At 48.1% G+C, this 144,179-nt stretch overlaps 1 protein-coding gene across 4 annotated transcripts; it reads left to right on the top strand.

The window, feature by feature from the left end:
* The first annotated feature begins 57,162 nt into the window (after window positions 1-57,162).
* LOC144114786 (uncharacterized) lies at window positions 57,163-122,068 on the top strand. 4 transcript variants are annotated; one of them, XR_013311127.1, is made up of 10 exons: window positions 57,163-57,708; window positions 64,505-64,656; window positions 104,865-104,892; window positions 106,139-106,263; window positions 112,779-112,861; window positions 114,775-114,820; window positions 115,465-116,572; window positions 117,467-117,524; window positions 118,970-120,990; window positions 121,858-122,068. XR_013311127.1 is itself a non-coding variant. In XM_077648739.1 (9 exons), the coding sequence occupies exons 1-9, from the start codon at window positions 57,595-57,597 to the stop codon at window positions 119,317-119,319; spliced, it is 2,064 nt and encodes a 687-aa protein (XP_077504865.1). In that variant the 5' UTR covers window positions 57,166-57,594; the 3' UTR covers window positions 119,320-122,068. The 4 variants fall into 4 exon arrangements, 2 of the variants coding, with proteins under 2 accessions (XP_077504865.1, XP_077504866.1); XM_077648739.1 differs by having other exon boundaries at window positions 57,166-57,708; window positions 118,970-122,068; XR_013311128.1 differs by lacking the exons at window positions 104,865-104,892; window positions 106,139-106,263 and having other exon boundaries at window positions 57,271-57,708.
* Window positions 122,069-144,179: the final 22,111 nt, after the last annotated feature.

Genomic DNA, 144,179 nt, shown 5'->3' with positions numbered 1-144,179 from the left:
AAGTTCTTCAATGTTCTCTTTTTCACAAGACGGTTACAGTATCTGACTCTGTAGGGTCAGAAGCCAGTGCGTCGGCATGCACTTCTACGTCGATCCGAGTGGTCTAACGATGCACCGAACGTCGACGCAGCCATAAACTTGAATATTTTTTTTTCAGAAAAAAAATAAAGCTACCGTTTTCTTGTTACGCGCCACGTGGTGGTAATACAAGAGAAATTTAGCTGTCCCTAATTCCGTGTAGCGAATAAGCGTGGACGCCAAGTTGCGCGCAGAAGTAAATTGCGCGAAACTGGCCGAACCCGCTGTGTTCACGGCATTAAGGCGTAATTTATCAAGAAATTGACTTAGAGCGGTATAGCACTGACCTTGGTGTCGGGAATGTTAGCCGGGCGGCGCGTGATTAGAATTTGCAAGCCGAAGATCGCTCCGTTCGTGGTTATCCGCGCCTGTAACTCCCTGATGTCCCAAATTGGTAGGAGGGGAGAGCGGAAAGGACTGTTTTGTTTTTTCACTCACTCACTCACTCACTCACTCACTCACTCACTCACTCGCTCACTCACTCACTCACTCACTCACTCACTCGCTCACTCACTCACTCACTCACTCACTCACTCACTCACTCACTCACTCACTCACTCACTCACTCACTCACTCACTCACTCACTCACTCACTCACTCACTCACTCACTCACTCACTCACTCACTCTGGCCTCGAAGTCTCAAAAAGACGAAAACGGACGGTGCTTTTTCCCGCAATTCCTCTTTCGTATTCTCAGCGGACGACCATTTGGCCGAACACTGAGTGGCGCGGCGATGTGCGCGTGCTTGTGTTGTGATGTGGTCCTCTGAGCGTTGGCAGTGCAGACGAGTGCGCAGGGAACGAGGCCCAGAAAATCTAGACAGAATGGTCGCTTCAATTTCTAGCCCTGGCAAAACGGACCGGGCAGGGAGCAGAAAAGAGGAAGCCTCGAAGGAGAAATGCCTAAAAGACAGAAGCGGAAACAAGAAATCCCGTTCCGGTATTACCGCTTCAGTGCCGGACGCGCTTTATAGAAGGCATCCCTACTCGGTTATTCACGAAGTGGGAGACTGCAGCTCGGAAGCTCGTCCAGAGATGACGGAGAAAATCTTAGCGAGCCCGTACCTGCCACGCCGGCGGCGTCAGTTCGGCGGCGACCCACGAGATGCGAATGATGCCGGCGTGAGGAGACGCGGGCGCCCTGACAAATTCTATGCAGCCTGGTCAGCTGAGTGAGCGTCCACTCTGATTACCAGTCCGAGGCCCCTCTGCCTCGACGAGCCAGACAGCGCATGCCAGTGGGGCCTGCACGCTTTTAAATTTTTGTAAAATTTCTCCTATTTACCGCTAAGTGGCGCTTCTTAAAAGGAAGCTCCTCTTCATCATCTGAATTATCCTCCTTCGCTTGTTTTTTCTAGCTCGCGAGCACTCAAACCCCCTTCACACATTTCGCCGATGTTTGTCTATCCGAAGGCTCTCTCGGTGACCTTGAGGTTCTTCGGGAAGAGCAACCTCAGTCCTCAAGTCTCATGCCAAAAACACCTGCCATCGCAGGCCAGTGGCGATCTTTTAACCGCTGCACCGCTGCACCAGGAGTGGCATGAGCATTCAAAGCGATGATGAATGTAAAGTAGCGAATGACCAATTCGGCATATATGGCCATGAACCCGTTAACGCTATCGCGTTGCACCCTTCACGTGAAGCTATGTCCGACATCGTCGCTCTTTATCCGATGCCTGCTTGACCTTGAGAACAGAAGCCTCGAACGGAAATCGAAGTGAAAACCGAAATGCTAGCGCACCTAATACTCATTTAGCCAAACCATGCTAAATAATGCGAACAGGACGCATTGACTGTGACAACCCGCTTCAAATGGACAGGCCACCACCACAATCATCATCGAAATTTGTAGCACTGTGCCGTTACGGAATCACGCTGCAGGCAAGATCACACAAAAACTCGAGCACTTGCAGTGGCGGAACGAGTGTCTGGAAAATTGAAAGAAGAAAATTGCAGGCCAGTCATGCATGCTGACACTTGTCATGAGAGGACGCCTTAGACGTGAAAAATATTTCATTTACGATTCTTCAGCAAAAAAAAAAATTCCATCAACGCTCACGCGCACCATTCTCATTTAAATCATTTTTAGTGTAGTCTAGGTAGCTAAAAAGTCTTTGCCAACAGCACTATTGTCACCGCTGCCGGTGACGTGGACACTTCTCGAACCACTCAGCAGGCTTCAGTACAGGAGATTACGAGCCGTCTGCGACGCGACTGAGCAACCCAGGCCTTCGCACATGCTGAATTGAACATCTTTGCGCTGTGGGACAAGCTACTGCGGAACACCGGTGTGCCCTGTACATCAAATCCATCACCATTCAGATGCACGTCATGAATAGTGCGCTGGGCAGGAGGAACATCTTCAGTAACGGCCAGACTGGCTCCAGTGCGTCGACCGCCTTCATTTTATCGATGTTGAAGGCGCTGGAGAAGGACAGAGTTCCTAGCGCTCCACGGGAGAACCAGTTTCGACAGCCGTTCCAGGAACTGCACACGCCGGCGGCCACCACAGCCTGGCGGGAGGAATTTTTCGAAAACAGGAAGTTAACGTTTGCGAAGGCGTGCTTGTTGCTGCTGGGCAAAGGACAATTGAACATGGCGTCCGAATCAAGCGTGTCGTTCCAGGTAGGATATCCCAAAGTGCCGCTTAGGGGCTCTCGACCCAGCCTGATGTCCTCAGTCACCGTTCCTGAGCTGATCTCGGCGCTGCTGCGGGAGTGCATGGTCACCTCTACGCTGCTTTCGGCTGCCATCCCGGGGGGAGCTGAATCCGACGTGCTGCAGCCACCGTATTACGTGACGCAGTTTGAGGAGTGTCTGCAGCGTCTGAATGTCCTTGCCTGTCGGTGCAGCGATGTGTTCGTGGCCATCATGGATGAGACAGCGGCGGGCATGCTGGCGCCTTTCTCCTCCTAAGGCGGCGTCAAATCGCCCACCATCCCTGGGGTCGGGGAACAGCAGTCGCCCAAAGCATCCCTGCTGCACCCGGAGCGAGGACGTCAATGGAGACAGAATGTACAGCGGTGGCAAGGATCTCCGCCCATGGTCGGGCGTAAGATCCGGGTTCACTCCGCGAACGTGTGCTCTGCGGTTACCGCATGTGTCGTGTTTGCCGACCTTGGAAGACTGCATGTTCCTTCAACCGAAGTGCGTTAATTTTGCACCAAAACAATACTTTTCGCGCCATTGTATTCATTTTCGGTATTTTATAGAATTTCGTCATTTATACATCTTTATATAAACCTGAAGTTCAACAAGGCACTTCTTGTGCGCTTTTAAATCACTTCACCCTCGTAATCTTTCTCTGTGAGTAATGTTACTGCATTTCAGCATCATTTATCAGTGAAATGCTTGCGTGCACCACTGAATTAACGCTTGTGGCATGAATACATAATCCTGGACGGGTGTGGTTGACATTTTAACTCAGAAAATTCCTCACCTTTGCTTCCGCGACTGTAATTCTTACCCTACAAATGAACTTAGGACTTGGTTGTAGGCCAGTTGGTAGGACATTGTGAGGAGCAAAACCGCAAAACCGGCCGGACGGGACTGAGGCAGGCGACAACACCTCAGTCCCGTTGTTGTCGCTTGCCTCAGTCCCGTCCGGTTTTGCGGGTTTGCTCCTCACGATGTCCTATACGAATGAGGCGGTGGCGCTAATGTCGCGGTACAGCAGATCGAGTGGCAATGGGTCGGCTATGTTAAAATGAAAACTTATACCGAGACTTTTTAGCCTTTTAATAATCCACGAGAAAATAATCAGGCGGGAAGAAGGAAGCATTATTTAAGGAAGTTGCAGATCAGGGAATAACTATGCACTGTCGCGTTTAGCTGAGCATGTGCTACAGGACCACCGCCGCAGCACCCGTTGTAGAAGGAACTCGTAAGGAACAAACAGCACGAGTAGGAATTAGAAGAAAAACTGCATTTACACTTTGTACAGCGTGGTATAGTGGTTCAGTCGGAGATGATGGTTTGGTTTGGGTTGTAGGGGTTTTACGTCCCGAAGCAACTCAGGCTATGAGAGACGCCGTAGTGAAGGGCTCCGGAAATTTCGACCACCTGGGGTTCTTTAACGTGCACTGACATCGCACAGTACACGGGCATTTAAAATATCGCCTCCATCGAAATTCGACCGCCGCGGCCGGGATCGAACCCGTGTCTTTCGGGCCGGCAGCCGAGCGCCATAACCACTGAGCCACCGCGGCGGCTAGTCGGAGATGAGGCTGTGGCGTTGCGACAAGAGTAAATGGCCTCTCACCTCGGGTCTCAAGTTCACTTTGTTGGAGAATCCTTCGTTGGTCGGTCGTCGCAGCGTCCTCTTCGCAGCCGTGTCTTCAAACCTGTAGCCGTCAGCACCCACTTGCAGCGGGCCCCAGATCTGCAGTCCTGAATCGTGCGGGGCAGCCAATTCTTTGAAAGCCCTCCTCGAAACGCGCCTCTCGCGGTGTCACGGGTCACCCGGGTAGCATAGCCACATATGATCACTGAGACAAAAGTAGGATTCCTCTTCGCTCGCCAGGCGTTCCTTTTCTCCGAAGTCGCTATATAAGAAAGAGGGGAAAAGGAGATTCCTCCGAAACAACAATCTAAAAACGTCAGGTTCACTGAGAGTCCTTCGGCAGGAAATTATGACCTTTTTCTCTCCTCTTTTTCGCATTCTCTTCGGCATTCGGCGTGCTGTGTGCTCTGGATGCCTGGGAGACAATTATTACTGTGCCATGAGGCCAAACGGTAAACTGCGTGCTGGTGTAATTATTGCCAAATGCTTTGTGTTCAGTGCGTCAAAACCAGATTTATCTTTGGAATGCTTCCCCACGGCATCACACGAACGCTGTTGTCGCGAACATTTAGTCCGGGAGGCACGTAATTGGAATTCGAACGCCGAAGACTTCTCCGCTCGTTATCTTCCGGGTAAATATAATTGTTACCTTACGAATGGCGCAGCAAAGCTAATGTCGCGGTGCAGATTTTAATGATAAGTCTAAGTGCCAACAGCTGGCTCAAATGAAAAAAAAAGACATCATCAAACGCGGCTTTTTTGTGTGTTAATAAACAACGGCATAGGTGTCAGGAACGTCATTAGCGCGGACAGAAGGAAGATTTATTCGGTAATGCGGGAAAAACTGAAAAGCAGTACACCGTTTAGATGTCTCTTATTCTCCACGCAGAGCCAACGTTATAGGCAGGAGATATGATCTTAGAGTGGTCGAATGTTCAAAGTATTTGCGAAAAGCAGACTTCCTAAGACAAAAAAATCAGAGAACAGATGCATCTCTGGCGTTACATGGCCTCCTGGCGGTCATCTCCTTCCTATACACCTGTAATATGAGGTGTTCAGGGGTTCATTAGAGCGCGGTTTTGACCTGAGCGATGAAAGAAATTGTACACGTATGTCGACGGCACGTCAATATGTAAAAAAAAAATGCTGAAAGGAAATCAACATCATCACAAGCACAGCTACTCCAACTGCAGGGCGAAGCCATTTTCCTGCGGCGTCCAATTAACTGAGAAAGCGCGGAAAGTTGGGAAAGTTGAATGCTTTTTTCAGCTATTCAATCAAACGATTGATGCGCCAGCACAGCTAGCCTTTACCTGAAAACTACCGTTTAGACCAACCACATCTACCAGCCTAATGCTCTGCAACGCCTTGCTACGTTTACGATCTCTTTAAACCCACTCGGTTACCTTTAAGGACCATCCGTTATCTTCTCTTTGCAATGCATGGCCTTCCTATGTCAGTTTCCTCTTGCTGGTCGGAGCTAGGATATCATTTGCTCACGTTTATCCCCTCACCAAGCTTGCTACCTTCTTGTCTCTTATCATTACCCCATGCATTTTGATTTTCATTGGCGTCTGCGTTGTCCGCAAATTATTCTTGGCTCCCAAATTTCTGATATATAGCTGAGTATTGAGAAAAAAAAACATGTACGTTCCTCTTGAGGTATGTTCGCAAGCTTCCAGTCATGACTTAATGTTATATCGGGCCAATGGATTCCATCCCTTCTCTTCTACCATGTACATTAATCTCATCGAGCGGATATGCGCGAAAATAGGTTCGTTACATCGCGGTGGGGAACCTGTACAATTTGGCTTAAAACTTCTCCGGAAGTGCTGCTCAGGGAATGTTACAATAAAGGTGACAAACTTTTATAATAGGCACATCTGAGCAATCCTCCGACAACTCTACTGCCGCCTGCCCAGCACATTACACTGCGCAGGGACGGCCCACTAAGCCCCTTTCACAATGACATTATCCGTTGATGATTATTTGTTTTGTGTGGGGGCGGTTCGCAACGGTACAATGGAATAAATTATTGCTCTGCGAGAGGTGGAGCTAAAGATGCATTTCCCCGAGTTTCGTGCCACACGGGTGGCTCATGACAAGTCATAATCAAGGAGCTGAAGCAAGCAATTAATCCGAAGATATGAAAATCTTCTTCAGTTTTCTTAGCCATTAAAAAGCTGCATTCAAGAAGACAGCATCTTGGAGCTGCGATAAGAGGTAGCGGAATCTGTCGGATAAACTCAGTGGACTGTGCAATAGATGAGTTCAGCGCAGCAAACATAAAAATAAGTTTATTGATTGGAAGGGCTGCGAGATCGGCCGGAAAGATGAGTATCTGCAAGGTGAGTTGTTAGGCGAGTTGGTGAAGGCATTCCATAACTGCAGCGCGAGAAACGGGACACAGAAGAAAGGAACACGCATTAAATAAAGATTTCAGTTGTCTGTCAGCGCTGTGTTGCGTGGCTCCGTATTCCTTCTTCTATATTCCTTTCGTCTCGGTTTAGTTATGGAATGAATATATGGTCTGGCACTCGGCACAGAGGAAGGGGAAGAGCAGATGAATGACGTTCGTGATGGGTGGCGATGTGGTGTGTAGGTAGATGAGAATATGATATGATGATATTTTTGCAGCGATCAAGCCGAGAAGTAAACCATGGAGGTACTAAGCTCGCTGATAGTAAGGTCACCACTAGTGAAAAGAAAGTGCCCGAGAAGCGAAAAAAAAAAACGAGGAATGCAGAGGCAAGCCTACTGTGAAACTACATGACAGAAGGACGATAGTGTCATCAGACATTATTTTCTTTAAGCTATGGAGCTAAAAGAATTGTTTTCCATCAACCCTCATGTAGCGTGTTGCATATTAAAACATCCTGAGCAGATAATTTTACAGTAGCGTTATTGCGATCGGTGCCAGCTGACGTGCAAACTCTCTCCGAAGCGACTGAACGACCGGGATTTCGCACACGCTGATTTGAAAAGCGTTGAACGTGTAGGGTTCGCTAGTGCAGAACGTTTCTGTGCCAGGTTCACCAAACCACACCTGTCGAGATGTACATCGTCCAACATGAGCTGAACAGCAGGAGTGCCATCGCCAGCTGCCAGATTGGTACCGGCACAGCGTCCGTGTTCATGCTACCGATGCTGCAGGTACTGGCGACAAAAAACGCTGGAGAGCCACCATCACGGCAGAGCCAGCATCAGCAGCCATCCCAGGAACTGCACATACTTGAGGCCACCACGTACCGGTTGGAGGGCATCGCACCAAGCGAGAAAGCATCGTCTGAGCAAGTGTGCTTCCGGATGCTGGGGAAAGACGCGCCGCTGCTGGATACGGCCCATGCTTCAGGCGTGCGTTTCCAGGTAGGGCTTCTATGGATGCCCGCGAATGCTGCCAGCTCACCGTCCCGGAGGCGATGTCTATGCTGTCGCAAAAGCTCATGCTCAGCTCCGTGTTGCTTTGCGTAGGCGTTCTTTTTGAGAAGCGTGTGGACATTGGACCTTTGGGGCTGCAAATTATTCGTGGCCATCACGGAGGAGACGGCGGCTGGCATGCTGACACCTTCCTTCTCCTAAAGAACCATAAAGGCGCCCAGCATCCGTGCGCAGCCGCAGCGGCATTCACACGTAGGCTACACTCAGTAAACATACTTTTCAATACCGCGATTTTTGTGCATTTTTCTGTCTGTTTCTCAGTTTTTGAGCTTAGGTTATAAATGGTTCAAGGAAATAATATTTAGCAACCAGCGAAAGCGCTAAGAAACGTGCAGGGTTAAATGGCGCCGACTTCGATGGTCACACCGCATTTAAGTTTGGTTAATCGTGGAAAAGATTTCAGGTGACCGCACACGAAAGCAGGCGTCCTAATATGCCCATCGAGACAACGGCGCTAGGTCGTGACGTATGTGAAAAAAGTTTAAACGCCTCACCCATCTTGCGTTTTCACTTTCCTCGCCTTGTAGTTACATGTATACAGTGGTGTCAAAATTAGGCTTTACGGGTTATTTAAAAAGATAGGAAGAGCAGTACGGACTTGTCGTTATTGTAATTAGTTTATCCATAAGGCCAGGCGGAGACAGAATGTGAGAAAAATTTGCACTGCAAGCTGAATAATTAAGTACAATTTATTAATTATCTTTCTATTCACTGCTGTTAGCACGCCTAGGTACGGTGGCATTCAAAAACTTTTTTGTACAATTTAGTAAGGCGCCTGTGTCCTGATTTTTGCACGTTAAATTCTAAGCCCAAACCATGTAATTACGCATGCGAGATCGCGCCTACGTCGTGCAGCTTCTCCCTGATGCGACGCAGCCGTGCATATGGCGCTTCTCCGGACAAGGATGTAGATTTATCGGCGACGTTTATAAATTTTCGCTACTGGCTTGCAGTGTGGTATCGCTGCCCTTGAGTTCACACGAAGTGCAAAGCGGCACCACATCTCATCACCAACTCTGGCGTAAAGAAACAGCGGTCGTTCCCCGTCGCCGGCACAGTGATTCTTCGGTTTCGCTAGGCATGAAAGAAAAGTAATCACCGCCATCTGCAACTCCACTTTCCTGTCAGGCGTAGTGCCACACGCAACCACTGCGTCACACCAGAGACAGCCTCATGCTGAGGGTCGTGGCCTCGTAAGCGTAATTGCATGGTTTGGGCAGAAATTTTAGACGTGCATATCTCAGGACACAGACGTGTAACAAAGACAGTGCAGAATCCAACAGTCTTTGAATGCCCCTGACTCCAAGTTTTAAATATCAGCATGCACGTAAACTGCAGTGAATTAAAAGTTAGTTAATAAATTTTAGTTTATGACAGAGTTTACGATGAAACTGTTTTCTAACAATTCTTACATGGCAGGGTGCCTAATCCAACTACAAAAGCAACTTGTGTGTTACTCTTGGTACTTTTGTTTAAATGCGTGCAACTTAATTTTGAACAACCTGTACATTCGACTAGGAGACTCGGGCTCTCAGAAAGTGGGACAATAATTTTGGGGGGGATTGACGGTTGATCCGGCGGAGACGCATGAGCAAGGCGCGATTTCATGCCACATGCATTATTTGCCGAGGCGCCATTCATATAGAGTAGAATCTACTTAGAACGAACCTGACGGTCACGCGGACTGCGCTCGTTGTATTTGAAGTTCGTAGTAAAGTGCACTCGATGGATTTAAAGAAATACAAAGGCAGACAAAACTTGACTTCATTTCTTTCAAAAGTGCTTTGTGCGCATAAGTGGTTTTCAAAACAGGCTCTATAAATTCCCTTTTTGAGCTCTCCGGCTAAGTAATGTGCTCCTGGCCGAGAGCCTCCCTGCGTACGAGCTAGTTCGGGGACGCGACACTATGCCACTGATTGACGCCTTCACGAGAAATGCTGGCAGGTCGGCATCCTCCTCTTCGATCCTTGACAAAGATGAGATGATTTATTTACGAGGCTACCGCAGCGGATGTGCGTGTAGAAATTGCAGAATGCGTCAGCACTGTGCAAAGCGCTCGAGCAGTGCATTGGGCTCCAAACAGAGACACTTCGCCACAGCTACTAGGTTCTCGAAGCAACATCCGCGCCGAAGTAGGGGCTCATAGACCTTACAACAATGCGTTGATTGACCGTGTTTTGATTAACCTTGTAGATGGGGGCGCGCTTTGCCACTGATTAACTGCGATTTCATTGCCGCTTCTTTTATAGGTTTTCTGGAGGTCTACACATTCTTTGAAGATGACCACGGGAGCTGGGAGACGTTCTCTGCTGCCGTGAAGCGCCCGTTTTTTTACTTGGCCTCGACGAGAATCTCAGGTACGACTGCTCAGCACAACTTGGAAAGCGCCATGATATAGTCTCCTTCGAAGAAGACGACGCGCATAACTAACTTTGCTAAGAAGCAAACGCTAGTTTCGCCGAGCTTCGTGTTTCTGGCTGTGAAATGAAAAGTGCACTTACTCTGAACCTCGGATACCACGAACGCAATCAGCACGACCATCACGCTCGTTAGAAGTGGACAGACTGTATATCCATTTTACAACTGACGAAGAGTGACACTTCTTGCGTACGATCCGCGACGTTCTTCATAGACGCATTTGTGGTTTATGGGGGTTTAACGTCCCAAAGTGACTCAGGCTATGAGGGACGCCGTAGTGAAGGGCGCCGGAAATTTCGACCAACTGTGGTCCTTAACGGGCACTGACATCGCGCAGTACACGGCCTCTAGAATTTTGCCTCCACTGAAATTCGACCGCCGCGGCCTGGATCGAACCCGCGTCTTGCGAGTCAGTAGCCAAGAGCCATAACCAGTGAGGCACCGCTGCGGCCATAGACTCGTTTAGACACGCCAGAAGCACATGTGGCAGTAACTTCCGCCGCGTGCAGGCTTCCTTCCTGTCACCCTTGCTCTCCCGCCACATCCAGACTTCGCCGCTGCGGCCGTCTCCCCTCCCTTTCATGCTCGGGTTCTCGTTTATTCGCTTGCTCTTTCTCCCTCTCCACTACCGGCGCTCTCTGCGCGGCATCACTTCACGGTGGATTTTTCTCGTCATCGGCCCTGTACTGCTGCATGCATTAAAATACACGGACAGGAAAGATGCACCAAAGACGACTGTTTGCGTGTTCTTCTCTGTCGGTGTGTTTTCGTCAGGCACGTTAGGGAAAGTAAAGGGATACCAATTTTTCCATCTTTCAGTTCAGTTCAGTTACTCCATGTGCGCCACGTAACATGAAAGGAACTTCACGAATGGGGCTTTTAAAATTAATCAGGCGCAGTTTTGCGGTGTGAAGAAGCAAGCAATATCGTAGGGGCTGAAGGATTCAAGGAATAAGCGCAATTATTTTGTGCCGACGGCAACATGGCTGCTGGCGGACCTGCCTATAGAGAGAGATACAGAGGGGGATGTTTTTGAGAAAAAGACATGTCGGCGTGAACGATCATTATCTTACCTGCTACTCTGGAATGGCGCAGGGTAAGAGGAGAAGAAAGATGGCTATGAGGACTGACGATGTGGATATAAAGGAGCGAGAAATAAAGAATCCCACCAGGTGTGCGATTTCATCCGCTAGTCGAGAACAGTCTTGCGGAAGAAACGAAGCATCCTGGATGCTTAGAGAGTTTTCCAACTCCGTCAAGTGGCCAGTACCACGGTCTTCGAGAGCTGTCTGCTCAGAAATAGCTCTAAGGAAGCGGGCAACGCGAGCCTCTCGCGCGCATAGGGAGAACCTACCGCAAGTGCACGCTGCGCGGAATGGACCACGTCATGGACGGAGGCGACCTTTAAACTCTTTCCTCACATTACCCATTCCTCATGGAACAACGGTAACCCATAAATAACGGTCGCTTTTCAAAGCTATCTATAAATGTTTTGTATTGTTGTGCTGACATTTATTTATTTTATGAAGTCAACTTCCAGTTTTGAAACAATTTGTAATTTTTGCTGCGATGAGTTTTACATTGGTGCGTGACTAAAGAGTTCGCTGCTGAAGTTCTCTTTGCGAGAATATTAAACTTCCTGACAGCCAGAGACTCTCGATAATTTCCTCTTTGTCGAAAATTTCTTTTGAGGACGAGATAAAATTTTAATGCCAATCATAGCAGTAAGCTCTTGATGATTTCAGGCTTTTTTTTGAGCAAGCAGAACTCAATAAAGCAGCCCAAAACACCAACTGCTGTCCATCGGGAAGCAACAACCAATAATTATACTCCCAGTACTCCTGTATTAAATATATTCATGTATCAATTCACTCCTACAATGATCTTATTCCAGTAATGCTGCAGTAAAACCTCATTAATCGGCTTTCTAATCATTGTTTTCTGCCTGCTGCAGGTTTACGGATTTTTTATGCCGCCTAAGACGTAATTGCATGTTCACAGTAGCATGAAAGTTATCTTCCGTATGTATACATGGTATGTATACTCCTTCTTTGGTGGGGGCGCTTAAAAAAAAGTCTACTCGGAGCTCGGCAGCCCATCGAGAGATAACGGAGAAAATCTTCGCGAACATTTCCAGCCAAGTCTTGCGGCTTTTGTTCGGCGGGGACCTTCGCGGGGGGAGGGGGGGGGGTGAACGCGAACGTCAAAATGGCCCGCTGAGCGAGTTTCCAAACCGATTACAGACCAGGCGCACCTGTGCTTCGAAAAGCCAGACAGCGCAGATCACGGTGGTCTGCGCGCTTTTATCTCTTTGCGCAAAATTTCTCCTAGGTACCGCTTAGTGGCGCTGCTTAACCAGAAGCTTTTCATTATCATTCTCTCTGTAGGTTTTTGCTCTTTTTTTTTAGGTCGAGAGCACTCAAAGCTACAATATGAGATTTCGCCGATGCTTGTCTATCCGAAGCCTTTTTCCGTGGCCTTGAGGTTGCTCGGGAACGGCAACCTGGGTCCACAAGCCCCACCGTTGGCAGCGCCCGCATGCCATCGCGGTGCAGTGGCGCATCGCTAAACCGCTGCACCACTACGCCAGGAGAAGTATGAGGATTCCTAGTGATCTATAAATGTAAAGCAATGAATGGCGAATTCCGCATATATAGGCATTAGCCATTGACGCTATCACACCGTACATTTAAAGTGGCGGATAAGCCCGATTTCCGATGTTTGTCTGAGGCCTGCTTAACCTTGAAGACCGAGTCTTCAACCGACACCGCAGTGATACCGCGCATAATTTGCATTTGGCCTAGACGCTTTAAACCATCCGCATTTTTTTCTCTCTTTAGACCAGGCCGCACTGACTGTGGACAACCCGCTTCAAATGGTCTGGCCATAACCACCACCATCATCGAAAGTTTTATCACTGTGCCGACGAGAAGACGGAATCACGCTGCAGGCAAGATCACACAAAAACTGGCGCACTTGCAGTAGCGGAACCAGTGTCTTGAAAAGTGAAAGAAGAAAATTGCAGGGTAGTCACGCATGCTTACACTTGTTAGGAGAGGTCGTCTTGGATGTGAAAAATATTTTATTTATGACTCTTCAGCACAAAAAATTGCATCAACGCTCACGTGCATCATTATTATTTAAAGCATTTTTAGTGAAGTCAAGGTAGTTAAAAATTCTTTTTCAACAGCCCTATTGTCATTGCTGCCGGTGAACCCGTCTGCGAGGCGACTGAGCGACCGAGGCGTTCGCACATGCTGAATTGAAGTTCTTTGTGCTGTGGGAGCAGCTACTGCAGAACGCCGGTGAGCCCTGCACACCCAATCCATCCCCATTCAGGTGTGAGTCATAAATAGTACACTGGGCGGGAAGACCATCTTCAGTAACGCTCAGACTGATTCCAGTGCGTCGACCGCAGTCATTTCATCAATGTTGGAGGCACTGGCCAAGAACAGAGTTCCCGGTACTCCGCGGGAGAACCAATATCGTCTGCCATCTCAGAAACTGCACACGCTGGAGGCCACCGCAAGCCGGCGGGAGGAATTTTTGGAAAACGGGAAGTTAACGCTTGTGAAGGCGTGCTTGTTGCCGCTGGACAAGAGACCACTGTCGTTCCAAGAACGATGTCTCATAGTGCTGCGTAGAGGCTGTCTACGCTCCCTTATGCCCTCAGTAACCGTTCCTGAGCTCATCTCGGCGCTGCTGCGGGAGTTCATGGTCACCTCTACGCTGCTTTCGGCTGCCATCCCGGGGGGAGCTGAATCCGACGTGCTGCAGCCACCGTATTACGTGACGCAGTTTGAGGAGTGTCTGCAGCGTCTGAATGTCCTTGCCTGTCGGGGCAGCGATGTATTCGTGGCCATCATGAATGAGACGGCGGCGGGCATGCTGGCGCCTTTCTCCTCCTAAAGGGGCGTCAAATCGCTCACCATCCCTGGGGTCTGGGAAAACAGCCGCCGAAAGCATCACTGCTGCACCCGGAGCGAGGACGTCATTGGAGACAGAATGTACAGCGGTGGCAAGGATCTCCGCCCATGGTCGGGCGTAAGACCCGTGTTCGCTCCGTGAATGTGTGGTCGGCGGTTACCGTATGTGTCGTATTTGCCGACCTTGGAAGACTGCATGTTCTCTCAACCAAAGTTTAATATCGCTCCAGAACAATAATTTTCGCGCTATTGTATTCATTGTTCGGTATATTATAGAATTTGGATATTTATACATTTCTCGATAAATCTTCATTACAACAAGGAACCTCTTGTACGCTTTTCTTTCGCTTTGCCCTCGTCATCTTTCTGTGTGGGAATTAATTCTGCATTACGGCATCATTTATCAGTGAAATGCGTGAGCCACTAAAGTAGCACTTGTGGCCTGAATACATTATCCTGGACGGGCATGGTTAAAATTTTAACTACGAAAATTCCTCCACTTGTCGCCTTCCGCGACTGTATTTCTTACCTTAGGAATGAGGCGGCGACGCTAATATCGTAGTGCAGCAGATCAAGTGCGAATGGGCCCGCAATGTTAAAAACAAAATTATACCTAGGCTTTCGAGCTTTTTAAGAAACCACGAGAAAGTAATCCCACACTGCATCAGCGCGAGAAGAAATAAGCATTATTTAAGAAATTTGGCAAATCTGGGAAAAGCTGTGTACTGTCGCGTTTAGCTGAGCATGTGCTACAGGTGCAGGACCACCGCAGCAGCGCCCGTTGTAGAAGGAACGCATAAGTAACGAGCAGCACGAGTTGAAATTATGAGGCAAACCGTATTTACACTTTGTACATCGTGGTATGTTGTATCAGTTGGAGATGAGGCAGTGGCGTTGCGACAAGAGAAAATGGCCTCTCTCCTCGGGTCTCAAGTGCACTTTGTTGGAGAATCCTTCCTTGGTCGGTCGCCGCAGCGACCTCTTCGCAGCCAGCTAGTATTCACACCTGCAGCCGTTAGCATCCGCTTACAGCGGACACCAGAGACGCAGTCCTGAATCATTCGGGGCGACCAATTCTGGGAAAGTCGTCCTCGAAACGCGCTTCCCGCTGCGTCATGGGGTCACACGGGTAGCATAGTCACATACGGTCACTGAGACAAAAGTAGGATTCCTCTTCGCTCGCCAGGCATTCCTTTTCTTTGAAGTCGCGTTATAAGAAAGAGGGGAAGAGGAGATTCCTCCGAAAGCACGATCTAAAGATGTCAGGTTCACCGAGAGTCTTTCGGCAGTAAATTATGACCTTTTTTCTTTCCTCATTTTTGCATTCTCTTGGACATTCGGTGTGCTGTGTGCTCTGGATTGCTGGGACACAATTATTACTCTACGAATGAGGGCAAACGGTAAACTGCGTGCTGGGGTAAGTATTGCCAAATGTCGTTGTGGTCAGTGCTTTAAAGCCAGATTTATCATTGAAATGCTTCCGCGCGGCTTCACACTAACGCTGTTGTCGCGAACATATAGTCCGGGAGGCACGTAATTGGAATCCGAACGCCGAAGATTTCTCCGCCTATTGGCTTCAAGGTCAATAATTCGGCCCTCACAAATGAGCTGGGAACTCTAATGTCGAGGTGAAGCAGATGAAGTAATGGCTATGTGGCAAATGGTGTGCCACATGAAAAAAAGTACACTATATAACGTGGCTTTTCAGCATGTTAACGAAACCACGAGATGGATGTCAGGAATCGTATCATCGTGGGCACGAGGAAGCATTACTTCGGTAATGTGGTAAAAATTGAAGAGCAGCACGCTTTTTAATGCGTTTTATCCTGCAGGCTGCACTAGTGTTATCGAGGGAAGCAGTGCTCAAAAGAGTAGTCGAATATTCAAAGTATTGGGGAACGGAAGACTGCTAATGGAAGGATGGAAACGAATTATGCAGTTCTTATGTCGACAGATAATGTTATAAATTGCTTAAGGGTAGTCATGGTCATCATTATTTTCACAGCTACTTCAACTGCAGGAATAAGCCATTTTATTTTTGCATGGACAAGCAATTAACCGCTTCATGCGGAACTTGACATGAGACGCCCTCGGCTTGAAAACATCCCGATCAAATCTGCCAGCCTTTTTTTCTGCAAATCTTTGCTACCTTTGCGTTCTCTTTGAACCCACAGTCCAGCGGACTCCCCGGACTGTACCACATGTGACGAGCAAGATACTATAGAACATGTTTTAGTGGTTTGTCTATCCTATACACGTGAAAGACTCATGCTTGTATCTGTTTTGAAGTCCATGGACACAAGGCCCTTCTCATAGGATTTGATCCTCTGCTCTTGGCCAGATAGTTTGAAAACTGTACAGGCAAGGCGATCGCTCTCACGCTTTTTAAGCGATACGGACCTTGCCTCGCGTTTGTGATGTTAGAAAGTGTGCCTTGTTTTTTTAATGTTTTTTTTTCATCTGCCTCCTCCAATCATCATCCCCCCCCCCCCCCCCCCATCGTGACCCTTTTTTGTTTCTCCTCTTCCCGTTTCCCAGTGCAGAGTAGCAGACCAGATATTTTTCAGGCCAACCGCTTTGCCTTTCAAGTCAATAAACCCTCTCTCTCTTAAACCCACTGCGTTACCCGAAGGAACCATCGGTTGCCCCGCTTCTCACTGCATGCACTGCCCGTGTCCCTTCTTCTTCGTGCATGGTTTTGAGCAAGGATATAATTAGCTCGCGTTTAGTCTGTAATAATATCTGCTTTCTTCTGTCTCTTAACATCGCCCATATCACTTTCCTTTCATTGGATGCTGCGTTGGCTGCAATTTAATCTCTAGATCATTCGTTGTTCTCCTAATTTTTGACCTATAGCTAAGTCCTGGAAAAAAAACTGACAAACTTCGCTCTTGAGGTACGCCTATTCGCAAGCTGCTAGTCATGATCTAATAATATACTGGGGAAACGGACTCCGTGCATGCTTTTATACAATATATATTAACCTTATAAAACTGATTTGTCTAAAAACAGGTTCTTTACGTCGCGGAGGATAGCCTGTAAAATTTGGCTTGAATTTCCCACGGAAGTGCTTCTAAAGAAATAGAAATATAATAAAACAGAAAATTTCATAACAGGCACAGCACTCCTCAGAATCTGTACAATCCTTCGAGAACGTTCGATGCTGTTTTGCGATCGTACTGCCGGGCCCTCATGTCAAAAGACTTTTCGATGGAGCTCGCCTCCTTTACGAAGTCAGCTAAGGTCACTGGAGGACTTCGAAGCAGGCCGGTGAACAGCTACTCCTTAACCCATTTCATCAGGAAGCTCATCGTCCTCTCTTCCGACATGCATGGGTCGGAACGTCGGAAAACTCTCTTCATATCTTTGGCATACACACTCACTCTCTCGTTGGGGAGTTGGTTTCGGGCCTGCAAAAGCAAGTCATCCTTCTCTTTGCGTAGCGTGGTGCACTTGAAGACTTGAAGGAACTCGGTTTTGAAAGAATCCTGCGTTCGAAGGCCAGATTCAATGTTTATAAACCAGGTCCTCGTGTAGTCTTCGAGAGCGAAGTAAAAGTGACGCATTTTGCAGTCAGCGCCCCAGACATTGTAGATGGCCACCTGGTCGTGCTGGTCCAGCCAGTCTTCGGCGTCCTCGTGGGGCTGGCCGTGGAAAGGGGGTAGCTCTCACTGGTGGTGGAGCAGGACCGGCGGGACTGTAGCTGGAGGATTCATTGCGGTAGCACTGGCCCGTCGATGTGGATTGGAAGCAGGGAGCGGTCCATATTCGGGAGGTTGGCCTTGCAATCAGTTTTTGCCCTGGTTGACTGGCGTGTGTACCTTAGGTGTTTGTCCGGGATCGAACTGCGGCTTGGAGGGGGAGTACGATACATTAACGACGTACATACGCAGCACCTGCTTGTTGTGCCTGTCACACAATGCCGACGCCTTGTGTGTGCGTTGGCCTTGTGTGACAGGCACAACCTGACAAAGTTTGGGAAAACAGTCAAAGGGAAAAATAGCGGAATACTGAGCATTTTCTTTTCCACGAAGTCCCATAAAGAAGGTGTTCCCTTTAGAGCCATTGTTTCTGAGCGCGATACGTGGCAGGGGGCTTTATCCAAGTTTCTACAAAAACATTTTCGTATACTGCGAATAGCAGACACGTTCATGATAAAGAATTCTGAAGAGGTTATCGCATTTCTTCGTGATCACGGAAGCTCGAATCAATCTTTGTTCTCTTTTGCAATAGACGTAACCGACCTGGTTTATTCCATACCTCAGGACGAAGTGTTTCGCCCTCTTAAAGATTAAATTGATGACTGTGGCCCTGTGGCCTTCCAGAATGCATGCCGATTAAGTGTAGATAACTTTTTAGAAATGCTTAGGTTTAATCTTTCATCGACCATTGTCAATTTTGAAGGAAAGAACTTCATTCACAAGCGTGGCGTTTGTATTGGCTCTTGCATAACCCCTTTGTTGAGTGATATTTTTATCATACTGTGATAAGCGAATTGCTGAATGCCTTGACACAGACTACTCGGCTGAGGTTTTTAGATACGTGGATGATTACGCTATTTTCCTGAAAGGGGTTACGCATGAGGGGGGTACGACTGCGGTTCACCGGGTTCTAGAAATCTTCTCCGAGTGCTCTTTTGGTCTTAGCTTCACCGATGAGGTGCCAGCGCAATTATCCTTGCAAGTCGTGGATATCTGTATCGTTGTCCGCGGAGCCCAAGCGTGCTGGAGGTATGAACCTCGCTCAAACAAAGCTATATTAAGCCACCAGCCAGCTCATTCCAAGCTTGTTAAAAGGGGTATCGAGAAAAACTGCCTGCGTGCGGCTCTGGACAAGTCCTGCAACCATGAAATGGCACACAGCGTGGGTTTCCAGCTAAAAAGGCTGACCAGTGCTGGTTTCCCAGGGGTTTTAATCACCTCTATGATAGAGGCCCTTGCCAGTGGAGCCAGGGGCGTACCTGAGCACCGCCGCAGGGAAGAAGCGCAACCCAAGAGGCCCGTTGCCATCCCACACTACCACCAGATCGCGCATCGCTCGAAAAAAGTGGCTCAGAAGGGTGACACGCCGGTGGTCTTTACCGCACCCCAAAAACTGGCCGGCCTGTGAAACAAGGTGCAGGGAAAGCACAAGGAAGAATACGGTATCATGCACGCAGACAGATTTGCCCCGTGCAAAAGGGGGGTCGTTTACCGTATACCCCTGTCCTGTGGCAAAAGCTACATCGGACAAACTGTACGTTGTGTAAACGTCAGACTTCAGGAGCACCACGTAGGAGTAGGCGAATTGGGAGGGGGAGGGCATGATGTCGACCATTGTCGCCACTGCCGCGGTTGCACGCCTCGGTTCCGCGATACCACAATCCTGAATAAGTTCGCGTCTAAACTAAGTACAGGAGTGTATGAGGCCTACTGTATTAAGAAGGAATCCGGCTCGTGTGTCAGCAAAACCTCGGTAAACCTGTCCGATAAAGAGTATTCCTATCTGGATAGCATGATGTCCCGTACACGCCTGCGCACCAGTGTTACATGATTATCGTTTGTCATGTTGCAGTGTGATTACGATGATTGTATAAATGTGACGCACTGTTGTAATAAACCAGTTGAAGTTCCGCGCTCTGTCTTGTTGGTTTCTTCATCGTCCCTTGTCTTTTTTGCGTGGTTTAAGAAGCATATATGGTGTGCGTTCTTCTGTACTCTCAGAGCAACGAAAACACAAGGACAGACAAGGATACACAAAAAAGGTTCTCCTGTGTACCTCCTTTCCGCCGTCGTGCATTTGCCGTCCTGTCTGATGGTCTGACCTTGATGCTCTGAGCCGCGACATTAGCTTTGGAGCCCAAGTTCAACATCTGCATGAAAAGCACTAGCGAGAAGATAGCAAACGCAGGAAGTTGAAGCATTATTTATTTATTTTTTGTACAAAATACCCCTAAAGGACCTCAATTTGAGGGTATTAAATAGGGGGGGGGGGGGGGCGGTACAGGCAAGTAATGAAAAGAGAGAAATAAATAAGCCAAAAATTCAAGAAACTACAAACAAAACAATATAAAATCATATGGATCCTTAGAATAAAAAATTCGACATAATTAAACATTGAAGCATAAATGGCAAGAAACAGAAACATTAACAGAACAGCTGACAGTAAAGTTAATACAAGTTATGCAATGTCTATCCACAACGGCATGAAAATGAAACAAACAGAATCATCAATAACCGAAATAAAAGACAAAAACGTAATGCACTGGTAAGTTAAAAATGTACTAAACGATGTTACGCAGAAGTAGTGGCAGATATTAGCTTAAAAAATTTCTCCGCATCAGTGGTGGTAGCAACGTCTGAAGGGAGAGCGTTCCAGTTGGTTAGAGTGCTTGGAATGAATGAATGTGCATAGTTAAATGTACGGCATGACAAGCGCTTAACTTTAAACGGATGGTCGCGGCGGTCAAAAATGGAAGAAGGCAAATAAAAAAGTCATGAAGCTTTGAGTGATGATACAGTTTATGAAAGTGATAAGCCTGCAACTTTACGACGGAGATAACTCCAATCACATGTGCCATCGGCACCAGCAGCGTTTTTATGCAGGCGGAATAAAGCATTTCCTCGATAAATAATATTTAATTCAGTGAAGGAAGCAAAGCCATTGACATTTACTCCTGCGTGCTACTTATCGCTTTGGCTCAATGGGAAATGTGACGTGCCTGAGCTGTTTATGATCCATGCACATAAACCTGGGGAACAATAGACAAAACATGCAGAGACAGTGAGGCATTGAAACGGAACTTAATTGGGTGGGGCCTGATTTATACGCATAATTTAACATGATTCGGCTGTAAAAGAAGCAGTAAATACAGGAACGTGAGTATTGATATTTGAATCTAAAATACAGTAATTCTGTCCGGAACACAATCGGTCCCCTAATACTTATGGACGCTGCTACGGTGCACACCGAGCGCACTTTTGATGCCTACGGTCCAATATCCTTCAAGCACCGACAATCACGGCATCCGATATATCCGAGGAAATGTTCTTCTTCCATTCAGGAAGCCACCCGCGGGAAGATGCGGCTACTGGAGCCCACGGCCGTTCGGCGCTTGGCGCTTCTTTAGGGGAGGAAAGGTGCCAGCGTGCCCGCCGGCGTCTCCTCCATGATGGCCACAAATACGTCATTGCCCCAACAGACACGGATTTCAACACGCTTCTCCGGCTAGAGCACGTCAGAGTCGGTGCCGTGCAGGATTCCCACAGAAAGAATCACAGAGCTGGACATAGGTTCCCGCGGCACCATAGGGATCGATTCTGGGACGTTTACAGACTGCACAAGTGGGCGTCGGCAGCCTCAAGGCATAACACTCGGATCTCCTACCTGGCAACGCACGCCTATAAAAGGAGGCATGTCCAGCCACAACGCTTCTGTAACCAGCATACGGAGGCAGGCTTTCTCAGACGATGCGATCTCGCTTTGCACGAATGTCCTTCATCCGGGACGTGATGGACACGAACATGCACAATGCCCGGGACGACTGCTGATGCTGGCTCTGCTGCAAAGCCCCAAAAGCGTTCTCTGCCACCAGTCCCTGCAGCATCGGTAGCGTGCATACAGACGATGTGCCGGAACCAGTGCAGGGGCTTCTAGGCTATGGTATCCCTGCTGAACATCCCATTTTGGACGATGTTCATCTTCACAAGGGTGGCGCTGGTGTACATTGCACTCCGACGTTCTGTGGCAGCAGGTTCCGTTCGCGCTTAAGACAAGGATACAGGGAATACGAAAATATGTGTCGCGCACTTGTACCGCACAGGGGCTGTAATTGGTAGTACTGCACCTAGAAGAGGCGTTCTAGAAGTGTCTACGTCATCAGTCAGGGGTGGCAATAGTGATGATGATGATCATGATGATGAGGATTTTTCGTCAACCTTCACTTCCTTCAGAATACCTTAAGTCGGAATATAATGAATGAGGATTGATTCAAACAATTTTTTCCAGCGTATCCTAAATAAAATGCCATTTCATGACAATTCCGTCGTCCTGTCGTGTTTCTCAGCTAGCAAACGTTTGCATTTTTCGTCTTTTTTGAGTGTTTCACTCATCAGGCACTTCTTCCTTTTCACGAGTGTGGGCCCAAAAATGAGTGAGATTAGTATTGCCATAATCTACTTCCCGGCCGCTCGCTGCACTAGACTGATCTATTGCACAATGTATACAGTTTATCCTACAGAGAATGACGAATTCCGCATATATGGGCATTAGACCATTGACGCTATCACGTCATGCCCTAAGGTGGACGATAATTCCGAATTTTGATGTTTGTCTGACACCTGCTTGACCTTGAAGACCGAGCCTCGAACCGAATTCGCAGTGCTAACCCGCTTATTTTGCATTTGGCCTAGACACCTGAAACCATCCGAATTTTTTCTCTTTTTCGACCAGGACGCATTGACTGTGACAACCCTCTTCAAATGAGGAGGCCATCACCACCTTCATAATCGAAATTTGCAGCACTGTGCCCTTCAGCACACGGAATCACGCTGCAGGCAAGAGATAAAGGGAGGGTTTATTGACGGGAAAGGCAGAGAGGTTGGCCTGAAAAATAAATATCTGGCCTGTTACTCTTCACTGGGGAACGGGAAGAGGAGAAAAAAGAGGGTCACGATATGGGCAGCGGCAAGATCACACAAAATCTGGCGCACTTGCAGTAGCGGAACGAGTGTCTAGAAAAGTGAAAGAAAATTGCACAGTAGTCACGCATGCTGACACTTGTGAGGAGAGGACGTTTTGGATGTCAAAAATATTTTTTCCGCGATTCTTGAGCAAAATAAAACGCTTACTTGCATGATTATCATTTAAATCATTTTTAGTGAAGTCAAGGTAGTGAAAAATTCTTTGTCAACAGCGCTATCGTCATCGCTGTCGGTGACGTGGAGACTTCTGGAACTGCTCTGCAGGCTTCAGTACTGGCAGGTACGATCCTTCTGCGAGGCGACAGAGTGACCCAGGCTTTCGCACATGTTGAATTGAAGGTGTCTGTGCTGCGGGAGCAGCTATTGCAAAACGTCGGTGTGCCCTCTACATCCAACCCATCCCCATTCAGATGTGCGCCATGAATAGTGCACCCTGCGGGAAGAACACCTTCAGTAACGCTCACACTGATTCCAGTGCGTCGACCGCAGTCATTTCATCAATGCTGGAGGCACTGGCCAAGAACAGAGTTCCCGGTGCTCCACGGGAGAACCAATATCGTCTGCCATCCCAGGAACTGTACACGCTGGCGGCCACCCCAAGCCGGCGGGAGGAATTTTTGGAAAACGGGAAGTTATTATTGGCGAAGGCGTGCTTGTTGCCGCTGGACAAAGTACCATTGAACATGGCCTCCGAATCAAGCGTGTCGTTCCAGGTACGATATCCCACAGTGCCGCCTAGAGGCTGTCTACGCTCCCTTATACCCTCAGTAACCGTTCCTGAGCTGATCTCGGCGCTGCTGCGGGAGTTCATGGTCACTTCGCTGCTTTTGGCGGTCATCCCGGGGGGAGCTGATTCCTGCGTGCTGTAGGCACCGTATTACGTGAAGCAATTTGAGCAGCGTCTGCAGTGTCTGGATGTCCTGGGCTCTCGGGGCAGCGACGTGTTCGTGGCCATCATGGATGAGACGGCGGCGGGCATGCTGGCGCCTTTCTCTTCCTAAATGGGCGTCATACCACGCAGCATTCCTGGGGTCTGGGAAAACAGCCGCCGAAAGCGTCACTGCTTCACCCGCAGCGAGGATGTGATTGCATACAGCATGTACAGCGGTGGCAAGGATCTCTGTCCGTGGTCGGGCGTAATATCCGGGTTCGCTCCGCTAAGGTGTTCTCTGCGGTTACCGCATGTGTCGTGTTTGCCGACCTTGGATGACCGCATGTTCCCTCAACAAAAGATTGTTAATTTCGCACCAAGGCAATAATTTTTTCGCCATTGTATTCATTGTTCGGTATTTAATAGAATTTGGCTATTTATACATTCCTCGATAAATCTGCATTTCAACAAGGACCCTCTTGTACGCTTTTCAATCGCTTCGCCCTCGTCATCTTGTTGTGTGGGTAATATTGCTACATTAGAGCATCATTTATCAGTGAAATGCTTGCGTGCGCCACTAAAGTAGCACTTGTGGCCTGAATACATTATCCTGGACGGGCGTGGTTAAAACTTTAACTCCGAAAATTCCTCCACTTGTCGCCTTCCGCGACTGTATTTCTTACCTTAGGAATGAGGCGCCGACACTAATGTCGTAGTGCAGCAGATCAAGTGCCAATGGGCCCGCTATGTTAAAAAGAAAACTTATGCCTAGGATTTCCAGTTTTTTTTAAAAAAACCACGAGAAAGGAATTCGACACTGCATCAGCGTGGGAAGAAGGAAGCACTATTTAAGAAATTTGTCAGATCAGGGGACACCTGTGCATTGTCGCGTTTAGCCGAACATATATTACAGGACCACCGCAGCAGCGCCCGCTGTAGAAGGAACGCATAAGCAACGAGCAGCACGAGTAGAAATTATGAGGCAAACCGCATTTACACTTTGTACAGCGAGGTATATTGATACAGTCGGAGATTAGGCGATGGCGTTGCGACAAGAGTAAATGGCCTCTCTCCTCGGGTCTCAAGTGCACTCTGTTGGAGAATCCTTCGCTGGTCGGTCGCTGCAGCGTCCTCTACGCAGCCCCTTCTACGCAACCAGATCTTTACACTTACAGCCGTCAGCACGCGCTTCCAGCGGACACTAGAGACGCAGTCCTGAATCATTCGGGGCAGCCAATTCTTTGAAAGTCGTCCTCGAAACGCGCCTCCCGCTGCGCCACGGGGTCACAAGGGTAGCATAGCCACTTACGATCACTGAGACAAAAGTAGTTTTCCTCTTCGCTCGCCAGGCATTCCTTTTCTTTGAAGTCGCGTTATAAGAAAGAGGGGAAGAGGAGATTCCTCCGAAAGCACGATCTAAAGATGTCAGGTTCATCGAGAGTCTATCGGCAGTAAATTATGACCTTTTTTCTTTCCTCCTTTTTGCATTCTCTTGGACATTCGGTGTGCTGTGAGCTCTGGATTGCTGGGACACAATTATTACTCTACGAATGAGGGCAAACAGTAAACTGCGTGCTGGGGAAAGTATTTCCAAATGCGTTTATGGTCAGTGCTTTAAAGCCAGATTTATCATTGAAATGCTTCCGCGCGGCTTCACACTAACGCTGTTGTCGCGAACATATAGTCCGGGAGGCACGTAATTGGAATGCGAACGCCGAAGATTTTTATTTATTTATTTATTTAAATACCCTAAAGACCCAAGTGGGCAATACATAGGGGGGGGGGGGGGGGCATGAAAACAACACAATACAGATTATTGGCACACAGTAGTTAACAAACACAAAGAATAACTATATATACAAATTGCAAGTACACATCACTGCAGTCGCTGAAAGATACATAGGTTGAGCGTATAAGACTTAATGCTTCAACAATACTGAAAATATCACGGTGAATTCTGTAGGCCAAGGTGCGATGAAAGTTTTGTTTGGAAATGTGATAGCTCAGTTTCAGAAACTATGTCAGCCGGTAATGAGTTCCACTCTGCCAAAGATAATAGTAAGGGTGATGTTTGATATTTCAGTGTTCGTGCGAAGATGGGTTGCACTTTGTGGGAATGATCAGACCGGGATGAAACATGATGGGCAGCGGCGATGCGATCAGCTGTGAACGGGGAGCCATCGTAGTACAAGGAATGAAAAAACGATAAACGAGAGAACTTGCGTCGAGTGATAAGGTCGGGAATGCTGATAGTTTGCTTCAATAATGACACGAGTATGAAGAAAGGATGAACCTCACAGCTTTATTTTGCACAGACTCAAGACGGTTAATTAATGAAACGCTACTTGGACTCCATATTAAAGATGCATATTCTAAAGCTGACCTTATGAGTGTAGTATACGCGCGAAGCTTTGTCTCGGGGTTGGCAAGATATAGACGACGTTTGATGAGTCCCAGTTTCTTAAATGCTTTGTTTGTGATGTGATTTATGTGGGTGTTCCAGCTTAAATCAGCACTGAGATAAACACCTAGGTACTTAAAACAATCCGTTCTTTCAACTGTATTCTCATTAATTGTGTAGACATTAGAAGGTATTTAGTGCGCGTGGAAAAGGTCATCAACATTGTTTTTTTGATATTAATTTCCATCTGCCATAGCTGGAACCATTCATTTAGGTGCACTAAGTCGGTCTGTAGAATAACTGCATCAAGGGGGGTGACTATCCTTCTATAGATTGCGCAGTCGTCAGCGAACAGTCACACGTTAGATGATATGTTAGATGCTATGTCATTAATGTAAATTAAAAATAGGAATGGCGCTAAAACGGATCCCTGTGGGACTCCCGATATGACTCGTGAACTGCTCGATGAATACTCTTTAATTTTGACGCTTTGGGAGCGATTACTTAGGAATTCTCCGATCCAACGGGTGATATCGCGGTGCAGTTGTAGGTTGTTAATTTTCTTCATTAGTCTTATGTGGGGAACGCGATCGAAAGCTTTTGAAAAATCTATAAATATGGCATCAGTATATATTAATTCGTGCACCGATTCGTTAAGATCTGTTAAGAGCTCAAAGAGCTGTGTTTGACAGGACTTTTTTTGCCTAAAGCCATGCTGGTTAGCAATAAGCAAGTTATTGGCGTTTAGGTGGGCCATTATGTTTGAATAGAGGATATGTTCAAGCAACTTGCAACAAATCGATGTTAGTGATATGGGGCGATAATTTTCCGGTGACGTGCTATCACCGGATTTAAAAACTGGGTTGACGTTTGCGGTTTTCCAGTCATCGGGAATGCATCCTGTAACTAAAGACTGCTGAAATATTAAAGTTAGTAAGGCAGCCGACACGTGCGCGGTAAGTTTAAGAAGTTTGGTATTGATACCGTCTGGACCAGGGCTACAATTAAGTGGAAGTCGCTCAATAGCTCGGGCAACACCAGCTGCGCTAATGATGATTGGTTCTGAAGGATGAAGCACTAACGGTTGTTGAGGTTCACGGTAATTAAAAGGCACTGATTCGGTTGTAAAGGTGTCTGTAAAATGCTTGTTGAATAGGTCAGGCATTGCCTCTGGAGGTGCCACACGTCCGTCCGCATCTTTCAATACTGGTATCTCATGGCTGCCGATAGGGTTTATCCCTTGCCAGAATTTTGCAGGGTTGGTTCTTAACAAGTCGGGTAAAGTGTGGTTAAAAAATTGGTTTTTAGCCTTCTTTATGGCGATTTTGGTCGTAGCAGATACGTCTTTGTACTGTTGCCAGGCGCTGTCAGAGTTAACTTCCTTAGCTCTGCGGTACACTTTTTTCTTTTTGTTTAGACACTTAACATCTTTTGTGAACCAGGGGGAGTCAGTTCTTGTTTTGACGTGTAATTTTGGGATGCAGGCATGCTCGATTTCCTTCAACTTATCCCGAAATAACAACCAATGTTCGTTTGCCGTGCGCGTTACAAAGGTGGTTTGAAAAATATGCGCAGTCTCTTAGCATGCGCTTTATTTTTTCATGATCGCATTTCGGGTAATTTAGGATGCATTTGGTCGTAATATGCTTGGCAGGAACGTACATGGGTACTAAACTGTGGACGAATCTGTGATCGATTATCTCTTCGAGTACGTAGGTGCGGGAATGAGTAGGAAGGTTTGTAAATAACAGATCTAGAACGTGATCACCTCGGGTGGGCTCCTGTACCAGCTGAGTTAAATGAAACGCTGTCATTGTATCAAGCAGGCGGGAACATTCATGGCGATTCGATCCGGAAGTGACAGATGACGTTTTCCAGTTAATAGCGGAATAATTGAAGTCGCCTCCTAACAGTACAATGCTTTGGGAGTATGTAGCGAAAATGTATTCCAGTGCATCCTGCAGGTGATCGACAAAATCGGGAAGACTGTTTGGAGGCCGGTAGCATGCACCTATGACATATGTGACACCTTTGAGCCGAACCATGACCCACAGCAGCTCAAGACACGTTTCAAAGGCGACGGGACATGGCTGATAATTGCTCCGTATGGCGATCATTACGCCTCCTCCCCTACCCTCTTTCCTGTCTTTTCGGAAAACAGTTAGGTCCACAGGAAGTGATAGTTCGCTGTTGGAAACGTCGGGCGTTAGCCATGGCTCGGTGCCAAGAATGATGTCTGGAGAGCACGTAAAAATTATGCCTTTCACGGTGTCAAGTTTGGGAACAATACTGCGGAAGTTTGCAAGAAGCACAGAAATTTCTCGAAGCTTGCCGGATGACCACTTGCTTTGAGTTTCCGGTCATTTAGGACTGCGCGCTTCTTGTTCGAGTACCTTCACAACTTGTTCCAAAGCGGGGTCATATTTGTAGGTTGCACCACGCAAGTGCAGCTTATTAAACCGAATAGTAAATCGCTTATTTTCCTCCCGAATACTTTTTGCATAATCCCTCAGTTTTTTTCGTTGAAGTTGGATTTTGGGTGAAAAGTCTTCTTCCAACCACATTTTGGGCACGACATCTTTTAGGTTGAATGCATTCCGCAGTACTTCTTCCTTTACCTTGAAATTTAGGAACTTGATGATGATTGGACGCTTGTAATCATCGCGACGCCGGCCGATGCGGTGGGCTCGTTCAATGTCGTTTGCATCCAGTTTAACTTTTAGGTGTGTGGAAATGAATTCCAGTATTTTGCTTTCGGTATTTTCATACTCTTCGCCTTCTGTTTCAGGCATGCCCTTTACCAACAGGTTGTTTCGCCTCATTCTATTGTTAAGATCGTCAACTACATTTCCAAGATCATTGCTTGTGCTTGCAACTAGAGATTTGACTTCAGTAATCGCCCCATGAACAGAACAGACATTTTCCCTAATGCCGGACACGCCACCCATATTCTGCTCAATGACATCAATCCGTGATTTAATGTCAACAACATCGCGCTTGATTTCTTCCAACGTGGCTGTCGTAGCCTTGAAATTTTGGTCGTTTTCAGCAATGAAGTCTTTCAGCAAGTTAAGAACGTCCTCTACCTTTCCAGGTCCAGGATTGGCCTCAATGTCTCCAGCAGAAAGGAGGAGCAGCGCTAAGCATACAGATGCTAGTACATAAGAAGGTCGTGGTAAAAGAGCTTGAAGTAGCGCGGAAACGGTACTTCTTTGGACGGTTAATGTACTGCAGCGATGTGAAGATGGTAGAAAGGTGCCAATGCGAGCGCGGTACGTGTTCACATCAGTGCCCATTTTGCAAGGTGCGTTTACAAGTTGCAAACATCCAACAGACCAGAACGGGATCAGCGGCCACAATGTACTAACAAATCTAGCTACAAAGAAAAAGACAGAACCCTACCTACAACAAAGCAGGAGCAACTTAACACGTGCCACCAGTGGCTGCAGATCCCAAGGGTGCGGGGCTGTCCGTTCCTTTTATGTATCCAGGTGGCGCGGTCAGCAGTGATGACGTCACGGAGACGACGGCAGCGCCGCTGTCACCACCAAGGGCTAGTTTGCAGGTCGATAAGGCGAAGATTGCTGAACTGATGTGCTGCTGACTGGCAGCGGCAAAGGCGATGACGTACTCGGCAGGAGCTGGATACCTACAACAAAGCAGGAGCAACTTAACACGTGCCACCAGTGGCCGCAGATCCCAAGGGTCCGGGGGCTGTCCGTTCCTTTTATGTATCCAGGTGGCGCGGTCAGCAGTGATGACGTCACGGAGACGACGACAGCACCGCTGTCACCACCAAGGGCTAGTTTGCAGGTCGATAAGGCGCAGATTGCTGAACTGATGTGCTGCTGACTGGCAGCGGCAAAGGCGATGACGTACTCGGCAGGAGCTGGATACCTACAACAAAGCAGGAGCAACTTAACACGTGCCACCAGTGGCCGCAGATCCCAAGGGTCCGGGGGCTGTCCGTTCCTTTTATGTATCTAGGTGGCGCGGTCAGCAGTGATGACGTCACGGAGACGATGGCAGCGCCACTGTCACCACCAAGGGCTAGTTTGCAGGTCGATAAGGCGCAGATTGCTGAACTGATGTGCTGCTGACTGGCAGCGGCAAAGGCGATGACGTACTCGGCAGGAGCTGGATACCTACAACAAAGCAGGAGCAACTTAACACGTGCCACCAGTGGCCGCAGATCCCAAGGGTCCGGGGGCTGTCCGTTCCTTTTATGTATCCAGGTGGCGCGGTCAGCAGTGATGACGTCACGGAGACGACGGCAGCGCCGCTGTCACCACCAAGGGCTAGTTTGCAGGTCGATAAGGCGCAGATTGCTGAACTGATGTGCTGCTGACTGGCAGCGGCAAAGGCGATGACGTACTCGGCAGGAGCTGGATACCTACAACAAAGCAGGAGCAACTTAACACGTGCAACCAGTGGCCGCAGATCCCAAGGGTCCGGGGGCTGTCCGTTCCTTTTATGTATCCAGGTGGCGCGGTCAGCAGTGATGACGTCACGGAGACGACGGCAGCGCCGCTGTCACCACCAAGGGCTAGTTTGCAGGTCGATAAGGCGCAGATTGCTGAACTTATGTGCTGCTGACTGGCAGCGGCAAATGCGATGACGTACTCGGCAGGAGCTGGATACCTACAACAAAGCAGGAGCAACTTAACACGTGCCACCAGTGGCCGCAGATCCCAAGGGTCCGGGGGCTGTCCGTTCCTTTTATGTATCCAGGTGGCGCGGTCAGCAGTGATGACGTCACGGAGACGACGGCAGCGCCGCTGTCACCACCAAGGGCTAGTTTGCAGGTCGATAAGGCGAAGATTGCTGAACTGATGTGCTGCTGACTGGCAGCGGCAAAGGCGATGACGTACTCGGCAGGAGCTGGATACCTACAACAAAGCAGGAGCAACTTAACACGTGCCACCAGTGGCCGCAGATCCCAAGGGTCCGGGGGCTGTCCGTTCCTTTTATGTATCCAGGTGGCGCGGTCAGCAGTGATGACGTCACGGAGACGACGGCAGCGCCGCTGTCACCACCAAGGGCTAGTTTGCAGGTCGATAAGGCTTCAAGGTCAATAATTCGGCCCTCACAAATGAGCTGGGAACTCTAATGTCGAGGTGAAGCAGATGAAATAATGGCTATGTGGCAAATGGTGTGCCACATGAAAAAAAGTACACTATATAACGAGGATTTTCAGCATTTTAACAAACCACGAGATGGATGTCAGGCATCGTTTCAGCGTGGGCACGAGGAACCATTAATTCGGGAATGTGGTAAAACTGAATAGCAGCACGCTTTTTAATGCGTTTTGTCCTGCAGGCTGTACTAGTGTTATCGAGGGAAGCAGTGCTCAAAAGAGTAGTCGAATATTCAAAGTATTTGGGAATGGAAGACTGCGAATGGAAGGATGGAAACGAATTATGCAGTTCTTATGTCGACAAATAATGTTATAAATTGCTTAAGGGTAGTCATCGTCATTATTATTTTCGCAGCTACTTCAACTGGAGGAATAAGCAATTTTTTGCACGGACAAGCAATTAACCGCTTCATGCGGCACTTGACTTGAGACCGTCCTATGCTTGAAAACATCCCGATCAAATCTGCCAGCTTATTTTTCTGCAATTCCTTGCTACCTTTGCATTCTCTTTGAACCTATTGCGTTACCCGAAGGGACCATCGGTTGCCTCCTCTGCTCACTGCATGCACTCTCCGTGTCCGTTTCCTTTTCGTGCATGGTTTTGAGCAAGGATATTATTAGCTCGCTTTTATTCAGTAATTATATCTACTCTCTTCTGTCTCTTAAGATCGCTCATATCATTTTACTTTCATTGGATGCTGCGTTGGCTGCAATTTAATCTGTAGATTTAATCTGTAATTTTTGGCGTATAGCTAAATGCTGAAAAAAAAACTGACATAACATTTGCTCTTGAGGTACGCCTATTCGGAAGCTGCTAGCCATGACGCAATAATATACCGGCGAAACGGACTCCATGCTTGCTTTTTTTACAATGCATTTTAATCTTATAAAGCTTATCTGCCTAGAAATAAGATATTTACGTCGCAGCTGATAACCTGTAAGATTTGGTTTTAATTCCCTCCGGAACTGCTGCTAAAGAAATGTTACTATAAAAAAGAGAAAATATTATGACAGGCACAGCGCTCCCCAGAATCTGGACAATCCTTCGACAAACCTATCGGCGCTCGCTCAGCACTTTCCGCAATGCAGACGGTCCACTTAACCGACCTTACAATGGCATTCTTTTTTGATGATGATTTAATTTGAAAGGTTTAATCGCAGTTGTGTCAAAAGACCTCCATGAATAAACTTGTAGAGCTCTGCAGTGGGCTGCATTGTAGAAATGGGGAACGATTTGCGTTTGAACGTCAACTACTTTATTTCTGAAATTCATTGTTGTCACGTGACACTTATCACGTCAGCCTTGGATGACATCAGCAACCTTTTTTGGAAGTCATGGTTGTCGAACATCAGTACCAATTAATGGTGAATTCCAATTGCAGGCCTGGAGCGGCCTGCACGCTCTGTGTCAGAGCGCCTGAATCTGGCGCAGAGCGCGCGACCTGAAATTGCAATTGGAGTACACTTGCTCTGTCCAGAGCATGTAGGTGCCGCTCGCGAACTGCTGGAGGAAGTACCCCTCTTTCTTTGCGCTTTCGCACACGCTGAATTACGGAGCTTTCGACCTGTGGGATTCGCTGCTGGAGAACGTCGATGTGCAGGTTCACCGAAAGCACCCCCGTCGAGATGTGCATCGTTCAGAATGTGTTGGCCAGAAAGCATGCCATCGCCAGCCGCAAGACTGGTTGCGGCACACCGTCCGCGTTGATGCTACTACTGAAGCTGCAGGAACTGGTGAGAGACAGTCGTCGTGGGGCTTCACAGGAAAGCCAGCATCAAGAGCCATCCCCAGGACGGCATGCTATGGAGGCCACGACGTCCCGGCTAAAGGGTATCGCACAAAGCGAGAAAGCATTGTCTGAGAAAGTGTGCTTTTGGATGCAGGGCAAAGACGCGCCGCTACTGGATGCGGCCCATGCTTCAGTCGTGTGTTGCCAGGTAGGAACATCGAGTGTTGCCCCGCAAGGCTATGGACGCGCGTTGATGCTGCCAATCCCCGTCACGGAGATGATCCCTATGCTACCGGGGGATTCAATTCTCAGCTCCGCGCTGCTTTCCGTGGGCATCCTGCCTGCAGGTGGATCCGGCGTGCAGCAGCTGACGTTTTAAGTCCCGGAGTTTAAGACACGTGTGGACATCCAGGGCTGTTGCGGCCGCGACGAATTCGTGGCCATCATGGATGAGACGGCGGCGGGCACGCTGGCGTCTTTCCTTTCCTAAAGAGGCATCAAGCCGCCCAGCATCCGTGGGCAGCAGCAGCAGCCTCCAGACATAGCTGGGCTCCTGAACGGCAGAAGGACATTTATTAGGGGATGACGGATGTCGTCATTCTCCTTGCATGAAGGATCTCCTCCCGTTAATATGGAAGGTGTGCTCATTGTGGGCCTTATTGGTCGTGTCCGCAACCACTGTAAGGCGAAGGTCCTTTAGGCAAAAATTCGTTATTTCAAAGAGAAAAAGAGCAAATTTCACGTTCTTGTGTTCGCTGTTTCCGATATTGTCGATTTTGGATGTATTTTGTACAAATATCTGACTTCACCGAATAAACTCCTTGTTCAATACCCGAGTTCCTGTGCATTTTGACGCCTCCTGATCATTTTTTGTGCTTCGGTAATAAATAGTTCAGGGACGTAACATTTAGCAATGAGCCAAGCTCTGAGCAGCGAGTAGCACTTATCGCGCTCACTTCGCTATTCTCCCCGCATTAAAGATTGGTTTATCGAAGAAACGCTTGTTGGCGCCGGCGAACGAAAGCCTGCTTTCTGAAATGCACGTCGAGACAACTGCGCTACGTCGCGACATAAATGAATCGAGTTTTTAAAGCGCCTCAGGATCTTGCGTTGGCCCCCTTCACGCCTTGTACTTATATATACAAGGTGTTTCATATAAGGATTTACACGACTTTTATAAATGGGGATTATTGAGTTAGAAGGGGGCTTTTTTCGGCATAGTATTGTCAGCGGTGTAGTACTTCAGATTATAGGTAAGACGGGCTAACCCTCAAGATGGTTGGTTTTATGGTTTATGGAGGTTTAACGTCCCTAAAGCGACTCTGGCTGTGAGGGACGCCGTAGTGAAGGACTCCGGAAATTTTGACCACCTGGGGTTCTTTGACGTGCACTGACATCGTACAGTACACGGGCCTCTAGAATTTCGCCTGCATCGAAATTTGACCGCCGCGGCCAGGATCGAACCCGCGTCTTTCGGACCAGCAGTCGAGCGCCATAACCATTCAGCCACCGCGGCGGCTTACTAGCAAGATGGTTGACAAATGTTGAATAGTTAGCCTTTTAACTATTACAATTAGACTCCTTTATTATTAAGAGGCTTGTACACCATCCTAATTATTATTCATAGCAGTTTTCAGTATTTCGAAAACGCGGTTACCCTCGGCGCTGTGGCCCAAAACTATATCGCGCCAAAATACATGCGCTTTTGAGAAGCTTGCAGGAAAAGCAACCTCCCCTGTGCACGTGCGTAACTCGTCGAAATAACGAAAGTTCGTTGGGCGATCGATGGCTCGATCCGATAAAATCGAGAGCATGGTGTGACTTCCTGTCACACGCAAGGTTCATTTGTTCAGGGACCTTTTATGTATCAATTTCGCGATACGCTAACGGCCACACTCCTTACGTGCGGTCCGTCACGCCCGCCAAGACCTGGTCATTCTTTCCTCTTATCAGCCCACAACCGCCGATATGTCCTTCCTCCCCCGCGGTCTGAATTTCAATGCCGATCGTGAACCGGACAAAAGAAAGGTAATCTTCTCTGTGGAACAAACTGTGAACCGGTTGCTGTCGTCAATCCGGAAAGAAGCACGCAACCGTGCCATTTGCGAACTTTCAAAGTGGTGGAAAGTCACGAGGCTCTCAGGTCTCAAAAAAGAAGCCATCAGGAGTATGCGCTGCAACAGTAGTGTTGTTCTACGCGCCGACAAAGGAAGCGTAACCGTGATACTAGACAGAGAAAACTATGACGGAAAAAAAAACTTGCCGCACGCTTATGCTTTCACTTTAAGAGTAGAACGCGATAGCGTTATCGGGCCGCATCCACTTATCGGCAGCCGCTATCGGCCGCAGCGTGGCGACAGAGACGACGACGACGATGCCGGATTTTCCGCCTCACGCGCTCCTTAGGGCTCTCGCGTAAAAATGCGTGACCTGCTGGAGAACCGAACAACGAATGCAGCCTTGCTGCGGACCTTATACGTGGGCTTCAAAGGAAACTACAAGAACTTCTGGCAGACATCTTCCAGTTCGTGCCGCCGACATAAGCTACCAACTACTAAGAGCTATTGCGCACAAATGACTCTGCTCCTGCAATTTATGGGTTACCCTATAGATCCACAAAACAGGCATTAAGTTGCGACCCATCGTGGACTTCAGTGGGTCGTCATTTTACATCCTTTCGAAATATCTGCATAGTGTATTAAGTCCTTTAGATGGAAAGGCTGCTACCCATGTGGCGAATTCCTTCGATTTCGCTGAAAAGGCACACAACGTACTCCTCCTGGACGCAGAAAATGCGATGGTGTCCTTCGATGCCACGTCATACCAGTGTGCCGGTCAACCTGGCCGTCTGTGCGTGTGAAGAGATTTTACTAAAGGACAGCACTCTCGCCGACCGCACGCCGTTTGACGTCCCCGACCTCCAGTTCTGCCTCAGCAATACTTATTCTACGTATTTCTTCAAGTTCTACTCACACACACGCGGTACTGCCATGAATGCCTCATTGCCCATAACTACCGCAAATATTGTAATGAAAGCACTGGAAATGAAAGTGTTCTCTATTTTATGACCGTAGCCGAAAGTTTTTTTTTTTCTGATAGGCGGATTTTTGTTTTTGCATCCTACGCAAAGCGGATGCCTTGCGGCTTCTGCAGGAGCTGAATATGCCGTCGAGCCAAGACTACAGTTCACGATGGAGTACGAACAAGAGCACGGTCTCCCTTTCTTCAATGTCATGGTACGACGCAATGGCGGGGGTCCCTCCTTTAGTGTATACCGGAAACCAAAGTACACAGGGAAGAACTTAGACTTTAATTCGAATAACCCGGTGGCCCACAAAAGATCCGATGTATCGCCGTTGGTGATGCGTGCGACACGAATCTGCAAAGAAGACGAATTGCAAGCTGAACTAAAAATAGTACTCCAAGAGGTCTTTGCTGATGGCTATCCCGACCACTTTGTGGAAATAACCCAAAAATAGATTCTGCAACCGAGGCCTGCCACTCGTAAGTTTTGCACCGCCACTACTGGTATTTAGCAGGTACGGGGCATGAGCAAAGCTTTGTCCCATATATTCGCTGAGTATAACCTGGCTACGTGCCATACACCAAGCTTCGAAATATGCTGGTGAAAGTCACAGACCCCCTGCTAGATAAACGTTTTACCAGGGCTGTCTATCGAATTTCCTGCGATGATTTCAATCATACCTACTGCGGCGAAACAAAACAATACACCAGAAGATTCAAAGAACACCCACGCGATGTCCAAATCCGCAACTGCCTTACACTGCGATTGTTGAGCACGTCTATGAATACACGCATAATATCTACCGGGACAAAACTGGAAGTTTATCCCAAGAGCGGAACTTGACAACAACACTTTTACTCCAGTCGTCATTCATCAAAACGTCTCCTGATGCCATCAGCCGGAAGTAAGGAATGATGCCGCCCATAAACATGCCATCATTTCGTCATATGCTGCACATTTAAGCTTCGACTCCTTGCCCTGTTAGCCTCATTCTGAGCCTTGCTTTTACTTTGGCTTGTCAGTGACTGTTATAGTTTTTCTTCCCTTATGCCTCACCATACGAAATTTCGTCGACCCCCGACTATTATCTTTTTTGAGCCTGTGGACTAGGAAAGGGGAGAAGAAATAGGTTCACGGAGAGTGAAACTGTGGATATAAAAGAGATAAAAATAAAGAACCACAACAGGAATGCGATCACAATGGAGAGTGGATACTGGTGCAGCGGAAGAAGCAGAACACGCGCGATGATTGGAGAGCCTTCGAACTCTCGTCCTAGAACCCTCTGCCGCACATACCGAAGGCGTACCTCAAGTAAATGCGCTACAGTATCGGAGACGGCACAGGAAGGGCAGTGCGTGAATCTGTTTTAATGCACGTACTACCGCGTGAAAGCGACGCCAAAACTCAGTTCATGTAGGAGGCTTGCATGGTAGCGTGGAATTCCACGCGGAATGAAAACCGTAATGGTGGGGATCCAGCCTTTTAACTCTTTGGTGCCTGCGCTGATTAAGCTTGGGTCAATAGCGATCCCATAGAGACTGATTTATTTTCTAAACTACCTATGCACTTTGCGACTTGTTGCGCGGTCATTAATACAGTTTAAGACATGAACTTTCAGGTTATAAGTAATTTGTAATTTTGCTACGAAGCACTTACTTTGGCGCGGGGCTGTAGGCTGCGTTGCTCAACTTTTCTCTGCGAGAATGTTAAACTTCTTGATATCCGGAACCTCTCGTAAATTAACAATTTTTCGTCATCTTTTTTGGCCAAGAGACAATTTTTTTTAATGCTAGTAGCAGTGAGCCTTGGGATGGCTTTTCTTTTGGGCATGCAGAACTCATGAAAGGAGCCCAAGATATCAACTGTTGTCCATCGGTAAGCAACTCTGCATTCACTATGTTCCTGCATCAAATCACTGCTACAATGATCTGAGTAAAGGGATACTTCGTAAAACCTCATTATACAACTTACGAAGCATTGTTTATATTCAGTTGCCATATTACTGTTTTTTTTATGCCGCCTAAAACGTGACTGGGGGTTCACAGAACCATGGCCTTTGTCTGCCGTATGTTTACATTCTATGGCCATGATTGCGACTCTCCGCCTCTACAGAAACAAATCTTGGAAAATCAAGCGCAAGAAAGGGACGAGTACAAAGGAAGAACGCACAGAGAACTCGTCTATGTCTTCTTCCTTTGTACTCGTCCCTTTGTTGCGCAGAATTTTTCCAGATGCATCTTCTCCAACTCGCCAAGCTCAGCAAAATCGTGCAGTGCCATTCAACAGAGACAGCCGTTTTGCACATAAAAGAAACGTGCCTCCCCCCCCCCCCCTTTTTTTTCGGATGGGTCTATGCAGTGAAGCCAATGTGACCATTGCCGACAACGTCTTTCAGATTACAGAAACTTGAATACACATACACTGAGATGCAGAAAGCTGCATTCAACGAGGCATCAGCTGCAAGAGAGACATAGCCAGACACTCCCGGACCCCTGCGATACAGCTCTGTTTGCAGCCTGAGGGGTAGAAAAATATCACTTATAAGAGCGACTTGTGATCGGTTACTTTAATTAATGCGGATGAACTCCAGAGCTGGGCGAGAAATTTCATATGATTCTAGTTTATGAACGAGTATGCGGTAGTCAATTGTGTCAAACACTTTTGTTAGGTCGATGGAGATGGCTCTAACAACTGAACCATTGTCAATGGCTTGTTTGATATCTTCAATGAAATTTATGACTGGTAGTTCGGTGGAACAACCCGGTCGGAAGCCAAACTGTTGAGGAGCTAGAAGGTTGAATGTAGTCAGGTAATTTATTACTCACGTGAAAAAAAAATTCTCAGTTAGTTTGCTGAGAGAGGGAAGAATGCAGATGGCACGGTAATTAATGATTCAGTTACGATCGCCTGTCTGACAGATACTGCGCCATTTCCATTCCACCAAAAACCAATTATTATTATCTTAAAAATGGGGATTATTTTACCAGTCTTTTAACAATCTTTTAACAACCTTCAACATTTTGTTAATTATAAAGGCCAGAATTGGGGATGTCTTCAGAAATAAGCTTAACTTTAGAAGGATGAATAGAATCTAATTGTACACCAGTTGTTTGAGCGATTTAAGGACTTGATGTACTACTTCTGCAGATATAGGAGGTAAGTAAAAAGCGCGGGAGCAGCGTGGCAAGGACGATAAAGTGGTTTCGCCCTGCGCTAGCTAAAAGGATTGGCAATGTCGCTAGGGTTATTATATTGTCACTTTGGTGTTAAGCGGCCGAGGGCCAACATCGGCGCAGTCCTGGACGTGCGCTTCCGCAACATTTCATTCTTTTCTTGATTTGTGCTTTCGTCTGCACGAGCGCTGGCGTCATTAGCCCCCCCCCCAAAGCATCGACCCGATGCTGAAACGAAAGCAGGGGATCTCGAGAAGAGTTAGGGTGTCCTTGCATAGTAGGGCTTCGTAAGGGACGACTTCATATTTCAGGGCTCCAAGGCGTCGCACAGTTCGGTAGGGACCGAAATAGCGTCGGAAGAGCTTTGCACTCATTCTGCGCCGTCCTATTGGGGACCGAACCCAGACAAGTTCACCTGGGGGGTATTCAACATGCCGCCTCCGTAGGTTGCAGCGTTGCGTGTCCTGGCCCTGTCGGTCCTGAATTCTAAGCCGTGTGAGTTGGCGGGCAGCTTCGGCGCGTTGTAAGAAGGACGCAACGTCGTCATTTGGGTGGTCATACATGAGGCAGTATGGCATCGAGTGTTGTCGTCACCTGACGTCCACAGACTAGGCCAAATGGTGTGATGTTGGTTGTTTCCTGTACGGCTGTATTGTACGCGAAAATGACGTAGGATAGGACGCAGACATCCGTACTTTCTGCGTCGTCCTAGGCGCTGTGGCGAATAAGGCTGCAGAGGTTGACTTCGTGTAGTGGCGGAGACAGGTTGGTGGTGACGTGGGTGGTTCGGCTGGGACGGAGTGAAACGACGTGTGACGGCGGCGTAGCTGATATTAGAGTGCTGTGGCTGCAGAGGGCCTGGAAGAGGGAGTAGTGTGCTCGTACCTAAAGCTTGTTGCACCTCTTCGCGAACGTCAGCAAGTGTGGCAACCTGAGGCTGTACCTTAGCCGGAAAGAGCTTCGCCAGTTCTTCTCGCAAGATGGATCGAATATTCTCACGAATATTCTACATCGAATTCGCACGGCCTCTGCTCGCACTCCTGCATGGATGCATAAGACCGGCATAGCATCGTCTCCGCTCTGCTCTTTATGTGGTGTGTGCGGGGATGTCGACATTATATTATGTACTGCCCAAAGTACAACGCGGAAAGGCATGTGATGTTCGCTTCCTTCACGAAGACAGGAACCCATCACAGCACAGTGCAGGACATTGTCTACCCGAGTGGAAACCAGACATGCAGAAGGGAGGCTGCACGCCTTCTGTTAACATTTCTGCAGAACACGGATCTTGTTTCTAAATGGTGACAGCAGGAACGGACTATGGCCTACTGTGATTGAATGTGTGCGTAGATGGTGTCTTCCGGAGTGGACTACTTTGTGTATACTGTGAGTGACTGTGTGTATGGAGTGTGGCACTACAATGGCCTATGTTCTAGTGCGACTGAATATGTGCATAGATGGTGACTTCTGGAGTGGACTGTGATGTGAACTGTGTGGATTGATTGTGTGCATAGATGGTGACTGCGGGAGAGAATGTGTGCTATTATAAGAGCCTGTGCGCTTAGCGGGGTAAATGCGGCATTGTTAATATCGAAGGGACGCTGCGGTGGAGCAATTGCCGGCAGACAAAGCAAGGCTAACCCCACCTGTAGCATTCAACACCTCAACCTCATCAACCTCCCGTGGAGATTCTGCCGAATTTGTCGTGGATCCCTGCACAGTGGCCATGAGCATCGATGCTGTTGTGCGATCGTGCTGCCGGGCCCTCATGTCAAGAGAATGTTCGATGAAGCTCGCCTCCTTTAAGAAGTACGCTAAAGTTACTGGAGGACTTCGAACCAGGCAGGCGAGCAGGTGCTCCCTTAACCCATTTCATCAGGAAGCCCAACTTCCTCTCCTCCGACATGCCTGGGTCCGCACGTCGGAAGATTCCCTTCGTTTCCTCGGCATACACCCTCACTCTCTCGTTGGGGAGTTGATTTCGGGCCTGAAAAAGCAGGTCAGCCTTATGCTTGCGTAACGTGCTGTCCTTGAAGACTTGGAGGAACTCAGTTTTGAACTATCCCACGTTAGAAGGCTAGATTCATTGTTTGTAAACTAGGTCCTTGCGCCGTCTTCGAGGGCGAAATAAACATGACGCATCGTGCATTCAGCGCCCCAGCCATATTAGATGACCTCCCGGTCGTACCTGTCCAGCCAGTATTCATTGTCATCGTGGGGCTGGCTGTGGAAAATGGGGTAGCTCTCGCTGGTGGTGGAGCAGGACCGTCGGGACTCTAGCTGGAGTATTCATTGCGGTAGCACTGGCCCTTCGTGGTGGATTAGAAGCAAGGAGCGGTCCATATTCGGCAGGTAAGCCTTGCAATCGGCGACTGCCCTGGTGGACTGGCGTGTCTACCTTAGGTATTTGTGGATTGAACTATTGTTTGAGGGAGGCGTACGACACATTAACGATGAACCCAGCAACTACATTAGATGTCTCGTTGATGTTAAGCGGCCGACTGTCAACAGCGACGTAATACTAGACGTGCGCTTCCACAACACTTTTCTTTTCTTCACTGGCGTGTTCGTCTGCACGAGCGCTGGCGTTATTAAGTCGCATTTTAATGTCCTCCTGTTGTAAGACACGTTCCACGACTACCATTGTTAAGAACTTCCTTGAAAAGTTGCCAGTTACGTCTACTGTCAATCCCGTTTTTTTAAAGCGCGATCTTGATATTATTTATCCTTTACAAATTTCATTATCGCCGAAAGTATGTCCAAATATTTTTAAACCGGCATATCGAAGCATTGTTAAATGGTTGGGTTCTAAACTTTTTGTGTAAATAATTTTTTCGGTAATAGGAGATATCAACGCATTAGTAATTCCAGGATATCTCGGTGATCGAAACCACCATACAGCAGAGCTATACGTGGTGCATTGTTCGATGTATGTGTCAATTTTCGTCCATAACTGTTAGAACGCTTTACTTGGGCATTTTTCCTCCAACTCAGAATTCCAGTCCACCCAGCTAATTAATTTGGGAAATTCTTCGTAGTTAAATGATGCGTTGTTATAATTATTTACGGGCTTTTGTTTTTTAACCTTGACATTAAAATGGAATATTAATCAGTAATTGAGTATTCAATTACTCCTGCTGCGTTATGAACATCCGTATTGGTCAATATATGATGAATTATTGTATTCCAGGCAGCTGGGAGGGAAGAGTGAGGGAAGACAACTGCAGAAGCAGCAGATGTACCGAAGACTCAAAAAGAAGCCGAAAACACTGTAATTAAAAAAAGAAACATTTTATTAAGGAGCAAAAAATAATGTTTGCCCCGGTGATAATGTGCATTTATCCACCTTTAAGGCGTCGTAGAGGATATCAAGGTATCTGCTGTAGCGGCGGGTGCCGCTCAAGTACATGAACTGCCAGCAACCAGAACCATCCCGGTTTATTTCCACATACAGTCATATATATACACATAGCGACACTGGTGCCTCTGGCGGCAAGTGATCCCCAAACCGAAACCGAAACCACATATACAACATATTCCCTTCCTTATAAAAAAAAGACAGCTACATGGGTTAGTGATTTAGTAGTGGTAGTACGTTAGTACTCTTTTACAGGATTATATTTACAGTAACAACAATGTGCTTGTCTTATGCACTTAATACAAAAATATAAAACCAAAAGAGGAAAACAAGATACAACTCCATTTATGTCCATATTTCACAACGTCAGCAAACTCAACACTCGTGCAGATTGTGACACGTTCACGTTCACTGCAAAACGTGTCTCTCTGTACTTAGTGTCCATAGCGGTCTGGAGGTCGTCTATTCCTTGATGGCTGTACCCTACCCTGAGGTCCCGGTGCTTCTGAGAAACCACTGGCGGCAGGCGAAGTTTCTTCCGGCTCACAGCCGGTCACTGGTGACATAGGCGGCTGCTTCGCAGCAGCCACAGCTGAAGTTCCGGTTGGCGCTTCTGAAACGGGTCTCTCCAAGGTAGGCGGTGAGCTGCTTTCCCTAGCGGTGTCATTTGTATCACTCCTTTCCCCCCCACCCACAGATAGATGCAGAAGCTCGTGGCATCCTTGACAACTTTGAAGCGTTCCACGTTTTTCCATCATCAAGTTGGAAGGACGATTGCCCCTGTTTTCTTATCACTTTTCTTGGACGGCTAAAAGCCAGGTCACCTTTAAAAGCAGTTTGTCTGCGTACTCGTACAAGGTCACCAACATTCACTTTGGTTTCCCTTGCGGCCCTGCGAGCGTCTGTGTATAGTTTACTGGATTGCTGCTTTTGCTTCACCCGCTCGCGTAGGCGGTGGAGCTCTGAAGTAGGGTCGGTTGCAAATATTGCTGACGGATACCCAACGACATCGAGCCGAGTCCTTGGTAGACGTCCATGCAGGAGAAGTGCTGGAGCAACTGCAGTTGTGGCATGCGGCGTACAACGGTAAATGCCCAAGTATTCTGTTACCGTTTGGCGTAAGGGACGCTGCTCGAGTGTAGCCACTTGAACAAAGCTTTTAAAAACTCTGTTGAACCGTTCTACCTGTCCGTTTGCTTGCGGGTAGTATACGGACGAATGCCGCAAGCGGATGCCGCGATCCTGCAGAAAAACTTGGAACTCTCGAGATGAAAACTGTGGCCCGTTATCGCAAACAATTTCCTCTGGGTAACCTTCACGTGCGAACACTGACACCAAGAAGCCTGTTACTGTGCGTGTGGTGACTTGGTTGCAAAAGTATACTTCGGGCCACTTAGAAAAGTAGTCGACCAGCGTGATCGCATATCGACAATCGTGTGGTACTCTCTCAAATGGGCCAACAATGTCCATGCCAAGCTTTAGCCGCGGTTCCTTTGGTAAGGGGACCGGGTTCAATGGTGCAGCCATAACCTTCGTGCTCTTGTCCGCTGCCTGGCATATACTACACGTTTGAATAGCTAGCTCGACTTGCCTGTCCATGGCTGGCCACCAAAATTTTTCTCGCAGACGTGCTTTCGTTCGTACAATTCCAGGGTGAGCCTCATGAGCAGCGGTAATTATCCGCGCTGTAAGTGAGGCGGGAACCACAAGGCGTTCGCCACGCAAAATCAAATTGTCCACCACTGACAGTTCATCGCGAAGTTTGAGGAAAGGTTGAAGCTCACCCGGCAGAGATTTTTGCGCAGGCCAGGACGATTCAATGTAGGCCTTGATTCGTTGCAGTGTGCTGTCTTCCGACTGGGCCTGTTCAAACTCTTCCCTGGTAATGCAAGAAGATATAAGGGCAACTGATACAGTTTCGTCTGGTAAAGTCTCTTCTTCCTGAGGAGGTGACGCAGGGAGGCGAGAGAGCGCATCTGCTACTCGATTTTGCGAACCCTTCCGGTACTTTACTGTATAGTTGTACTGCAGTAGGCGCTCCGCCCACCGTGCTATCCGCAAAGGACGCCTTCCTGGCCCTTGAGTAGACAGCAATGCGACCAAGGCTTGATGGTCAGTAAGCAACGTGACATGGCGTCCCCACAAGTAAACATGCCACTTCTCGCACGCCCAAACACACGCAAGCGCTTCGCGTTCTCCTACTGAATATCTCCTCTCTGCAGATGAAAGCGCTCGAGAAGCAAAGGCGACAGTGTGTAGTTTCTCTCCCTCCACCTGTTGGAGAACCGCTCCAAGCCCACAGTCTGAAGCGTCAGTGGAAACAACAACTGGAAGAGATGCATCGAACATCCGCAGGACTACGTTGGACGCAAGTGCCTCTTTGGTCTTTCGAAAACTGGAGTCTACCTCGCCAGACCAAACAAATGGTTGCCCCTTTCGAAGCAGAACGCGCATCGGTTCAACCATATCGGCAAAGTTGGGAACGAACCTAGAGTAGTATTCGGCCAGTCCCAGGAACGATCGAAGGCTGGCTGTATTGGTGGGTGCCGGTGTATCCTTGATGGAAGCAACCTTTTCCTCCAGCGGAACAATACCACTTGCTGTGATCCTGTGACCCAAAAATGAAAGTTCCTGCGTATCGAAGATACATTTGCTGTTCAGTTTGAGTCCTGCCTCTTTAATGCGTTGAAGTACTGCTGCAAGGTTATCTATGTGCTCCTGCCGGCCCCGCCCGAAGACTATAATGTCATCTATATAGAAGAGCACGCCCTTACATCCTTGCGGGACTTTGGACATCATACTCTGAAATGCAGAAGGCGCGGAAGCCAGTCCGAAGCACACTCGTTTAAAACGAAAGAGGCCTTCGTGAGTTATAAATGCGGTCAAATCGTGACTCGCAGGGTGAAGCATGACCCGGTGGTAAGCTGATGCGAGGTCTAGCTTAGAAAAATTTGTAGCCCCCACTAAACTATGCAATAGCTGTTCTGTATGAGTAAGGGGAAAGCTGTCTATTACGACAGCTTTGTTTGCTTGTCGAAGGTCTGCACAGAGGCGAATACCTCCCTCTTTCTTCTTAACGACCACAATGGGTGACACCCATTCAGATGACTCCACCCTCTCTATCACGTCCAGATTTTCCAGCCGATGGAGCTCTTCCGAGACCAATGGTCGTAGCGAGAGCGGAAGGCGCCGAAGTTTAGATTGCACTGGCTGCACCGTGGATCGCGTTTTGATGTGATGCACAAAACCTTTCACGAGGCCAAGGCCTGGATCGAAAAGAGATCCAAACTCGCCAACTAATTCCTTTGGGAGGTTAATATCCTGCACGGCTTTCGTCGGGTCAGGGCGCTGTTCCCTTCGAGAATTAGAAGTTAGCGTCGTTTCAAGGCATTGCAGAGATGACCCATTAATCTGTAGACCGAGGGCCTTGATGGCATCGATACCCAAGAGTGAGGTGCCTTGTTCTACGACGTAGAAAAGAAGGCTTGTTGTGCTAGCTTTGTACGCAACGTCAGCGAAGAAACAGCCACGAACCGGAATTGGCTGTTTTGAATAGTCCAGTAACCGAACAGTCGGGGCCAAAAGTACTTTGCCTTCAAAATACTGCTTAAAAAGATCGTGTGCAACAATGGAAACTGACGACCCAGAATCTACAAGAAAAGTTATGTCCGCACGGTCAATCGAAACTGTGACGTAAACAGCGGAGCGAGCGGCCGTCGTCACAGCTAGAATGCTCAAAACTTCCTCGCTAGGAGAGTCTTGGCTGTCTACCTCACGCACCGGAGCGGAGCCTCGTTTCTGGCAAACTGAGCGGAAGTGACCCATGACACCGCAGTGGTGACAACGCTTGCTTTTGGCTGGACAGCGAACTGATGCTGCATTGTGCCGGGATGAACCGCAGCGATAACAACGATACTGGCGGTTGTGCGACCACTTCGAGCTCTCGTCGGATTCTGGTGTACGCGTAGGCGTATTTCCACGAGTATTTATGCGTCCAACATCTACAGAAGGAAATTCTTGCAGATCATTGTACGCCAGCTCAAACTGCCTTGCCAGTAGTACTGTTTTAGCGAACGAGAGAGACGATCCTTCAAGCAGAAGACGCTCGCGCAAGCTCCGAGACGAAATACCAGCAACGAACTGGTCACGCAGCGAATCTTCTTCGGCAGGAAAAGAGCATGTAGCAGAAAGCTCCCGCAATGCAGTGATGTACTCATTCACTGATTCACCAGCTTGCTGAACTCGCCTACTGAAACGATGCCGTTCGGCAACAACATTGCTTGTTGCCGAAAAATGAGCATGCAGAGCGGCGACTGCGATATCGTACGACGATACTTCAGGCCTTGTGTCGCCTGTGCCCTTGCTATCTTCCGACGTTTTCTCAGTAGCAGTTTGCTCACCGAGCTTGACGTTGTCCAACGATGGAAGTGGTAATGTGTAAAATATGCGCTGACCTTCTATGCCGAGGCTGTGAAGAAGTAGTGCTTTGCGACAATCCGGCGGGCAGTCAGAGGCCCCCGAAGCAAGCACGTAGTTCTCGAAGATGCGGAACCATTCCGGCCACGCAACAGCAGGTCGACCAGGCACAGGCAGGAACGGGGGCGGCGGCGCGAGTCCAGAAATGCTCATGGCGCCTGAAAGCAAGCGGCGAAAGTCACGCCCCCCGAAATTATCCCGTCCTCGTCGCCAATGTTGTAGCGGCGGGTGCCGCTCAAGTACATGAACTGCTAGCAACCAAAACCATCCCGGTTTATTTCCACATACAGTCATATATATATACATAGCGACACTGGTGCCTCTGGCGGCAGGTGATCCCCAAACCGAAACCGAAACCACATATACAACAGTATCCGAATATTTTTGCCGTCAGAGCGGTAGTCATCGCTGCCAGTTGACGTGGACACTTTTAGATCTCTCCCAGCTTCATTACTGGCAATTACGTCCGCTCTCCGGAGTGACTTAGTGACGTAGGCTTTCGCAGAGACTATTTTCATGACTTTTCAGCCTGTAGGACTTGCTGCAGCAGTACGTGGGTGTAGGTGTGCGGGTGAGGTGGACGCCAGGGACATCATCAAAAACACTCACACTGCATGGTTCCGGAGCGTCGAAAGCGCTCGTGTCCTTGATGCTGCTGGTGCTGGTGAGAGACAGTGCTCCAAGGGTCTCCGCAGGAGCTATCGTCCACAGCTATCTCAAGAATTGCACATGCTTATGGCGACTCCATCCCAGCTGAAAAACTCTGTGGATGGCGCCTAGATAGCGTCTGAGAAAACACGTTTCTTTGGTCTGGAAAAAGAGGAACTACTGCTGGGCATGGTATCCGATTCAAGCGTGTGATGTCTGCAACCGTCCGTGATGTCTGCAACCGTCTCTGCAACCATCCGGGGCCTGATCGCTACGCTGCTGCGGGAAGACAACTTCTTGGTAATTTCGCCAGGCATCCTAAGTGTAGCCAGCTGCGACGTGTGCTGCTTCCATTGGGTGTGGCGGAGTTGGAGAACTGCCTGAAGCGCCTGACCACGCTGCCCTGGGGGGACGGTGACACATTAGTGGCCATGATGATCAGCCAGCCGTAGGAATGCTGGCGCCCCTCCGTTGAAGGGGCGTCAGACTGAAGAGCACCAGCAGCCACATGAAGCGTCGCCACTGGATCCCCAGCTGGAAACGTCTTCAGAGATTGTGGATGTGGTCCAGTTCGTTGCAGAAAAGATCTCCGTTCCTGGTCAAGTGTGAGGTCCGGGATATGCTGCCGAAGGTGTGCACTATGCCCTGCGCGTGGGCGCTTGGAAAACCATATGTCTCATTAACCAAACAACAGCTAATTTCGGATTATAATATCAAAGTTCCCGCTCTTGTATTGGTTGTTTGGTGCTTTCAGGAGTTCGGTGAAAGTGTGCCCGTACAACAGTCATCTCTCAATAAACATCCTTTTTACCATAGAAATTTTTCTATGCATTTCCCTCATGATTTTTCTGTCTGCCTAATAGTTTCCGGACTTTTTACACGTTTCGAGGAATTCGGCAGAGCTTATAACGAGCGATGATAAACCTTAGGGGCTATGGTGCTTCAACGGAAGTTTTTGGTATTAGAATTCGCCAGATAACGGACTGGTTTTTTCCCCTACGGCTTATTTTCTATGTGGACTTCGGCACATGTAAGAGCAGTAGAATCTCGATGTCTCACCAATGTTTGCTCCAATACTATTCAAAATTGAAGCAATGGGTGTCTATGAAACTAAAAAAAAATGTGGATCCCTTTCGGCTGACAAAAATACTGCTTTTAAAGAATGTTCATTCTCTAATATACTCATCGCTACGGGTTTAAGATAGAACAGGGTCTGAATTTTCCGCTTTTCAGTGCTGCGTGTATGGAAAGTTCTCCAGCGTGGAAAGTTCTCCAGCGTTGTCGTTTTCGCAACGCGGTTACGCCATTTCACGCTGTAGGGGTATGAGCTAATGCGTACATGTGCGGTTTGGCACGTGCGCGTGTTTCGCAGCCGGACAAGCTATCCGGCTTACTGCGGATACTGCCAGTTCTTGGATTGAATTGTGGGTACCTAGCTGGGGCAGACGTTGCGTTCCGGCGTGTGGGGGAAGTCCCGCCGCCGTTTTGATTGCCGATCAGAGGAGACCATGTGATCGGAGTTCTTGTGGTACGCGAGGCGGCTGACGACAAATGCTTGCACGATGCGCAGTGTGCCCGTCTGATTGAGACCGCCACGACGATGGGATATACGTCGTATGAGGTGTGTTACCACCAACAAGCCCAGATTGGCCGTCTCGTCCAATTGTAAGACCAAATGGGAAGGTACAAGCGAAATGTAATACAATATGCTGACGCAGTTTTGTTGCATCAGAACGTATGTTGGAGTGTGCTTTTTTTTCCAATTTTCATATCTTCGATCTAAATGCCTTATTTCTCTCGCCTAGCTTTGAGGACAAGCCCGACAATAAAGACGGCTCCTCTTCTATTCTGTTTCCCAGAGGAAATTTTCGCTACCCAGGACGTCACACAATACGTGGGGTATATGCAATTTGGCATGATTTCGGAGCTGAAGGGATAGTTAATTACTTGCTGGCCGAACAGATACTTTCAATGTTGACGCCGCTTCGACCCAGGGACTGTCTTATTTACAGTTGTGTGCAAGGCCGAAATGGCGACCACAGACGTGAACTAGGATAGATGGTGTGCGTTCTTCTGTCCTATTACAGCAACGAAAATGCAAGGACTGAAAAAGTTATTTTGTGTACCTACTTTCGATCCCTGTGCAATAGCCGTCCTGTCTGAGAGTCTGACCTTGGTGCTCTGAGCCGCAACTGAAGCTTTGGAGCCCAAGTTTCACATCTGCGTGTAAAGCACTAGCAAGGAGACAGAACACAAGAAAGGCAACAGTCACCAAAACCGAGCCAACAGCGCGCGCGCGCGCGTGTGTGTGTGTGTGTGTGTGTGTGTGTGTGTGTGCGTGCGTGCGTGCGTGTGTGTGTGTGTCTGTGTGTGTGTGTGTGTGTACACGCACGCAAGCACACAAGCAACCACACACACGCGCACACGCACGCGCACACGCACGCACACGCACACGCACACGCACACACACACACACACACACACACACACACACACACACACACACACACACACACACACACACACACACACACACACACACACACACACACACACACACACACACACACACACACACACACACACACACACACACACACACACACACACACACACACACACACACACACACACACACACACACACACACACACACACACACACACACACACACACACACACACACACACACACACACACACACGGGCACGCGCGCAAACAGAGACAAAGCGGCTTTTTCGCCGATAGAGGACTATGCTGCTAATTCGGTAAAAAAGACAATGTGTCAGCAGGTTTCTCTCAAGGCGTAGAAGTGAAAGCGATGGGTTTATTGTTCCTGCTTTCAGGCTTCCTCGCGCAGGTGTTCGTGCGAGCTTCATTTGAAGCAGCGAAAAAAAGTCGTCATAGAGACACCTCTCCAATTTTTTACTGAGAAGCTTGAGCAACTAGGCAATAACAGCAAGCGAGAGTGGGTTTCATGGCGCAGGTAACCGGTAGTAATCTGGTTCAATAACAGGGACGTCAAGGTATCAAGCTCAGAATACTACGTTCGAAAGGTGGATTCTGCAAAATTAACCAGAATGACACTGAATGTGTGTATTGCAGTGAAATGCGAATGGATGGCAACAGCGATGGCTTGGTCACTGGTACAGGGGATATCAGTCAGATTACTGAACTCTGAAAACAAGGACTGAAGCGCAGAAATCTTGGTTCAATGAGCCATTATCGTGGGGTGAGGATGAACACCTAGAGGGCTCTTCCGGTCCTCGATAAGCCGAATCTTTGAGAGCGAAAGTAAGCTTACTCAAAAACTCACACTCGCAAAATATAAAAAAGTGACGGATATGGGGGCAAAGTGAAAGAAGACGAAGTTCGCAGAACCGCCGCGAATGCTGACATTTAACGGGCTATGTCTCTGATAAAAAATTTAATTAGGGTTGACCAGCAAAAGGATAAAGAAAAAAAAACGTTCGCATTTAACGCTCCTGAATATTTTTCGCATGTCAATCATTCTGAAGGAATTCAACATAACTACACATTATTTGCCAACAGTACTATTGTCATCGCTACCTGCTGACATGGACGTTTCTGGAACGCCTTCAGTGGTGGCAAGTACGAACCCTCACCGATGCGACTGAGTGGCCCAGGGTTTCGTACGCTCTCAATTACTGACATTCGAGGGCAGAAATGACGTCACCGTTAACGCCCAGACTCGTTCCGGTGCGTCGACTGCATTCATGCAACCGGTGCTTCAAGTGGTGATAGGTGATTTCGACCCGGGGCTCCCAGCGAGAGCCAGCGTCCACATCCATCCCAGGAATTGCTTATGATCGCGGCGACCCCGTCCAAGGTGAAGAACTTCGTGGAAAGCCTAAAGGCATCGCCTGAGAACCAGTGCTTCTTGGGGCCGGACAAATATAGCCCGCAGGTGGATGTGGCCGCCTGTTCAAGCCTGCTGTGCCAGATACGACACCCGGGATTGCCGCTACGAGGCTGTCGACGCTGAAAGGTGTTGGCAGCACCCCCTCAGGAGTTCATCCTTATCCTTCCGCGGAAGCTTAGGGACATCTACTTGATGCTTGCACCGGGCTACCCAGGCGGAGCCGACTCCGAGATGCCACCGTTTTATTCGACGCTTTTCGAGGAGCATCTGAAGCGTCTGGACGTCCTGGCCTGTGGGGGCAGCCTCGTGTTCGTGGCCGTCAAGACGGCGGTGGGCATGCTGGCCTCTTTGGTCTTCAAAAAGAGTGTCAAGCCACACATCATTCGTGGGGTCCGGAACCAGCAGCCCTATGAGACGTCATCCCTGAACTCCTAGCTGAAGACACTTTTGAAGACAGCGTATACCGCGGTAGTCTTTATACCAAAGATCACCGCTCGTGGTCGGGAGTAAGGTCCGTGATACAATCGCGAAGTTGTGCAGTGTGGCGACCGCATGTGCCGTGCCTCCCCATTTTTGAAGGCTTGACGTCTGCTGAATCAAATTTTACTGACTTATGGTTAAAATAATTTCCGCGCTGTTGTATTCGCTGTTCGGTATTTTATGGAATTCGGCGAGATAAGACATCCTTATTAGGACTCTCCGAATAAATTTTAATTTGCACACAGCACTTCCTATGTGCTCTTCTCTCTCTTCGCCCTCGTCGCCTTTCTGTATGAGTTGTAATCAAGGGATCAAATATATACCAATGAACCTAAACGCCAAGTTGCGCGCAGAAGCAAATGATACTAAATATTTTGGGATCACTGAATGAAAGCCTCTTTAAAAATGCTTTCGTGCTGCAGCGCACTAACGCTGTTGCCGCGAATGTACGAATGTAAGCGAGGATACGTTTGAAGAAGGTGTCCTCGTCATGTGGCGATGGTGGCAGTAGTACTGCGGGCAACAAAATTTCGGGAATGGTTTGGCAGCGACTCAAAATTCATGAAACGCCACTGAAACACGACACTGGGACTGATTTTCACAGGGAATGTTTCCTGTTAGTCGAATAAAATCTAATATTTATAATACTTTATTGTTCTTGTGAAAATGCAGATATGGCTCTGAATCTGTCGTCTTTGTTCAGGTATTCAGCAGGCATTTTTTCCAGTTCATGGAAGAGCTAAGTCAACGCGGACTTAACATGTATACAGGCGGAGTACTTAGCATCCGCCTCGTACTATCTAGCGCGTTATGAAGGTTATATTGCATTCATTTCGGCAAAAACGGACGAGCAAATATTTTCTGGGGTGACGGTCACTTAGTCCGCAACATACATGATGGTGCAGTGTAGAAGAATCCTTTGGCTGGCTAAGGTCATTTATTCGTTGCAGCGTTCTTGCCAAAAAAACAGAGAGCACTGCAGAGACTGCATTGGAGAAATGAGAGAGCATTAGTGTTTGCCGCGACGTTGGTGGCTCGTGGTCAAGTTTGGTACCTCTTGTCCATATGACGTCATATGGAATGTTCCAGAACCATTTGAAAACCTGCATATCATCCTACTTCTCAGACACCGACATTCAGGGCTCCTTTTTTGTTTTGCTCTAATTGGTTGTAGGCATGTCGTCATCAGACGTATGGGATGGCGTCACACCCATATGGCATCACATGATCTCACTAATTATCCCATTAATTTCCTCAATTGTTAGTGTTTTTAATTATGATAGTTAAGTAGGATCGTTATTTATGACTAATGATAATGACCAATGACTTATGACTGACTCGATATACTAATTTTATATACTTCACTACACCACTCTTGCTTCCACGTTTTGCGGACACATTCTTCGGGCACTTTTTGCGTGCACTACCGGTGACGACATAGCCTAGAAATGCCTCTGCAGTAATAAACCGTGTTAGAGCAGTTTAATCCGAGTAGGTTAAGCCTGAAGGGATTATCTTCATACCGCGTTAGTTTGGGCAGGAGCGGGTTCATCATATGCAGTTGGTGCCTTCCTGTCAGCGCGGTTCCCCTGACCGTGACCTCTCAGTAGGAGACTCTATTTTGGTTGAGAACTGCACTGGAGTGGGTTAAGGAAGCCTGGTTAAACTGAGTAGTCGTGTTTCATACACAGTGAAGTGCAAATGACGGAAGGCACCGCGCTATGTCACCGACACCAAGATCAGCTTCTACGCGCTACTCTTGAAAGCGACCTGAATTCCAGCGCTCAAGACGCCACATGGGAGCACCATAGGGTCCCTGGCGCAGAGCCCAAAAGTTGAACTGTGCAGCTGTGGTGACCACTCCGTACAACAGCAGATATAAATAGAGAATACGAAGACCACTTGTGCACTACATGCCGCCGTAGGGCTATAGCACTGCAGCTGCTCATTTAAGAGGGAGGAACTGTGGTTTATTGCAGCGCAGTGTTTTTTTTTTGTGTGCTGAAGGCGTCCGCTGCGACCAGACTTAAAGACTCAGCAGTCACGCTCTCGCGCCTTGCATGAGCAAGAGGTCCTTTGTTCTCTGTGCTTCCCATCAGCGCACACCTCGCCCGTCTCGCATTCTCAGAGGCTCAGTCCGGAAACGATTCTGAAATGACCCGCTCGCGTTTTTCTATCACGCGTCTCCTCGACTTAACGCGGCCATAAGTAAATTAAGCATGCCGATTTGTTCTAAGTGCAATCACGCCTGCCGTCTCAGAGTCAAGAAACGTTCTTAGTCCACGAGAAACCATGCCAGCAGTCATTATCTGCTTACCACACCTTGCTCTTGCAATTACGCCAGATTCATGGCTTCTACATTACAATCAGGTGCTTATTACTGCACCCTGTTTTGCATCATCGCAAGCCGACTTGAAAGCACATCCTGCCGGATACAACCCGAACAGAGCTACCGTTTTGCGTTATGCTGGAATGCAACGTAAGCGGCACGAGAACCCACAGTTTAGTCGCAACTCCATCGCAGTACACGTTTCGTTGGCCCAGCATTAGGCCGGCCCTCATTCTCTATACTCGCAACGGCTGCATCATCTCGGGAAGCCATGAAGGAGAACAATGCCACTAGCATGAGCCCTTCATCGCGGCGTTTGTTTTCCGTGGTGCTCCCTTGGTGACAGTTGTTCGTGAGGCAAAACCAAGCACGTGTATCGAAATCTGTGACAGCTGAATACCACGCGTGGAAACCTATTCTCTCTCCGCTAGCTTCCGCGTTGCGAATGTGTCGGCCAGATAGCCACTGGAAACCAGAGGCGGCACGCACAACCGATTGCAGCATGTTCCTTGGCACCGTCGCGGTTCCTGAGGGAAGCAGAGTAGAGGAAGTCGCATTGAAAGATGCGCTCTCCGGAGGTGTTTTGTGGCTTCCTTGTTTCGCATGTCCTTAGCAGCGTGAGGGCGGGGGGACCCATAGGGGGACCCAGCGGATAAAATCCAGCACTGGCAGGAGATGCAAGGAGAGATTTACAAAGCCCAACTACGAAGACCTCCGCGATAAGAAATATTCATCCGAGAGAACACAAGGGCAATGCAAAGGGAACCTAGCTCCCTGCGAGAGTGGACGCAGCAGGAACGATAGGTTTCAAGCTCTAATCGGTTGTTTGACGCGACGAGCACATTTTAACCCCCGAGATCTTTTTCCAGGACTCATGTGTAGTTGCTCGTGTTGGAGGATGCTCGCTGCAGCCTCCTGATTTTCCTGCGGAACACTTCACTGTGCAGGCCGTAAACTCGCCCGCGATGTCCGCGGCTATTTCGGGACCGGCACCCCGCTCGTGACGTGATTAAAGAAAAGCGGCGCATCTCAAATTCGGCCTGGGCCACGGGTGAGTCATTCGTGAAGCAATCTCGGCCCAAGTCGGGATGAGGGGCGTGGGGAGACGTGAGGCAAAATATATTGACTGCCTAGGCAGTGACACATCGTTTATTGCTCGTGCGTAGGCGCGTATATTCCTTACGAACGAAATTTGTTAACAATATTTAAAGCCATGCTAGATGTTTCTAAATTTTCCGATTAGGTTAGTAAGAAAAAAGAAGCAAAAGCGAAATGCTAGCCAGTTCGGTAATTTATTAAAGCGCGCCAAAAATCAAATATTAAAATTTATTTCAGCATTATGAAGGCGGCGTACGCCAATATTCACTGAGCGCAGCAGATAAAGAGGTGCGCGTCTAAAAGAGGGGATCGTGTGTTCGGCCATTCCACACTGCAGTCAGAGATTTGGGTTTCGTGCCTTGATGCATAAGCATGCGCCTGCGATTCTAGAACGGCGACCCTTTGCTCCCTGTGTTGAACCCTGCAAAAGCCGCAGAAAAAAAATTAAGGACAGGGAGTGAGAGAGCGTGAGAGCTGCGGACCTTGAAGCCAAAATATTATTTGCGTCATTGCTGCTCACAGCTACTTCCGCAGTCTGCCTTTCGGCCTGTCTCCTCATTGCATTGGGATAGGAGTCGTTCATTTTTATTGTTAACAGGATGCTGCTGAAAGGCATGACAAACACGTTGCGGTATTCAGAATAGTTACAGCCATCATCTATAGGTTCAAACTTGATGGAGGAGCTCGCAGTTCATTGGCACGGTCTTTAGAGCTGCAAAAAAAAAAACAGAAAGGAATATTGAGAAACATAACGTCCATATGGCGAGCGAGGATTTCAGAATCTACGCTGTTAACTGTACACGCTAGAAAGAAGGTTGCTGACATCGCTTTGTATGTTTTGCTGCTTTCACGGATAAGTCTGAAAGGACTGCATAGCACTGTTTTTCTCCATTACCTGCTCTTTGCAACTTTCAATCGAAGAGCTGCTCGAAACTTGACTGATTCAAGCATCCTGGTTGCGTGTTATAGTTTCTCGTCATCCGTTCCGCAAAAGGTCTGTTGTCCCACGGGGCTGACAAGGGGAAACCGGCTGCAGAACAGTGAACAGATGTCTTCTTTAACAAAACGCAGAACCACCGGTATACAACACAATAGTTCCGCTCACTTCCTGTTTCCTTTCTGTTGTCTTGGAGTAAGAAAAGAGTTCCAAAAGAAAAGAAGCAAAAAAATAAGCAACGGAAGCCAGTTGCAAACAGCCAAAAAGTGACGGATAGTAGGCATGCTGGAGGGCAGCCGACAGGGTGACGCATGGGCCCGCACCGCAGGGGTTACGCTGGAGCTTAGCTGCTGCTGTGTGCCAATACCGCGTGTTGATTGGCCAGCTGGTTCCTAGAGGGGGCCAATTGGGAAGCTAGAATCTGAATAATACTGCGGAGAACGGAAAACGCTGGGCGAAAACAGAGTTCAGCGGGTAGGTGGTGTTGCGAGATGAAGAAGCAATGTTTCTCGAGGGAACGCTGCAGCGCCTTGAACACACACACATACGCGCGCGCGCAGCCCCACGCGGCGGCTTGCGTTTTGTTTATAGGGCGCGCGTTCCAAGCTTGCCCTCCACAAATAAGACGTCCGCGTGGCCGGCACCCAAGGCAACAACTCGGCACCCGCACGCGCGCGCAGGGCCGCGCGCGCTTGCGCACCGCCACCGCGGTGATCAGCGAGCCAAGGCTGTACAGGGAAGCTGGGGAAAGAAAACAAAAACGAAGTAAAGAACCGGGCGCACAAAACACACGCCAACACCTTTTTGGCAGGCTCCCGACGTGGCCGCGGGAGGGTGGGGGGAGTCGAAGAGGGAGGGAGGAAGAGCCTGCGCCGGGGCGTCATCCCTCTAAAAACGGACAGACGAACCCGAGGCCCAAGTCGAAAAACTCCAGCGCGCGCCGTGGCAAGCGCGCTCGAACCCTTTCCGAAGAGCCGTCGACCGACGAAGCAAAACGCAGGCACCTCAAACTCCGACGACCACGTACGGCGGACGTTTCGGCGCGACACGGTGGTCACTCCACTGCCCCGCGAGTGTCATCTTTCAGCTCGAGGACGCCCCGAGCACTGAGAGAAGCCGCGACTCCCCCGACCCGAGAGTTAGCCGCGTCAGCAGCGAAGACGAGAAAAGAGCAGGCAACGGAGTAAGCAACTCGCAGCAGTACGTCCATTGCCGAGCGAGACCATGGCGTTCCAGCGGCCTTTCCTCATCATCCTGAAGCGCGAGGATCCCGGCCAGCCCTGGGGATTCAGGGTCTCCGGCGGCGCCGACCTGGCTACGCCCCCCAGGGTGGACAAGGTAGGGCGGCGGGGGCGACATGCGGCACGTAGGCACTCGGCGCTCGGCACAGCGCGACTCCATGTGCGGAATTCGCGCGCGCTGGGTAGGGCGCTGGGAGAAAAGCTTGGACGGCTGACACTTCCGGCTCCGGCGGAAAACGATGCGTGCTCCTTTTGTCTGCCGTCTTTTCGCTTCAATGAACGAAACGGACGCACTGCAATTTTATCCCAAGAAATTCTTACTGGCTGCCGGTCTCGTAATTTTAGGGTGTACAAAGGAGGTTCAAGTTTAAACATAACGCAGCCCCGCAGTATATTGTCATTTCAGACCCTGAAGCAACACCACAGATTGCCACTTTCGAAGCGTCTATTTCTGGAGTGCGACAGGCTCGTGAGATTGACTTCTTGGTGTGCATGGCGTCGCAATGCTTCATGTTGCCGACCGGTAGTTTTCTTGCGAGCACTGAGCTGCTGCGCAAGAAGGTTGCCAAACAGCTTAGCTTCGATGTCGGAGGATTTCAGCAGACTGCATGCTGTCTGACGCGCGCCCTGGTGATCGTGGCAGTAATGTTGTGTAGTGCTGATGACTTTTTAAAATTTCGACGATAATGAATTAGCCCTTACGTTTGGAAAACTTCACCGCGTAAACGTCGTGCTGACCGATCTCAAGCTCGGCGTATGCCACGCGAACATTTTCACTCCGGGCAGTTCAAAGGCGAAGAGCGCTCGCGTCACACTTATGTGACCATTAGCTATTAGCTGGATGCGGAATCCACCATCGTATTCAGGTACCTCATTTGGAGAGTTTTAATCGACTTTCCGATGGTCCAGGATATGGCTGTCATTTTCTTTTCATTTTTCGCACCCTTTTAAACACGTCGACAGCACGAGATTCGTGTTTTGCCCGACTCGAATTCATACCTTAGCGGTAGGCGAGGCTTCTAAGCACAAGAACTGACACGCACTGCCATCGCCAATTAGGCATTCACTATTCTCATCCGAGGCGACCGACTCGGGCAGGAAGCAGGAACCTTAATACTTGCTTCTCTTTTCCCCGGCGCCAATGGCTTCGCTCCAAGCGGTTAATGGCTCTGAATCTCGGTTCGAAGGCAAACATGCATTGCGTGTACGCAAAGAGAGGTGGAATCTTTCGTTATTACTCTTGCCTTATTGTTTGCACAACGGGAGGCGCTGAATTCGCTTACAGTTGCTGCTCGTCGACGCGTAGTTGGATCGCGGTTAAAAGCGACAATAACTTCACAAGACCGCGGTTTCTTTGTTCGCGAGAGAAATATGCATCCTTAAACTTCGGAGCTCCGTACACGCGCCCGCTAGGTGCATTGCCGTTTGTCTTGCGTAACATTGCTCTTCAGCTGTGACAAGAAAGTTTCGAGGTTTATGCTACGTAAATAGAGGCTTAGTGCTAGTAGCGTAATTAAACGTGAATACGATTTTGCGCTGCTGTAAAAAAAAGAAGCAAAGAAAGAAACGAAAAATAGCCAGCGACTATCGTTTCAACGGTGCCGCCGTGTCGTGAACGCAGTACCACCTGCATGATTATGGAGGACGCTCGAGGAATTCTGGGCATGAACAGTAGTGGCAACACAATACGCTTTGGTACCACCTGTCGCTGAAGTTCCCTGGACAAAGTTAAATGTGGCCGTAATGCGCGCGTGAACGTAAGATGCGGAGTGATCATTTACACAGGCTTGTTTTGGTGCTAAAGGTGTCGAGGAGGAATTTTGCTGCCGCTCACTAGCTGGCGCGGACAAATTAACGGTGAACTCAAGATCCGCGTCCGAACACGCTCTACCCACTGGGCGTTAGCCCGGAAACTTGTTGCAAAAGGAGATGCCTATCAGGTATACGATCAACTGTAACCTATCTTTAAACACAACAGACATTAGGGCAGTGCGTCTTCCTCTCGTTTCATTGTCATTTTTGTTCACAATTACTAAATTTCGTGGCCAAGATACCTCGCACGTGAACCGCAGACGCCTCGTAGACACGACGGCGCTGCTTGTGCAGCCAGAGCATGCCGTTTGAAATAACAAAATCGAACTGACGCATTTGAAGCATTCGAACTCCAGCGCGTTTCGCAAAGTATTATTTTTGCTCACACTAGTTTCGCATTTCAGTTTCCACTTCTTACTCACAATAGCGACGGGTTACCGACTGAGGAAAAAGCAGCAAGCAGCGATGTTTAAGCCTGCAATGCTACATACCTTGCCTTCCACAGTAGGAAACCGCCGTGGATTTTTGAAACAAAAAAGCACCAGGAAAGAAAAGCTGAGGCCGTAAAGTATAAGGCCTCCGTATACTGACAGGGTTCCTCTACGTCCCGGTACAGAGGGGCCTTAGTTTAACCGGTGAGAGAGTACACAGCCTGCAGGTCACAGTTTGGCCGCGTGTGTATATCTTCTAACGTTGCGGCGGACCAACGAAGGGGGCCGTAAAGTAAGCCGCTGTTTTACAAAGCTGCAGTGTTATTCTTTCTCAGAGCAAAGAGCCCAGCAGAGCGCTTTCCAACAACGGCGACGTGAAAAGAGAGAGTGAGAGGGGGGGGGGGGGGAATTGCTCTTTTTTTGTGTGTGGCTGCGAGACACAAGCTGCGCCTTGTAGGCGAACCAAAAAAAGAAGCCTCGGGTGTCGCCGGCGCGCGGGAATGACAGCGGCCCGCGGGCTTCCTGACGCTGCTCGCCTCCTCTGTCAGGTGTCCCCGCAGATGTCCACGTCAGTCGCGAGCCGCATTTCGGCAACGCTGCTGCTTTCGCTGATTGGGACAGGCGGGCACGGGGACACGTATAATGGGGATGCCGCGTACGTCGCGGCGACTCAGCACTGCTGCCCTCTCCCCTGCTTCAGAAGCAACAGCCGGATGTCAATAAGATATCACACTCCGGCGCATCTCTCACCGAGCGCGCACGAGTGCGGGGTTCACGGAAGGCCTCATTACTCCCCTTCAAGAATTTAGTAGCCCGGCTGCTGGTTAAACGAAATAAATAAATATTAAATGGATCTTAGAGTGTTTTTATTTAAGTGTTATCTAACCTTCTAAGTCCCCCGAGGACCCCTCTGGAACGATATGAAACCTAGTGAATTTTCGTGTGCTAACGCTACGCTTAGGCTATGAAGCATGACGTAGTGAAAAGTTGTGAATCTTCATCAATCGAATTCTTTTAATGGGCACTACAATCTGAGTACATGGGCGCTGTTTCTTTTTTTCCTTTGCATTCCGGCTCAATCTACATGCTGTTCAGGCAACTGCGATCAAACCATCAAAGTTGCGCTAAGTAGTACAAAATCGCAACCAGTAAGCCTACACTAAGAGGTCTACGGAATAATTGAAAAGTAACATACCACTCAACACATCGCCAAGGGGAATGTTAGCACTGTGGTGACCTAGCGTAGCGACAGGTGATACCGGGCTGTGGTTGTGGCTCAAAACACCTCCAAGACCATTGCAAATAGAAGTGATAGGCGCCACTCTCACGGGTAATAAAACAGCCGCATAAGGCAGAGAATAATGCTGTCTGGAACGTACTCTATCTGGACTGAAAAAAAAGGAGAGGTACGTTGGATACTATAAGTACACTAGGCAAGAGGTGAACAAAATGGCTAATGCAGTTAGTTCCGAGGGATGGGACGAGAAGCAGATGAAAGTCTACAGTTGGGTGTAAGGATAACAAAATTCCACGGCAAAGCGTTGAACGCAGTCGATGTACAACCGACGAAACTGAATACGACATTGATAGGTCTTTGTCCTGCTGGGAACATAATATGGCTGTTAACGAGAATGATGGCGAAGCCAGTACCAGCATGTGAAGCTGGAATTCTTTTTAAGGTGAATTCAGTGAGAAGAGCAGAAAAAAGCGCAGGCGATGCACTTCGTTTCGTAATATTCAATTAACGTTCAAGAAGAATAGAATGGATCAATAATCCTGTTCCCTTCTCTTCACCGCACATAATACACACTGCGGCGCAATTTCCAGAAAGGCATGAAGATCTCAAGTTAAGTGGTAGGACCGTCATGACGTAAGATAAATGAAGCATCCCAGACAAAGCAACGCCTAAGGGCATTAATTTCTAAGAGGCCCATTAAGGGCCAACGAACTTTTTTTTTGTGAGAGGGCATGACGGCAAGTGCTGAAGCTATTCATCGCTCACCTTGTGGGGACGTCGCAGCCAGCAGCCTCTATACATTCCCAGGCCTCCTGATCTGTGCAGGTCGGGAAACCAAGCTTATACACCTGAAGATTTCACCAAATGTGTTGTCAAGAGGTGCACGAAGATGGCCAAATCTCATCGCGTATCAAACTCAGCCAAACCTTAACATTATTTGCATCGTCTTATTAATCTTATTAATGTTCCTTAACAACACTGGTAATCAGCAAATAAGCTTGGAACAGGTAAAGTACGCGAATGACTCCTTAGCGATTGTCACGAAACCGGTGGTCAGTGCCTGCGGTAATCTGTCTTTCAATTTCTCCGACTAGTTATGCTCAACTCGTTCCTTAGTGTCCGCAAATAAGTAATCACTTGCCAACTAATTAAGGTCCCTTCTTTTATTGGCCGGCTGCATATTTACTTTCTTCGAAACACGATGCGCGATATGCGTTCTGCCTGGGCGTCGCAGACATAGCGTTTTATCCCATGACGAAAAGTTTTAGGACGCACTGTACGTAAGCTGCTGAGCATGTATTCAAAAATTCTTTATTTACATTCATTTTTTTCCCGAAGCCCTGATATTGTGCCTTACATATCCGCCGCAATGACTAAGCAACAATGACGTTCGGCTGCTGGACTCTGCGTCGCGGGTTCAATTCCAGCTGCGGCGGCTCTATTTCGATGGAGGCGAAGTACACAGACGGTAGTATACTAAGATTTCGGCGCGCGTTGAAGAACCAAAGGTGGTCAAAATTAATCCGAAGATTTGCGCTAGCATGCTGAACGTAAAGATCTGTCAACGATAATTCAGTCTTGTCATGTTTGTTTCCCAAAAATAAATAAATGAAACAACCCTCTAAGGCAGACGTGCATGGCTTGCGAATTCGGAAGATACAAACCCTGCTAAAGAAAGAGAATATTCACAGCGCTTGTGACTGGACACAAACTTCTTCGATAGTTCTCTTCCCTTTCGCTGTGGCCGTCTCCGTTGGTCGAGCAGGGGCAGAAAGCCTTCCCTGAGAGCGTGGCGTCTGTCCGTAGAACGCTTCCCAGCGATACACCCGCTTAAAAAGCTCCAACTGGTGAGTCGGGCGCAGGTGTTTGTGCTCTTGCTCGATCTCTGGACATTGCTGCGCCGTTCAACAGAATTGCATGCTTGGCAGTGGGCTTGAAAGCAGCGCCTATGATAGTGTTCTGGTACCACCCGCAGCAACCAAGCAGTGCACAGCCTTATATGCTGCGTACAATAGAAGAAGAATCTGGGCTAGTTGGTACGATGGCACAATGAATAAGATGTGTAAAGGGTGCCATCCTTTTCTTTCACAGACAGTTATTTTGGATGCCCATCCGGCGAAGATCAATCGGGAAATCACTGAGGCCAGACATATCATGCGAGTAGGCGAAGATTGTGTCATTGAACCTTCCATTGCTTTAACAGATAACGAGGTTAGATTTCTTGAACAGGGCATATGTACACGGGGTTGTTATGACATGGTAGTTTGGTGTTTGATGATTGTGCGGTTTTGGTGTGGCATGGCTTGGATATATTCTGTGTTTTCCTCAATAAACGTTAGTTATGAGTCAGCGCTCGTCCTGTTCGTTCTTCGTCCTCGTCTTTAGCGCTGTTTATTCATTATGTTGCGTATGCAAGCAGACTTGAAAGTAACGAAAATACAGGAAAAGTTTTCAGTCCACCACCAAAGTGTATGGGAGGTGTGTGGGGTTTGAAGGGACACTGAAGAGAAATTGAAGTGAGGCTGTATTGATTATTAACCTCATTCTAATTACAGATACTCTACGGTCTTTTAAAACGGAGCGTTTATGAGCCAGAACAGCCCAAAGGCGAAATTAAGGTGCCGCCCTCACCGGCCAATTTCGCAAGTAAACTGCGGTGCGTCGACATCTCTTTTACGGATCCCAGAGGTCAAGTTAAACTGCGATTCAAAACTGTAATCACAGAGTCCTTTTCGGTGTAGACGTCATGAGTTTGAATCGAGTGGCGGGAAATGTTGAAATGCAATCTTCCCAGCAATGAACGCGTATTTTGCTGCCAGACAAACAACAACATGCCCAGTAAGGGCCATAGAATCGATTTTTACTGAGAACAGAAATTATATGTAGTTGTCCTCATTGTCCATTTAAGGTTGCAAACCTGCACTTGGGCTACTAGGGAAGCCGTAATGGAGGGCTCCGGACTGATCTGGACCATCTGTGGTACTCTATACGCGCACTGACATCGAACAGCAAAAGGCGTATTTGCATTTCGCTTCCATCGAAAGGCAGCCGCTGCGGCCGAAATTAGATTCCAGACCTTGGTCACAGCATGCTGAACGCCACAGCCGCTAAGTCACCGCGACGGGGCAAAGTGCATGAGCAGTATACATTCTCAGAACTACGCGGCCTCTCGTGCGGTTGGCTCTGCGGCTCTGGTGTCATGCACACCCGGGAAAAGTGAAAAAAATTGTGTGTTTGTTCCCTGAACCGCGGCGTCTTCTGCGGCTTAACGTGAACTTCAAAAAAGCATGTCCAAATACCCCCCCCCCCCCCCTCTCGCCACCAGGAATCTTTCTTCCCTGCCCGTTTATGTTAACAAGGAGAGGAAATCTGCGCAGTGCTCTCGAGCTGTGCGCTGCCGCGCTCTTGTCCAGGTGGTGGACGGAGGCCCGGCGGCGCTGCAGGGGATGCACGAGGGCGACCTCATAATACAGGTGGGCAAGCACAACGTCCAGGACCTGACCGAGGCGCGCATCAACTCCCTGCTCGCGCAGCCCGCCAAGAGACTCGAGGTCTTCATCGTCAGGTGAGCGCCATGCCCCATTCAGTGGGAGCAGCCGCCCAGTGGCCGCGAAACGGATGTTTATAATTTCATGAAAATGCGTTCTCTCTCCAAAGTTTTAACCTCAACGTATTCACGCGTATTCGAGAGAGAGGGAGAGCAACTAGTGGCACAGGGATCGGCCTCCCACTCTTCTCTACGGGAAAGAACGGTTATGACGGGTGACGACACGGGCAGAAGGGAGAGAACAATTTGGGAGTAAGAATATATACAATCACAAGGCGATGGCACATTTCGAAAGGCACATACACTGTACGCGCTGCCGATTTCTTTTTCAACTCGCCCCCGTAGGCATGGGGTTGTCTGGCTTTTATTTTGCGATCTGAAAATCACTCCTGCATGCTGGCAAATTGTCCATCAAAACTCATGAAACGAGCGCCGCCCTTCTTGGAAGAGATTCTTTATTTTGACAAGCCTACGTAATTACAAGACGCCAGCACCGACAAACAGTGACCTTTTCTCGGTTTCGTTCCTAACGAAAGGCCATTCACTGACCAGGAAAGGTGAGACGCTTTTTTTCTAGAAGTGGGTAAGTTCCTTGCACAGCCAGTAAAGATGTAGTCATCTCATTGGACAGCCCTGCATAAGTCTTGGAAGCATTTGAGCGTGCAACGCCACTGAAAGCCTCATGTCTTCGTTTTTGTCCGATATTGAATTGTTCAGTTTCTCACTGGTATAGTTTTCAGGAGTGGCCCTAATGCGACGAAACAACGGCTCCAGTAAACAAGTGAAATAGTTTGAATTATCATGGCTGGTAATTTGTCGAGCGCAGCATGATGTGATGGGGGCCACTGGACCTCAGAGTGCCTCAGAGGGCTTCAGAGGACCAGAGGACTGCAGGATTTGTTCTTTCTGTGCTAGTTTACGCACTCCGCGCAGCAACATGCTACCACGCTCGAACACGTAAACACTTTATCATGTCACTAGCTTGCTTGCAGGCTGGCGAGCGACACACGATGTCGTGGCGTCGTGGCGCGTTCATAAGCGTTTTCATCTAGTCGTATCATGACCCCACAATTTTTGTTAAGTAATATGCCAACAGAGATCAGCCTTTAGAGACTAATACAGCCCACGATTAAGCTTTACGCTGCTCTAGAGCCTTCTCTTTATGTAAGCTTAGCGATGCTACCGTTGCACTCTTATCATGACTGAGTGTGAGAATAGTCCTGGTGAAATTCACTACCTGATTTTTACAAGCACACACTGAAACTGGATGCGACTGAACAGCTACATTATCTGCCGGTGTTCAGTTTGAGTATAAATGCTTTATGCTTGAGTTTCCAGGTTTCTTCCAAGAAATCTCGCACACACAGCTAGCGAAAGCATTCACTGTTCAGGCAAATAAACTTTCAGTAAAAACAAGGGAGACGCCAGATGATGCACTGCCACATACTGACCGCTAGAAGCTATCACTTGAAACTTTGTTTCCACTGACGGCCAGGATTTGTTTGCCTGCTATTCCGGTTATTTGGTTCATCGAACAGGGCACTTACTGCAACGCATCCGAAAGGAAGCAGTAACGTAACAACTATCAGAAAATCAGTTGCACACTTTTATTTTTCGCCTGGGCATCTTTCTACAATATACTTCTTGCTCAATATATGCTGCCATAAACGCGAGTTTTGATGTACAGCCGCAATGAGAAGAAATACGAACAACACGCCGCCTACGCGCTCCGCTGTTCGAACTTTTTTACATCGCGCTCTTACCTGGGTGCTAAAAAAAGGACGCTATAGCCGTCCTAGAATGCATCATGGACGACTCCAGGGTGTTTTTGCTACCACCGAAGTAAAAGCGTGAAGAAAAAAAACACCAACAGCAGAGCGCATAGGCTCCGCTCTGTTCGCATTTCTTTTCAACGCCCCTGCTAGACTTTTCCCTCAGTAAGCTTTTTGACTAGACTTGTAACTTTATCTTTGCTTACTAGCCTGTCGGGACAACTGTGGCTTAAGTCCACGAATTTTAGCTTTAGCGAGATTGTTAATTTTCGCTGTGTTGCTATTCATACCAACTTGGCAGTGATGGGCGAATATCACTTTCTGAAACCGAATCGAATACGGATAGTTTAGCTTTGCTGCCGATAGTCGAATACAAATGGCGCTGCTGAGAACCGAATCGAGTTCGAACAGAAAAGCGATAAAACCGAATCGAATAGGAATCGAAAATTTGAGTAACTTCAACTACTTCTGCGAATATTCGTGTAAAACAATCGTTCGAAACAGCGAAGTGCTAGCGGCGGCGCTACGGTATCGGCGCTATAGCTTATAGAGTTATAATTATAGCTCTCCAAAAATGCAAAACTTATCGCATTTAGGGGTTACGGAACTCGAATTCAATATATTATATCTGTTACTGTCGGGTTATATGTACAGGAAAATTGCCTTTTGCTACTGATGACAATAAGGAATAATCTGGCCTCATATCACAGTAGGTGGGAGGTGACGAGAACTGTGTATACTCTAAACGGAAAGGAGTGAAAAGGGAGTAAAACTCCTATAGCGCAATCTCTTTTATAAAAGGTGGTGGGCTAAAGGACAGCTTACTTCCTTTTTACTCCTATATAGGCATGTTCGTGTTTAGAGTGCATGAGTCTTGGCCTTCGAGATTGGGCAGTAAAGAAGGCATTAGTGAATCTGCCTCAGGCTTGCCCCGTCGTCCCAATCTTGAAGTCCATTTACTAGCATCATTAACGCAGCGACTCGAATGAATCGCGTCGCGGAGCTGAGACTTATCTGCGTCCCGCACAGTCCGGTCGCGATGGCATCCTGTGCGGCGTCAGAGTGGGCCCTGTTTTAAGGCGAAAGCATTTAATGGCTCATACTCGCGGTGTCCGTCCGTCCGTTACACTCTTCAACTCGATAAGAAAAAAAAATATTTGTGCACGATGGGATTTGAAACACCATCCTTCCGTTCTGCAGCTTAGTGCGCTAACGACTACGCTACTTCCTGCCAACGCATATGTAGTCCTCCTTGTCTAGGACGCTGGAGAGTGTTTAAAGGCGTTGAATCGGACGGATGCCTCCCAAATGCCCTCCAGTGTCTCCAGCATTTAAGATTCACAAACAATTGTGCACTTAACGTCTTAACCACACATCAATAACCCAAGCAGCAACACCGCGCTAAAGGCTTTCGCCTCACCGCACTTTAGGACAACGAAGTGCCCCCCTGAACTTTTTTGGAACAGCCGTCGAAGAAAACTACGGCGTGATTAATTCGAACTTCACGCCAGTTATTCAAAATTATTCGTAAACTTCAGAACATATTGCACTGCTTGATTCGTTGGACGAATCGAATAGGAGAATATTCGATTCGCCATTTGAAAATTTCCACTCCCATACTGCACAGCACTCCTGTTCCTATGCTTATTCCTTTGAGTTCGTATTGACTTGGTACCACACTGAGCAGGGAAGTCACTTTTTGCAGGAACTTCCCTTCAGAAAGATTGAAGAAAAAATATTACGTAAGCCTATGCGGTTTTAGGCTTCAGTGCGCCACTAGAACCATGTGGTAATTTCCATGTTGCTGGGAAGCTCCAGATTATTCCGGCCATCCGACGTTCTCCCAGTGCACATGACGTCTGCGAGGCGCGCCTCCGAGGGACATTACGAAATCACTCGAATTATCGGAATTATGGAAATAAGCGAAGGCAGGAAAACGCATGGGCGCCAATGTTCGCGGCCGACCGTAAAAAGTCGAGGAAGTGAGGGACCCAAAGGCAACATTAATGAACTCAGCTCTATTGAAAAAAAAAAGAAAAACAAGAGTGGTCTTGCGTTTTGCCTCTATGAGTGGTAGTTTTGTCGAGCGCCTCAGCCTGGATTAAACTTTCGATTTCTCTCCCTTCCACGGAACGCATCTGCCGATGTGTGACGGCGGCAGTGCGTTACCGACCTAGAGAAGCCGTTCTCAGGCCCACCCAGCCGCTAGTGAGCCACCTAGGTGCAATCCACAAAGCATCGCGATTCGCCGAAGTGAGGAACTGGACCATTTGGCGCCGGCATCACGATATGGAATTGCACAGTGATGCAGCATACCAGCTGGCTCAGACTTCAACTTCTCTGAGCCCTGTATTGTGTACTTCAGACAAAATATTTTGGCGTAGAGTTGGGCGTTCACGTTGTTTCATAGTCGTCGTAAAGTTGGGTTTTTGGAAGTCGTTCCTCACGTGGCCGGGCCGGCGTCGAAAGAGGTGCGTGCCATACTGTATAAGGTTTTCAGCTGGTTAAAAACCGTACAGGGAGATGGTGATACCGAAAACACCAATATAGCAATCGCACCAGCGCAATATAGTTGTCCCGAATGCTTTGCTCGGGGACAGAAAGACTGGTGAGACGAAGTCACGCAACGCAATGGAGCACCAGCTTTCCATTTGTCTGCCGCGTATCGATCTGAGTCCCTGCGGCCGCTGTCCCTGTTTTCAGTGCTGCCTTGGCGGCAGTCACGTTCCCACTTTGTGAGATAGTGTGCTTACCTGAAAGCCGCTATGATAATGGACGCTGCAACGACCAGGCATAGCGGCCTTCTTAGTCTTTCTCAACAAGGACAAACTCTTTCTTGAGAATCAGCATTCACGGCAGACTTCGACGAGTTTACAGACGTCTACACGCGAGACACAAAGAAGGTCGTTAAACTAAGGCCCACTCTTCGTATAGACTGGCTGCAAATGTGTCATGGCTTGCTTTGAGCACGCCTCAGAGGCGCACTGAACCGAAATGAATATGAGAGTGGTGTGACGTCTTTCTGGTGCTTGTGTAAGTGAATGGCGCATGCATGTGGCGTACAGTCTCTGTGAAAGCAAGTGGCGGCAGCACACATAATTAACAAGATGACGTTTTAACGTGCGGTGTATCTCCGGTGTAAGCATCTGCGGCAATGCATGGGCATTTTTCTCGTTTAAGCAACATCCGTTGTCTATGCATTTCAATGTAGTATCAGATTACATATTACTTTTATGTCGTCTTGTGCAGCTACCTGCATCACTGCAGTGCCCCCTGCTCAGTGTTACTGTGGACGAGCTGGTAAAGCATTGTGAACGAAGGGCCCAAAGCATACTTAAAGAGGAGAACGGCGACACCAGGAAGTCCTGACTGTCAACAAAATCTTTCTTTTCACGACGATGAACGCATCTATCATGAGAACTAGAGATAAAACACACTGGGCCAAAATGAATTTGACAAAATAGCATACTGGTACGTTAATTCACTCACGATGTTGATAGGAATTAGAAGTCCTTTTGGTGAAAAGCCTGCGACCTCATGCTCACGCACTGCGCACTCAACTTGGTATTAACATATGGCTTAATGATTTTGCGCGAAATCTGCACCGTACTTTATCCCACCACCCTGCACTCTTGCTGATAAGGTGGTTGAACAAATTGCGGCGCCGATTACGCGAAGCCGCTCACTTAGGTACGGCTCCTTTTTCCAGTCACCCTACATCCAACGCCAAGTCCGCTCTTAGAGATCCACATCATCCATACTGTCGGCAACCATCGTACTGCCCCGAACTCCACCTTCAACTCGACTACCTGATACAGCGAGCTGGCACTGAGAAGTTTATGAAGTTTTCCCTATGTCTCTCTTATGCGCAGGGTGATGGACAAAGCACGGTGCGGATTACGAGAGGAATATGAGGCATCTGAACTTGCCCATGAACTTACCCTATAGAGTGCGCAGTGCGCCAGCGCCCCACCAGTAGAGTAGCCACCAAAGAAATTTGTGCTCCTATCAAATTCATGAGAAACTGAAAACTCGAGTCTACCGACACATTATGTGGCCATACTACTCTTGCCTTAATGAATTGCTTTTTTCGTAATCGCATCGTATATATGATCTATATTGAGAAAAATAATGCAATTGATTGATCGATTGATTGATCGATCGATTTTCACATGCCTTAGTAACTCTGTGAACAAGGGGTGCGGCGCAGTGGAGGGCTCCGGATTCATTTCGAACACCTGATTTCCTTTAACATGCGCTAAAATCTTAGTAAGCGTCATTTTTGCTGCCGGGGCTGGGATCGAACCTGCAACTTTCGCGGTCGGCAGCGCCGGACTCCTGGACACTGAGACAACGCGGCAGGCAAAGGAAAAAAAAAGTCAAGGGTTAATGTTTTCGCCTGCCGCTTTCCTGACCTCTCGTTTCTTCCACTGCTGCAGAGCCCGTCGTTTACACTACACTTTGTAGGCTTCAGTCATTCTTATATTTGCGCAGTCGTCGCGTGCACACCTTACTAACCGACGCACATCGGCGCAAGAATAGCTACAGGCGACGCGGACAACTTAAAGGGTTACACGCATTTTTTACATAATATACGAGAAGAGGGCGATGAGTTGTGGGGTAATGGGCCTGAAGGTGGCACGGCTGACAGGCAGCGCAGACAGGGCCGCGCTGCGCGCCTGCCCGCCGCACGTTCCATTAGCACTGCGCCGTAACGGATGATGCAGCGCGCGCGGCTTTGCAGTCGTCGGGAGGCAAAGCGCAGCAGGAGCGGCGAGCGCGCGGCCCCTTCCCTGCTTGATGCTTGCGTGCCCGTCGCAGCCAGACGCGGATGCCCCGGCGGCGAACTCCAAAGGGTTGCACTGCGAACCAGAATAACATTGCTGGGCGACGCATCAATCTCGCGCGTCTGGGTCGCCGACTCGGCTCGGAAAACGACCGCCGGCGCGACGGCTCACTTGGCCCTGCGCGCACCTCGCACGGCTGCACGGCTCAGGCGCGCAGCGTACGGTGCTGCATGCGGCTTGGGTCTGCGCGTGTTGCGTGCATTTTTTCTTCGCCTCTTCTTATGTGATCTTCTGCTCAAAATTCTCGGGAAATCACCCAGTTAGATTCACCTGTCACCATACGTAATGATTAACCTCTGCATACTGCTCTTTCCGAGTGATCGATGGCTACCGGGAGGCTCTTGATTGGCGTGGGACGACGCAACGTAGTACAGGAACAACGGCTGCGCGTGCCGTTTGCGAGAAGAAGCAAAAATGAGTGAACAAAAGCGCAGGTATTACGATGGGTGCATGCAGTGCCGTTCCGAGGAAAGCTTATTTCTCCGAAACGCAACACGCAGCAGGCACAATGAGGCGAGCGTTGCGTTTCTCGTTTTTCTGCGATCAAACACTCTTGTATTACGGTTCCGTTATAATGGGGACATATAGAATTTCTGCCCGCGAGACATAGGCCCTTCGACGCATTAGGGGCCTTACAGGCATTCCTTACCGATGCAACCACTCGATTACATTGGCACTGTTGCCGGCGTCCTCCGGCTAACTAGATGATAGTGACACCGAAAGGCTTATCCGCTTTACCATGAGCGTTGTAATCAGTTTTCTGCTTCAATGACACCTGAAAAGTAATTACCTCCATCGGACTCCACCGATGCACATCTGGGACACGTATGCCCGTTGTCCTGTCACCTAAAAAGTGGCACGCCATTAGCTGAGGTGTCCGCACAGGTCGACTGGAGCTGTAAGCTCTTGGCTTTTTTCATCGTCGCTGTGAATAGACTGCAGCTGTGGAGCCGTTGTGCGGAGTTATGTTTATGAAACTGAAAAAAACAGCCTCACAATCAGCCTAACATGCCTGAGCGAACACTCGAGGCGATTTACTTTAGAAGATGTAGAATAAAAGGAATAAGATAAAACAGTTTAATATTACCACATGGTTTGGGCATGCCAGAACATCCCATATATTGCGAGAATCAATAACCCAACAACTGATGACTGGGAAGCAGCGTCGTCCAGCTCACACCCGGAAGACCAGATTTGGCTGGTTAGCAGGGAAAGAGCGACGGCAAAAGCCAATGGTCTCCTGGAATAAGGGCCCGCCCTACTAACCTCAATTTATTCTGCGCATCAAATGTTTTTCTCCTTCACTCAGTCCCGGCAACAGGGTTAAGGGAGCACACTTGAGCGCGCTTTATCTCGTGATTAATTTTTCGTGCATGTTTTGCAGTAACACACCGTATCTTGGAATGACTTTCTTGGAATAGGATCCATTTATGTCGTTCTTTTTCTTATTATCTGAAAATTCCGGCCAGAGTAGCAGTGACTATTTGAGAAAGGAAAAAAAAAACTGCAGACACAGCTGGGGAACAATGGACGCAGCTGCTGCAGAAATGCATCCCCTCTGATAGCCCCATAAAAACTCCGAGTAGTATTCTGTCGAGGTTGCCTCCTTCGCCTACTGCTCCTTCTTCTCCCAAGCCCCTCCGCAGCCTGGGTAATGTGGATAAATGATCTTCCTACTTTGGCGGCCATGTACGTTGTGTGCGCTTTACGCGGAACACAGCACACAGTGTAGGCATATAAATATATAGGTGATTTTTATTGTTAACCAGGTAAGCCTGGTCTGGTTTTAAGCTTTGTGATCACAATCTTGACAACTGTATCGCGATGCATTAGAGTCGTCATTGTTATGTGCGGAAAACAAGACACATCTTAATCGTTCGTCACCTTGTTACGTGTCGGCTGCACAACGCGCATGCAGTAGTGGACATGATGATGCCTAGCAAAGTATTAACCTGTGAATGAGCACAATGGGTAGCAATGATACCATGTCACCACTCGCGTTAATCGCCTTCTTTTCCAACCATTTTAATGGGGAAGCTGAGTCTACGCATGTATGCAAATGCTCTCATCAGGTCCCCGGTACGTTGCAATCCCGATAGCTGCTTTCCCTCTCGTACTTCAAAAGCGCGTCACTTCTGTAGCCTAGATCACAGACTACTGACGGAGCTGACAGGTAGTTACTTTTTGAAGAGTTGCGTCACGAGAAGGGCGCTCTGAGTTGTTTCCCAATATTGCTGCGGTAGACCACATGTGTGAGCTAACGTGTCTACATCAGCCTTCAACTCACAACGGCTCAAAACGTGGCACGTTTCTTTTTCCTTACGACGAGGTTACTTGCCATTTTTGAACCAAAATTCCGCTACCCATTCCGCATATACACCTATTCTACCGCTAAATACCTAGTCTGCCGCATATGTGTCTAAATATACTAGTGGCATGGAGCACAGAGAAAAATCATATAGACAACTATTATATATGCGGCTGCAAAAATTTTTCTTTGGTGGTCAGGGGAATATCGACCGTTGGGAGAAAATAAAATTTGATTTGTACGCTGGCGAACCGTAGATTTGCTCAGGTCTGATGAGGACACATAAAGTATTGGGATAGTTTCTTTGCTCAAATAGATACCCGTTCTTATGCGCATGAAACGGAGAGCGAGAAGGGATCACCACATGGAACATTCAGGCAAAGGAGTAGAGAGTGCGTTTTACTCCAGCTAGCTGAAGGCCAAGTACTGATCCTGCTTAGTAACTTTATTGCGGTGCGTTGTTTGTTACATAGTGCAGAGTAGAGCAGTTGCTCTTCTCTTTGGACCGGACTACCCGTTTCCCTGGAATCTTCCATGCCTTCATTCCGTGGTATCTGGCTCTAGTAGCCGCGTGGCTGGTGGCAAACAGCTGAACCAGGCTGTGAAACCCAACAATAACAATTTTTTTTTACCTTTCCACTACCTTCAGAAGGCATTGATTTTTTTCACCTTCAAAATCAGAAAGCGTACGTAGCTTTCTTGCACGCTCAGAAACCGTCCCCGATCACAAGAGTCTGCGGATACCAAACATTTAACTCCATTCCCTTGCGCGCCATCAGTGAAAGCAGCGTCAGTGGCAGGCAAGAATAAAAGCGGAGTGCACAGCTTTTGTCACCAGTGTTAATACAAGATACCGTGTATCTCCGCTTGACGTTCATAGTCAACTGCGATGGAACCGAAGAACGACATGAATGAAAGAGCCGGCGAAGAAAGGAAAAGGAATAGGAAGGACTCGCTGGGTTCACCTGTCTGTGTATATCGTAAAATAGTCTATAGACCTCTCCCATGGCCTTTCTCGCTATCGCTCTCCTCTGTACTTCTTGCTATTCTCTCCCTGCCCCTTTATTTCCGCCGGCCGCAGCTCGGGAGTTTGTGATACTTGATAGCAATTGCCGCAGCTGGCAACATCTTTTCCTTCCTTTTTGCATTTCTGTAATAATAAACTACTACTATTACTACTACTTCTACTCGCTGCGAGTGCTTCAGAGGACGGCAGAGCGAGTGCGCCTGCGCTAAGAATTGTACAATATTCAAGGAAGGCTGAGTGCAGAATACCCTTGGTATACACTATGATGCGTCATAAAGCGAATTTTCAGCAAGAAGTAACCTTCGCAGTCATCGACATCGCGTCGTTAGGACGCGTTTGGGCAACCTCAGGGATCAAACTTCGTACAAGTAGAAAGCTCATGCTTGGGGCTTTTAGAAGATTCGAGTGCAGAGCACTGTGACGACGTCAATTTCCCCGCATGTCCGCAATAATTATCTCAGTGTAATAGCATAAACACAAGAAATAGCAGGCATTCTAGCAGGAAAGTTCAGGCTGCTGATGGCGCTTGTTATAAATAGCAGCGTTGTAAGATACACCAGACCGGAAGCCAGCGGTCTTACGCCAGTAGGCCTGCTAGGGTTCCCAAGGGAGCCCTCCCATGGCGAGTGCGAAAGGTCGGCGCTCACAGGGCAGCCGAACTCATTCGTCACCGATGTTCTCAATCAGCACCGCCACGATCGGCTCGACCCGTGGCGACCTGCCAGTGTCGTCATCAGTCGGGTGTGGATACACCTCTGCGTGACCGTTTCTGGACGGCAGGCAGCGTCCACTAAAGCACTGAACGTCGCGACACGTCACGTTTCCGCTCTCCTTGTCACAATTTCTTTTTTTCTAGGCGACGTCCAAAACAACGTCGCATGACGAGTACAGTCACAAATTTGGGGACCTAGGGAGAGCCAAGGGGGGCGTGAGGCGTGGGGGGGGGGGGGGTGTGACTGAAAACTTGGCGGAATGCGCCCCATGAGACGGCGCGGGGCATCCTGTGGCGGCCTCGCTGACTCACGCGCGTGCGTCGCCGGGGAAGAGGAGGCAAAGGCGGCGTAACCGGCCGCCAGTGCGCGCAGCACGTGCCAAAATTAGCCGCGCTCGCGCGCACTGCTCAGTGGGGGGATCGCTGGAGTGCTCGGAGGAGAGGGGGTTGGTCCACGAGCGCCTGCCGCCAGGGGCCAGGTGTCGAGAGCGGAACACGGCGACGCGAGAACCCACTGGGACCGATCACCGCCTCCCGAGACCCACCAGCGCGCGCGCAAGTGAGTACGACGCTGCGTGCCGCGGCCACCCACTCCCACCCCCCTCTGCCTAACACCCAGCGACCGCGGGAGGAACGCTCTTCGCCTTCGCAAGGCCTCCTCCACCCGAACTTTGCGGTTCGCTCGGCGCGGCCGTGGACGCGCCGACGGGACCTGAACGTCCGCGCATGCAAGGCACGCGCCGCCAGTCTCGCGGTGGATCCTCTGTCAGCTGCCCTCCCCCCCTCGACAACTTTGCGCCGTCGTCCCTCTAGCGCGCGCATGCAAGGCGCAGGTTGATAGCCACTGCATCTGGAATGCATCCTGACGCCGGTCTTAGTTTCATGTCCTGATCGCCGCCCCTCCACTAGTGCTCGAGTGTGGCAGTAGGAATCTCGCTTGCAGCCTAAAAAATAACGCCCTGCTCTGCCATACCCGCGTAAAATTTTAAAGATAGCAAAAGATAGAAAGCGGGACTGAACCTGCCTGTATGCCCCACTTAGCGAGGCCATAGCTCCGTTGCGTTTTCCAATTTTTTTCTCCGGCTGTTGCCGCATGCTCGGGTTATATCGGGTGTCGTTAGCTCTTTATGCGGGCTTAGTGTGCTGGCCAACCATGCCACATCTTTAAGCTTCCATTTTAGTGGCTTTGACAGAAGACCATGCGCGGCTAGTACTTAAACGACAACAGAGCCTTTCCTTCGTAAGGGCAATACGAACAATTCGCACAAAGCTTGAGCCATGTTTAGGACAACACATGAAAATGAAAAACACAAGATTCTTACGAGGCTGCTGAGACAGTGTCTGATGAGTTGAGCTTCCTGTAGTGCGTCATTTTCCGCTGTGTGCTGTCAGCTGCGACTCGCTTCTGCCTCCGGAATTCGTGCTTTGCTCTGCGCGCTATTGTGCATCGGGATCTATGCTTAAGCTGTGTCATTTTATATTCCGCGCTGCTGGAGCATTTTTGAAACAGTATTCTTTACAATGGTTTCTTGGAGTCGATGTTGAAATCTGAAGCACGACGCCAGGGCTGGTCCATACGAACGAACCAAAAGAGCTAGCGTTTATTCCCGAGCTTTATATGCGACTTTACAGATGCAGCAGAACTTGTAACGCAGTGTAACAGATATAACACTACCTTGCATTTTGTACCGATTTCGTTTATCGAACGCATTGCGTGTCAGAACTTTGCAGTCGCGAAGATGCAGGAATTAAGCCTCAAAGAAAACAAAAAGCGATTTTTGTCAACTACTTACCTTCGAAGCTGTACCGAAGACTTGCTTTCTGCCTAGTTATTTAAGCTTCCGAGTTTAGACAAATCATTTCGTACAGTGCGTCCTGCAGAACCAACAAGCTATACAGATTTATTCTCCAAGATGGTGCATTCTAACATACTTGTACTAATATCGGGCAACTAGAATGACACGGCCTCTTTTCATTTCGGAAACATCGAACAGCGGTACTCGCAAACATTGTCGTGTGGTTGCAAAGTGAGACCAGTCTAGCCTCACTATGCTCAGAAATAATATCTTGGCCCAGGCTTGTTTTCAGGGTAGAATGTTACCTTGACCTATATAAATTTTTATAGGTCTCTGAAGTTTCATGTAAATAAATATGTTTACCCATTATTATGCAACTACTAAGCGCGTCGAATTTGATCTAAGCATTACATGTACGGAACAAAGGACGCCTTTATGTGTTTTATATGAGCATTGAAAGGTCCTGTGATACCGATGCCTCTTGACAGGCGATAAGCTTACCAGTATTTTAACGGTAAAAGACGCCGTGCACCCTGCTTCACAGGTCCACGCAACAGCAGTGTTTAATTAATGTGACCATTGACGGCAGAAACAACGATGGTTTTACAAAACATTCACTCCGAAATTCTCGACAGCGACGACTCTGGAAAAAAGATTACAGGAACCCTGAACCATGCGCGTTTGGGTGAAAATGAAGCCATCTTAAACCAGCGACAATGCAGTTTCACTTAAAGCCGGTGATTTAAACTCAAGGCTATAACTTCGAGGCTAAAATGCAATCTTTATTTTGTGTTAGACAAATACTCTTTATTATAACAGAAGAAAGAAAGCCTTGCTGATATGCATAACTTTAAAAAAATAAGCTGTTGTTGCTCACAGAGTGTATGGGACCTCTAAAGGTACAAGGTGTAAGGGCATTCTGTTCTATTTCATGAAGACTAAGGTTGACTAAGCCAACAGTAAATGACCATTGCCTGCAGGAACTTGATTCATACAGCCTGGAAATACTGGCAAGGACTGCCATGAAGGAAGGAATTCGCGCCGATAATAGTTCAGATTTTAGTTAGAGAATTTAGCGCTGAGACGTTAAAACTACCACACGTGTCTAGCGACGTAATCCTCAGATGTGAATGGAACACACAAAGAGCTTGGATGTAAAAGCGAATCCTCTACTATGAGACCTGCTCCTGTCAGGAACCGCTCTCGATATCTCGAAAGCAGTTTAACTGAGGTTATGCCCAAAAATAAAAAGTAACTATTAGTGCACGGTAGGCTCAGCATTGTCCACCTTTTTGCTTTTTCAAATTGCGTCCTGATTAGCTGCTATAACGCAAAGTAAAAAATATATGTAAATATAACGCCATGTTAAATTTATTTCAGCTTGGAGCTATAAAGCAAATACAGATTCGAGTGCCACTTACCGTAGAGTTAAATAGAAGAGATGTGTTTGTGTTGGTGCCTTCACAAATCCATTATGCTATCTCAGGAGCGTACATTTAAAAAAAAAAAGGTTCTTTTTGCAGAAGGTGCAGGAAAATGCTGAGCTGTCGCAAAATCACCTTGCTTTTAGAAAAGCTCCTGGGTCTGAATGTAAACTTAGAGTTCTCTTGTTTATTCGCTGCTTCATTCCATACAGACTTCGGGATGACGACTTCCGCTGTAGTTTAGGAAAGCAACGCTCCTCTAAGGCGGGAAATCAAGAACGTTCTCAAAAAGTAAATTACATGTCATTAGAAATGCACCAAGTGTTCTGGAGTCGATCAAAGTTCCCAACAGCCGGTGGTGGCCTTTTAAAGAGACTGCAAACAAAGATTGTTACTGCTCATATTCGATTCTCATCGGTCGCGCTGCTTGTAAAATATGAAGTCTTTACTTTATTTGGCCGGCTGTGAGATTCCTTGCATTTTGACGATCGTGAATAAGGCTGAAAGCCCACAGGACAGGGTTCGGACAATGGTGCCTGTGCCGTGATGCCGTGACTGGAAGAGGCGGCAGCAGCGCACAGAGGATGAATTCCGCAGGCGGCCCACCTGTCACCTACTAAACCTGACCTTGTGAAATCACCACAACCTGCCCTCTGTTGCAGGTGGCAACCTACCCATCGGATCGTGAGCAAACTGACCACCGTGGCAGGTGGCAGTTCAGTTAATGATTGGTCACGAAAGGTTGCTCGGAAAGAGCAACCAGGGTTTCACAAGCCCCACCGGTGGGTGTGTTTAAAACAGCCACCTGTCGGGACAGTGGCGCATCGCTTAACCACTGCACCACTGCGCCAGAAGGGGTATCAGGGCTCCCCGCGATCTATGAATGTACAAGTCGAGACCGACCAATTCAGCATATATGGGGGTGTAGGCAGAACCTAGGCGACAGAGAAGGAATACTAGAGCTGGAGGGATCGCTAATGCTACTGCATTGTACCCTTAAGGGTAGGTTAAGCGTTTTGTGATGATGAAAGAAAGAGCAGCATCCGTGTCTGCGAAGTGATACGCAAAGAGGACCCTATGCTGCCGCTGAAGGGACCCATTAACGATATCGCGTCATACCCACAACGCGGATGTCCGCCTTAGGTTTTGGACCTAAATTTGTAATTTTCATTGCAGGTGAGGCCCACAGATTCTGACGACCTGGGGGTCCTTTAACTTGCAGCAAATCATTAGCGTACAAAGATTTTTTTGGTATTTCGTCACTATCCAAATGCGGCTCTAATCGAAACCGCTTCCTTATGGTCGGCAGCGGACCTTCATAATCACTGCCACTATACCTTAATAACAACATACGGCGGCCTTTGAACAATGCGTCTAAAAAGATGAATATTAAAACTTTCAGCCTTATTGTTCCACGAAGAATTGCCCACAAACTACAGCCACAATCTTTCCTTGATGTACATTGCTGCATATAGAATAAAAGTGCGTGGAAAGGCATGTTACGCACAACTTTGTATAATTTGCCGCCATATTCGGTTACGACAGACCTAAGCTCGCAGTTTCATTTCGCAGCATTCCATTGCACAGCAGATTTTTTTTCTTTGCATCTTCAAAAATAAAAGAAAGGTGCGAATATAGTGTGATTGCACAAAAAGTTGCAAATATTTAAGGACTTGAGCACAGGCGTGAAAGGAGAAAAAGGCGGTATACTTAGAGGAGGTTGTTCCCAGATAAACTAAAAAATCCCTGAAGCTATACTTGACATGCAGCAGATGCCTCACGAGCGCATGCACGCGGGGAACGTGCGGTCGATATTGAGGCACCGCAAAAGTATGCTTTGATACCAAGGCCATTCCTTGTTTGTTTGCTTTATATCCCTGAGGCAACAGAAACGACAGGCGCGGAAGCGCCCCTCTTCTTGCGGACGCTTGGCAGCACGCTTGAAAACACGCTCGCTGTCTTCTTTGTGCCGTGTTGATGATACGGGAGACGGAAGAACCTGGCCCAGAGCCGCCTAATGAACCCAAAATAGCAGGCGCTGGTGAGCTTCGCGGTTATTTTGGCTGGAATGTGGCCATCGCTTTCTGGAAAAGCAGCGAATGTGATGCCAAATGTGCTCGCGGAGAAAACTGTTGATCGCGAGTTGATGACGCACAACGTGATAATAATCATCATCAGCCTCTTCATGTCTCTCCAATTAACCCTGTCCTGTGCCAGCTACGGCCACCCTATCCCCGCAAACTTCTTAATCTCATCCGCCCTCCTAACCTTTTGCTTCCTCTTTGTACGCTTGTATTGTCTTGGAATCCTGTCCGTTACCCTGAACGGCCATCGATTATCTTGCCTTCGCATTACATGCCTGCCCAAGCTAATCCCTTCCTCTTGAAATGGGCTTGGGTAGGGCATGTAGCGTGATAATGTGATCAGTTAATAAAATGGGAAAATAGTGGCTTGCTTCTGCCGGCGTTAACTGACGCATTCATTCGCCACATTAGCAAGACAATGAAGACAGGCTGATGACATGCACCTTTTCTGATTTACCCACGTGGGCGCAGCCATACTGCCACTGGGCTGTGGCAGCACCGTTCCGATTGCCGGATTTCACAGAGACAGCTTTCTGCGCATGGGCGGCTCAACTAAGGATACCAGTGTGCTCAGTGAAGTTGTAAACAGTGAACAGGTCAGTACGTCGTTGGGAAATTCCCGATAACTGATTCTTAAACAAGGAAAAAGAAAAAGGCGTAAGTTAGGCGCAAAAGATCTTGGCCTTACTCGCCGTGGTGCGTAAACCTCAGACAAACAAACAGTTTAAAAAATCACATATTATAATTTTATAACAGGCTTTCAAACCGGTGATCCCCTCTTAATTTTAGTATGGGGGCAAAAGGCAAACACCGAAAATGCACGATGAAATGAACGGCGGCGCAAACAAGGGCGACACTAACAAGGAAGAGACACCACGTGCGCACACTACTAACTGTTTATTACACGGAAAAGGGGCATATTTAGACAATTCAGCTCAAGCATAATACTCATCGCATTATCGCTCCGAACCCAGCACGTGGAATAAAAAGCAGCTACATCAGGATAACAGAAAATAAAATTTTAACACCTGCAGATTAAGCTAACAGATTATGATCACTTGTGTTATAAGGATTGCTAATAAAGTATTTACTAAGGTAATCGCAAATAGAATCAGGACAACCTTAGACTTCAATCAACTAAATAATGAGTCAGGCTTTCGTAAAGGATTCTCGACAACAGGCTACATATCAATCGAGTGGTAGAGAAATGCACAGAATATAACCAAGCCCTATATAGAGCCTTCATTGACAACTAGAAAGCCCTCGACTCAGTGGAAAACTCAGCAGTCATGCAAACATTGCGGAATAAGAGTGTAGAAGAGTCTTATGGGAAAATACTGGAAAATATATATAACGACTGGACGACTACCACAGTCCCCCATAAAGTCAACCACAAAATTCGAATAAGGAAGGGTGTCATGCAGGGAGACACAATCTCGCCCATGCTATTCACCGCCTTTTTATAGGAGGTATTCCGAGGCCTGAATTGAGAACAGTTGGGGATAAGAGTTAATAGAGAATGCCTAAATAATCTGCAATTCGCTGATGACTTTGCTTTGCGAAGTTAATCAGCAGAGGAACTACAAAGCGTGATCAATGAGTTCGGCAGGCAGAGCAGAAGGGCGAGTCTAAAAATTAACATGCAAAAAATCAAAGTAATCTTCAACAGAATCCAAAGAAAACAGCAGTTCAGAATTGGTAGCGAGGCGCTGGAAGTGGTAAGGGAATACGTCGACTTAGGGGACGTAGTGACCACTGATCCGGATTATGAGAGGGATATAACTAGAAGAATAAGAATGGGGTGGAGCGCATATGGCAGGCTCTTTCAGATCATGAATGGCAGTTTAGCAATATCCCCCAAGATAAAAGTATACAACAGCTGTATCTTACTGGTACTCACCTATGGGGTCGTAACATGGAGGCTAACGACAAGGATTCAGCTTAAGTTGAGGATAACGCAGCGAGCTATGGAAAAAAAAGATAGGTATGACGTCAAGAGACCGGAAGCGGATAGAGTGGGTGAGAGATCAAACGCGGGTTAATTACATTCTAGTCGAAATGAAGAGGAAGATGTGGGCTTGGGCAGGGTATGTAACGTGAAGGCAAGATAGCCACTCGCCCTTAAGGGTAACGGAGGGGATTCCAAGAGAAGGCAAGCATAGGAGGGGGCGGCAGAAAGTTAGGTGGGCGAATGAGATTATGAAGTTTTCGGGGATACGGTGCCCGCAGCTGGCTAAGGACAAAGTTAATTGAAGAGACATGAGAGAGGGCTTTGCCTTGCAGTGGGCGTAGTCAGGCTGATGATGAGAGTCAACAATAGGATAGAGATGTGCTTGTTCGGGCCTGTGGTGTATGAACGTACGGCCGATCCATAGCTGCTCGTGGCACATCAACGGTCCTTGTTATCGGGATACTAGGCCGTAAGACGCCATTTGCGGGCCGCAAATGAAGCGGATTCGGACCATTGCAACTTGGTCAATATTCATCGTCAGCGTACACGCAAGAACAGAGGCAAAATGTTCGCTGCAGCGTCTTCAGGATCTGGCTTGGTCTCAACGGTACCATTAGCAGCTGAGGAATCTAGGCGGTCTGCTTCTATGAACTGCGGCATGTCTGTTGGCATACGGTATAAAAGATTTAAAACCCTAACATTCGTAGCAGTTATGCTAGGCGGATTACCTTAGGCATGCAGCGCCACGCGTTAGCTGGAACGTGAGCGGAAAGCCTATTCACGGTTCTCACGGCGAAGATCACTGCAGGAGCGCGTTGGCATCTGCGCCGCCATCGAAAACCCGCCGGTTTCTCTCCTGTCTCCAAGGTTTGAGCCCAAGACCTCGAGGGACCACCAGCGCAAGGCCGCACCTCCAGTGCTCCGTTCCGGCGAGCGCCGCGCGGCTATATCAGGTCTTCTGCGCTCTTGCCCCGCGTGCGAGCGAAACGCGGGAAGCTTTGTTTTGATGGGAGGCAGGCACGCGGAGCCGCGTTAGTTCCACGGAAGATCAGCGGCGTGTGCTTCAGCCGTGAGGGCGGCAAATGAAAGAGACGTCTTGTTCAACCGCGACAAAAGGAGTGCCGGAGAAACTGGACCTGAGCCAGTCTCGAATAAGAGGACGAGCGCACCGCAAGCGCACCGGCCGGGAGGTCCGCGGCGTGGCTCGGGCGCTCGGGTCACAGTCCCGGGGCCAGGCACGGAGGAAGCGGCTCCCCTGCGGGGAGAGCCGTGGATGGGGTACTACGTGCCTCTACGCGGTCGTCCGGAACTGATTCGCGCTGCCTTCGTTAGTCGCCTCCACTTGGGGAGTACAGCGAGCGAGGGAAAGGCGCTAATTGACCCTGCGACGGTGCGCGGCTCGCCTCTGCTCTCTAATCCTTCTCCTGCTCCCCTTCCCCGCCCACTCTCGCCCTCTAATGTGCGGTTGAAAAAGAGCGGCGGGTTGTCTATTACGACTGAGCGGTACGTATACACGCTCTACCCAGTTGCGACCGACTCGTTCGCACAGCTACGGCGGTTCACCTTGGTCGGATATTACTACGGCGAACGCGTGTTCCGCGCACGGAAGGGCTGTTATTGTATGTACACGCATGCTTTTCGCTGGCTTCGAAGGAAAGGTAATACTGCCGGGCTCATGGGTGATCAAGAAGTGAACGCGAGTCATGTCTGTGTTTCCTGCTCTCCTCTGATAGTAATCGGTGGTAGAAAATAAAACAGAAAACATCGTTCTGGGCTACATTAAGCGCTCAGTGGAAAAGTGGCGCATTGCCGAAAATGCTTCACAAACTGCGGTTCCATAATTATAGAAATCTCATTTGGCTGAACAAGAAAGGTCGCTGTTTCCTCGTGGAGTGTTAATGTCAATCTTATCTGTAGTAGACGAAGAGTATTTAATTTACTCTAACGACACATTTTCGCGCGTACTGCAACAGCTTTGAAAAAGGGACCATATAAACTCAAATTTGCGATGGTTCTTTTGTACAAGACTATGATTAAAAAAAAAGCTTTCTGTAAGCATATGCAGTGCCCTTGCTTTTCGGTAAAGCCTCATTTGCTCTCGGAACAAAGGTTTTTTCGGCGTAGTGTGTCGTTACATACAACTGCCTCGTGCACAATCAGGCGGCACATGTATTTTCTCTCATTCAATGTTTCCGCCCCGACAAGCTTTATGTACATCCGGGTAAACCTAATTTCTGCTTGCAGAGCCGCCAATTTGAAAAATTATTAATATAATCGGTCAGAACTGATAATAAACTATGACATGCGGCAACTAGCATAATATTCATGTATAATTTGTGGACTGTTGATGTCTGTAAGAATCTTGTTGTTACCCTTGTCATCCAAGGCGAGACCTAATTTCTGGCCGAGTTCCAAGATTCTTATTGGAAGCCAAGCTCTCGACTACAGCTGCCAACCTGCTGTCTTGCTGACATCGTTTTAACAAGACTTACCCCAATGCCAACAACGTGCTGTTCTGAAACTGCTGTGGAGCCGGATGTGACGCCTAGAGATGGTTTTCAGAGTGTATGCTCAAGGACTGGCAGGTCTGTCATGAACGCGGAAATGTCACGAATACGGATGATAGCCTACGCCAAGACAGTATTGTGATATATGAACAAGCAGCAAAATGGGACTTCGCGGACATTTGTTTAGGGCAAGCTATCAGTCAAGTAATTCATGCAGAGCAGTCGAGTCCCATGTAAAGAGTAGCCACTTTGCTGAACATTGCAGCTGGTGCCCTAGCCCTGCCAGACCATCGTGCACTCCAGCGTTGAGCAAAACACGTGTGCTGAGCAGCTTCAAGCAGCAGAATAGCAGGGAAATTTTGACGCCCTTGAGATACACAATGAAAGCGAGAATTGAGTTAGCGCTGCATTTGTTAAGTTATCTTCCAAGGAGTTGCGTTATCCGAAGACTAGAATGACACAGGGGCCTAGGTTAAACTGGTGGATTGTTAAACTGTGTTGAAGAAGGTGCGAATATGTGAGGTATCCGCTTGAGAGCTTTGATTTCAAAACTCGCTGTGTATATATTTCTGTTCGTGCCAATAAACCATCAGTTGAAGTCAGCGTTCGTCATGCGTGTATCTCCTTGCTTTGTCCTGGCTATTTCGCGCTGAAAAAAAATTCATTTTATGTACCAGTACCAACTAACCCGTCTTTCCACTTTAACAACGTATAGTTTATTTGGAAAGCTGAGCATTTTGTGACACGCAGCAAAGGAGGGCTCATGGCTAATTGTTTGGTAAGCAAAATTATCCGATAGAACCAGGCGTGTCCAACGCTTTGCTGAAGCACCCAATTTGTACAGAGTTCTTAACGAAAAAAAAAAAGAAATAGTATTTTATGTGTGAACTGCAAAAGGAAACAAAGCAAAATAAAATACAAATAAAACACGAGGTCAAAAAGCATTGCTTGTAAAGTGTTCAGCTTGCACTTGCGGTAACAACTTTATCCTCTTTAAGAAAGTTTTAAAAGAAAAGCGAGGGGAAAGAGGGTGAGACAGGAGAGGCATGTTGACAATGAAGTCGGCTGATGCTTGTATACAGAAGCGGTTAACGACTGGTTGAAAGAAGGAAGCGCTCATTTTATCCGAAAAACGAGCGACCGGAAGTTTCGCCTTGCGTCGTGCTTATCAACCGTTTGTCACAAACAGAAAAGAATGCAACACCACGCGCCTCGTTCGCACCGTTTGTGAGCGCTTTGGGTCTTTCTTTTTTTTTTCAAATGTCCTTAACGATTATCCAAGAACACACGTATTCCCACACAAGTGCCCAAGAGCGTGAGTACGTGTGCCCAACTCACGCATTCGCGCACTCACGCGGCAAATTGCGTCAAATTCTGCGAAAGAAGGCACGCGGCCCGCAACGAGACTGGCTTTCTTTGTAAAAGAACATCTTCGCATCTCCCTTACCGTGGCCTTGAAGAAGTTGACGCTGATTCGGTTAGGGCTCAGTGAAACGTTTATAGTATTAACTTGCAATCCTATATGGAAGTTCTGTTCGTATTAGTCCAGATATAGAGATATTCTGCCTCGCGAAGCAGGAGAATTTTGCTCAGATTTCTTACAGCAATAAAGAAAGAAGGAACTCTGCTTTCTTACCAAAGCAGTACTAATGCTTAACCTTCCAATCTGTAGCATGTATCAGGATTCCTTGAACAGCAGTCATTTGCTCTAAATCTTCAATCTAATCCGTTCGCCTGGCGAGACCTCTGCGCCCTCTATGAAGCGCGCGTTACTTCTTCAAGTTCTGTCTTCTGGTCAAAATTTTCGCTGTTGGATGAGCGATGACATTGAGATACGAAAGCAGATATTACGGCGTGTCTGTTTGTATAAGCTGCGTTTACTGATGGCATCTTTGTTTTATCACGGTTGAGTGTCTCCTGCAAAAATTTCCAACAACAAGTCTGCCGCTTGACGTCTGTGCTATACATACCTAAAAGAATAAAGAAATCAGCTAGAAATTAAGTCTCGGGCAAGACAGGGTGCTGGGCCGTGCGAGACAAAAAAACAACAACCACAGGGAAGGTTGGTGTTCCGACGGCTACAGCAATGGGGGCGTACGGTTAACTACAAAGTTATATTTTTTTTTGTTTTGGGGGGAGGGGGGCGTTAAAGCGCTGCTGCACGAACATATGAAAAAAGCCGGACGCTTCTTCCGACAAATTTCTTATCAGCGCAAGACCGCTGGATGCCGGTCTGAAGTTGATGTGAGTGCGAACTTAATTGTTTTTTTTTCAATCTTTTCCTGCCAGTGGACTTAAATGGCACTGAATAATATGTGTAACATGGTCAACTTCACGATGAAATTGAGTTGATTCTTACAAAAACCCGATGCCTGGTTGAAATGTTGTGAAGTGCTGTTAGAACAGAGTAGATAAAGGGGCATCGTGTACAAGATAATTAGTTTAAAGATATTGGGGATAGCAAAAAGTTATAGATTGGCTAAAGCTTCTAGTATTCTTGTATTTTAAAACATATTGGTGTATATTTCGGCACAGCAGCCGTAAGGACGTTAATCAAGCACGTGCTTTAACACGATAATATAGACTGAACGATAAAATTGAAGGGAAGGCAAACATATTACTCACAGCTTCGGTTAAGTTATCGTAGTCACGGAGAAATGCCCGGGCTAAGGGCCATCACAAGAAAACGCATTCTAAATCTGCTTATTACGAGTATACCAGGTGTCTCACGGAAGCCAGCCAATAATTTTAAAAAATACGGTTTTTCAGATAAACAGAAGCTTCCTTGCGGCATAGTGACAGCAGTGTCGGAAAAACGTCAAAAAAAGGAGTAATGCTAACCAGTAAAGGGGTTAACTAAATTCTAATAGTTACTTCTTAACAGTTGCCGACAGGCGTCTGATTCCAATTAGCGACTTGTAGCCGCCCGTTGTTAATAGCCGTATCAGTGTTTAGATTTTTGAAAATGCGATTACCCTCGCCGCTGGGGCTCCATTAATTTGGGCCATTTCTCGCAATGTTCGAGAGTCGCGCTCTTGCAGGAAGACGCAAAGCGAGGTCAGTAAAAACGCGCCACTCCGTGTCGCAAGTTTCCCGCGACAATCTCTGCCCCGCCCGTGCTGCTGGGCTCCCCCGCCCATCACTTCGCTGCTCCAACGCAAGCGGGCAGAGAATGTCACGTGGCGCTTGCGTCACGAAGTGTCTCACTTTGATGCACGTAGTTTCGCGCTCCCCGCAAACACGCGGTTTTCGAATGGTGCGAAAAATGGCACGAATTTGTTGAGCCACCGCAGCGAAGATAATCGCGTTTTTGAAATTAAAAAAAAAAAACTGATGCGGCTATTAATAATGATCGGCTACGAGTCGATAATTGTAATCGGGCGCCTATCGGTGATAGTTAAGAAGATAATTATTAGAATTTAGCTAACCCCTTTGCTAGTCAACACCATTAGTTTGTTTTTTGTCGGTCGCCAATAGTGGTACGGCCACAGAAAGCTTCTCATTATCTAAAAAACCCTATATTTAAAAATGAATGACCCCCTTCACTGAAACACCTGGTATGATTAGTATGCGTGCATATTTAGTAAATTTTACTGACTTTTCTTTGGTGGCTTACTTCTATCGACTATGACTAACGAAAGTGGTGCTACAGAGGTATGTGCGACGAAACTACAAAATCGCCATGACTTAGGCCCGGATTGTTCACATGCAAAATTTTCCCCCTCTTCCGAACACAGCCCTGGCATCATGGTGGTTTCTGTTTTAGCGTCGCCGAGAAAACTGGCTTCGAAATACTTTGGGAGCAGGAGTTGGGACTACTGGAGTCCAAGTTTGAAGTAAAAAAAAAGGCAGACGATCATGCAATATGACGCGACGATCCTGCGCAGAAGTGGTGATTTTGCCTTAATTATTTTGCAGTTAAAACTTTACCGAATGATGGTTTTGCGCTTGCTGCTTTTCAAATTTTTCAGTCTGCAAAGGCCTAAATTTACGTCAGTTGATTTCGTATCTCATTTTGTGCCTTACCTGAACTTCCCATTAGTAAATCATTCGCCTTTCATTGGCTGGCTCACCTGGAATTGCTTCAAGATTATTTGCGACGAATGACGTGCCAGATTAATGCTTGCCGCTGGGGTTTCTGCGGGATCATGAGAGCCCGCTTCCACCCCCTACGAAGCGGGGTGGGGTGGGATAGTGGCTGATGGGTGGTGCTTCTGAACGGTGGATTCTGACGTCAGTAGGCTTCACCGCCGACTGACGTCCCATTGGGGGGGGGGGGGGGGGGGGTACGCGGAGAGGGGGGTACAGGAGTACTACTTATGCAGCAAAAAATTGCTCGGTGTTAAAATATGCAGCCAAAACAGATGAGATGAGGCAGCATCCGTCGTGTCCATTCCTTTCGCAGTTTTTCCGAGCGATGCGTCAGTGAAAGGAGAGGTATTTGTCATTCCAGATAAACACTGATCAGCCTCTTTCTGTGTTCCGAGAATTCGTAGTCCACTATCTCAAACCGCCGTTTTGTTGCCCAACGGAGCATTGCGTCGTCAACGCTGAATGGCGCTTGCGTGCAGCGCTGACGGCGTCCAAGCGCAGAGGAAGGGGACGCCCTTTGAGTGCGGCCCCGAAGCATCTTCAAACCGATCGCCAGCGAGGGTTACTTTTCTGAGTTTTCTAAAGTTTTCTTTTCCACGGAATTCACTCCCGCTAGAACGCTCTCGCAAACACGAGCTCAGAGAGCGAGCATAGAGAAAGAGACGTCATACCCACACCCGCCTGTCTCTTTTATTCCAAATGCATGCATACTCTTGTGCGCGCTTCTCGCGAAGCTTCGCCGACAGCTTCGAACAGCTGTCGGCGAGGCTGAGTGACGCGGCGCCTTGATAGAATACTCATCTTCGGGAACGTGCGCTCGGGAAGTTCACTTGTTTATCTCAGCGGCACTCGGGGGACGGGCCTCTTCTCGGAAAGCGGCTGAATTACGCAATCCGCGCACGGTGGCGCCACTGCACAGGCACGCGAACACGGGCGCATCTTCAGCCGGGTCCAGACAGCACGAAGCGGGACCCGTAAATCCACCAACGCTACGGCAACAAACAGGGCGACCGCTTTCTGACCAGGGAAAAACCACTCGTGACGCGCTCTGGCAGCGGTACAAGAAAAGCACTCGGCCGCGCAGCGCCGCGTCGAGACGGACGACGCTAAGCGATGTAAAGGAGGGGGGCTCGCGTAGCTCCACAGCGTCTGGCGGACACATGTTACGCGATGCAAAGCAGAGGGGTTAAATAAAAATAAAAGAGACATAAAAAGAGAAACATTCTTCGCGGTGGGAAAGGTGGACAAGGAACTCAGTCACAAGCGATGCGAACGGCCAACGCTTGTCGTAAATCCTGCGGCCGCATTTCCGCAGTCAGGAAACCGCATCTCGAGAACAGGAGTGCACTTGGCCGCTGTGTTTTCCCAGCCAATGTGTCGACGCGCCCGATGAAAGCGGTTCCCCGCGACGACGTAGTGAGGAAAGTCATTGCCCACATGAGCGAGGCTACCAACATCCCCGTTCCTCCTCTGCGCGTGCACGCTGCTAAGATAGGTGAAACTGCTCCATGTCGCTGCAGCTCCTTTTTTTCGTGCGTTCCCGTGATGAAGGCTGGAGGGGCATTCTTTGTGGCTGTAATTGCAGAACTTACTGCGCGCTTCATTCGTCTGTGGAGACCGCGATGTAGCAGCAGGTCACTGCCGCCTCTTCTCTAGAATCACAACACAGATTGTCTGTTGCCACCAAAAGCTGGCTGTAGAGAGTCGTCGCTTTTTCGCTTTCTATCCTCCTGTTTTGGGTTTGGCGCGAAGAGCGCCCGACGTCGGCAACTCAGCCACGTAAGTGCGGTCCTCTGCCATGATTGCGGGACTACTCTCACCGGATCAGATCACAAGGTGAACACACGTGGCTGAAGAGAGAGGAAACGAGTAACGCGTGTTGGTTTGTAAGGGAGGCGATGCTGTACGAGAGGCATCTTCAAGGTCGCATTTTGTGCAGTCCCCCAGAGAAAGTCAGTGGGTTCAGCGAACCTACGCGAACTGCGTTACACGTTCTCCGTTTCTTCGACGGATCGCTATTGGCTTCCTGGTCAAAAGCCGTTGGGAGTAAGCAGAATCAAAGGCGTCGTCGGCAGGTGAAGCGTTTCGGGTGCAAATAAAAGCCGATGACGCTTCCACTTCCTGATGTGATGCCACCTACTCGTGGACGAAACGTAGAAAATACAGGTGACATTAGACATTAGAGAGGTTTGGCATACCAGAGACGTAGTAGCGGAGACGTATACCGGTTTTACGTACGCCTTTTTCGCACGCGCAGTGGTCCTACTCCCGCCGCGTGCTTGCCACTGCGCGTGCGCAGCTCCCGTACGTTAAGCCAGTGTACGTCTCCGCTAGTACGCCTCCGGTATGCTAAATCTCTATATTTTAGCATACCGGAGACGTATACCGGTTTACGGGCGCCTCCGGCACGCGCACAGTGACCCCGCCGGGTCACACCAACGCGCGTGCGCACGAGGCGACCGGTAAACCGGTATACGTCTCCGCTAATACGTCTCCGGTATGCTAAAAGCGTGTATAATTCCTTAGCTGGTACACGAGCAACAATGAGGCTAAAATTTCGCAATGAAGGTGTCTCGACGGGAGCTCCGAATCCTATTTTGGTAAATGTACTGCGGGTCGTGCGAAAAACATCAGCACGCAGACAAAACATTTCCACTCTCACCTACGCTTTTATCTAGTTTTGAGACATTTGCATTTCAGCGTGCGAGTAACCACTCGTAATATCTCGAGAACATCACTTTTGTTCCCACAAAAGAAGACGAACATTAAAGCAATAAATAGGCCTCGCTCAGACTAGAAACACTCTCATCCTGTAAGAGTGCACAAAATTGTCTGTTTCGAGCGTGCGTATAGCAACGTGACAGCGAAACCACTGGCGAAATTATATTTCATAGTCAGGTCTTCAAGCATACCGAATGAGCATCTTTGCTTGATTCTGCTTGATTCTAACTGTGCCAAAGTGTGCAAGCTAGGGGAGGAAATAAGTGCATGGTTGGATGGTTGGAAGCACAGGTGGGTCCCCGGGAATCTAATTCCATTGGCTGGATCCACCACACATATTTCCGGAGTCTGAAAAACCGGGAAAAACACTCGACGGTTAGTAGCTGGATAGCGACACGCAAGTCCGAACCGGACCCCTAAAGTCGTGGAGGAGACCGAGGTAGCTGCCCCGGGTTAGGTTTTTCCTGTCTCTGATGTCGGAGCTGCTGCGTCGTTGGGTGTTCGGGCATCCCGTGAGTGGAGCCGCACCGCACCATTGGTCAACATCGACGCCCTCACTGTCCTGGCCAGACAGTAGTCGAGCAATGATAATAATGAGGGTCTATATCTCGCTGTCCCCATTCCCAACCTATTCCCCATAACCCTTTCGTAAGTCCCACTTCCCATACCTTACATACAACCCCCTCCGCTACGTCCCAGGGGAGATCAGGGGAGTCTCCCCGGGCCCGCTCCCCCGGCTGTGGGTCGCTTTGTACCATCCCCCCCCCCCTTTTTTTTCATTTTCCCACCTACGGGTGGCAAAACGACTATTGCCTTCGGGCCTTTTCATTTATTTTATCATTGGGTTAAGCGTGTTGTGCGTACGTTGTGCAGGCAGGGGCCTAGCTATTATTAGGAAAAGAAGCGCCAACAGAGACAATACGTAAGAAGTGACACGGACACTTCTCTGCCTCTGTTGGCGCTTCTTTTCTCAGTAACATGCACCGACTAGCCCAGCAAAAAGTTCTACTTGAATGCCTAGCTATTATTTTTCTTTCTTTTTCTAGGCTGCCCCAACCTAATATTTGTGCCAAAGCGTTCGGCTGAAAGGCGCATGATCGATGCAAGCTTATTGTGGTGCATACGAGCAAAGAATTGGCAACGAATAATGTAAACTGCCAAAAGACAGGAAAAAATAGGGAACGATAAAACAGCGTTGAATACAACCGTCACTTGATGAGAAGAAACCCCGTCCCCTGCCTACTGATACATGAAATGGAATCGTTACCGTGTGGCCTTGCCATGATAGCACAGCTGACGGTGCTATCCTGCCTTGCTCTTGGCTTCGCGGTTGATTAGTCCTGTTCTCGTCGAAGTGACCGTTAAATTGCGATAAAACCGGCCAAGACTTGGCAAGAAAAATCCCCTCACGCCATGGTTGAGGAGCTATGCTGCCGGCGCAGTAGCCGCTCGTGGGTCGGGCAAATAATGGGCCCCGTGCGAACGAGGACACAGCGCCTCGTCCCTGTGGGAGTGTTCTTTCATATTATTTTACTCGAGCCAGGCCACGCGCCATTTTGCTTGAACTGCGCGAGAATTAGATCAGTGTCTAGAGCCATAATCGACTTTGTACTCGCGCTTGGATTGGGGCTGATTTTTTTTTTTCAGCTTCAGTAACGCGCTTCCACGCTTTTTATCTCTGCTGTCTCCTTTACCGACTATTTGATCTCGAAGAAACACTGAAGGTTAGCCTTGTTCATTCGGCAGACGTCTCCCTCGCTCCGAAATTGTTCCCACAGTCTGCCTCGACAGCACATGAAAGGACACGAAAAGGCCGCGTATGTTGTAGACTGAACCTCTGGTAGAATTTTCTGAAACTCAAAAACCAATGACGGCGGTTGCCGCGACGCAAGGCCGCCGCCGCCCCTGCAGCTGTTATTCGTGGCTTGAGTCGGATCCCCCTCGTGCGCTCTATTTATGCGTCGGCTCGCTGTCGCCATCTATCTGGCTCTGCAGCACTTAGTCGTTCCGGACTGTTCCTGCTGCTTTCGTTTATCTTTTTACTTTTTGCGAAGAAACGCGACTCATTGTCATATTTTCCTCTGTTTTCTTGCATTTCATAGGGCTGAATTTGAGAAATCGTGGTTGACTTAATGATTTTGGACATGAATAAACGCGAACAAAGGCGTAAGAGAGTGGACAATGGTCACTTTTTTGCAAAAGATGATTAAAAAGTTCCGGAATACTGACATGAACGAGAGGTTATATAAAAATTTCCTGTAGTGGCGTCAAGGTAAGCTATCAAAGCACTCAACAAGCAGTTGGCTCCAAAGACAGCGACCGCAACTTTTAAATTGGCTGGTTTGCCTGTTCTTGTCGTTAGACCCGTAAAAATTTGCGTGAATAGGATATGGCGAGAGAGGCCTTAAAATGGCAACTGCTGCTGACCCGTTGCGACACAGGTCTCGTTTTGACGAGCTGCTCCAAGAAGGCTATAGGGGCCTTCAGAACGGGGTAATCTGCTTACCATCGATAATTAGCTTCGCTCGGCTTGCTCGGCCGAGAAATTAAAAAAAAAATAACAAAAATTGGTTAGGGTTACAGATGCCCCAGAAAAAATCTCCGAAGAAGGACATGAAGCACAAAATAACAGCTTGAGGGACAATTTGAGGAATCAACGCAAGTGTTCAAACCAAAGAAACGAACGTAGTCAGAGTACGGTACGTGCTCTAACTTTCTACAGGGTTTATTTGGCGTCAAGCGTTTCTATATACATACATTTTTACCCTGTTTTTTTTTGGGAGGGGGGGTTACGTATGAACCAACATGATCAGCAACATATTGACAATAGGTATAGAGAGGAGGAAAGAAATAAGAGGAATGGAAGGTCAGAGCACAGTATGGAACATGTTCGTGGAGGCTGTGACTCTGTTAGCACACGGGACGCACACAAAGTCCATAGTGTGGAGCTCAAGCCTGGGTCCTTTAGTATTTGAAGGGCACCTTGATGGCTTTCTTCTCAGTCGAAGGTTAGGGGCAAGGCCCCAGGATTTTGGTTTCCGTCAGGGGACGAGGATTCAATCGTCGGAGCGCTGCATCCAGGGATATTCGTTCAAGGTCAAATCGAGGGCCGTCACTAAGCAGGTGCGAAATTGCCTCTTAACACCCGAAGAGCTCACGTGTTGGAGAGTGCCATTCCGATGAGGTGGAAGTAAGAGTCTGTGAACACCACTTCCAGCCACAGGCAACGCAACAGCGTTACATCATCGCAGTGGGGGAAATCGGACGGTAGATTCAGTTGCAGGAATGGGTCAAGGCTGTGCAAATGACGTCCCGAGCCTCCGAGGATAGTTCATGCAGCCAAAGTCGTGTTGCGGGCAAGAAGTCGTAGATGACATGTAGGGTCGGCTCCGGCCAGTGGAATTGGGACAATGTGCGTGCTCCCGTGGACCGCTCGAGCTGTACTGCCAGCTAAGTCCTTGCCAACCAAAAAATTGAGGGGACAGCTAAGCTCCGCCTTAAGTGTATGGCGCGATAGCTTTAATGGCTCCCTTCACCGGCCTGGAGTCTTCTTTGCGTATCACTTCGCCTAGGTTCTGCCCACATGCCCATATATGTGGAACTGGTGATTCTCTTTATATGCATAAATCGCGGGGAGACCTCATACCCCTCCTGGCGCCACTGCCCCGGCAGGTGTTTGCTTCAAACAAAGCCACCAGTGGGGCTTGTGACACCTAGGTTACTTTCCCCGAGCAACCTCTCGTGACCAGTATTTACCTGCCATGTGCTACGGTGCGCAGGTTGTGGTGACGTGACAAGGTCATGTGACCTAGGTGGCAGGAGGGCCAGCTACTTTATCGCTCACAACGCGGACACCGAATGTTGTGCACAACGGGAGCCTTAACGCTGTCGCGCTAATAAGAGTGTGTCCTGGTAGCCTCTGGAAATACCGCTGTGCCCTGGTAGCCGCTGCAAATTCATTTCTCGACATTATTCCAGTGCTCTGTGTTGTATCTGTCTGATCTCTGCCCCTAGTTGCTCACAATCCCCATGGGCATAAAGCTGATTTCACACATAATGGCACAACCTTCGAATAGCAGGACACAGCCCATCTTTTGGGAGTTTGCTGGGCTTCTTTACTGAACAACCGCGCAAAGTGCGGCCAGTTCGGACCCAGCTGAGGTTGTTATGTGTGAAATTTATTGCTGAGTAGTGACTTGTAAAGCCGAAAGGACCACAGCACACGCTGAACCTGTGGATGAAGCCGAACCATCCGTGTATACATGGGTACGGTCAGCACACTCTGTACGAAGTAAAGACAATGTCACAGGGCACTGGACGATAGGTCAACTTTCTTCGCTATCTCCTGGATAAGGCGCACACATGGGTCGCGCAGACACCACATAAGATACCATTGTCTTGAGCAGGAAATAATTGTGATGAGCCAGACGACTGTAGGGTTGCTTACCTTTGCAAATGTGGTTTGCGGCCTCTAAGACGCCAAGGAAACAAGGTGATGTTGAGGAATCCGAATGTGTGCTGCCCATTTAGAAAACCGACCGTTCCGCATCCGCAGACATCGGATGGAATGAATGCCGTTCAGTTACTGTATAGTCGCACCCAGCACTACCATGAAAATGAACGCAGCGTTTCCATACCGCCAGTAAGCAGTTGCACAAAAGAAAAAAGCAAATACGTTTCATTGCCTTGAACTACTGTAGAGAAGTCCTACCAGCTTCAAAAGCGACAAGATGAATTCACAAATGCGTGCTGTGGACCAGATCTACGAATAAAATATATTGTTCGAGGTAACCTGCCTGACATGATTATTGTGTACTTATATGCGGGCAGCATGTTTATGCGCAGAGGGGGTCTATAGTGCTGGCCCTCAGTATCGCTTCGCAGCGCCGAATTTACAAAAACTTCCGAGCGATGAAATTATTTAGTCTCAAACGCTGTACTTCGCCCAACTTAAAGTGGTATTTTCTTAGAGTTGTCTGCAAAAGGACAACTTCCCTACACTTTAGCTACACGAGACGACAAACAACCTTCGTGACGCCATTTCTTTTTGTGTATCAGTGCACAAATTGCCTACGAGCATCCACTTGTTAGGTCGCATCGATTTGCTGGGTAGAGGAAAGGAAATACTGCAGGCGTTTCGGGGTAAATTTCCTGCTTTCGAGGTAAAGCAGTATTTGTGCTAGAAATTTCCGCTACCTACGCAACGTCCTCAGCACAGAGGGCAATATCGATCTGACGTTCGTGTATAGCCTGCGGGCTGAAGCGGAAGCAGTTATCGCGGTTGGACTCCCGAAACTCGATAACATTCGGCAGACGAGCGCGGACCAAAGCAAAACAGCAAATCCTTCTCGTGGGCACTAACGCTGTCAAGTGTATACGACTTCCGAGGGAAAGGGTGAGTCTAATACCTTTGCGTGTTCTTGGCAAAATAGCTATGCAAAACAACTCGCCCTCGTTGTTCCCCCTTTGCAAGATTGCGCTCAGTTTTATGAAAAGGTGCTGACGATGAAAAGAGTAGCCACCGCGCCATCCACTTTCGCCCCCCCCCCCCCCCCCCGCGTATTATATAGCTTCAGCTCCAACGCCCGCAAGGGCCAGGTGCTCCTTGGGTCACTCACTCACTCATTCACTCATACTTTATTTTCCAGAAAAACTGGACGGCCTCCTGGGCTAAAACCTAAATAAGCAGCTTGACGGGGCCCAGGAGGCCGTTACAAGCTAATGTTGCGAAGGGCAAAAGCCTAGCTTCCTACTCTGCAGCATTCTCATATGGAAGATTCGGAACGCGGTACTTTTCTGTTACGGCATACTTCAACACCGATGGCTTTTCTACCGGAGAGAGCTCCCCATACACCTATCGCTGAAGGAGGAACATGTAGTCAAACCATTTGATTTAAGGAAAGAGGGCACTGGGGAGTTCTCTTAAAGCCACAGACAATTTCAGTATGGCTCCACCGAAATAATCGTGTTGTAAAATAAAACACAGACCTAAAAACGAAGATGATAGAGAACCGCGACAACGGTCGGAGGAAACGTCTGGAGCAGCGCGGCGACGAAGTTGCGCGAGCGCTGTGCGGGTTATCCACCCGCCTCCCGCCGAACATGTCGGTACACAATTCATCTTTCACGAATGTGCCAGCGGCGTTCGCCGTCTCGCGAAGAGCGCGTTGCGCGGGCCGCGCAGACGGCTATAGGCAGGCGGCCCCCAAGGGGAGCGTTCCGGTCGCTGCGGCTATTTTGGACGCGCCGGAAAGATGCCTGCTGAGCGTCGGGTTTCATAAGCAGTGACTCAGGCAGGCACGGGCTTTTTTTCGACACAAGGGGGCCGCCTCGTAGCGGAAGTGAATTCACCTGCCGCGCGACTCCCGTCCCCCTCCGGGGTGCACGACGGCGCCTGAATCGAACGCGCTTTGAGTGCGATCTACGGGGGGCATTTTAAGTAATAACAATGCGTGGCATGTTTACGACCACAGCATAAACACGCCGCGGCTGTGAGAGGAGTCGCGTTAGAGAGCTGCATTGTGATCAGTTCGCGCAGTCGTGTGTTTAGGTACGACACGCGCTGGCTTGTCACTGCGAGGGCGTTTATATAGTTCACAGTCGCGGTAATGGAGTTCGGTAGTGGAAGGATTGGGCAAACTAGCTTAGAGCGAGAATATTTTATTTACCATGCTACCGCTCGCAGTGGGGAAAAATTTTCCGTTGCTTTACGGATCTCAGAATGGTCAAGAAAAAAAGAGGGAATGAATTATCCAAGATGAACCGCACTTATCCATTGAAGCCGTGTACAAAGTATTCGCGTTCACTACGCTAATCTTTGCGGCAAGGGCTTCCTTCGTTAGAACAATATACTGCAGCCAAGCAATATTACTACGTCTTGAGAGTAGTGCTGGCTTGGACGTTCGCAAGCTGTTATCCGTGTTCGAAGAAGCTCAGTGTACATTGCAGCTTCCATAGTTTCGTTTTTATGCGCTAGGAAGAATGGTAAAAACTTAGAAGTGCAACGTCAACTGATGAGGACGTGGCACGTAGAGCTCACCTGCTGCCGACGATAAGATGGCACGAATTTCCGACAATGCCATGCGGTGTCATTAAAAATAAATGACTGCAGCTTCCCTGCTTTGTAGGGAATCTCATAGTTCCCGCCAGTTGACCTCATAGTGCTTCCTCTTCGAAATGTCGTGCTGTTGGAATTTGTTTCTTTCCTACGGCATATACAAGATGTGATAGTCCATTTCAACCATTATAAAGACTGTGCTGCCACAGCGGCGATAACTTCGAGGCTTATGTCGGCCCGCCCAGACAGCACGGAAGGCTGCAGAGGTAACTAGAAGAGCAGCTCAGCAGTCAGTTGTAAGCCTTCATCTCGCGCACGTGACAGGACACACGCTGAAGACTGCGTATACATAATTTCATGTAAAGTCCGCTATGTGTTTCCAGGAATCTGCGACGGCGTAGCCAAAGCTCAAAATTTTTGCACTATCTGCGGAACAAGCCATTAACCATTACTTTGTTTCCAGCACGACGGGATAGACAATTCGAATGCACCTAGTAGTGAAGGATGAGTTATATGCCTCGCGTCTTGTCCCCCTTAATTGGCTAAAAGAACTCAATTAGTTTGCTCTTCTCTTCAATATCTCTTTAGTTCCCGAGCATCAACACTTCCGTCCAAGGACAGCACCACGAAACCGCTGCGTTCTTCTGCTGCGGTAACTGTCCATGGATTCGCGTTACACCTTTCTCGTTGGACAAGGCCACTGCAGAAGTCGCTTAAAATAGCTTGCACTATGAGCCTTTGTGCCCTCAAGAAGCATCGAGAAAAGAAACGGTGAAATAGGATAAAAATATCCTCTTCCTCCACTCTTTCCCAAATATCTACGTATCTGCACTAAGACTAAGGCGTATTTTCTGTCGAAAAATGCGTGCGAAAACCGGGCGGTACAGCCACGAGTGGAGTGGGAATGACCAGGCTGCGTTGACCGGCTATGAGTAAGCGCGCATCTCACTCCGTACGTGGCCGTGGCGGTTTTTTGGCAACTTCTGGGAATGGGCATGCAGAGATCTGGGGCGCAGGCCGAATTCGGGTGAGCAGCCAGAACAACTCAGACGTTCCACGTTGCGCTCCGGAAGAGGGGTGTGGGACAAGAGGACAGCCCAGGCTTAAGTCACTCTTGTGCAAAGCGGAGTAGCTTTTGTCTCTGCCTTCTCATCCGCCGCGCCGGGGATGTAGCAGCGGAGAAGTGCGGTTTGCCTGAGGTGCGCTGATTTTCGACAGCGCGCGCAACCCCTCCAACGACCAGTTGGGAGCAATCACTCTGGCGAGGGCAGGTCTGTCCCCCTCCGACGTACACGGCTCTTTTTCCGTCGCCTCTCCTCCGGGGCCTTGGCTCGTGCGCCGGAGGCCCTGGCGGAAAAGCAGCGAGAGATGAGTTTGCCCCGGGCAACCCTGGTGGGGGCTCGGAAAATATATTTTAGGACGCTGTTGTGAAGGCCTCTCCGCCTTCCCCTCTTTCCCCGGGCCGCATCAGGACCGTGCGGCCCTTTTCGCCTTCCCGGCGTTCTTTTTCAACCCCTACCTTTTTCTAGGCGGTTTTTATGGGGGGGGGGGGGGAGGATAGAGGAAGAGAGAGGGGGAGGGACTTCCTTCGCCCTCGACTCCGCGCTGGAGCCGCGTGCGGGCTCGGGGCTCAGATTCGAAGAAGGCCACCAGGCAGAAGGAAAGCAGCGAGCGCTCTTGGAAGGCAGCTCCACACAGAAGGGTTGACACGCGATTCCCCGTCCGTGCCGCAGCAGCTCCTGACTCGACTCATCAGGTGACCATATCACGCAGCTCGAGAGCTGTCAGCAGCCATCTCCTGTCGCTCGGTGTTTGGCCGCTGTCGCGGCGACTCAACATGTACCTTGTCTTGCGCTTTTAGGTTTGTCGCCACCTTTCCGTTGACGTATCGGTTTTACTGGGCTCCGCAACGCCACGTCAGGATGTTCGAGCTTCCGCCGTAAGTGTGGCCTTTTGTGTCATCTCGAGTGGCTGTGCTTTCGCTTTCGCCAACCGAAGGACGCTTTGACGCCCCCTCTCTCTCACGCTGAATGCTTTGGCTGTGAAGTCGGGCTCAAGACTGGAGGCTCGACTCTGTCACAGCCCGTCGCTGAGAGGAGGAGAGCATTTGTGTCCCGTCGTGCTCGACAGCGATGTTCTATGGCACTGTGCAAGCGAAAAAGATGTATTGGTGGCCTTGATTTAGCGAACCTGGTTCAGCCTGACTCCGTAGTGTGTACTTGGCGGACGCGTTTGACTCAAAGCGTTGGCCCTTGGATGCAGAGTCAGGAGAGCCGTGACGTCAGGAATACATTCGCCTCTTATTTTCACGTTTGAGTCAACACTGTTGAAAGAAGTAAGGCGCCGCCCAGATTAAATAAAAGCTTGCTGCCTTTAAATGTGCCTAAATCTGAGCCAATATGACGAGCGTGCTCAGGATTATTAATTTTGATACTTAAAGTCGCATTCTTGTTTTCGCTGCCTGAGCCCGAATTACTTCACGAGAACGGCAACGAATTTGTACTACTGTGCTTGGTCGAATTGAAGTATGAAATGATGTCGTTATGTGTTCCAAACCAAAAATTTTGTGATGCACGTTTTGTTGTAATGTGCAGCGGGCTTGTTGTCGGAATGCCTGGCTATTACTGAAAATTTCAACAGTAATAGCCAAGCTTCACACAGTGTTTCGCCGGCAGAATGGTAAAGCATGCAGAGATAATTGCTTTCGAGCCTAGTGCATTAGTGCAAATGTGATTCGCCACTTAGTCTACCAGCTCATATACATCTTATTTAGCAGTTGTTCGTGCTCACAATTTTCTGGGGCACTGACAAATCCGGCCAAAAGCGATGTCGAAATAGTGACCAACTATAATTAAACATTGTCTCAATTATCACGGAGAACCTATATATGTCCCATCTCGGTATCACTATGGAGATCTGGGAGGAGAAAGACGCCACCGCGGCTGAGCTGAATGATATTAAGTAGTCAATTGATTATGTGCGACGAAGCGTCTTGAACGAGCCCATAGCATATGACCTCAAACTACGGCGGGTATTGGGGCTTATGGCCGGCGCGTATTTAATAGTTTGCGCTCATGGACAAACACGGAGCGAGAGGAACGCTCGAATAGGGCGACGAGCTATCGCATCTTTGGTATGCATATCACCCCTGGGCCGCCTTAAATCTTCTGCGCATAAAGTTAGTCACACGGGAAGAAATTAAATAAGCTGTCCAGTTTATCAAAAGGTGAAGCAAGAACGCGAGGTAATTAGATGCCGCAGGACAAAATAAATGCACAAGGCTGTAGCGAGAATGAACGCAGAGCGATAAAGTCAGCACAGACATTAACGTGTGCACTGAAGAAGTGAATACGAAATTTCTTATTCTTTGTTAGTCAGGTACCTAGAATGCATGTTTATGTTGCCCAACTTTATTTGGCTATTTTTCTTTTACCTCCAGTCAAGTTTAACTCCAATGTTTGCTATGGTAAAAGCACAGATTGTACATTCGGTAGCGAAAGTCAACGGAGCACAACAGCAATGAAAGGAGAAAAAAAAAACCTTGTCGCGGCTTTGGCACGAAGCTTGTAATCGAGAAATAAACTGCTGAACTTACAGATACCATCAATAAATTCTAGAATGCATGCTGGGCTTGAGAAAAAAATATTTAATGCACTTGAAGCTCCTGAAATGCCGTAAAATTTTGCGACCGAATGTACTGAACGGGAGCAGTAATTTAAACAATTTGAAGAGCCGGTTGTGCGTTGAACAAATCCATACCGCATTAGTGAGTGGCGTTGCTCTTAGTAATGGGTTTCTTCCCAAAAACCACCCCAGCTGGCCGAGAGAAGCGCTTAATGAATTAAATTACCTTCCACCGTCAAGAAAGCGGCCGCGTGGAAGACAATTAGTGTGCTAATTGTCTGCTGCAGCATTGCGCAGCTACATAAACAGAACACTGTCCGCATTAATGAGTAAGTGATTTAAAGTTACTTCACTTACCCGCAATTCATTATAGCACACTTCACTGCCACCGCGTCGATCATAACCTGTCCGACTGCGTACCGCTGTTAACGAGAACTCGCGAGCCTCATCACTGCCATCAACTTACGTGAAAGGCGTTGTAAACAGCTTTCAAGAATTGTTATCTGTACGACATATTCCTACGTAGAGGATAATGTAGTAAGACTTCGACATCTCGAGGTTAGTGAATTATTTTGGGCAGTTTCACTTTAAAAGCCGCCTCTAGCGCGCAGCTTGTGTACCCCTTGGTTCTTGGCACACGCAACCCTTGAGTAGGGGACCCGCTGGAGGTCCAGACTCTGCAGCCATGCCTCACGGGGCGCGTGCGCCTGAAAAAGCACCCCCCCCCCCCCCCCCCCCCCGTCTCGTTACATGTTCCTGGACGGCAGCCACGTTTAATCAAGGACACACAGAGAAAAGTCGCGCCGTTGTCAGCCTTGCAGCTCACAGCATGCCTGGCCGATACCGGGAATGGGGCCCAAAACAGGCCGCCGCATTACATTTTTTTTTAGAAGATGAAGACAGGAAAGATATATTGCTGATAAGCCGACTTGCAAAGCCATATTTTGCTGTTTGTTGCGTTAGGATTGTTTACTGTTGCCTTACAATGTCTAATTAAAGTTAGCCTTCTGTGCTGAAATTAAAAGCGGGACTGAAAAAACGGTTTTTTCGAGCACAGGACCAGCTAGTAACTAGCAGTCTCTTCCGCTTTGCCTATGTGCGATCCACTGCAAACGCAATAATGTAAATTACTGATGCAATATGAAGTCGACTGCTGGAGTCCTCGCTTTTCCATGCCGGCGCCTCTAATCTGCAAAGACACTGCGTGCTCAGACGCTTTGTCACTCTATCAGGCGAGCACCTAACAATCTTGCTGCATCACATTTTGTGCGCACTGCTTGAAAAGTTGCGCGAGCGTTGAGCTGATAACATGCAGTGCGAGTCACTAACGGATACTAAGTTTCAGGTGCGTTGTGGATCTCAGTGTATACGGAACCGTTCTACTATTTCTCTTGCTGGATTTCCTCGTCGAAATATGCGATTTACGCTGCAAGAACGCTGGTTCGGCGTAAGACTCGCTTTTGTCGCACGCTTGAAAAATACGTAGCACCACCCTCCTTCCAGGCATGCCTCGGGCGCAGTATAGCGGGTTTTGGAAAGCACACGTAGAAAGCATTCGGAACCAAAAAAAAACGGGGCTCCCTGGTCCATCGCATTGGAATGAAATCAGGCGTTGCTTGTTGTGTAGCTGAATGCGAATTAAACTGCAGTTTAATTTCGCTTGTCGACCACGAGCAACGAATTTCTATATCGAGCGCAGACGGGCAACAGCGGTGACAAAAAACACAAGATCCTCCACGTTATCGTTCGACAAGTGCTTGCCAGTCATATAACATGCTAGATATTGTTCGCTCCTGTGACACTAACCGATCCTGCCACCGTTTTTTACGCAATGCAGCTCGTTTCTTCTTTTTTCTGAAGTACAAATTGAATACTGCTAGAGAAAAATCTTGCATTTTTCCGAGGCAGCGCCTTACATGCAAGGTTTGAAAGCCTTGCATGCCACAGCAAAGCACCAGTTTTTGCGCCAGGGAGATTTTCACAGCGATTTGAACCTAATGCACAGCGTAATGACCAAGGCTGACATTTGTAGTACTTGTAACCAGTATTAAAAATACCAGCACGGAGACAACACATCACTTATTGACGATGCATGAATTTTGCATTGTGGATGGTGCATGGAAGCAAATAACTTTTGAAGAGCGCCGAAAGGGCTTCTAGATCTTGCTATTCAGGGAACGTATCACTGTAAATCAAAACTGTATTCATGTGATTTGAGAAATTTTACCGCATTAGGAAAATGCAGTGCTATGTGCATATGGAAGGACAGCTATTTAAACGAAAATTTTGTCTCTTTGCTTACAGAGAAGATTTTCTCCAGAAGCCGAGAAAGGTAAGCCATTAGTCGTTTTTACTCATTACACAGGCCTATTCAGACGAAAACATGGCCAGCCTCGCAGGAGCAGTGCACACTGAAATCATAGCTTCCTTTTTTATAGGGATGTTTCGTACTTCATTGATTCCCCCCCCCCCCCCCCCACACACACACACACACACTTTCAAAGCTTCGCTGAATATGTATGTACAGTACTAGCAGCGCTAACGCAGGTTCATTGATAACCCGTTCACTATTTAAAGTGCGAAAATGCTATATTTACAAGTTGGCGTAGGTACTCTATCGTATCGTGACGGTATTCTTATTGGTAACAATAGGAAACGTACTGTTACCTTAAGTGGCCTTTGTTCTACCGTCACCATGTTGCCTCTAAGAGAATCCCTTGCCTGAAGGAAAGAATACGCATCCTTTGTTCACACGAGTAGGAAATAGAGTAGGTAGCTAGGTGGGCGGCAGCAATTTTTATTTACGTAAGCAGAAAAGTCGTCGAGGCAATTCGGCAGGGACTGCGCTTGGAGAATCTGTAAAGCTAGTGGTGGCCCATCTGTGTTCCTTCAAGTGAGCCTAACGCACGCGCACCAACGGAGAATGTTCGCGAATAACTCTCAAGTTGAACATTATGTTCCTGCTCTCTCACCTCACTCCACGTATCTATTTTGCCTCAGTAGTGAAAGCAATGAATATTAAAGTAGGCTATTCAGGTATCTGCAGTTGCAGATTTCTCATTCGCCCAATGCAACGGCACTGAAGCGCTGAGACGCACTACCGCTATCTTTTGAAAGTTTTCTTGAAGAGAGTAAAGCACCTGCATGTATAGGATCTCGTAATCGTACATTACCCGATTACATGCCATTACTCACTGGCTCAGGGTGTCCAGGCTGTTTATATGATGCTGACAGTGTAGTGTTTGTTCAATCGCCCAAGCTTTCTTGGTGTCTTGGTTGCTGGCATCTCAGCTCCAAGGGTTTTTGTTGAATTCTCTTTGCATAGACCAATTTTCAGACAGCAAAATTCGCTTTCATTAAGCCCAAGAAGGCCTTCTATTCAGCCCTAACACGGAACAGCGGAAAATCTTCTCAAATATGTCAAATACAATTCTGGGGATGGCGTTAACGCTCTTATCCTGTCGTATGAGAGACGTCTGAACTTCCGTGCTTTATCGCAGTGCGCGAAAGAAACAACAATTCTGTAGACGCCCTCAAATCTCACGCATGCGCGCACACTGCGCCCCGATTGCACGCAGGGCGAGCCCTCAACAGTGAAGGCAGTTGTGCACAACCAGTACAACTCGCCCCTGCAGCTCTACTCGCAGGAAAAAGTCGCTGAGACTTTGGCATACCACGCCCAGGCCATCACCGCCGAGGACGGGTGAGCATGTCACACAACACTGGGACGCTTATGAATCTATAGCTTTTCTGGAATACCCTGGAATTCAAAAACAGAGATACCTAGTTCCATGATAGGACAAGTTAAAGAGTGCATAGTCATTACGCAACCAGATGGTGGGGCGGGAAGCATGGGGAGCGGTTATTTTAGGCACTAAGTAAATACCAAATGAAATGGCTATTCGGCGTACCTCCAGGATGTGATTGTATCGAGAAGTCAACACGCGCTGAAAGTGACTCATGCAGAGGTCCATGAGAGAGGAGAGGAAGTGGCGTGACCTCCGCCGCTCTCACACTCTCCCATGTCCTCCTTATGTTACATCATAGATAGCATGCGCGCAGAACGCTTTTTGCGATAGCTACAAAGCTGCATGAACGTAACAGAACACTGTATACCTTGAACCTAGAACAGCGCGTAATATATGCATTCTACAAAGGAAAAAAATGAAAACATCTCCGTGAACAGTGCGCGCGTCGCAACGTCGCTCGAAATGCAGCCCGTACTTGTGCTTTGGTCCGCAGGTTATTGCGCCGGCGCGTCCAGGTTCCGCGAGTGCTACGAACAGGCATATCGCGTTCTTTCTCATTATTGCTGCAACTTTCAGCATTTTTACTGCTTGAACCGGAAAAAAAAATATTCCTACGAAGAGTAAATTTATCAAGCAATTGCGTTCGGTACCCCTCGAAGATAACGCGAAAAAATAAAATAAAAACAAGGACAGGAGAGCGAGCACAATTTTATTTCAGTGCCCATGATAATGAGTATAAAGTGTGAGTCATATGTTCAAAGATTGCCGAAAGGTCTCATCAGGGGCTGCGTCGAATGTCAAGCTTTCTCAATGCCGTTTGTAATCAAATATAACTTTGGTAACCCGAGTGGTTCGCTGCCGTATAAGGTAGCGTTCTAGATTATCTCCAGACAGCTTTCTGTTTAGTCACAGCGCAAAAACAAAAAAAAAGAACCAAAGCGAAAAAACAGACGAGAAAACGGGGCGTCTTGACAGGAGGATAACTGAAGTGCGCCGAGGTCAGTTAGTCAGCGCGGGAGGCTATAGTCGAGCGAGGTGAGTCAGTGACAAATGAGAGCACTGCTTTTTGAGTCACAAGTGGGGCGCTGGAGGATGAAACAGACGCGAAGCTTCCGTTTAAATACGTTTGAAAACGCACGAGAAGAAAAAGACGCGAAGAGGGAGGGCGATCTCCTTGCGTGCGTTTGTCTGCGGCCAGGCGGACGTCTAACGAGCACGACGACACGAATGGCGGTCGCGAAAAAGCAAAAGCAAAACAAAGACCAAATAACAAAAGCCCCGTAAATAGCGCGGTGTGTCACGTCGAAAAGGGGGTGAGCTTACGGCTCAACGATTCTGACGTTTTGCCAGACGTCGGGAGCGGCGCTACTATACAGCGGAAAGCGCGAAACATGCGCCAATTGTCGCATCGCTACAGAACGGAGCACTTTAACGCGTGCAAAGATGTGTCGCCGTCTTGGCTTTGCATGGAAGAGGACACGAAGGCGTGCGTGTGTTGATGCTGGAACGGTGGCGTAATCATCGTCTTCGCGAAGTTGGGAAACGGCTGAGTAAAGCGGACTAGAGTAGTTCATATGTAAGGAAGAGGTATTAGCCCGACAGCGTTAGAGCGGCCGTTCGGAGGAAAAGTCGAGTGTGTTGTCACATTTATTCAGGATTGGTCGAGACTGTTGTGACGTCATACGTCGAGCTGTGAATGATAGTGATGAAAGCTCTAGTAAAATTGTGACTATGTGTGACTGAAGTGTGTCTGAAAATTTATAACGGCACATAAGGATGTAAAGTAAATTAATTAAGCTTACAATTAGAAAAGTGCGGCAATTAGTTGGGAATCGGACCCATGCCTCTTGGGTTGCGAGTGAGGCACGCTACCACTAGGCCATTAAGGCAGGTTCGTTGGACTTGATTAAAAGGAGACCTTGTGCGCTTTGTGATGTATCACGGGGTCTAGTATGTCTACTGTTGCATGGTGATGAGTGTTCGCAATTAGAAATTGGCACTGATCAAGAAAGGAAGTGAAAAATACCAAATGAACGCTGCCGCATCACACTCTCAAGGCGGAGCTTAGGTGTTCCTCAAATTTTTGGAAACAGCTGTGTGCAAAGTAGACATCACGTAATGACGTTTACAAGCTGGGCTTGCTTGTGACGACCTTACGCGGACGCTGTATTGGTAGATCTGTGCTTGCCATCTTGAGTGTAAATGAGTTGATCTGGAGAAGCAGTTGCCAGCAGACAAGTACAGCGGACTTCGCCTGCGCAATAACACCCAGCCTCTCCTTTCTTGTCCGGTCCTATTCTATCCCATCCCGATTTATTCTTGCGACGTGCTCCGACAAAAGTAAAATAAAAGCGAATAAAACAGCAAGGGAGGCTCCTTCTTCAGCTGCCAAAATCAGTCGAGAACACAAAAGCAGCGCTCAGGATTTCGTGATCTTAATAATAATAATAATTGGTTTTTTGGGGAAAGGAAATGGCGCAGTATCTGTCTCATATATCGTTTGACACCTGAACCGCGCCGTAAGGGAAGGGATAAAGGAGGGAGTGAAAGAAGAAAGGAAGAAGAGGTGCCGTAGTGGAGGGCTCCGGAATAATTTCGACCACCTGGGGATCTTTAACGTGCACTGACATCGCACAGCACACGGGCGCTTTAGCGTTTTTCCTCCATAAAAACGCAGCCGCCGCAGTCGGGTTCGAACCCGGGAAGTGATCTTAACCACCAATATAGATTTAATTGTCGCTATATACAGGGTTAATTGGAGAGACATGGGAGAGGCCTTTCCCTGCAGTGGGCGTAGTCAGGTTAATGATGAATACAATATGCGACTAACCTTTTCTCTGATGGTTGCTTTGTTCCTTTTTTTACGATCTGCTGATACGACTCAACGAATCCAAGCAGGGCCAGAATACAGCTTTGTGTGCTGTTAAAAATGCCTCAAGATGAAAACCTACGACGAGTATTTTGCTGCAAAGTGAAACAACTGTCGCATTCTGGGAACTTGGATCCGTAGTTACAACACTTGTATATACACAAGCGCGTTGCGTGACTCGCAGGCGCTTGGGACGCTTGTCAGCCGTGACAGGCCTCCGAATCACAAATTGAACTTACAGTTTGTCCAACAGTTGGTTTATGCGACACCGGAAATGTCACTTTATATCACCATTACGCACAATGGCACAAGTGTCACTCAATCGCGTGCCGTTATAACGCGCAAACTGGTTTTAGAATTCGTTCCCTGATTTGTTGACTGCGGCTGCGTTTTTATGGAGGCAAAACGCTAAGGCGCCCGTGTGCTGTGCAATGTTAGTGCACGTTAAAGATTCTCAGGTGGTGGAAATTATTCCGGAGCCCTCCACTACTGCACCCCTTTCTTCCTTTCTTCTTTCACTCCCTCCTTTATCCCTTCCCTTAAGGCGCGGTTCAGGTGTCCAACGATATATGAGACAGATACTGCGCCATTTCCTTTCCCAAAAAACCAATTATTATTATAATTACTTGCACAGTCCGTTTCATGCCGGCAGGCTGTTAGAGTGCAAGCCCCTACTTTATAGAGATGTTTTTTTGCCACCCGCTAGTCTGCCTACTTTCGATTAGTCAGCCCCGCGTTCAGTACCAGAGCCTACGAACGACGTTGCTTGATGGCGATCAGCCATGATGTCACAGGCAGCAGGGGTGACGATAAAGGGGCAAAATTATAAATCGGATAATCCATCGTTACAAAACACATCCGCACTGTTAATTAAATGTCGGGACTACATTACTTACCCTTATTTCTTTTTTTTTCCTGGAATTAAAACGTTCTTGAAAAATGAACGGTGGAGCAGAACTTTGATTTGCGTTGTTACTTTGCTTTTATGCTTGCGTCTGATAAGAACTGATGCGAGAAAATGTGTCATCGCCGTATCTGTAGCAATCTTTCTTTGGCGCACGAAGAGACTTATTCGACATTTTAATTCATGTCCGCGTCAGCACGAAAAATAATTGTTATAAAATTTCACGTGCTTAAAGGTTCCCTGAAAAGGGTGTTTGAGATTGGCTATAAATTGCCTGCATTATGTTAAGTACAGGCCACCGCGCGTTCATGCCGCGTACGAGACATAGAAAGGGAGCGGATGAATACATTTTTAAATTCTTGCTTTCGCGCCTCGCGGCCACCAGCAGCGCCGTGCTTTTCGCGCAAAACCTGGCATACGACGTCATGTCGTGCAAGTGACATCAGCAGCCGGGGGTCATTGGTTCGCCGCGTTCGCCGCGCCAACTCTTTCAGACGTCTCGCAGCTACCAAGGCCGCGGCCACTCCGGATGGTTAGGAAGCTCCTCCCCCCACGTGGAAAATGAGCGGGTGGGGCCAGCGGATGAGCGCCGACATTTCAGCGTGCAAAAATTGAGGAGAGGAGAGGGAAAGGCGCGAAGACGCGGAAATTCGGTTTTGACTGCATATAGCTCAGCTATCACAATACGCATAAAAAAAATCTTGCTCGTGGATATCTGTGAAGCGGCGTCCTTTAACACGGCAGGCATATTGTACCTTTGAGAGCCCCTTTAAATGCAATTTAGAGCGCCATGAACACTGAGACTAAAGTTAAATGTTGATGTTTGGAGAAATTCTCGCGGTGTCTTGGCATTACAATGAAAATTTTAACACTTGTTTTCAGCGTTCCGAATTCAGTACACGTTGTCTTTCTGAAAGGCGCAGGCAATCCGAAGACAGTAGAGATGCGCTTGCATCGGCAACCGAGGGAAAGGCACACATTTTTTCGTCCTGTTAAATTTTATGCACCAGATGCAAACAACAGTGCCATTTTACGGTGGCTTCAAGGACGTCTGTCTCTGGAAATTCAGCGCTAAAATTGAGCACATTAAAGTTAAAGAGAATTTTTAGATGATTAATAAGTTCAATTCAATTCAGTTTTATTTCACTATTTATGGTTGTAGCTCTTGGGCAAAAATGCACGTGTAGCCGATCCCTGTGGCTTCAGATATAAACCGCCATAATCGTTCAAGATTGTGAAAGATCCTGTATTAATGGCAGCTGGGGTGGGGGGAAGCTTCCAGAAAAAAAAAATATTATCGGACATTCAGGGCATCGAGTTTCACCCAATTCCCTCAGCCGTCATGTGATTTGCAGCCTGCGCTCTTTCCTGTCATAGCGCGAAAAAAAAAATGAAGAGTAATTTTGTTTATTTTCCTCTATATCCTGTGTGTATAGCGCGTCTATTCTTGCCGTCTGTTTTCTTTCAAAGCGAAGGCTTTACTGGCCGCGAACTTGCGATTTCGCCGTAGCAGTGCTTAGAGGAGGCACATGACGTCACAACGTGCGCCTCGTCGCGGATATTTTCCTCTCTCCCTCTCTCGCTTCCTAGTCACTACTGCGCATGCGCCACTAGTAGCACCAAGCCACAAGTGTACCGCCGCTGCGCAGCGCAGCGCAGCGTCTTTCCTCAAAATCCAACTTTCAATTTTCAGTTTTCTCTTTCTTCTTTCCATCCCTCCTTTATGCCTTCCTTTACGGCGCGGTTCGCGCGTCCACCGAGATATGTGAGACGGTTACTGTGCCATTTCCTTTCCTCAAAAACAAAACAAGTGAGCCGACGGCGTTCATAGGGTTCATTGGCGTTGACAACTTACCAAAGGCCGTTAATTTTCTCGAAAGGGAAGGCGCACAACCGGCTCCGTGGGTCAGTGGAGACCTAAATCTCGATTTCATGTACGTGGCGTTGGTGCACAACTGCAAAAGCCTGATTTGATTGCGTTCCGCACACTGGATAAGCAGCGCGCCCTCCCTGCCACCCTGGGAGCTGGCATGCAGTTAATGGTGGATCGAGAGAGATTGATCACCAAATGAATGCTGCGGCCTAGCTATTGCTGCAGTCCCGCATGTCAGCCACAACGCTGTCAGCGCTAATGCATTCAGGCAACATCTCTCGCTCACCACCGCCACATGTATCAAAGCACGAATGAGGCGTCCGCATATCCAGGGAGCCAGTTATGCGCCCTTCCTTTCCTCAAAGCCAGCCGTCTAGAACATTGTCAACGCCAGTGAACACAGTGAACGCCTACATCTCCCGCTTTGTATATCCCGGATTAGCTGAGCTAATCCGAATTAATTTTTTTTATCCTTGTTTCACTTTTTCAGATGTAAGCGGCCCCACCTTTTGTGTGTAGGGTCACCTTCTTCTCCCTTATCCTCTAAAAATACACCTCAGTCTTGTACTTGGCTTGGATACGTTCGGTACTTCCACTGCGTTCATGAGGCCACGGAGACGCTGGGCACTCGACGTCGTGCAGTGGCCATAGTTAGGGAGAAACAGAACTAATGCAAGAGTGATGTTGTATTATGGGGTTTAACATCCCAAAGCGACTCAGGCTATGAGGGACGCAAATGCAACAGTGAGGAGGTCTCAGTTCGACTGTGCATCGCAAGCCTTCATTCCCACTACGTGCTAGAACAGTGTAAATCTGCCTGCAGGGTCAACGACATCCAACCCGTGGGGCTGCCCAAGACTCTCGTTCGCTCCGCTGTCCTACAGGCTCTGACCGAAGACGAAACAGGTGTGCCACAGATCAACATTTTATTGCCAACGAAGTGCAACTCTGTGCTCACTACTAAGGCGAAAACATTACTAGTCCCATTGCAAGAAAATCCGGCGGTGTGTGTGTGTGTGTGTGTGTGTGTGTGTGTGTGTGTGTGTGTGTGTGTGTGTGTGTGTGTGTGTACTCGCAGATGGTACTGGAAATCCCGGCGATGGCAAGAAAAATAAGGTGACGTCATCAAGCGGCCGTATGACGCACGCAGCAAGCCGAGCACCGCCACGTCAGACAGTTCTGTACATGTCTTTCGTCTATATACTGTCACCACTCGCCGATATGAATGTGGGGCCAGTTTTCCCGTCATTCGTACCAAAATTGTGACGCAGCCGTTTCGCGTGTAGCGTTCCGGGTACTGTCATACCATTTCTTGGCGCATCTAGCTTGCATGTGCTAATCAAATCGGTGGCTAGCTTGCGACAGTGATTCGAACAGGCGATATATGCACCTTCAATTGTATGCCTTCCCAGACTTTCGTATCAAAATTGTGATGGAAACATTCGTCGTAAAGCGTTCCGGGTGGTGCCATACGCGCTCGTATGCGTGTTTGTGTGGTGTGTGTGTGTGTGTGTCGGTGGGTGTCAGTCGGTGGGTGTCATTTGCTGCTGCGTGAGGCGGAAGCCGTGGCGGAGTTTTAAAGAGTTTTTGGTCATTCATAATAGCCTGAGTTAATAACATCGCTCCATTCACAATAAAACACTCACTAACGTTTCCATCACAGTTTTGAGCATCTGCTATGATTTTGTTAATTAAAACCGCACTCTAATTACAAACACCAAGATGGATAGATCGTTATAAAAATGAAAGCGCGCGTGACGCAGAGCATAAATGCGTTCTGTAGTGTCAGATAAAGACTGTGCTGCGTATATCCCGATCCCAGGCTCTAAAGGCAACAACTTGCTGATTATTTCCTCATTCCACCCGCTTTGCAGACTGCGCAGCAGTGCGAAACCGTTCGTTAATCTCAAAAGCATCGAACAGAGGTTAAGGCATGCTTGTGTCCCTCGGCCAGTGAGAGCAACTAGGACTTCGTCTATTAAAAAAAAAGTAGGAGGACCAATAATATCTGGATTGCACATCATGCGATGCAGTAACCAATTTCAGGGCCGGAAAGCAAATCGCAGGGCTCCTCGGCGCAGCAGTGCGCGGTAGCGAAAACTGCGAAACAAGAAAGCCCTGCCCCCCACCACACCGTTGCGCCGCAGAGCTGCCGCCGTCGCTGGCCCGGAATGTCTCTGGGCCAAAATAAACCCGCTGTTGGGCCGAGCCCAAGGAAAGACGCCGGCGCGACGCGACGCAGTGCGCTAAAACCAGCCCCGGAATGCGCGCTCACCCGTCACCGGCACCGCTCGGTCCTAGCCCCAGTGTTTTCGAAGCCGCGCCATTGGGGATCACTTTCCCCAATCGTCCGTTTACCTTTCTCTTACCGCCGCGTTCGCGCTTGAGGTTCGATGAACGTACGGCCAAGCTGTGACTGAAGTTCGCCGCTTGTTTTGAGAGGTAACGGTGCTATGGAGCACGCAGTTTTGAAAGCTACGTTTGGCACTGATCCTTCGTCGGTGATTGGGCGTGGTTATCTGTGCGGAGCCACGCGTTAGCGCAGGCGAGGGATGACAGAGCCTGCTTCGGAAGAGACGAAATCTTGAGGTAGCACCGATACACATCTTGCTCTTGCAGGAAAGCTCTAAAAGAAGCCATATAAGCTATTGATAATTCCACATGCTTGCGAGCGTACAGACAGAAACTGTGCATGCGCTCAGCCGTGTATGCCTATGTATGCCTGTCTATGCCTCTGGGTATGCCTCCTCACCCCCCACTCCCCAATTAACGAACACAGAGGAGTTTCCTGCGACGCTTATACCCCACCTATTTTTCAGGTGCAAACCCATATCGAACTGCGAACGGGACGACTGTGGTGCAGAGGTAAGTTGTGGATGACATGTGCACTTTATATGCCACATGGCAAATCTTCGAATTAAAAAAAGACGTACATGCCCATGGGGTTTCAAGACAGCAAGGAAGAACGTATTAGGCGCACCGAACACGGTAAACAACTCTTCCAGTGGATAATATCGCTATACTAAAAGCTTTTGTAGTGTACGTAAAAAAGATATATTGAACAACAGATTAGAGGAAGAGCCCGTGTTCATTTGACGGAAATCTTTTTCACCCCAAAATCAGCTAATGTAATAAAGGCCTTGTTGTGCCGCAGTTCTGAGCCGAATTCGTAATGACCTTAGGTTACCTTTTTCAAAAGCGAAGTAAACGCAGAAAGCAGCATAGAGAAGTGGGTGCCTGTCTTATTCTATGCCTGTTCAGTCCAGTAAACGAGCGCTCTTACAAACAGTGCTAAAAAATGTGATAAAAAGAAATGACAGAGGTGAACGGAAAAGAAGGCAAAGACAGAGCGAAAAAAATTGTGTTTTTGATGGCGCCTTACTAGGGTCGTATCCTTGAACAGCCTTGAACTGCCTGCCGATTCCTGAGCTCAAATTTCGCAATGGTACACTAGGCAATCCGAGTGCCCAACAGGTGTCGACTACCGCTTTGTATTTTGCTACATGCAGGGCTACTGCGCCTCCAACTCCTCCACCCAAACCACGGCCTCCATCCTATAGCAGTGGTTCACCACAGCCAGAGCGGCCTTACTCTTCGTCTGGACACCACGTGACCTTCTCTAACCCGGTAACTCCCGGTACGCCTCCGGTACAGCAGCACCACACCTACATACCGCCGCCACCTCCGCTGCATAGCTACCAACAACCCAGCTACCAGCAGCCGAGCTACCAACAGCCGAGCTACCAACAGCCGAGTTACCAGCAACCGAGCTACCAGCAACCGAGCTACCAGCAACCGAGCTACCAGCAACCGAGCTACCAGCAACCGAGCTACCAGCAGCAACCGGCGAGCTACCCGACGCAGCACGCGCGTCAGAGCAGCTACGAGGAGGCCGACCGGCGCCAGCAGCAGATCCGGGAGGCCGAGTTAAGGCAGCGCCAGTACGAGGAAGAGCGACTACAGCAGGCCCAGTACGAGGAAGGTCGCTTCCGTCAGCCTCCGCAGGACTTCCGGCGTGCGGAGTACGACGCTGAGCAGAGGAGGCTTCGCGAAGAAGAGGAGCGCCACCAGCGCGTATTTCGTGAGGAGGAGAAGCGGCGTCAGCAGGAGGAGCAGGAGCGCAAGCGGCGCCAGGAGCAGCAGGAGTACGAGCAGTACCAGCAGCACCAGCAGCAGTATCAGCGATACCTTGAGGAGCAGAAGCGCAGGGACGACGAGCTGAGGCGGAGGAACGCTGGGCAGCAGCAGCAGCAGCAACAGCAGCAGCCGCACCATCAATACCACCAGCAGCAGCAGCAACACCAGCAGCAGGAGGCCGCCAGACGTACGCAGCTCGAAGAGCAACAGCGAAGGGCCCAACAGCAGCAGCAGCAGCAGCGCTACCAGAACGTCCAGCGTGAGCCGCTGAACGTGCAGCGAGCCCAGGAGGAAGCCCAGAGGCGCTACCAGCCGAGCACAGCCGTGGCCAGTTCGCCACAGCACCAAGAGCAGGTGGGCTCGCAAGCGCAGCGCTGGGAGAGTAGGATCTGGGAGGAGCAGCAGGCCAGGATGCCCGGCACACCCCTAGGATCGCCCTCGGTCTCGCGCCGGGCGCGCGACAACGTGTGGCCGCCAAAGGTGGGTGAGGCCCCTGCGCTGCGGACCTTCGCGCGAAAGACACAGGCCGTTCCTCGGCAAGACCAATGAGTGATTAGCTGCAGGAAGACGCTATATATTCTTGGGCCTTCCAGTAAGCTGCATGCGGTGAAAGGAATGCATTTTCTGGTTTGGCGGAATGCAATTATAAAGTGATAAATTTACCAAGTACAAGATCAGATGAAGTGAAGAAGCAGTCACCGGTCATAGTCAATATAAAGAATTTTCAAAACATATGCCGGATTTCTGATCACAGTGATGGGGACAAGAACTATTGCGTATCTATTTGCGGAGGCTGACATAATGACTTTTTCATTTGACCGCATGATGCCTGACCAGGCCAATTTCCATCCAACCTTCGACTATCAACCGGATGATTCGTGAAGCTTTGCATGCGTGGAATCAATTCGTTTTGGTGCCTTAGATATTGTCATGATGGCGAAGAGATTGTCGAGCGGCCCTATCGTTTAATGTGTAACTGAACATGCGTGATAACTGCACAGGAAACCGGTTTCAGATTTTTCTTTCGTTAGATTCCCGTATACTTGAGTTCAAGTGAACAGCCCCAACTGTGGGAAGCCAGCAGAACATCTGTGCCAAACAGCTTGTAAAGCTGCGAAGCACGATCAGAAGCGTAACAAGTTGCGCGAAACGATTTTGCATTTATCCTAAGCGGATAACGTGTACCGCGAAACTTTTTGTTATGGCGTTATGCTAGCCGCAGAGCAATCGATACTTAATACTTCCCATGATTTTTCTCTCACGGATTGTTTAGATCCTTGCATACCACTTGTAAAAACATTGGTTTTTTTTTACCGAGTGAGAAACGTTGTGCAAGATTCTAGTTCTGAAGCACATTTTCTTTCTGATTTTCAGGAGTCGAGTGTGCGATGGACACCTAAGACGGGATTTTCTCCGCAACTGGCACGCCAAAGTTAGTGCAGAATTGAATGTCTTACAAGTAGTTCATTTGACAACTAATCTTTAGTGCTGCGTTATGTGGTTTCAGTTTTTATTTAAAGTAATCTTTATTTTCTTGCAGATTTATCATATGTCCATGCACAACATGCACACACACACAAAACGTTCAAACTTGTCTATTGTCAAAGAGGATCCATTCACTTTTTGATGAAAATAATCCTTCGGTCACTACACTATTCTCATCAGTTTGAGGCTTTATGCAAACAGTGCTTAGCAAGATAAAATAAAACAATATGCACAAACAATACAACCACAAAAGCAATGTTATTGTTAACGTAGCCAGAAAGCTTCAGTAATTTGTGACGTAGACGGAAAACCTAAAAAATTTCCAACTTTTTTTGTATTTTTCTGCACGAAATTCGAAGAGTAAGTATTAATGTTGGGTGATATGTTTCGACGAGCTTCCTGCGCATCTTCTCCTTCCTCCTTGTCTTATTAAAAGTGGATGCCTCTTTCGTTCAAATTGTGTTTTCTTTTACTAATGACTGCGGTCACACAAGACCGTTACAACATGCTGTAGTCTGGTGTCCAATGGACTATATTGTGGGGATTTTGTATTAGCCTTCTTTCCGACATATTAACACCGAGTTCCTGCGAGCGTTATCCTTTTAACCTACAGCCTATAATTTTTTTAGTTGGCTTTACATGCAACTAACACGATGGCTTGCTTTGTAAAAAGTGTAGAAATGACATGTTTGTTTTCATCTATCCCGTCTTTGACGTTAGTAAAGAATTAGAATATCTTTCAGAAAGATTTCAGAAACAGCTTAATACTGTTTTCCGCTTCAAATATAGCCATATAAATTTTACTCGCACCTTTAAGATATAGGCAAGCTGCTACAGAACTCTGCCGTTGTGCAGCACATGCTTATTGCTTATTGTTTTCTTTGACATTTTGCAACATGCCGTTTGGGTGAAGCGGAATGCATGCGCAAAATTTGATTTTGTTATGTACCTTTAGATCGCACGTAGTGTTGTCAGGCGTGCGTTCAAAATCTCAGGAAATATTGGCTAGTTTTCGCTCCTTGTGCCCTTTCTTATCCACCGCTCAGGTCTATTGGTCCAAGCTGCAGGTAACCTCACAGTGATTTCTGTCCGTGCACGCTAACTTCCCTCGCTCGCGAATCTGTGCGGGCTTTTTTCATTGCCACAGCATTCCTTTTGGAACAAAGCAATAATTCACAAATAAAGACGCGTTGAGGTTTCGTTTCCCTTGTTACAATCTTGTCCTTTTCTTCGTTTCTTGACTTCATTTTTGTTATTAATTTTTCATTTCTAGTAATGTCATCTTCAAGTGACAGGAAAACAAACTTTAAACTTGCCTCGAGGCTGCTTTTCCATCTGCGGCCATACTGAAGCAAGCGCTGTTCCTGGCACGCGTCTTTCTTCATCGTCCAGGTTCGCAAGGTGCCAAGCAGTTCGTATGGCCACCGCCGAAGACCGGCGTGGCCAACGGAGACGAAGGCTTCCCGTCTCGTCCCCCCAGCCGCTCGGCCGTGAACGCGTGGCACCCGGCGTCGCCGACGTCTGGCACGCGGACGCCGCCCTTCGCCCGGTCGCCCTCCCTGGGACGTCGCACGCGTGACATCGCCTGGCCGCCGCCACAGGCTGATGCATCACCGAAGTTCGTGCCGCGGCCCGTGAGCCGCACCGGCCTGCACCGGCCCGACGAGTTCATCCACCAGAACGCCAGCTGTGGTGTGCCACCAACCTACAGGCCACCGCCAAACTCCTCCCAGTACCTGTAGACGTCGCCACCGACCACCCGCCCTTTCCTTTCGAGCCGTAGGGTTCCCCTACATCCCCCGCTGTAGGAGATGTGCGGGAACACTACAACTCCTCCGCGACCTAACACTGCGTGCGCGTATCCCCTGCACCCTTCTTCCTTTCGCACCGCGCACGCACCTCCACACACCACGGCCTCCTTACCGCGCGCACACTCTACGCTGTGCTGCATAATAAAGCACACTCGCGGACAGATTCCTGCGGTGCTACATCGCTCTGGCTTTGTATTCCAGCAGTAGTGCACACGTTTCCTGCCTCCTGGTCAGCATGCTATCACGCATGCTCTGCCCATAATAGCCGTTCCTTCTGGTTTCGCTTCATGAAATTACGTAAGGTCTTGAAGGTAATGCATTTGCAATCAAATCCTTTTGACGTGGTTCCCCGTCTGCCTCTACGGGCGAAATTTCTTCAATTTAAAGCCTTGCTATATGTCAGTTACGCAAGAGAGCCAGTCAGCGCGCAGAATTGGCGAAGTGACTGTTGGTAACCCGTGAACTTCAATCGAGTTGACTTCGCGCAAGTTACCTTGCCATGGAAATTCTTGCCTCACATAAAATTATAATCAGCGGAGTTCTCTTCAAGGGCACCGTGCAAGCAGGCCGTGGTCTGTGGAGCCGTTTTACAACCAGCGTGATGGACTAGAAAGATATGGGAAGTGCCTACATACGCGTCGTCGATGGTGCATTTTCTCCACGAGGTATAGCTTCTGTCTGAAAATTATGCGACTAGATATTGCCGTGAAGGAAACGGGTACATTCTTGGGCCAAAACAACTGCTTGTGACGGAAACGCCGCGGGATGTTGAGAAATAGGCAGGAACGCGCAGAACTTGATCAGTGGAAAATATTCTTAGACAGGGAATTCCTCAGAGATGCATATGACCTACTTTGGTCACTTGAGTCTGGCTACTCGGGACTAAAGCCCTGACGGGGCGGCGTGAGAGCATGCACCATGGACGTCGCCATTTCGCGCTGCAGACGCACTTAAGTTTGCACATTGCGGAGAGTCTATGTTGTATTAGCCGAAGAACGAAGAAGTTTGTTTCCCATGACTCGTGCAATGCAGTAAGTGTGCTGCTGCATCGCGGAAGTTGTTAATTTGTGTTCTTGCGCTTTTTAGAGAGACGTTTATGAGATGACGGAGTTTTCGCTGCTTATTTAAGTTTTTCTGTGTTATAGGCCCGCCCACGGCGGTTTGTACATGCTTTCTCCGGCGTTTCTGATGTTCTATTATATTTTGTTCTGAAATGAAGCCAATTTACAAAGCACAGCGTACACACGGTTATGTCCTGCGAACTTGTACTTAAATAAAAGCAAGCTATCGCAAACCATACATGCAGACGTTAAAAAGCAAAAAGCTGTGATATCGTAAGAAACTGCGACGTGTTTCTACATTTTGGCTGTTGACACCGATAACATTTCGCGAAAGTGTCGTGATAGCGTAACATCCTGCGCTCTCTTGCAGCCCCGCATTAAAAGAATAAAAGGGGAACGTTAGTGTGTACATAGAGCGACATAACCGGTTTTTAACTGCACATAATTTGCCTCAATCTTACTAAAATGTACTAACTCTGACTCAGGACCAGCGGGGACACAGCTCACGCCTTTACCATGCGGTGTGCAGTCCTTGTTAAAGGTAAATATCATTCGTGGCCTTCTGCAGAACTGATGGCGCAAAATCATGAGCGGAATAAGCTCACTTTCTCGCGTAATTTTAGTGACCTCCCTCCACGAAGCCGAAATAATGCACCGGCAATAAGCCAGTTCACAAAGAACGAAACAATTTATTTAGCGAGCGGACTTTCTAACGTTTTGCTACTATGTGAACGGTCTTAAGTGACTTGCACAACTGCAGAACTACTAGTGTTTTTTTTTTCTGCTAAAAACATTAATCTGTGCATTCTAACAAAAAATGAGATCTGTTTGAGAACATATAGCTTCTTGTGCTCGTGTGCGTCAAATATCTGAAGTGTGGAATGCTTGATATAATGCATCTGTCTGGGTCTGCAAGAAAGAAGGAAAGCGTGTGAAACGATTTAACTGAAGGAAGCAAAATGAGATGGCTTTTGCACGAATGTGGACGGTATTCATTAGGTCTGACAGAACCTTCTCTTAACATTATTTACTAACAAAGAATATTTAAATCGAGATATTACGTTATAAATATTCTTGATCGAAGGAAATATATGCTATCGTAATAGTGTTTCTTCTGTGTGAGTTTATGTGTGAGGGTTTTCATTATTATTTAATATAACGTTTTCTAATGCTGTGATTAGATATTTACGGTGTGTTTTTCAACTAACCGGTGGATGGTATTTCTAGTCAGTGAACGTAGTAAAATATACTCTCTCGGTGCAGTTTCCGCGTACGGACAGCTTGTGCCTTAGCTTTGCAAGAGCTACACAGGCAGCTTTTTGACATTTTTTATTTTAGATTCTTCTTCCTCTTTCCCCCTTTCTTACTATCTCTCTCCTTCTTTTCTCTCTCTTTCTCTCTTCCACAGTCGGGACGCCGCATACGTTCGTGATGTGCGACCTGCGACCTCTGTCAGAGAAAGAAAACGAAAATTAGACAATGCTCTTGCAAAAACGCGTTCAAAATGTCAAAGCTTAGACGAGCACACATTTTTTTTGTTATACGCCTGAATTTTTGTTTGGGTGCTGTTTTTTATGTTGATGTTTGAATAAATGATCAAAAAGTCTTCCGATTGTTCAGCTCTTTGTCTCCTCTGATTTTATAAGTCAAGCATGCCTGAAGAAAATTGATGACATGACGGGTGTCCATTGGACAGCGTCGCAAAAGGAAGCGAAGATAAGGAGCGTTCCTCGCATCCCATTTCAACCATTGACAAATGCCAAAGACAACTACAGTGCAAAGAATTTTTGTTGCTCATTACTTCTTCAACTATCAATGAACAAAAGCAGCAGCTTAGACAACAGCTGCAACGGCAAATGAACAGGAGCGATGCATTCCTTCTCTGCCTAGTCAGTACTCCAGTGCAACTTCTTTCAACACTCAGGACAATAGACCCAGATTTTACGAATGGGATTAAAAGACAACATCCTCTATGCTTATATGCGGTCGATGTCAGCTCCTAGCTGTCGAATTCAAGCCTGCATTGTTTAGCTAGATGATTAAGGGGAATCGCTTCTTCTCATGGGTCAACAGGATATGTGAACACCTCACTAGAGTTTCACGTAGGGCATGCCATCTCTAAGAGAGGCTGCATGACAAGCACCATTTCGTAACAGAAGAATAACGGGAATTTATTTGTGGGATGGTTTAGAGAAACAGGCATTTCGTTTCCTAAACAGAGGATGCTTCCTCAGAACTTTCCGCCAGTAGCATTAGCGACTACGCTGTTTAACGAGCGATGCCCCGAATGCAATGATGGGTGAAGAGGAAAGGGGAGAGGGAGGAGGGATTGTGGTTGAAGACCGATGCCATCGTAATTACCGATCAGTTATAAAAGCCCTTGTGTCGATAAAGTTGGTTATGCCAATGCAAACCAAGCTTTGTGTGCTGCCGGATCCCGGCGAATATCGCCGAGGGCCAGTGGGGCTGGGCTAGTCAAGGTGCAACCAAATTAGAAAAAGCTGAATGAATGAAAAGCGCGAACATGCTAACTCACCAGAAAAGGAGTACGCCACCCTGGTGTAATACTTAACCGCAACCTCGTAGATAAATCTTTCACCAGTTGCCACGGTGGCTCAGTGGCTCAGTGGCTATCGGCTACTGACTTGAAAGACGCGGGTTCGATGCCGATCGCGGCGGCCGCATTTGGATGGAGGCGAATGCTAGAGGTCCGTGAACTGTGCGATGCCAGTGTATGTTAAAGAACACCTGGCGTTCTGGAGGCCTCCACTATGACATTACTCATAGCCTGAGTCGCTTTGGGACATTAAACTCCATAAAAAAATTGTCCCACCTTATGCTCGAACATAAGCCCTCAGCAACAGCGGCGCCATTGGCGGCAGCGGCGGTCAGACCATCAGCCACCCTTGGATACACACACCTTGCCATTGGAAAGAGAGCCTAGCAAAATTTAATGCAAGACCTTTATTGAATGTGACTGGCCTATTTGCACTGTTTGAGACGCTATCGGGGATTAAATAGGATGTCGTCGGGCTTAACGAGGCTATAAGAGCTGACGACATGTAGTACGCATTATGATCATCAGCCTAACTGGGTGCACTGAACGACAAACGGCTTTCCCACTGACTACCAATTAACTCTGTCCTGCGCCTGCTGCAACGACCTTATCCCTGCAAACCTCCTAATCTCATCGCTACATCTTACTCTCTGCTGCGGCCTGCTACGCAAGATGGGCAGAGGTGGATTTGACGTACCTCTCAGCGACAATATTTACGAAATCTGTACGCCTTAATTCACTCCATTAGCCTGCGGTACCATCGGTTATCTTCCTTTCGCATTACATGCCTTGCCCATGTCCATTTTTTCTTCTTTATTTCAGCTAGGATATCACTAACTCCCGCTTGTTCTCTGACCAACTTTGCTCTCTTTCTGTCTCTCAACGTTACTCCAAACATTTTTCTTTACATAGTTCACTGCTCTGTCCTGAACACAATTTCAACCATTTAGTTAGCCGCCAGATGAAATGTATTATTACAGGGTGATCAAGATTAAGCTTTACGTGTTTCTTAAAATTATGCACTGAGTGGTACAGTACGTGAACTCCACCTCTTCCATTAAGTTATGAGGCCAGAGGGACACAAAGAGAGATGATGATTTTCATCATCATGTATCGAAATTATTATAATATATAAACAAACTTTTTAGACACTGCGGCTAGCGTTAATGCTTATGTTGTAAATATAGAGGCACATTGCTAGACTACTAAATTTGGTAGAACTCTTATATAGCACGCGTGTTCTGAGATATTCGCCCCCAAATTTCCCCTTATTTCGCATAGTTACGCATGCAAGGCAGTGAAAGTCGACGCGAAAATCCCCTGTAGTGTGATGCCGCTGTTTCAGCGGGACTTCCTACCATGTCGAAAGCGAAAGGAAAAAAGTTGTCAACTTCACCGGCCGCTTTACGCCATTGGCAGACGAAACGTTGAGTCACCACGGGAAGAGTTTCGCGTCGATCGTCACAGCCGTGCATGCGCATTACGCGGACCGAGCTCAAAATTTCGAAGTGAATATCTTGACCTACACGCGTGCTAGGAGAATTCTACGAAATGTAATTGTGTAAGAATACGACCACCTCTTTGTTTTCAATATAAACATTCCCTCGTACAGTGATCGCTAAAATGTTCCTTTATCTATTTTAGTTAATTAGGTGCTTGACGGTGACAATTGTCACCTAACTTCATGTGTTCCCCTCGCCGCGTAAGTTGTGCAGAAGTGGATTTGACGTACCTCTCAGCGCCAATTTTTAGAAATCTGTAAAGCTTAATTTTCATCACCCTGTATAAAGTTACACGCCGGCCATGTCTGCTAGGGGGGGGGGGGAAGCTTTGAACCTAATGGAACACAGGGTGAACTTCTTGATCAGTGAAGTCACAGATGTCAACATGATGTTGCCAGCTCCTGTTTCCAGCTTGAAGTTGCCATCGTGTTGCAAAGTTCAGTGTTAACTACGTGCTAGCTGAGAACGTCATGGCACTTGGTAAAACATACAGGTTGAAGGCAACGCGGATATATTCATTGATATCAAGTCTTGGTGAAGAGATTACCGAAAGGTTTAATGAAAATGTGGAATGGGACGACGACTGAAGAAAAATCCGACGCACTGTACTGGTGGGGACTTCAATGCGAAGGTTTGAAAGAATCACGCCGCGGAGGAGGCAGTTGGAAACGACGCCATAGGCTCCAGGAATAGCAGGGGAGATATACGGTATAATTTGTGGAAAGAAGTGAAAAATCAATTGTGAATGCCTTCTCCCGTGAACTCGAGGACCTGAAGTGGACATGGAAGAGCCAGGTGAGGTACACAAACAAAGGTGAGATGTAACTACCTTAGGACTGCGATGTTTAAAATTAACTTTAATCTCGAAAGAAAGTGGATCAATGAATCCAGAATGAAGCAATAAGGAAAAGGTGCGAAGTTTGCTATCTTAATCACAAACAAATATTCTGCTTAATAGTTGAGGACGAGCATACCGCGGAGACCACGACTGAAAGCCTAACCAATATTATCACGGAGTGCGCAATTCAGTTAAGAGGGAGGTAGCTATAGGAGATTACTGTGAAACTTTCACAAGAAACGAAGAATCTGCTTAAATAACGCTGGAGCATGAAATTTTCGAACCCGAAAGGGAAGATAAAATAGCAAGGTGCACTGCTAGACTAGTTGGTGGATTTTTAAATTGTAAAAATAGCGCGAAAAGACACAAACTACAAGAAAGGAGAAACAGTGCCTTGAGAGCATTTTTCATTGTGATTTCTGTCTGTGCTCTTCTCGCGACGTAGGTAATGTAGAAGTTGCTTAGCAAGGGTCGACCCTTGGGGCAAATTGAAGCCGACGTGCATTGAGAGCGTACCTCGCTGTAATCATAGAGACCACACTCACCGAAAATGCAGCTTGTTTAAAGTTAGAAAACGAAATGCAGGTGTCGACTTCACCAACCGATATCGCAAGTAAAATGGTGTGTAAACACCATTTTCTCCGTGGATCCCAGAGTTCATCCTTACACCGCCATTCACTTCAAAATGGTTGAAACTCGTTCTTGTCGATACGAACATCACGAGTTTGAATCGAATCACGGGAAATTTTTTAATTCCAATTATCTGCGCAATAAATGCGTCATTTGCTGCCGGACAATCGTCAATAGAGCCAGAAAGAGCAAGCTAAAGAATAAATTTTTACTGAGAAATATAACTGGATGGTGTGGCCCTCAGTGTGCTTTTAGGATCCCAGGGCAGAGGGAATTTTTTCCAACAATGTTGTTTCTTTAAATGCTTCTTTGCTTTGCTCTCTATCGAAATTAACTGCGCTTGGTTAAATGGCGATGTGCAACTGCTCTCTTATTCTAAGAGATAACTTGCAGAAGCGTGGCGCAAGACCAGCACAATAAAATTTATAATTATAATTTTTAGAGCACTGAGTAAGCCCTTAAAGCATGCAGGAAGCCTGTAAACAGCAAAGTCAAGATAAGAGAAGTGAATAATCCAGATGCACGTTGCGAGAGAGAAGAATTGCAATGTAATTAGCAATCTTTCATTATTTAATATTTTAGAGTAGATATATAAGCTCTGCAGCAGGTGCACAGGCTAAACTTTGCAACTCCTGACGAAGCTCATTTTGGGTGGAAAAAACAGCGCGAAAGGACGGAAGACAAAGAAAAAGGAAACCACACAGCACTCGTCCGTGTGGTTTCCTTTTTCTTTGTCTTCCGTCCTTTCGCGCTGTTTTTTCCACCCAAAATGAACGCATACCAACTCGCCCAACTTTCCATTCTACTCCTGACGAAGCATCTCTTCCTAAGTAGTTCAGCAGAGCGCATTTTGACGTGAGATGAGCTGAACCAGCAGAGGAATTCTTATGGATGTGTAGAGCATCCCAAATAAGCAAGGCATAACGGTCGACATAACTGCGCCGGGAGAGTGAAAATTTCTCTTTTGACTTAAAAAAGACAATCGAAGTCTTATAAGACTCGGAGCGCATAAGCGGCACTTGAGAACCACATAAACGCAGACCTTTTGAAGGATAGCGGAAATATTGGGCTGGAAAAGCTTGCAGCCCTGTATGCACAATCCCATAAATGGTGCTGAAAACATAGAACAATGCTAATATAGAAAATAATCCATTAGAAAGGCGATGTCAGAGATATGAAAAAAGTATATTATAGTTAAGTTTGTTGCGGACGAGATGTTAACAGAGGTAATTGGTAGCACCTCCCACTCCTGTAAAAATCCCTGAAAAGGGGATTGAGAGTATTATGAAATAAATAATAATTAAAAAATAACTACAAACCATCCTACCTAAATCTTTTTAGTTCTTTCGTGCAAATTAAGTCATGTTTCGACCAAAACATGCTGGTTGTAAATAGTACGCCAAGATTTTGTTACGACCAGGGGTGTGTTCAGACCACGACGGGCGACTGAGAACCAGCTGGGTCGACTTGCCGAGCACGAGACACATCCACCTCCCTCTCTTCATCTTCTGCGTAGTCAGCGATGCCGACGAAATAGAATAGGCATCGCCTCTTCATGGGCGTCACACTTCCCCCTACGCAGCCGAAGCCCGCAGGGCGAGTTAAAAAGCACCGCGCGAATGGTAGGGCTTCAGCCGGGCAACATGAGTCACTTCAGTTCGTGCAGAACGACGGCCACTTGCTGTGAGACGCGCTATGCAGTAATTCAGCTCGCTAATTTGCTCAATAATAACATAGGGTACATCGTAGTGGCACAAAAGCTTCTGGGACAATCCCCGCTCTCTGACAGGCCACCACAACAACACCAAATCACTGGGGCTGTAAGTAACGTGACGGTCGTAGGCATCGTAGCGCGCTTAGGACCGATCTTGGGAGGCGAGAATACTAAGACGGGCAAGGCGCCGGGCTTCTTCGGCGAGCCAAAGTGTCTCGGCGATGGAGGGATCTCCATGAGGCTCGACAGAAAATGGTAGTATAGTGTCCAGGGTGTAGCGTAGGGGGCGAGCATATAGTAACAAGAAGGGGCTGAAGCCAGTAATCTCATGACGCGGTGTTAAAAGCGTAGGTGATTGTCGGCAGGACGCTGTCCAAGTTTTTGTGCTTTGAATCAACGTACATTTACAGCATGTTAGTGAACGTTCGGTTCGTGCGCTCAGTTAGCCCATTCGTCTGGGGATGGTAATGCGAGGAATGGCGAAAATGTGACGCGCAAGAACGAAGAAGCTACTCCCCGACGTCAGCGGTGAACTGTCGTCCACGGTCACTGATAACTTTTGGGGGTCCATGGCGGAGAACTATAGAGCGCAGCATAAAAGAGGACACATGATACGCTGTAGATGAGGATAGGGCTGCCGTTTCGCAATGCCGAGTAAGGTAGTCAACGCAAACCACTATCCAGCGTTTCTCATGATAGTATTTGGGAAATGGGCCCAGGAGATCTATGTCCACCTGCTCGAACGGTGCGGCAGGTGGTGTCACAGGGTGAAGCTGACCAGATCCAACGCTAGTGGGGCGCTTATATTGTTGACACTACTGAGTGCAGCTGGCAACGTACCGCTCAGTCGTAGCCCGCATTTTTTGCCAATAGAAGCGCGCCTGAATACGCTGGAGCGTGCGTGCAGACCCAAGATGCCCAGATGTAGGGTCGTCATGCATGGCATGCAAGACAAAGGTGTACAAGCTTTTTCAGAGCTACCAGGAGGAAGTGCTGGCCTGTAAAATAATAGTTTTTATTCCATAGGTGACCATCTCGCAAACAGAAGTGGTTTGCACCTGAGGGGTCTTCAGCCTCCGCAAGGAGTGACAGCAGTGTTGAACCTTTTGCTGTTCTCCTTTGAATGTGGTGAAATCGAGAAAAAACGGTGACACCGACGCGACGCAGTGATCGAAGTTATCGATGCTAGGCTCCGGCTCAGGAAGGGGAAAACGCGAAAGATAGCCCACGTCAGCGTGCCGGCGACCGCTTTTGTCGGCGACTGTGTGGTCAAACTCTTGTAGCCGGAGAGCCGATCGTGCAAGGCGCCCACACGGGTCACGAAGGCTAACGAGCCAGCAGAGGGCATGATGGTTGCTGACGGTGGTGAACGGGCGTCCGTATAGATACGAACGGAAGCGCTGCGTGGCGAAGACGACGGCGAGGCATTCCTGCTCGGTGACCGTATAATAGCGCTTCGGCTTACTGAGCGAGCGACTTGCATACGCAACAACGTGCTCTTTGTTGTCTCTGGCGTCGGTACGAATCTCTGTAAGGGCGGAGGGATCGAAGTGGCAAAGTACAGGGTGCGACATGAGAAGGAATTTTAGTTGGCGGAAGACGGAGTTGCACTCAGGGGTCCACTCGAAAGCCACATCTTTTTGAAGCCGGCCTGCCAGGGGATATGCGATGTCTGAAAAGCGATGGATAAAGTGGCGAAGTATGAGCATCAGTCCAAGAAACTTCGCAGCTCTTTGACAGACTGTGGTGGCTTAAACGACTCGACAGCTGCAGTCTTGGGTGGAACAGGTCTGACGCCGTCTTTGTCAACGAGGTGTCCAAGCCCTAATGCTTGACGCGCACCAAAGTGGCACTTTTTAGAATTAAGCACAAAGCCAGCTTTGCGCATACAGTCCAGGACGAGAGCTAAACGGTAGTTGTGCTTACTGAACGTCTTTCCCAAAATGACAACATCGTGAAGGTAGCACATGCATATTTCCCATTTCACACCACGGAGTATAGTGTCCATAAATCTCTCGAAGGTGGCGGGCGCATTAAAAATGAGTAATGCCATTGCATTCAATTCATAAAGGTCGTCAGGTGTAATAAACGCTTTTTCTCCTTGTCGGCGCGATACATAGCAATTTGCCAATGCCCTGACCGGAGGTCAATAGAAGAGAAGTAGGAGGCTGAAAAAATGCAGTCGATGGCATCGTCAATTTGAGACAGAGGGTATACGTCTTTTCTTGTGACGGTTTTTCGACGACAGTAATCCACACAGAAACGCCATGATCTATCCTTTTTTCGAAAAAGGATTACTGGAGCAGCCCAGGGATTCGAGGACTTATATAACACCTTTGGTTAACATCTCCTGCACTTGTTCAGTGATAACCTTGCGTTCAGACGGTGACACTCGGTAGGGCTTTTGTCGGATCGAATGTGAGGCGCCAGTGACAACCCTGTGCAGGGTTCGAGACGAGGGGATGGAAGATTGGCCGCCGGGCTGTGAAAAGTCAGACACAGTGGAGTGTCGCCGGAGGATGGCCAACAGAGCACGGCGCTCACGCGTGGAAAGCGAGTTGTCGATCATGCGAAGAAACTGCGACTCGTCGTAAAGCTCTGGTGCTGCTGCGCCCGAGGCGTCGGTAACCAAGGAAACAAATACCGGCGTGTCGTGGATGCATGACGCAAGCTTCAGGCCTTCACGCAGAACTGCAGATTCTCTCGAACAATTCACTGTCCGCAGTTTAGTGCTTCCATTGGTGACGGATACCATGGCATGAGGAACAAAGATGTTCTTCATGCAGTTCAAGTGGTTCGGCTCCACAGTCGCATCAAACACGCCGAGAGTGGTATTGGGGCAGGAAACCGGTACGCATGAAGCCGAAGAAGGAGGCACGACAGTATCTCGGGAAACACAGAATACACTTCTCCACTGTACGAGCCTTCCACAAGGCCAGCGGTGGAACATTTGCCGACGCTGAGCTCACCGGTGTGACAGTCGACGTGACGTTAGCACCACACATGTGCAAAAAGTCGAGGCCAAAAATAGCATCGTACGTCGACCGGGCGAACACCGCCATTTCCGTGCTGAACACTTCACCTCTCAAGGAAACCTTAACACTACACACTCCAACTGCAGTCAAAGGTTCGGCACTCACACCTCAAAACTGGAAATTTTTGTCCCATCGAAACAAAACTTTACGTCCGAGGCGACACTTAAACGCAGCACTCATAACTGAAACAGTGGTCCCGATTTCCACTGAAGCCATCACAGGTATACCATCCACATCTCGGTCGCGCCAACTAGTTTTCCGGCAGAGGCGAGGAGGAGCGGCGTCGGGGTGATGGAGATCGACGAGTGCGGAAAGCTGGAGGCGGTGACACTTCTATCCGATGCCGGCGAACGATTCCACATCTGTGCAGGCCATGAGTTGCCGGAATCAGGCGGGTAGGATGGGTGCCGAGAAGAAACGGGTTGGTAATCCGGCTGTGGAGAATAGGTAGAGGAGCCCTAACGGGATGGTAGTCGGCGGGGACAAAATTGGGAGATGTGACCGGGTTGACCGCAGCGGTAACACACAATAGAGGGACCGGGAGCAGGCTGAGCCGGAAAGTAGTAATCATACGAAGGACTAGGTCGAAAGTCCTCGTCGTATGTGGCCGGCATAGGCCGGTAAAAGCGGGACCGATGCTTCGGGGGCGATCGCGGTATGTTGCTCGGCCGAAGCCCTCGGGGTACCCGGTGCTCTTCAAAGTCTGCTGCGTTAACGGCGGCTGGCGCAGTAGGGCGCGTGGGATAAACAGGAGGGAACGCTGTGGAATTCTGAGTGAGTTCCAGCGACCTGGCCAACTCTTCGCGAACGAGATGGCGGATTGTGGAAGCCAGATCTCATGATGGTGGTGTGTCTAAAGCCGCCACCGTCGTCACCCCGGCCAAACGTCCAAATTTCGGTGTGATGCGACGCATTTTCAATGTCTCAAACGTGCGGCAGTGCTGGATGACGTCGGACACGGACTCGAGACTTTCTTTTCCAATAAGAAAATTATAGACGTCTTCGGCAAATTCTTTAAGTAAATGGCCAGCTTTGTCCTCCTCTGTCATGACAGGAGAGATGACCTTGCATAACTTCACGATTTCCTCGATGTACTTCGTACGTGTTTCACCGGGAACCTGAGCCCTTTGCGCAAGCGCTCGGTCAGCCCGCTTCTTCGCGACTGAGTCAACGAAGCACTTCTTGAGCTCCTCTACAAAGCGGTCCCATGTCATGAAAGAATCCTCGTAGTTGTCGTACCGCGTTATAGGGCCGTGTCGGTTAGGGAAAACACGACGTTGGCAAGCCGGGTGGAGGAGTTCCACTTGTTGTAGCGACTCACGCGTAGGTAGTGGGTGAGCCATTCATCGACATCGTCGCTGGTTGACCCCGCGAACGAGCGTGGCTCCCGGTAATGCTGCCACGAACTGCTGGACACAGACATCGGAGCGTCGCCGTCGAGAGACATCATGGGCACAGAAGGCGGCAGACCAACAATGCGACGACTGCGGCGAATGTGAAGCTGGGGATCCGTCTTCGGAAGAACCTGTACACCCAACACCTTCACCAAGATGTTACGACCAGGGGTGTGTTCAGACCACGACGGGTGACTGCGAACCAGCTGGGTACACTTGCAGAGCACGAGACACATCCACCTCCCTCTCTTCATCTTCTGCGTAGTCAGCGATGCCGACGAAATAGAACAGGCGTCGCCTCTTCATGGGCGTCACACTTCCCCCTACGCAGCCGAAGCCCGCAGGGCGAGTTAAAAAGCGCCGCGCGAATGATAGGGCTTAAGCCGGGCAACATGATTACAAATCCCTGTGCAATGCTGAGTCGTTGAAAGCATAGATAACGAGAAGAAAGCACAAGTAACTCTAAACAGCCTGGGAAGGAATAAACAGCTCACTATTGGTGGCGACATATCAGAAGGTGCGAGGGAGTACATCTACATTGGACAAGTGGTGACTGCGGAGCCGAATCAGTAGAAAACAAACATAAAAGAGCATGGGAGCGTATTTCGCTGGCATTCAGGTTATGTATAGCAACTCTCCGATTATACTGAAGAAAGAAGTGTAATATTTGCATAGAGCCAGTACACACACGTGTGCAAATGTAGAGACGAACAGGCCCGAAATTAAATTGTTGGATGGAGTAGATAGGTGATGAAACCATCGACAAGGGTAACACTAAGAAACAAAGAGAAGCGTGCAAAACATTACAAATTCGACTTGATGATGCTGTAGCTGAAATAGAGAGGAAAAAATTGACGCTGGCTGTCCACAGATAATTGATGGTTTGTTAGGGTAGCGAGCGGATTTCAAGAAAAGGCAAACGTATCTCGGGACCACGTCCGGAGGTCAGGTGGAGAGATGACATTGCGAAGTTTCCTTGGACAGCGTGTCCATGGACGGCGCAAGGCAGGATCCCTGGGGGAAGTCTTTTTTTTCCTGCAGTGTACTTAAGTAGGATTATGATGATGATTATGAAGAAGGAATGGTGACTATAGGATAGAAACAGACGTGCCACGCGAGTTGTCACGCATACTCCATTGCTCTAGAAGCGCAGCTTCAGGCCGTGGCTAATGATTGCCAGCAGAGCTCTCGCTGGCACGTAGTGGGATGCACTTTAAGAATATCGTAAATAGAGAAAAAAAAACAATATTGACGATGCCGCACTAAGCGTCGAGGAGGTACTGCGTTAAAGTCACCAAAACCAGCTGGTGTGCCAGATCGCACGAGGTGAGACGAGTTCTTCACGTAAGTGCACAAGGGCATAGATAATGATAGGGCATTTAGAAACCTTGTTGCTGTGACCAAAGACTAGGGCTCGACATTATTTTCTTCTCTTTTCATAACGCCAGGTATCGGTCAGCATTTCGAGACTTCGTTCTCGCTGCGACTGTGACTGTTTTAGACATTACTTTAAACTGTGTTGGTCAAATCTTTAGGGGAAACCTCCAAGGTACAAAGATCGTCGCGTAGGCAACGCGCTCATTTACTTTTTTTTCGTATGTTCGAATTGAACGGCTTTTAATACTGTGCTTGGTCAAGCAAATCTGAATAACAGAATAGCCTAATGCTGGGACTTTGTCCCAATGTTTCCTGTCTCGTGATGCAGTATTGCATATGTCGGTGGCCAAAAAGTGCGGGTGTAATCATCAACATAATAGCTGAGCAGAATGCTGTTATGTTCGCTAAATGTAGTGGTACATATTCTTGTACCGGGAACTGCGAATAAGCGCTAGACACGCTAGCTTCCTGAAAAAAAAAAAAAAAAAAGACGCGTAAATGATGTGTTAAAAGAAGCGAAGAAACAGGAACTGCACCAGTGTAGTGTCGACATTTGAGTACAAATGGCTGAACCACGACAGTCTAATTTTTGACCGCGCTCACGTTCCTTAGCTTCTCTTATCAGCAAGTCGAGCGGAAAATTAAGGTTTGATAATCCGAAACTAATAGAAACAAATCTGCCGAAAGCAGCAGCGCAGCCACCACAGAGTTCCTGCCAGCAATGCTTCTAAATTGATCAGGGAAAAAGTGTGTTCGCCGTATTTGTTTGCTTCCTGTCGAGCAAAAGTAAACTAGTCCAAAATAGAGGGTTGATTGGAACAAGCGAGAGCAAAGAATGGGGACATAGAAGGCGATCGGCTTTCGCCGCGAAGCGGGGCTCAGAAATACAGAATAATCAAACAGCGGCAGGAAAAGCAGGTGGGTAGAGAGACACGGCCACGTATGCGAAATTACGTTTGCCATTGGAGGTGGCCCGCAGAAGAAAGCAGTTATTGGACGACAGCGTAAAAAGGCGACGCAGCTTTCCATTGTGGTGACACACAGCAGCCAGCAGCCTCGCCGGAACATTTCTGATTGAATGTGGTGCGCCCCCCCCCCTCCTCCTCCATACCTCGGTACTTTGCTTCTGCTCAAAACGAACTCTGTTTGCGACAGGTGCTCGGAGAAAAAAGAAAGAAAGAAACCCCGCCCGAATTATCGGAGCTGTGTCCTTGACCGAGCTGAGCCCTGGAGTCTCCTCGTCGAGCGGTATCTGCGAAAATGTTTCCCCTATCGCAAGTAACTATTTTCTTCAACCTCGTGACTACTTGAAGCTTCGGTAATATTGTCGTCAGCTAAATGTTTTATATATAAGAAAGGAACACGCATAATGTGCAGTGACATGAACGTCGTTCCGTTCATGAACCTTCGTTCCATTTCGAATGAACCTTCGTTACGTTTGTTTTGGGAAGTAAGCGTGAGGCGCACGGCACGGGCTATGCGCAGGGGGTGGTTTCATGATCGCGCGCCCGTAGGGCGGCATCCCAAGAGGAGGGCCCGCCGCCTGTGCCTTGTCTTTCTGCTCCCTCCCTCCTTGTGCACGTTGGCTGAACGGGTGCTTTTTGACGACGACGACGACAACAACAACGACACGCTTTGACCGGAAAGCTTCGAATTAAGAGCTAGCGCTGCGAAGCGAAAGTTTAACAAATCTGTAAATAGGATACGAGGGATCATGAACATACTCGCGTTGAGTGCCAACATTTACTGGCTAAGTTTCATCCAGTATGCCCAAAGGTGCACGAGCGTTCTTCATGTTTGTGTTGCTCACAACGACGGAGTCCATAAGTGTTAAGCCGGCTTACCTCAACATTGCTGACCCTGTTATTGGAGGAACAGCACAGTTTTAAAACAGAATATATATACACGGATAGCTTAATGTATTAACAGGGTGCTCGTGACACTACGTGCACGCGTGTTCAAACCTTTATCCTCTTTTCACCGGTGGCCTGTGATACCGGTAATATGGAAAAGTGCAGTGTGAGGAAGAGAACTTAACGGATTACTGAAAGAATTCAATAAGCAGCTCTTGTGGTGAACTTGACAACAGCGGCTTACGCAGGTGAAGCATTAAGCGCACGAACTCGACGCCCGCCTTCACTCCAATAAATTTGAGAATGCGCGCAGCCGAGGGCACTTTGTTCCCAGAGGAGCTACGATAGCCCTAGATTGATGGTGGCCCACGCGTTTGTTGATACAAACAGTGCACAGTGTTACTACGGGGCAGGTAAACACAGCTCGTAGGCACTTTCCAGAACGGTAATGTTCATTCACAAGGCCTAGAGGCCGTGCATGTGGCGGTACGTTCCTCTTACTCTTTGCGCTCCGGGCGCACCATTGGATCTAAGGCTGGGCCGACCATGAAAGTAAATCATTTTTGCCTGCACTGGAAGATTAAAAGGCGCTGCACTAACACGCCTCCTCAGGCAACTCAAAGACCCGTGTAATGGTGACGCTTCATTCGATTCTTAGCCAAAGTTGCGAAATATCTGTTACACTGGTTGCTCCCGACTAATCGGAAGTTGGGATCACAATATCGGCGGTTCAGCGAGCATTGAGAGAGCGACTTCGTTTCAAACCTTGTAATGCGGTCTTCATTGGCTTCAATTATCTGAGGGGGCAAGATCAACGTTTGCCTATTTTCGCCTCCAGAGCTATGCTCGCTTTGTTGCTTCCAGATGTGGCAAACAAAGATCCCCACATTGTGTAGTTTAAGTCCATGCTATTTCTGTTGAATGTTGATGCCTGAGTAAAAAAGCCTTTGTTGTATATTTTAGGCGCTCAGACAGCATCGCGTACTTTTTGTTTATGTGTTTTTATAAATGACCATAAAGCGAAGCCGCTGCATCTTAATTCAGGCGTGCGAGGTTCAAGTTATTCGACTTCAGAATGTACACCCGCGAAAGAAAGTTACTGCTAATATATCGTAAGTATCTGAACCAAAATACCAACGGTGCAGTGAGGCGTCAAAATCGCTGATATTTGCGCTATTACGAATCTGAGTCTATCCAAAGAGGAAATCGTACAGGTCACTTTGTCCGGTGCAGAAAGAATGCTCATTACATATTACGCCCGTAAGCGGTAAACTCAGACCAACCACGCACCCTCTCATCCCGCTATCTTCTTTCTCTCCGCGCTTTGCCGTTTTCGTTACTGGGTATTTTCTATTAGCAGTCTCCTTGCTGTATCTCTTGAGGCGCAGACGATACTGAACGATGCTGGCGGGCGGCGGCCTTAGGATATTTAGTGGCCCGAACATCCTGCTCCTATTCAGATGGCCCGAAGTTCAAACACCGGTCCCATCAGGAACACTTCGGTTTTTCCAATGAATAGACGCGTCCCTCGGCCAGGGGCAGTATTGTGTAAAAACCTGTTTCATTTTTCATGTTATTTGGCCGTGACATCAATGTGGCGAAAGCACTAGCAGGTGAGAAAGCAAACGAACAATCACTAACAGTACAGCCGATCTGGTCGCGGCGCCGCCGCTAGCCACCGTCCTGCCGTCACACCCAGTCCAGCTGTGTCACATGGACCACGCTGTGCCACTGCATTGTAGAAAATGCCCCCAGTTTCATTGCCGAGATTGGATTAGCGGAGACAAAGCTCGTCAGCCGCGTCAAACGTGCTCCCGCGTTCTGCCATTTCTGAGCGTCGGCGCTGGCCCGCCTGCGCAACACGGGCTCGATGCGCGTTTATGCAATTCAGCGGCATCAAGGGCGCGTTTCTCTCACGACAGGTGACGTCTTCTCTGAAGCCCTAAGTCAGTGGGAGCAGCGATTAATGACAGGGGGCCAAATGGAATGGGAAGAAAATGAATCGTTACAGAATGCTGCTCCAGGTGCTGGTCTTCCCCGTAATAAGCAAAAAAAAAAGCACACTTCTAAAAGGGGCTATGTGGCCTTCCAGACCACACCATACAGAGAAGCGTAAAATGCGTTACAAGCGCTAACACATGCCAACAGCCGCGTCTAAGACATCATGCCGGCACCAGTGCTCGAAAGACAGGTGGAACTGATTAATTTATTCAGAATAAATAAATTCTTGCGGCACTAAATTCCGGCTTCTTCATGACACTGCATTTTTAAACGACAAAGCGAAGTGACGCGAAATGAACAGGCGACAGGAGTAAAAAAATTACCAACGGTCGTTCTGAAGATGGTGCGAATACCAACGGTAGCGTTAGTAACCGTAAGCTATAAGCGCTAGCATACGAATCTAATTAGCAGCATTTTCAGTACGGTCACTGGCGACTCTTTCTTGATGGTGGTTTCATGCAAACCTTATAAATGGCGAGAATGCGTACTATTGCGCTTGGTCATCGGCCGTGTGCAGTTCCCGTTTATTTTATCGTGGTCACGCCTGCTTCGAGATCTGATAAATGCGTGTTTGCTGTGTGAGGCTACGCACGTAGTAAACAGCACAACACAGTTCGCGTCAATAATAACCGGGACTGTGAATTCGTCGCATCTATAAACAAAATCGGGGGCAGAATGAACATCAAAGTGGAACTCTTTGTTCGCATCCACCTCAATGAATGTTGTCAGTTAAACTGAAGAGAGTAGGTGTTTCTCGATGGCGAGCGAGCTGATTTCCTGACGAGGTTTCTTTCGCCTTCGCAGCAACAAGGCATTTCATCCAATTCGCCTGAAAGCGTGTAAAACCGGAAGAATTTTCTTCCATATGTTGCACACGGCAGTGAGGTGAGAAATGTCCACACGCGCCAGACAGAGCGATATTGGAAACACAAGTACTGCAACTGTTTCAAATTCCGATATCTTTTTTTCGGCAGGTGGCTATAATTTTGTTCCTGTATTTATTTTTTTATGTTTGGCCCACGACAGAAAAGGAAAAATTGCACGAGCTGGTCGAAGGAGGAGGAAAAACCATTTGCTGGTCTCCTCGATATGGAATGCGTAATAATAAAGGTTGCGGCATAGCATAGGTGCATTATGTAGTTTCTGTATGGTTTGATTCAAAACTTCCAATTTTGTTCGCGAGGAGTGTTTTTCCTGATGGCACGCTTTTTTTTTCCATGTGTATGCTTAAAATTTACTACGCCTTAAATCTAATGTACAGATACCGAACACTTAGAGCTTCGGTATTTATAGTTTTTATATTTGAGATTTCTAAAGCCACCGTAATGACTCAGTGGTTATGGTGCTCGGCTGCTGACCCGAAAGACGTGGGTTCGATCACGTACAAGCGCAAAAAAACATGGACAGGGAATGACTTCGACAACACGAGCGCTTACTTCCAACTGAAGATTTATTAACATACAAGCCCATTAAGTACACCTTGCTGCATGACGTCAACTGACAGCACTGCCGACATCAAGTGGCCACACACAAAAATATTATTTCCTTGTTAGTCAGGGAGACAGATGGTGCGCTGACACAGGATGAACCCGCTTTTCTATTCAAATCTGCCTCAATTATTTCTCTAACGTCCTTACACCTATGATTGGCCCTTATATTCCATGGGCTGCACTATCTTGCACTATCTATGCGCTATCTTCCATGCGCTTTAGTGAAGTTTGGTGAACTCGGTGTCCCCGCTATTCTAGGCTTATTTTCATGGTATTGCGTTACTGCTGAAGGAAGAGGACGGGACTTTTTATGGCGCGCCATGGTCGCTTGCGGCACAGAGACGTGATCACTGCATGTATTATGGTAGCATATATTACTCTAACTAATTTTGTTTAAAATTCAGTAAAATCACCTTTTCCCCGGCTTGTATAAACTGCTAAATAAAAAACTATCGTCGAACAAGCGCCCGTCGTTGCTGCTGCTGGCCGCCGCTGTCGAGGCTTGATAGGCAAGAAAATTTACGCGATAATACCCAGTAGGCCTAGATTACCGCACAGCAGGAATGCATGCGTGCTTTAGAATGTTGTGATTTATCCCATCAACAGCACAAGGAAGGTTCTGACAAAAGAATTCTTTATGAACTTATTTTGTTACATCACCTGCAAGCATCCACATGGCTGTTAGCGATTGAGTAGCGTGTACGACATGTCTACCTAGAACACTCGCCTCTCCTCGGCGTCTCGGCGCAAGCATTTGTTTTAAATTCATTTACTTTCCAATAGTGTCACGTGTTCCAGGTGAGGTAGGTCAGGCGGTTGCAACGAATGAGGAACCTAGTGTTGGCACAAGCACGTTTATAGACATCTTCTGCATATGACGAATCAACCGCAGACAAAAACAATGTCACAGAGGAAGGGAACGAACGCGGACGACTCAAGCACGTGCGAGAGCTGCACAACAGCATGCGCCAGGGAGGCTACTAACACGTGCTCGGACGCGACAGAAAAAGGCATAAAAAAAGGCACTCCATGCGTGACAAAAGAATACAAAGCTGCGGTATTATCCAGGAGTGTCTCTTTGGTCATCTCGTGTGGTTATCGTGCATTCATAAGCGTACGCTGTCTTTTATATCAATATTTGCATTCCTTGTGCTTCGCACAAAATTGGCTACAGTTCTTAGTAACGCTGTTGTCGTTAGTGCCGCACTAATTGCAACCTATTGCATGAACAAGTGCCCTTCGCATACGCTTCTATTACCTGAATTCTACATGACAGGAGGGGATTGGGGGCATCGGCTGCTGCAGCAGCCGGCATCATCGCTTCGGCGGACGCGGTTGTGGCGACGCGCCTATTCTGTCACTCTGTCAACCTTTTCTTTGGCACCTATTTCTATCAATTTCCATCTGTGTGCACGCTGCAGCGACAGCGGCCCAGTTGGAGCCAGTCGACAGGGCCCTGCAATTTCCTCCTCTTCCCTCCTTCAATCTCAACAGCAGCAGCCACGTGACAAGGGCAGCAGCACCGTCGGCTGGCGTCGGCGCAAACAGCCTTAGCGCGCAGCGCTTTCAATACCCATGCCAAGGCCTAAAAAACGTCAGTTATAATCCCACTGGAATCTATAACTTTCCGCGTGTATTTTATTTGCTCGAGTTTTCATGAGGTGTGGATGGACGGACGGGCGGACAAAAATGTGCTGACAAAGAGAGGTAAAACTGTAGCCGTTAAATGCATTCCTGCATCAAAAATTTCCCCGAGATCCATTGCCAATGGCCCTTGCAATAAATCAGACTTCCATGAAAACTTTTCCAGGACTTGCGAAGCGTAAGCAGATGGCAATTTACCGCACCTTTTACCGGCACTTGTCTTTAATTTGAAATGGTAAGTAGCGGCGTACATGCGCTCGTTAGTGTCGAGTGGCGGTGGCTCCACCACATATCATCGTCATCGTCGTCGTCGTCATCATCATCATCGTCAGCCTGACTATGCCCACTGCAGGGCAAAGGCCTCTCCCGTGTCTCTCCAATTAACCCTGTCCTTTGCCAGCTGCGCCAAGCGTCAAGCCGCAATTCTTCATTTAGGCAGGCCTGTAGGGATGGTAAGAAAGTATTAAAGAGAAATTACAGCGCTCGCCGCGGCCATCTGCAACACTCCGCTGGCTCCTGAGAAAAGTGCAATCCTAAAGATAGATAATGAGGTGCTTTATACGACTACTGTGTCGAGAACCAAGAGCGAAAGTATTCAACTACTCAGCTATGCGGCGGCCTGCTGGCCATTGTCGCGCGGCTACCTATTGAAGACGTTCCACTGCAATGCCTCTTTACCATTTCGGCGACTCAATATCAGGCAGCATAGGGAACGATTGAAGCTTGCTGCTGCCAGTGCCACGAAACGAAGGCTACTCAGAGTCGCACTTTCGAGCCACTCAGCCCAGCTGCTGCAGCGAGACCATGATGGCCGCAGTTGCCCTCGTGGGGAGTGATAAGCGGGTCGAGTTGCGTCGAAGTCGTCTCGATGGATCACAAGTTCTATTTACAACAAAGAGGCTGTGGCGGTTTTCCCCATTAAATCCGCATCACTGCTCTCCTGAATTCATGGCATTCATGGAATGTCGAAGGGTTAGACTGGCGTTATCTCACGAGAACGAGCAGTTTAATTATGTTCGTATTTCAGGCTGTGCAGTCGCAGTACTTCTGCTTTTGTTTTTCTTCAGTGAGTCTTCAGGAGGTTTCACTGAATGCACACTCTGCGCACACTGGAAAGGTGCTTTTTCTGCTACAAAACAAAGCTTTGGAACAAAGCCCTCCTGCGCTCCCCGACGCAATCTAAATTTGTGCCTCCGTTCCACGCAAACAATTCACGAGTCTGAAGCATTAAAAGTACGATGTTGCACACAGCACATGCATACCGAGAGTGTCGTCTTCTCAGTGATTCTTTGTGACGCAGCCACTTCAAGGCCCCTTATGTAATGTGAGTCCGTCTACAGCTGTTCGGGCGTTTTTCGTTACTGCCCCACTGAGCGACGGATGTCGTCCCTCATGGGCCTTTTTAAGAGGGCATGATCAGCACAGAAACAGAAAAAAACATGTCGTGGCGACGAACATCATTGTTTCGTGTAGTCATTCATTTATAAAATTTTAAATAAAAAGAAAATGGGCACAGATTTCTGGCGCAAAGTGACATTATGGCTATACGACAAGGCCGTCCAGCCCACAGAAAACTTTACGCTTCTTCAATAAAAAAATTCAGCAGAATAAACGCAATTCAATGCATGTAAATTTGTTGGAAGCCAGAAAAAGGATAGAAAAGGGTGGCGAAAACTACGTGAGTATTGAAAGAGTTTATTCCAGAAGGTTAAAACGCCAAATGCAGCACTGATCAACAGAAAGCGCACTATTCAGAGCGCTCTATAAATAATTATTTCAGTCACATATGATGCATATCAATAACATGTTGGCGCATCCAAGGAAGAATAAGGAATATACCACGAATGTCACTGCATAGCAAGCCCATTTGTTCGATCACGAGCAATGCGATACAGCCGTATTCTATTCCTCATGCGTTTTTATGCGATAGTGTCAGGTTTGTCGTGATCAAACATTTCCGGTTTCTCGGTAATAAAATTCGTTGGTCAAGAGGGTCATGACGTCACCAGCACCGTAAAATTTTAAAATTTAAGGACTAGAATGTTCTAGTACATTCAATTCTCATATAGGAATGGACTAATTCGATCCACCAGATAAACTAATCCGAGTTGGATAGGGAGAGCAGAACGTGGGTTTAAAAATTAACATGCAGAAAACGAAAGTAATGGTCAACAGTGTTTCAAGGGAGCAGCTGTTCACACTTGATAGCGAGGTGCTGGAAGTGGTAAGGGAATACGTCTCCTTAGGGTAGGTAGTGACCGCTGATCCGGATTATGAGAGGCAAATAACTAGAACAATAAGAATGGGGTGGAGAGCATATGACAGGTTCTCTCAGATCATGAATGGCAGTTTGCCAATTTTCCTCATGAGAAAAATATACGACAGCTGTATCTAACCGGTACTCACCTATGGGGAGGAATCGTGCAGGCTAACAGAAAAGGTTCATCTTAAGTTAAGGACAACGCAGCGAGCTATGAAAAGAAAACTGATGGGTGCAACGTTAAGACACCGGAAGCCGGTACAGTGGGTGAGGGAACAAACGCGAGTTAATGACATCCTAGTCAAAATCTAGAGGAAGAAATTTCGGCTTGGGGCAAGGCATGTAATGGAAAGGTAAGATAATCGCTGGTCCTTAAGGGTAACGGAGTGTTTTTCGAGGTAAGCGCAGCAAGCGTTCGCAGAAAGAAGGGCGGATGAGGTTAACAAGTATGCGGGGATAAAATGGCCGCTGCTAGCAAAGAACCCGGTTAATTGGAGATACATAGGGGAGGCCTTTTCCCTGCAGTGGGAGTAGTCAGGCTGATGATGATTAATCGGACTCAGAAACCACATTAATCCAACCCCTAATCCACATCTATTATACTTAATTCACCCGCTTACCCCAACTAGTCAGCCTTAATTTTGAACTAATTCCCGTTAATACAGTTTCTGTGGTGGGTGTGCTTCCAAAATTTTGGGAGTCCTAAAGAATTTTTATAGGTGGGCCAACTTGCAAATGTTATCGCTTTTTCTTTTTAAGAATTACTTAAGAAAGTGGTTATGAAGAACCCCCCCCCCCATTTCTTCTTAATTTCTTTCTTATGTCTTCACATTTTCACTTTTCGGCGTTGTTCTCTTTACTTTCTTCGTTTTAAAAACGCATAACTGGATGAAAAATGCACAGAAGTCTTGCCTCAAAAGCAAGACGAGGATTATGAAAATTACAGGTTCACCAGTAAACCGTGCAGCGCCACGTGGTAGGAGAAAAAAATACAGGAGAAAATGCAGTCAGGCTCATCACATGTGTGGAATTTTCAGCTCGCTTAAACAAGTCGGCAAGCATTTCATCTACGCGAAAGCAGCCCTTCTGTGTTTCTCGTGTGCGTTTTCCGCCAGCTTGGCTGCTTTAAATTCTCTAGGACGCCTGTAAACAGTTCGCAGATTTCATGTTATCATCCCGCACAGGTTCGAGCCTCTGGTACTCGGATTCTCGAGTGAAGAACACAGTCGCCATTTAATCGAAGTGTCTGTCCGGACACCACTCTATATGAATAAACTCGTGGTGCCTCAAGTCCTAATTTTCATCACGATGAGGTAAACACAACATGAAGTGCATGAAAGTTGTTGCCCTTCAGGAAAAATTCTAAATGCTAGTCTACAACTTTCATGCACTTCATGTTGTGTTTACCTCATCGTGATGAAAATTAGGACTTGAG

The sequence above is a fragment of the Amblyomma americanum genome, chromosome 1 (genome assembly GCF_052857255.1).
Source record: "Amblyomma americanum isolate KBUSLIRL-KWMA chromosome 1, ASM5285725v1, whole genome shotgun sequence".
Lineage (NCBI taxonomy): Eukaryota > Metazoa > Arthropoda > Arachnida > Ixodida > Ixodidae > Amblyomma > Amblyomma americanum.
The sequence above is the reverse complement of the archived record's forward strand: the minus strand, read 5'-3'. Positions and strand labels throughout refer to the sequence as shown.

Excerpts from the sequence above, each read along its gene's own strand:
- LOC144114786 (XM_077648739.1), top strand. The coding sequence starts at position 57,595 with ATGGCGTTCCAGCGGCCTTTCCTCATCATCCTGAAGCGCGAGGATCCC. Across the intron at positions 106,264-112,778 it reads GCCATCACCGCCGAGGACGG|GGTCAACGACATCCAACCCG; the intron begins GTGAGCATGTCA and ends ATCTGCCTGCAG. Across the intron at positions 112,862-114,774 it reads TCTGACCGAAGACGAAACAG|GTGCAAACCCATATCGAACT; the intron begins GTGTGCCACAGA and ends CCTATTTTTCAG.